A 144,179-nucleotide genomic window follows, 5' to 3' on the forward strand; every position below is an offset into this window, starting at 1 on the left:
AAACATTTTCTTAGCCTGATTTTAGCTATTTTTCTTCACCCAAAGTATCAAGAATCAGTGATCTGGCTTCCTGGGGAATAAGAAATCCACTCCTCGCCCACTTTGAGGTGCTGACTCCCTCTATAAATGCTCATTAATCCAAACGCATCCAAGACAGGGAGTGCGGAACTCACACCACAGACGGCTGTTCCCTTCTCCCTGAGGAACGGATCGCCAATGACGGAAGCCAGGGTGGCCACTGGCTTTTCAGCCAGAAGTCTGACAGTCCTGTCTCTGAAACACGGAGGAACAACACAGAGATGCTTCTGCCGCTCCGAACCTGACTGGAGGAAACCGTCCCCACGCCTTCCTTACCTGTGTGGAAGTCGATCGGCCCCAAAGGGAAAAGTCAGGTTTCGGGCGTGGGGCTCAAATTCACTCAAATACTTAAAGCGCCCTCTATTCTGTGGGAATTGGGATGAGAATAGAGGCTGTGACCTTTGTGCTTGTTGTCATAGTTACTTTCTGTCCCACTCGACCAGCTTATGCTGGGAAAATCTTCAGAGGCCTCAGAATCAAACACTACAAGTCAAATAAATCGAGGGGATAAAAAGGTTTATTTTTGTTTACATTGTCGGGGGATCTAGTTGCTGAGAAAAACAGGCAGAGAGGAACCCCACCCTAATTTGCTTTGAAAGGTAGGAGTATCACAAGCCATCTCCCAGGCGTGGCAATGGCCCGGAAGCCCGGGTCCCGAGAGGCCATGGGATAAGCCAAAAGACACGTGATGCTCGGTAGCAATAAGCCAGGTGCCATCCCTGGGAAGGAAACGTGCTCTTCCAGCCTAGAGTGCGCACATCGGTTTTGCTTCCACAGTAATCTGTGTTCCTCCACAAACTTGTGACGCCAGGACTTCGGGACACCGAGTCTGCCTACTCTTCCCTCTCAGCCCTCCCCGCCCTCTCCCAGGTCTTAGATCATAATTTATTTTTATCTTTATTTTTTTATTGATTTCAGAGAGAGGAAGGGAGAGGGAGAGAAAGAGATAGAAACATCAATGATGAGAGAGAATCATTGACCAGCTGCCTCCTGCACTGCCCCACTCTGGGGAACGAGCCTGAAACCCAGGCATGTGCCCTGACTGGGAATCGAACCCATGACCTCCTGGTTCATAGGTTGACACTCAACTACTGAGCCACGCCGGTTGGGCTTAGGTCACAATTTAAATCTGAGAGGCCGACTGTCATCACCCAGAACCCGAGCACCGATGTGGGAAGCATGCAGACAATGTCAGCAGCGGGAGGAGGTGCCCGGGAAAAGCCAGGCGCTCAGAACAGAGAAGCGTCTGTGGGGGAGAAAATGAAAATGTGGAGCCAGACGCGCATCACACACAGTGACACAGGACAAACACTGGATTTGGAGAGAACTCGAGAAATAAAATTAAAAGGGATATAACTGGTAACAGTCTGATTTAAATTTTGTATAGAAAAACTTTCTGACCAAACACCACGAGATTGTTCATCAGAAACCTCCAGACACGACCAGGACCCAGGAGAGTGTCTTGGCCTTAAATCTGGTGCGTGAGACCAAAGCAAGCTCAGGTCAAATGCTTTGAGCAGCAAGAGGCAGAGGATGGACCCTTTACTAAGGCAAGCTGAGCTTACTCTGATTTTTTTAAGAAAAGACTATGAAAGACAGTCGCGTGATGGGGGAAGAGGAGGAGAAATCTCCGTTATTTAATGTTGTTTTTTATCCAGCTGAAACCTGCGAAAATACCAGAACTTTCTGTGCATGGAAAGCAGCCTCCAGGAAAACAGGATCCCCTGGCAGGGCTTCTGAGCCGCTGAAACATCCCTGTCCCCTGAAGAGACACAGATCTGACAGGCGAGAGGTCATGGGCCGAGCGGGAGAGGTGGTCCCGGCATTCCCGGGGAGTCCACACTCCCTGCCACGGAATGGGTTGGGTGCTTTAGGAAATGAAACACTCCCTTTAACGGCGTTGCACATGTTTGAGTTTCTGTCTCTTCCACTTGGAGCTCGTTGGGAAGCCCCAACCCCCCACCCCCAAAAAAAGAAAACAATGGAAAAGAAAAAACTGTTCCCTGCAATGAATCCTCTACTCTCCATCTCCCTGAGTGGAAGCCAACATCAGGAAGGCCTTCCTCTGTTTAAGGTGTAAATAGCAACAGGGGTGCAGGCAGCTCCCCCTTTCCCACTCATTACTGTCACCCATTTGAAAAGAAAAAAGCAGAGGTCACTTATTAGAGGTTATTTTTTATGCAAAACACCCCATGTTAGCTGTCATTCAAAAGGAGTTCATCTACGCCCTCACTCGTATATTAATAGGGCTTCCGATCATAACCTTTTATGGCATTTGGAATTCCAGAACCTCTGATTAGTGCCATATTTACATATCCTTCCATTAAAATGCTCCTCCATAGGACACATGAGGTTTTGTAAATTTGTTTGGCCTTTAGTCTAGACTCTGCCTGAACTCTGAATTCAAAGCACTGTGCGTTGAACAATATTACTTTGTTGGTGATAGTGTCCCATTCATGGGAGGCCAGTTAACCCGTTACCGATGGGCGAGGCTTTCACACGAGGGACAATAATCGAGGGGGATCTTTCCAATAACATTAATAGTGGCCACTTACCCAAGCTACCTTGGCCATCTGACCCCACGTATACATCCCTGTGTAAGGGAACTATTCCCGTTCAGTCAGCCTTGATCAAATGGCCTCAGTAGGACGTGAAGTGGTGGAAATTTACTGGAACTGGGAAGGACACGCTGAATTACTGCATCATCACCTTCTAGGAGCAGGCCACCAGCCACAGGAGTCTCCATTTTGCATGAGTATCTCTTTATAATTTGCCAAATGACATTGTCCCACTGCCTGGGGTGTGGGCAGAGTCCTCACCTGGCCTGTGCATTAGCCAAGTGGGTAGATTGCCCCAGACTGCCATCCTTCAGCATTCGCATGTGGCCCAACAGGTCTGTCATCTCAATGCCAGTTTGCAGAGGGAATTTTATATATAAAATTGAAGCTAGAAAAGGTGTCCGTCACTATGGCAGAGGTCCACTAAAGAGCAGACTGCAGACTCCTCACTGGAATTCCTCTGCCGGAGAATCCAAGGATTCTGAAACTTTGAGCATCATTTACAATACGTTTGCTGGAGAGGCGTGGGGTTCAATGGAGAAATGGCATGTTAATTTTTTCTTTAAGCTACCCCCTCCACACCAAATCATGAACGTGGGATCCACCTTCCACGAGAAAAGTGCAGGACACGCTTTCTAAAAAATAGTTTCCTGTTTAACAGGTTGCTCTGCCTTTAAAATGTAATGTTCAGAGAGTTCATAAAAAACCACAGAGAGAAACTGAAACTTCCAAGAGGAATATCTCAGTTTCTTCCAGTTTAACTCAAGCCTTTTGCTAATCATTTCCATCGATTCCATGGTGGCTTCATGCACAGGCTCTGGAATTACCGGACCAGCCATACTGATCCCAGGCTGATACCGCTCAGGACCTCAAATCTCAGGCGTCCACTTGAAACGTAATGAAATATTAGGGCTTCACGTGATGTGTGTGTCATCACTCGACTTGTAACTTCTCTGCCACTCTCGGCCAGGAGATGGTGAACAAAAGCCTGCTGCTTTCATCTCGTTCCGTTACACTAAAAATGCAAAATTAAAGAAAAACGAGGAAAGTTTAATATCGCCAGGAGTGTGATTGATCACATTGTGTCACGTTGTGAGGTTTAATATTATACACTGAGTTTTATGTTACTCTCTTCTAATAGTGACATATTCAACATTTTCAGACTGCATATAATAATTTTATGGGGTGAAGTGGATATTATGAGATGATTATACTGTAGTGCTTTGTCAAATTCCTGTTTATTAAATACGAAAAAACTACAGTAACAATCAGAGCAAGTTCTGCCTCCAGTCGAGGGAAGAGGATAATCCTTTCCTGATCCGCACTCTGTGCTCAGCGCTCTCCGCCTACCTCAGGGCATCGGAGGGAGGTGCAGCAAAACTGTGCCGAGCAGTTTGAGTTGGAAATTACTTGGAAGTTTGTGTGAATATGTTCTACATTCTAAAGTATCCTTGGAATGGGATCTTCTCCCTCACCCGTGTGAGATAAAGGTAATCAACACAGGTCCAGTCACGGGTTCCTAGACTGACCCCAGTGGGCCGACCAGGGTACCAAGATGTATTTGGGCTTGAAGAAGAGTTTATTTACAGCTGTTCCTTCTTTACAGAAAACAACCTACCAAACAAAGAAAAAAAAAGATGTTAGAAGTCAGAGCTTTGCTCAAAATCTCTGATGGATATTTTCTAAAGGCTTGAACTGTTAGACTAACTTCTTGGGTGTACGATCTCCTCAAAATCCAACTATTGAAGCTTTCAAATGGCTACACTGAGTAATGATGAGAGGAAGCAATGTGACATTTGTGCCCTGGCTTATGATTTGCAAAACCTGCTTCATCAGAAGCTTGGGCCCACCTCCTTGGACTGCCGGGCTCCCCTGGAGGCCTGTGGCGTTCTTACGACCACAGACTAGTTGGAGAGAGTGAGACACCAGCTGCCCCCTTCACCATGGCTGACCCTTGCTCACCCCTCACCCTTCCACACCCCTGCCCAGTTAGCCTTTCTGGGGAAGACTTCCTGGAGAGGTTTGCTGATTCTAGTGACCCACCACCTCCTACCCTCCCATCCATACATCCCAACCTGTACTAATTGCAAGCCCGTTTGTCCACCTGCAGCCTTGGCTCCCTGAGTCAGAAAAACATCTTTCTTATCTTCGTGTATGCAGTCTCTTAATGAAGGTATGGAGCCACCACTACCTACAGGTGCCTGATGCCCTGTCCCCACACAAGGATTGACATGTGGTGGGTGCTCATTGAACTTGCCGGCAAAATGAATGGCAAAGTTGGCAAGGCTTCTGTGGCTGCATCTATTAGCAAGGACTCTTCTCGTTCGCAGTATTCACATTGTCTGAGATCTGACCTGTGACTGCCCAGCCGTCCCAGTTGTGGAGTCTGATGCACCCAGCGCGTTAGAACAGCAGACTCCAGGGCCAGATAGACCCAAGTCTCAAATCCCGGTTCTGCCACTTCTTAATTGGGTGACATCTGATAAGTTAACCTCTCTCAGCCTCAGAGTGGAGATGTTAATATCTCCAAATCTCCAAAGTGCAAATAATACCGTCATGCTACCAAGGTTGTTGGTAGATATAAAGAAGATGTGTCTATGAAGAACACAACAATAGGGTTTAGACTAAAATAAGTCATTGAAATGCCACACACAAAAAAAAAGAGCAAGTGGGGGAGGAGGGAGGAAAAGCCAGCTTCGAACTCGGTGGGAGAGAAACGGTCAGAAGACATTTCTCGATGCAGCTGCTCTATTGTTAATGCTATTATTTACAAGCATGTTAAGTGAGGAAGACATGGTCTCTATTTTTACTTAACAATTGCAAAGAAGTAAAGCAAGCCTCCTAGTGGTCTGACAGAGTACGGCGTTTCTGTGGGGTTGAGAGCAAATGCAGAATCGTATTGTTGTTCCCGCTCCTTCCCCATGCAGGTGATTTATGTTTGCAAAGTTATCACATGCATCCTCCAAAAGTCCTGGGGGAGTGTTAGAAAAAAGAGAAGATGTGCTGTTGCCTATATCTTTATCCCATAACTTAACATTTTTTTTCTTAAAATATCTGACTGCTAAAATGGCACCAGAAATGTCAAGAAATACACAAAAATAATTACTATTCTCAAAGAAATTACTAGAAATCCTCGTATGTATATATTTCAGACCTAAGTCCAAATCTGGGCTGAGAGACAGAAGAGGCAGGACTTCAACGGCTGGTTCCTGGTGTCCCTCTCGGGCAGTAGCGCCAGATAAGGCATCAGAATGCTGACCAGGGCAGTCTCCTTCCACCCCACCATCCTTTCTGAGGACGTTCTGTGTCCAACCCCTGCAGGGGTGCTCTCTTCATTGCTGCCTGTGATGGGTAGAGACGGAGGTTTATCTTGGCTCCTGCCCTATTGAAACCAAAGAAACATCATCTCATAAACGAGGGTGTTGGTAGGGAGCACTTGGTTGAATTTCAAATTGTCAAAAATTATAAAGCAGTCATTTCCCAAGTCATAGTACCACTGAGCTAATTGCAGGGACTATTTTATATTATGACATGGCACAACATGATGGTGGCACATGGGCTTGTCAAAACAAATAAACCTTTTTTTTTTTTCAATGAAATCTATTGCAGAGAATGCTAAACAAATTACAGGGAGAGGCTCAGATCGCCAGCACCATGGGCATTTGATACCTGGAGAAAAGAGTGGAAACTTGCAGGCACCGAGGAACACTTAACCGAGCACAATGAAAGGCTCTGTGAAGAGTGGAAGGGTAGGAGACGGCAGACAGGACCATGTGCTCCTTGCTCCTTGGTTACCCAGATCCAAGGTGCAACAGAGATACAGAAAGGAGATCATTTGAGGGCTCCTGGGCTGGGCTCATTCAAGGTCACTAAAACGCACAGATTGGTTTACATTCCAAACTGTTACCTTTTTGTTTTTAACCAGAGATGAGAGAATGGCCCAAAACCAGAACAGCAAATAGACAATACGTGATATCATCAATAAAAACAAAATTTAAAAGAAGGGGCCTGCTCTGCTCTGGGCGGCATGCTCAGTGGTTAGAGTGTCAGCCGCATACTAAAGGGTCTCGGGTTCAATTCCCAGTCAAGGGCACATACCAGGGTTGCAGTTTTGATCCCCGGCCCCAGTTGGGGTGAATGCAGAAGGCAACCAATCAATTGATGTGTCTCTCTCATATCGATGTTTCTCCCTCTCTCTCTCTCCCCTTCCTCCTTTCTACTCCCTCTAAAAAAATCAATGGAAAAAATATCCTCAGGTGAGGGTTAACCCAAAAAAAAGGACCTGCTTTAAAAGGAAATGCATGAAATGTTTGGGGAGACATTTAGGAGGGCAAATGAGGCCACCACACTCAGCCAGAGCAGAGGCTGGTGAACAGAGCCTTTCTCAGGGGCCAGTGGACAGGGGCTCAACAGCCTTTTAAAGGATGGCCATTTCAAATTCAGGTACAGACCGAAGAAGGGATGAAATATAAACCATATTATTTTTCAATGGAAAATAACCTCTAGGCCCATCCAAACAGAGCGGGTTAAGTAAAGGACACACCCACACCCAGAAGGCTCTGCAACACTGCACAGGCACTGCAGGGGAGCATGGGTTGGCATGGAAGATGCTCACACAATAGATTTAAAAACAGTATAAAACGGTGTGCCAAATGGAACCCTTCAGAGGATATAACACATCCTGTTAGCTTAGTATCATGTCACATATAAAAACCCTTTGGAGTTAGAGTCCTGAAATGCTCACAATTACCCCATCCGGTGGGATTACAGATTCAGACTATTACTTTTCTTTTTGCTTACCTTCCTTTATTAACTTTTTTTTAAAAAAAAAACTAACATGTTTAGTCTAATATTAAAGGAAAGTCATTTGGAATAAAAATAAATAAATAAAGACACTAGTGCAAACTGAAAAAGAAGAAAGAAAACACTAAGGAGACCCCCAAACTCAGAGCAGAGGAGGCCAGAGGCAGAAAGGTGGTGGCGGCAGCGGCAGCAGCAGCGGCTGTGGCTGTGGCGGTGGCTGTGGCGGTGGCTGTGGCGGTGGCTGTGGCGGTGGCTGTGGACCAGCTCCCTTCCTTCCATCGGTGATCAGCCTGTTCATGTGTTTCCAATGTGCAGAGCCAGTCCTGGCCACAGCCTCCTTCTCTGTTTCCAAACTTCATAGGAAACGCGGTGCCGAAGCGGCCATGGGAATGCAGAGCTGCTCCACTTCCAGAGGCACATTGAGAGGGTTGAACTGTCCATCGTTAGCTAGAGACACAGCACACAGAACACTCTCCCATTGTTTCTTTCCCACCACTTCATTTAAAAGAACAGTGTTACTCAATCTAAAACTAGGCGACCGCCTATACCACAGTAATTCATCAGACAGGCTAGCATTCACCATGGCGACATGGCTTTAAGGTAAACATGGGTGTGAGATGCCAAAACCACTGCATAAGGGTTCATGATTATGCTGTTTCTGGCGGGACAATGGAGATGCTTGGGTAAGTGATGCCAGGTGCTTTATCCACTCAGGACACTGAGTGACTTCCCCGGGGCTGGGGTGGTGCTTGAAGATGGGGCCCCTCCCCAGTGTGAGAGGTGCTCCTCTTCCGGGAACCCTGACGTAGCAGGTGAGGACAAGCAGAGGTTCCGGCCACGCGGGCAGGGGCTGGTGACAGCAGCTCCGCTCCGAGAACTCGGCTGCCTGGCGAGCTTCCTCTCATCACTCTTATACCTCATCAATATTAAGGCCATTTTGATGACATCTCCCCATGTGAAAGTCTTTCTTTCATTAACCTCATTTCTATGGTGAAGTTGAGTCAATTGAAAGCAGCCGGGTGTCATCTCGCTTCTCCGAACCAGATTACTGGAAATGCCCACTTTTTCTTTTTTTCCAAAATCACTTGCACAGTTTGAGTGTTGCTGCCAAGACAAACCTATAAAAGGATCATTTTTCAAGAGAGAAAAGGATTGAACTCTATAACAGTGACATGGGTTTCTTCCCGGGGAACTCCTCCGAGCCTGCCCGCCCACTGCAGACCTGAGGGCAGCTCTGACCTAGATCCCCTTGTGGGGATGGTGCCTTTCTTTGTATTGCTCTCTGCACCACTTGTGAGTTCTTGTGTGTGTTAGCTGACAATCCCAACCCCTAGAAGCATTAGCCCAGTTCCAGAGAGATGTCCTGCTCCAATCATGACACCAAATCACTCTCACGTGGGAGAAAAACAGAGAATGTATGACAACATGTGAAGGACACACATGGTTTTCATCCCAAGGTCAGAGGGCTGCACCAATGGCTTCAGCTACACACTTACTTTTTGGTTATTTCAGGTTGAGTTCAGGTGAATGCTTCACAAGGACACACTATCTCAAAAGAGTCATACACATCACCCATAGCATTTAGTCAAAACAGTTTCCTTCCCTATAGGTGGAGGATGGGAGACATGGACATGAATGTCAAACTATGCACACACATGTAACATGTCCATCTCCTGAGTGAGGTGTGCAGACAATGAGTTACCCTCTCCACTGAATCTTGGGTGCTGGCTATGCATGGGTCCCTAGAACCAACAGCACCTGCCAATCCATCGGGTAAGTGGCATAGCTGAGGTTTAAAGGTGATATCAGAGCAGAAACATGGGTGAGAGAAGAGAACAAGGGAACCTGCCAGCCCTGCTCCAGGTCAAGGGGCTGTGTCAGCAAAGCCCCCCTCCCCATGTGTCCAGTTTTCAAAGCCATAAAACAGAGAAATATTCCACTGCTGCACCTCCCGGAGGCCTTGCAACAATCCAGGTGAGAGCTTAGTGAAGAGCATGTAGTGAGGGCCAGAAAACACTCAATGTAGTTGCTCCATCTCCATGTGTCCACATGCATGCCCATGTGCCATGACATTGAAAGATGGAAAGCTCTGGAGATCCTCCCCTTAATGAAACTTCAGCCTCTGGAAGTCCCACTGGCCTGCCCCTAACAAACACCTGGGTTGTTCAGCCAGTGCCATGGGTCCTCTTACATTAGGGTGAAACTTTTGGTGTGAGCAATAACAGAAACCAAGGCTTCTTTTCTTTCCATTTTCTTTTCTTTCCTTCTCCATTACAGAGCACTAAGGTGACATTTATGGGATGGAGACAGGGGCTGGAAGTCAGAGAAGATCCCAGTTGGAAGTTTGCCTTTGGATGAGCCAGCAAAGGGCCAAGAGCAAGGTGTTTTATCCTCAAATTGTTTGCCACCAGGGCGATGGTGATGGTGGTGATGGTGATGGTGATGGTAATGGTGATAGAGATGGTGATGGTGGCGATGGAGATGGAGGTGGTGATGATGGTGATGATGATGGTGGTGGTGGTGATGATGGTGATAGTGATGGTGGTGGTGGTGGTGATGATGGTGATTATGGTAATGGTGGTGATGATAGTGATGGAGATGCTGGTGGTGGTGATGGTGATAGTGGTGGTGATGGTGGGGTAATGATGATGGTGATGTGATGATGATGGTGATGGTACTGGTGATGATAGTGATAGTGAAATCATCAGGGCCTTACCCCTCCTGGACAGAATCCCTGCCTCTGGAGAAGATGGTCATAGAGGAGATAATTTAGAGAAAAAGAAAGAAGGACAAACCTACTCTAATAAATTTGCAGATCCATGAAAAATAAAAAGATATAGACACCCTAGTGGAAAACAAATACAATAAATAATAAATGTGTGCATATACACATAGGCATGCATATATAAGTATATATACAATATATGATATATAGTGGTAAGCACTATGGAGAAAAACAGAGCAGGTGAGTGAATAGGGATACTCTAGAGCAGTGGTTCTCAACCTTCTGGCCCTTTAAATACAGTTCCTCATGTTGTGACCCAACCATAAAATTATTTTCGTTGCTACTTCATAACTATACTGTTGCTACTGTTATGAATCGTAATGCAAATATCTGATATGCAGGATGGTCTTAGGCGACCCCTGTGAAAGGGTCGTTCGACCGCCAAAGGGGTCGCAACCCACAGGTTGAGAACCGCTGCTCTAGAGAATGAGGGATAGCTCCATTTTAGATAAGACAGTGTGGGGAGGCCCCTCAGAGGCAGGCATTTGAGCTGAGAGCTGAATGAAGTGAGAGAACAAACTGAGCAAAGATCTAGGAAAGACAGTCCAAGAGGCACAAATGTCTTGTCAAGGATAATATTTTATCCACCACAGTACATAGCCCACTTCCCAGGACATTGATGATGTTGCATATTTTTTTACCAGAATAGAGAAAAATACAGGATTTAATGGGGCTTCCCCAATATTTTCAAGTGATAACCAAAAATAGTAGATGTCTTTCCCAAAATGAGCACTATTTCTAGCACAAGTGAAATTAATTGTATTTGTAGATGGAGTCACTGTCAAGCTTTAATCTAGAAAAATACTTAAATTTGAAAATCTAGGAAGCCCTTATAGCTCACTCACCTACATTTGACTTGTTCTTCAAGAGCTGTTTTCCAGAATCTTCTCATTATTTTATTATGTAATAAAGTGGAGAAAACCCTTGGTGTCTGGCGTCATTCACAACAGATGAATGGGCTTGTTCAGAGGAGGGGGCTGTGTCCTGCCCCCGGACCTTCCACCACGTGTCTGGGATTGTGGCCCTGGGATGTCAACTGTCCTTCCTGCCTTACCTTGGCCATGTTCTGAGAGACTCATAAGCTCTCACCTAGTCTGCCCCGCCCGGTCCCAGGTGGCTGACTAGAGCTGAGTGGCAGGCCCATCAGGAAGGGGCTGATTTCATGTGCCGCACACTCTTGGCCCTGCAGGAAGAACAGACAAGCTGGGGCCTCACACTCCTGCCTGGTGCCAGAGATCTGATTCACAACAGTCAATTCTCATCTCCCCTCCTTTAAGGCAATTCATGAACTCACACATTCCCCATGAAACATTTCAAGAGTGACTATGATGGGATGAGCCCCAAAGCCTCGAGACAAGCCTGTCAGTTGCCCCCTCTGCCCCCTGGCCCCTGTCAAGCCAACACCAACTCTGCACCCAGTGGAGGGGATGCTAACCCAGCCCCCTGTGCGCTGTCATTCAAATCCGGGGATGGGGGGCCTGGAGCACTGCCTCCCGGCCTGGACCTGCTGGGCCCAGCTTTTGTCAAGGCTGGTCTTCAGAGAGCAAACCCCAGGCCAAGGGAAGGCAGTGCCTCTGTCTGCCTCCATTTCCCCTCACACTGTCCCTGGGCCATGTCTCAGCGGGCCACCCTCTCCTCTCCCAGTGTCTGCCCCCCCCCAGACTCTCTAGCCTCCTCTCCGGGAGATACTCATCATTATGGACTGGATTGTGTCCCCCCCAAATCTGTATCTTCAAGCTATAATCCTCAATGTAACTGTGTTTGAAGATGGAGACCCTGGCCTGAACCCGGCAAGCCTGCTCCCCACTGCTGTGTGTGGCCTCACGTCCAAGGAGGGAGGAATGCCATCCCCGGTCCCATGCCAAGGACTCCACACCCCTCGCACGCCTTCCCATGTCTTTACCTTGGTAGGCCCCGGCTGGGAGCAAGCCCGCACTGCCTGGCATGCAGCAGGTGCTCAATGCATGTTTACTGACAAAAGTAATGAATGAGGTGAGTGAATTCAAAATTGGAGTCACTCTGCATTCACGTCTGGCCACTGTCTGCCATCTAGTGGCGGGAGAGAGCAAGTTCAGGATGGGAAGATTCTGGAGGAGACATCAGGGACAATGCTCATCAGAGCCCAGGAGGTAGGCTGGGTCCTTCACCTCCAGGCTGCTTCCTGCAGTGGGAGTTCTGAGGCCACCACTGTGTGGCCAGAGCTTGCACATTATTGGGGAGTAAGAGGGAATGAATGGAAGAGAAAGCGTGGTGTGAAATATGAGGGTGAGCTTTTGGGCCTCACGTCCAGGAGGGAGGAATGCCATCCTTGTCCTGTGCCAAGGACTGCACTCCCCTGAGGATTGTGCACTCCTGGTCGCGTCTACACTTCAGGGGACAATCTTAGGACTTTGCTTCTGACTTGTCAGGGGCCAGACACACACAGAAGCTTTAACAAGAATCTAGGGTCAGCGTGTTTCATATTTCCTTAGGAAAGAAACCCAGGGATAATTTGGGGAAAGTTGGAGTGAACTGAGAAAAATGAAGAGTGTGCGAATGAGGGAAGAGGTGAAGAGAATGCACTAGAAACGGCAAAGATGCCCAAAGTACAAAACCTGAAAGACAGATGTAACACTTACCGGGTAATATTATAAAAATACAGTAAAGCTGCACACGGTCACCAAGTACTTGCGACCCGTGGAAGGGTCTCGGACCTCTCCAGACCAGAGTTTCCCTCCGTATAAAGGAGAATGTTGGAGGGCGTGGTCTCTCGAGGGTTTTCCAACCTTCAAGTTTTATAACTGTCTGATTTTAAAACGAACTTAAGTAAAGTGCTAGACAAAACCTCGATGTACATTTCATGGCAGGTATACAACTTCTAGATTTTTCCTAGTTTTCTTGCTTGCCATTGGAGGATCAAGGAACATAAGGAATGCTACATGCCTGTTATGTTTTTAAATACATATAACACTCAGAGATTGCACATTGGAGTATTTACATTGAAATGTCATGTCTGGAATTACTTAAAATATTCCAATTCAAAACAATCATAACAACAAAGTGAAATTAACAACAATTGTGGCAAACTGTAATTGTTGAATCTGGATGGAGAGAGAGAGAGAGAGAAGGAGGAGAAGAAGAAGAAGAAGAAGAAGAAGAAGAAGAAGAAGAAGAAGAAGAAGAAGAAGAAAAGAGGAGAGAAATTTTCCATAGGAAAAAAAGTTAGAATAAAATGTAGAATAAAAGGAAAAAATAATGATATTCAACTATAGATCCTTGCTAACCTTAACACAAGACATTTCCATGAAGTAGGTGGTGGTCTGCAAAGCTGCCTGGGGAGGGAGAAAGCAATGGTGGGCCACTCTTTCAGGAAGGTTGACTTTGAACCACAGGATGGGACACACTGATGGGAGGCATCAGAGGACCCAAGGAAGGTGTGTCCATGGTGGCATTTTGGGGACGAGGACGTCTCGAGCATGAAAGAAAGGACCAAACAGAGAAGGAATCTGGAGAAACTGGCTCAGGGACCCATGCGTTCAGGTTGCGACATGCCTGGAACTCACACCCAGGTCTTCAGGAATCCCAACCAGTATGTTAGTTCCTAACTTACAGAAGGTCAGCCAAGCGAAACGTTGATCCCTCTGACACAAGGGCTCAGCAGTCCCAGTCATCTCCTTCTGACGCAGTGGTGGTCCCTGCCCATCTCTTGAACAGGGACGGCAGCATCTATACCCCTCACCCCACAGGCCTCTGCTGTGATCCACAGGGTAATGGATGTCCAGGCATTCTGGAAGCGTAACATGTCACCCAGAGACCACCATGGCTACTGACCTGCTGGCCCTGTTTCAAAGCAGAACAAGAGCAGGGCGGGTGCTCAATTCTAGTGGTGTGCCTGCAAGTTACTGGCTGTGTCCCTTTAGGTGAGCGGCCCTGCCCTCACCTTCTATACTTTTCACCTGTGATGTGAGTTAATAAGCCTCCTTTGAAGAGTGCTGTGAGGCGTGAAGGATAAACAGCTGAGAACCTCTACCCCCGTTCCTGGCACCCAGGCAGCCCTTAGCTTCCTGTGGTTGTTCCAAATTCACCTCTCAAGACTGGATCTAGAGCAGTGGTTCTCAACCTTGGCTGCACATTAGAATCACCTGGGAATCTTTTTAAAATCCTGATTTCTGGGCCTCACCCTCCGGAAATTCTGTTTCTTTGTTATGGGGTGGGGCCACAACATTAGTAACAAAAAAACAGAATTTCCGGAGGATGAGGCCCAGAAATCAGGATTTTAAAAAGATTCCCAGGTGATTCTAATGTGCAGCCAAGGTTGAGAACCACTGATCTAGAGCAGTGATCGGCAAACCGCGGCTCGCAAGCCACATGCGGCTCTTTGGCCCTTTGAGTGTGGCTCTTCCACAAAATACCGACTTCTGAGCATGGGCCACGAAGTTTCAATCACACTGTATGTGCGCGCCCTCACGTGGTATTTTGTGGAAGAGCCACACTCAAGGGGCCAAAGAGCCGCATGTGGCTCGCGAGCCACGGTTTGCCGACCACGGATCTAGAATAAGACACTTCGCCCTGGTGGGTTTGGCTCAGTGGACAGAGCATTGGCCTGCAGACAGAAGGGTCCCGGGTTCGATTCTGGTCAAGGGCATATGCCAGGGTTGTGGGTTCGATCCACACTAGGGGGCATGCAGGAAGCAGCTGATTTATGATTCTCTCTCATCATTGATGATTCTCCCTCTCCCTTCCTCTCTGAAATCAATTTTAAAAAATGTAAAAAACATGAGTAAGACACTTCACTGTACAGATCCTCTGTATGACCATGCCCTTCTTGTCTGCCTTAACTAAAAGGTTCCCCCTCACCCCTGGGCTCTCCCCTCCGGCTTGCCTCTGGCTCTCTGAGGACAGGGCACACCACAGCTCAGGCAGGTGCACACACCTCTCCACAATGTAGCCACTGGGCAGATGCGGGCTTTCTCACGCTATCTTGCCTGTTGATACTCGCTGCTGTTGGCCTCTCTGCCTGAAGCCTCACTTTGAGTTAGTGTCATCAAGAACTAATTGATCATGATCTCGGTCCCTTTCTTCTGTCAGATGTGACAACTCAAAATATGTTCTAAATGTGCCCCGGGGGTTTCCCCAAATACCTTTCCTCAGGCTTTTCCTCACTGAAATGCACGTCAGTTTTCTCACCCAAATCAAGATCTTATAGAATATCTAAGCCAACCAAGGTTTGTTATCAGGTACAAATTTTATTTTAATTGCAAGTATTTACCCAAATCATTTAATAAAATAAAAGTGTTTCAAAAGTTTCAGGCAGGTGGCACCTGGTCTTGGTGACACTGGGCACTTCGGTGATGTCATTGCACCCCTGACCTCTCTCCCCAGTGGGCATGATCCCTCCTCCAGCCACATCCCTGCAGCCTGCATCCATCTGAACGAGGACTCACTCTGATGTCTGCCTTGCTCCTCCACGGTGAGAGCACAAAGAGCAGGTTCCAGAAGTCTGTCCTCTTTCTATCCCAGGACCCAGGGCCATACTCAGCGAAGGCGGGCACCCAGAATTTGTTGAATGAGTGAATAATGTCAGAAACTTTCTGTACAATTTCTACAATTCAGAGAAGCCTGAAATCTTTGATCAGATGAGACCTGCATGCTCCTCTGGTTCCTAATGGCCCCCATGGGCAAGGACCCTGATACCGATTTCCTCTAAAATGAACTTGAGCTTCTGTGGGCCTCCCCAGGGGCAGAGAGCTGGTCAGTTCCACGGGCAGCTCCTCCATTGTTGCCTGGCCTGGTCCTCACTAATTCTGTGTGTTAAGCCCAAGGCAGCTGTGCCTTCCACACACCAGCCGCAGTTCTGTGATGCAAACCTCCAGAAGTTTCCACTTGCTGTTTCTTCTGGCAGACCTGCAAATACCCACCTGCTCACCTGACCCATGTGGGGCCTCTCTTCCCTAAAAGGACCCCCTTTCCATGCCTGGCACCCTGTCCTGGAGACGTTCTCAATGGTTCTGGCCCTTCTTTCAATGTAATTCCAGGACCAGGCAGAACGTGACATAGGAGATGGTGAGGCACAAAGAGAAATGGACATGGCTGTTGTGACCTGAATATTAACAAGCCTGGGTACAAAAAAATTGAGAGTCCTCTGGCCCTTTAAAAGCTGGGACTTCCCTGGCCAGGTAGTTGATTAGAGTGTCATCCCCATACACCAAGGTTTCGGGTTCGATGCCCGGTCAGGGCACATACATAAAACCAATGAATGCATAAATATGTGGAACAACAAATCTCTCTCTCCTCTCTCTCTCTCTCTCTCTCTCTCTCTCTCCTCCCTTCCTCTCTCTTAAATAAATAAACAATTTTTTTAAATAAAAGCTGAAACTGTTGGCTCCCAAGCCAGGGAATTGTTCCAATGCCTGACTCTCAGCAGACGCCCCATGAAGAGGCAGCTTGGAGGAGCCTCTCTGTAAGATCTTCACTTGAAAAAGGGGGGAAAGCAGAGAGCCCTCTCCCCGAAATCCTCATTTCACTCCGCCTTAACTCTTCAGGTCAAGGACACCGAGTGGAGGGCTGTGTGACTGTCCTGCCCTCTGGGTTCCCGCAGGGGATCCCCAACCCAAGAGCCCACTTGGCCTGGGCACCCTCTGGCCGTGGGGGAGGGACAGGGACTCCTCACACAGGCAGAGGCCAGGGCAAGTCACCTTTTCTTTCCATGATTGTGCTTATCTCTTGAATAACAAGCCACCTTTTAGAAAGGTAAGATGGATGCACACATTAGAACAGATGAGAAATGCCACTGTTGTTTCCCAACAAGACAGCGGAGGGGAAAGGCAGGGCTGTGTGGACTGACTCCCATGCGTGCAGGCCTGAGGTTTGTGTGCATCAGGCCACGGCCACGCCCCACGCTTGCATCCAGCACCATCCCTGACATCACAGACACAGGGAGCTCTCAGCACCGCCTCCTCCTAATTCCCAACAGCCAGGGGCCCTCAGCGCCTGGCCACACATCGTGTGCTCACCATGGGGTCAGGGGGCCCAGGGAGGAAGGAAACTGCCTTCTTGAAGGAGAGGCACTGCTTGTAGGACCCCAGGGACTGGGGGAGGTGTCTGCTGGGGCTTGAACACACAACCATCATGGGCCCACGTCACCTGAGAGCAATGCCCCACGTCAGGTGACACATGGCGATTTGGGCAGGAATTCTGTTTTGTCACCCACATGCGATCAGGGCTTCAGACAAAGGGCGTGGTGTCTCCACTTCCTCCTTGGGAGAGAGGCTCTCAGTCCCAGGAGCAGTAGCCTCTCGCCCAACGAGGACAGCTGGTTCTGCGGTTTCGAGTGGCAGGCCTTTGGGCCACGCGCACTGTGGAGCGTGGAGGTGAGCTCAGTGCACTGGCCAGCACAGGAGCAGACTGGGGCACAGGCCTGGCTGCTATACACACCAAGCCCTCCGCTTCCTCCCCGGACACCGTGAAAGCCACATCCCAGTACTTACCTTTGCCTTTCTTTTCCTTGCCAGTTGAGACAGAGATAATACCTTTTAAATGCATTTTATCTATTTAAATTAAAATTCGGTTAGTTCACCTGAGGCCTCCAGTCCTGTTACTGCTCTCTACTCAGAGAACCCTGGCAACCCCAACCCAGCCCCGCCCCAAGGTTTTGGTACTTTTTCCTCGGATTCAGTGTAAGAGCCGTGTGCGGGCTTCGTGTGGGGAATAAGATGGCCTGGGGAAAATGAGAAACGGAGTCACCCTCCAAAAAATCTGTTTAAGCGTGTGTCTATCCTGGAGTCCACAGAAGACTTGAAGAAAGTGCTCCGGCCACCTTGGCATTCTTCTCGATGAACTAGTCTGTGAGTCATCCTGAAAAGGCGTCTGCCTAAAGAAAGACCACTATCCCTTCAGTGCATGAAGCCAACAACAACAACAAAACCACAGAGGAGTTAAGCCACCTCCTAAAGTAGGGGAAAAAGGTCTAACAAGTCTCAAGAACTCCAAGATGTTTTTATTGATTTCAAATTCCAATAGAATATGTTTTATCTAAATATTTTATCACACAACTGAAACATTGAACTTTTTTTTTTTCAGAAATAGTTAAATACATCAATCTAGTTACAAATTCTAATATAAAGAGTACAAAATATAATGTTATAAATTGTCTTTAAAAAAAGAAATACAAATTCTATGGTCTTTTGCATTTTACTGCCTCAAAGTATCATTAGCAAGACTGATGAAGAATGAACATTCTCCCCGTCACTGCCCACGGGCACGGGGGGCTCTGGGTGTGCGGGGACCCTCCCTTGACACCCTGGCCTGTTGCTGTTCCCTTTCTTTGCTCAGTGAAGTAAATGTTCTGCAATTAGAACTCGGCAAAGGCAAAATCAGCAAAGCAGCACGAGCACTCCCTGCAGGTGGACACCTTCAGAGGGGAAGGTACACTGGTTCCAAGACAAGGTCCCTCTCCTGAGCACATGCCTGAAACCTCTGCGGTGGGGGCAGGGGAAGGGAGAGCGGCTTTGTTTTCAAGGAATGTGTCTGTGAAAGTGCAGGAAGTGCTCGGACAGGCTGCGGTGCCCTCTGTGATGCAGCCCACACTCATCCTCGGAGCCACACTCTCTCTCGGTTGGAAGAAAGGACGCTCCCAGAGCCAGCCGGCACCCTAGGGAGGTGCCACCTGCTCCCTGCAGCACCCGACAATCCACCCTCAGGGGTGCTGAGTGAGTTACTAGGCCCACCTGCCTTGGCATGGCTGTCTGTGGGACGTCGGAAGCCCTGTGGCAGAGCGGCCGGGCTGGGCAAGATCCACCTTCCTTCTCTCACCAGGTGGCCACAGGTGGATTCCCAGTGCAATCTCTGTGAAAACCTTCTTCTCAGGAAACCAGTATCTCTCTTGGTTCAGAAAATAAATAACTATTGGGGGGACCCCTTAAAGCACTTAATGCTTTCCAAAACCAAAACGGCCAAACCCCGTGGGCCTGAAAATGCATGTTGTGTTTTGACCAAGGTGGAAGCTGTCCACCTAAGATTGCTCTACGCACGCCCGGGAAGCAGGTGGAAAAGTGACCGAGCCGTGGACCTGCCCAAAAGCCAATTCTTCGGGCAACTGAAATGTTCATTCTTCAAATTAAGGAGTACGAGTGAGTAACCTGAAAGATCTCTATCAGCTCATCATCTGTGTGTTATCTGAAGGCGACAATGAGTAGGAGACATGAATGGGAGAAGCAGAGCGAGTGGCAGCCACGCCAGGAGCCACTGGTGGCGCCGGGGACACACACGGAGAAGCTGCAAGTAGACAACCATACCCTTTATTGTCCAAGTCACATTAGACGCCAACACTGTAAAATCCTGTGAAGAATCGAGGAAACAGCAGATCGGTAGAGGTAGTAGAAAAGGCTGGAACAGTCAGAGGTGACTTACAGGAGAGATCACGCGGAAATCATCGTTCGAAGGAAAGCAAATTGAAACACATTGGCTAAATAAATAAGAAAACACAAATCATATTAAATACTACGGCAGGGCTGACAGGAAGGCATTCACAAACCAATACAATACTGATGATCAGTGGAAGAAGGAACCACAGTCAGGCTGGAAACGGTGTGTCTCAGAGGGGGGCGTTCTCAGGGGTCCCCTCCCGTCTCTGTCATTAAGTAGAAACCTCATTTCTGGACTCCTTGCAGCTCACAATTATTTGCCCTACGATTTCACCCTCTGCCAACGCCCAGGAACCACCCCTCAGCCCGCCAGGCTCCCCAGGGAGGAGTCTCCGGGAAGACACGCCCAGCTCGGAGTGCCAGCTGGGCTCCTGGGTGCTGCTTTCCAACAGTAAGAAGGGACACGACGCCTCCGTGTCACTTTGGGTACAGACTTTCTTTAATAACTAAAACTCAGAGAAACAGACCAGGACTAAGTCACTAGCCCCTGTGTGTTCCTAAACTGTCATCTTTCACTTTCAGCCAAGAAACGAAAAGCCAGAAAATGCAGAAATGATCACTTTGGGAAAAGTATCGAAATGATCCAACATAAGTCAACAGAAAGGCATTGTGGTTTCTCAGGTGAACAGAGGAATGTATCTGCTCAAAATAACTTTACAGAACAGTCCGTCACAGTCGCTTAACCGTATTTGCAAGGACATTCCCAATTACACCGACAAGACAGGTCATTCTGGTGCATATCTGGTGTAAGAATATCAGGAAAACCAAGTAAAAATTAGATATACATACACACATATACATATGTGTATGTGCTGTATATATGTGCATATATATATGCACATATACATATATATATATAAACTAGCCAGTTACATTGCATTGTTTCCAAGTGTTGCAAAGTAACCTGAACCGTCAAGTAATTTAAATTCAGTAACAAGTAGAATCCAGAATCAAACACTAACTAATAACAATAACAACAATAATAATAATATAATAATTCAACAAATCATTAGAACAAAAAAAAACCACACTTTAGGGTATGTATGTGTGTGTGTGTGTTTGTGTGTGTTTAAACAACTCTTTGTATCAGAAGCCCATTTTCTACAAAAACTGCGCTAACCCATTACGGTATGAAGTAAACTGTCGCTCTCACCAGTATTAAAGGTTAAGGATAATTTCTGTACATGTAAAATTATTGCTTTTTTGAAAAATATATGTAGCATGCTCATTTTAATCCACTTCCTGCCTTTACAAAATTTCACAATTAAAAAAAACCTAGTAAAGCTTTTGCAAAAAATTTCACAGAACATTTTCATTCAAGGCAGCAATAACTTTTGATAATGCATAAAATCCTATGTGCAAACGTCTGAAACTCTCAGAAAGGTTACCGTCATCACCCGAGTGTCACGGTACCAAGGAAAGAAACTATTTGTATCTGTGGACTGGGATCTTCACTGCGTACACTGCAGGATTTAAGATCCTCTGTTGGGGGGCCTTAACCCCACCACGAAAACTTAGATTTGCCTGACTGAGGAAGAGGTATATAGAGCCGACCACCCCACCCAGGGGCCTGGGGACCTCCATGCTCTGGGAACGAGGATGCTCACTCGTCCTGTGGGGGGCACCAGGAGGGGACCAGGCCCTCGGAGAAATAGGCCTACTTGCTGGGGTGAGGCAGGGAGAGAGAGCAGAAGGTTCCAGAGCACCAGCTCAGGGTGATGGGCCCCCAAGTCTCCCAGGGCTCTCCTGCACGACCAAAACGGTCCAGACCTGGATGGCGTTAAGACGGGCAGCCTTCCTTTGTGAGCAGTTTGCAGAATGTAGCCCTGTTACAAGAGGTCCTGAGAATAAACAAAGAAGCCTGCTTTTCTTAGTGTTCAACTCGCTCTGTTCCGGAAGCAGAACAGAAACATCCCCATGGCCATGTTCCCACCCACACGCTGAGCACAGGCATGGGGTGAAGGAAAGGAGCAATGGGGGTGCAGAGGGCCCCGGGGAGGCGGCCTAACCTAACGGTGGGACGGGGGGGGGGGGGGGGGGTTGCCACCACCCCGCCCCACCCAGCCTGGTACGCACAGCACCTGCACGCCCCCTCCTTCCTGTCTCATTCACCACATAAATACCCAGTAAGACGGGAGAGGCCACAGCAGTAACACTGTGTCAGCTCAACCCCAGCCCCGCCATGGCCCCACAGTCCTGCACACACGGCTTCACTCGGTCCCACACGCGTGAGCAGCTCTTTTCCAGTGTCTCCACTCGTCGTGAGCAGCACAGACGTGTGCTCCCGCTGTGCCTGCCAACGCCACCGTCTATCACAGGAAACGTGGGACCATGGTCGACGAGCACGCATACGCATTCGGAACATCTGCATGGAGTTCTAGAGTTCAGCGTCTTTATTTATTCCTCAACGTCCGGCCAGGAGAGGCCTGGCCCTGCAGCTTCCGGGTCAGCACAGCGGTCTAAGATGAGGGGTGGCGGGTGGGGAGGGCGGCCACTCTTCCTCGGGCGGGTGGTCAGGGTCTCTGCTGGGAGGCAGCTGGGACATCCAGGAGGGGACTGCGAACGGCTGTCACGGGGCACCGGGTTCGCTGGAGACGAGTCTTTAGGTGCCCTTTCTGAGAGGCACTGTCTGGACGGCATCTGGGTTAGAAAGGTCTCTCCCCTGGATGAGAAAAGGAGACAACAGAACAGCTCATTTCTGCCCTTTGGGTTTCTGAGTGCGTATTTCCTATGGCTCTTCTTACCCACACCCAAGAACATAGACCATGACCTTCGAGGAGCAACCTCATTGGGTCGGCAAAGACCCTGACTTTAGCTGTAGCTCCCTGCACACCAGCAGGATGCATTTTAAAATATGTCTTCACTGATCTTTAGAGAGAGAGGAAGTGAGAGGGGGAGGGAGAGAGACATTGATGAGAAACATCGATAGGCTGCCTCCTGCATGCCCCCTACTGGGCACAGAGCCCGAAACTCTGGCATGTGCCCTGACCAGGAATGGAACCCAAAACCCAAGTATGTGCCCTGATCAGGAACGAAACCGGCAACCTTTCGGTGCACAGGACGATGCTCAACCAACTGAGCCACACCAGCCAGGGCTACAAACATTTGGTTTAGGAAGACTGCAGAACCTAGGTAACCTGAGGAATGAGGCTGTTAAATTCAGCCCCCAAATCTAGATGCACAGGTGCCCATTTCTCTTTATAATTGAAGGGAGGTGTTCAAACAGCATCTCCTTGTTTGAGAAAGTTGTTTTCACATGTTGATTCCCTAAAACTGACACTTTACTACTGAACATTGCAGTCCTACAGGGTTTTTAAGGCATGGATGGAATTCACCTGAGAAATCAGGCAAAGGGGGAAACACAGCTGTGGGACCGAGGAGTCAGAAACGCAGGGACAAAAAGGACACAGGGCATTCTGAGAGCGCACACATTGTTTGGGTTTTTCCCCCCCTACAAAGAGTCATCAGAAAGCGAGAAGAGTGTTTTTAGAGAAGCAGGCGTTTCTTTTTTGCGGTGTGTGGTCTTTGCAGTGTTGCTGAAAGAAATATGACCTTTCTCTGAGGCATTTTAATGTTCTAGGGATGGATGCTGACTTCTGGAGCTCTATGAGGTCTGCTCCTCCCCTTCTGTCTTTATAAGGAAGGGGCCCTGTCTGTGCTCACGTCCGGGGTTGACCGCACGCATACAAGAAAGCCTGTCCCCCAGCACACACAGGGACCCCTCAGCCCTCAGAGGGCGGTCGGCCTTCAGAAGAGGCGCCCATCGGCACGGGTGGTGACAGGCTGCCTAACCAGTCTGCACGCAGCGCCTTACTGATCACGGCCTGGACCCAACAAGCCGGACACAGGCAGGGCTCCTGTCACTGTGGGTCACCTTGGGTGACTCACCAGTGACCGTCCTGACGTTTGTAGTTTGTCATTCTTAGAGAAAAATGGCCCGTGTGTTTCAAGATGTTTGTTGGGTTTTATGACGAAGCAAACTGTGAAGACAAATGAACTGAATTCTGGAATTGGATCTGAGAATTCAACAGTGATACTGAAAAGAGACTGTGCCTATGTCCAAACACTCCAACCTACCTGAGTCCCATCATCCACATTATAATACCCGCAGCTGAAAACGAGACAAATTAGGTTGCCATTGTTTTCTCATTTCCTGTTATTTTGATTAATGGAATTATTTCCCCAGCTTAACTGTTTTAAAATAACATTTAGAATAATAAGAAATCATGTATTAATCATAGTCTTTAAACTTTAGCAAAGAATCTAAACCAATCAAAACTCCAGTTTTCACGTTTTAGCAAAAATCAGTCTGGTCTTTTAAACCCCCAACCCAGGAGGTTGGGGAGAGAGGGTTAATTTTTTCCTTGGTTTTAAACTTTAATTTCTAATGTTTCACAACCAGTTATAGTGAAAAAACATTTCTCCACAACACTAAGAAACCCTTAGTTTTGTTTTTTTTTCTAACATTATAGGACAATGATACCCACTTTGCAGCATATTATTTTCACAAAGGTTCTTTCTAATGATGACTATTGGTGATTATTAGAAATTAATCATGCTAAACATATGTCAACGCATCTTCAAAGTGACAACAGGCATAAACTGCTCCCCCATGTAGAAGTGTCCCTGAACTCTTAGCTACCTTTGTGAATAGAATTATCATCAAAACACAAGCACAGTGAGTGGCTTCATGCCCAAGAACTGGAAGAATTATCCCCACAGCCCTCTCACAACAGAGCAAAAGGATGAGACGCCCAGAGAACAGACAGTGTGCCCACTAGCCACCCACCGGCAGCCCCACTACTGAATCCACAACTTGAACTTCCGTCTCAGTGACCCTCCCACGCTGTCCATCAGAGGAGTGTGTTGTGAAGCAATGACTACACTTCTGGGAGCCCCACACCAAGGGCGTGCTTGTAACCCAGCAGAGGCTTAACCAGAGGACGTACAGAAGAGAAGTCACAGCGGAAACCACATCCAAAGGAATCCCTTCTCCTCTCCTTGGAGCTCGTGTTCATTCTGACCTGACTGACTTCGTCAGTTTCCGCCCATGTGCCTGGACCTCCTGCCGGGACCCGTCTCACTGAGGTGCAGGTGTGTGAGGACCCGTCTCAATTATCCAGCACAGAAGACTCAGGTGTTAACAGGGCAAAGGCAGCTGTCCTCTGGGTGCCCACGTAACGATGACGTCTCCACCGACATGCGGTCTTCTGAACAGAGAGCCACGCAAGGAAACGACATCTAAGCTGACAACACTGTTCCCAAACTAATCTTTCCCTGTCCCCTCCCAATAAGGAGCAACTAGCTAACAGCCTGCAAAACAAAACAAGACCAAGCCTGCTGCCAGGTCCTGACAGGCCGAGGACACCCAGGAAAGCACAGAGGCATGGAGAGGAGTCCCAGCTCGTCCGGCAGCAGCGACGGGCACGCATACAGAGGGAAAGGTGTGCGTCCCCCTGGTCACCCACATGCGTGGCCCCCGAGCACTCACCCTGCACACGAGTCTCCCCCGTCAGTAAGGATGGTCATTCGTTTTTAGAATAACTGACAAGAGCAACGACTGAAGTGCGCCGGGCACGGCCCACTTTCTATGTTGGTTTTCACAGTAAGAATACAGGAAGTGTCACTGTGGTCCTTATTTTATAGATGGCAGACTCGGGCGAAGTTAACAGGCAGAAGGTGGGAGTTAGAGCCGAACCTGCCATCACCCCTTCTCTCGGGTGACACTTCAATCCTGGCAGACACTTCAATTCCAAAGCAGGTTAAGGAAAATGGAATTTCCCTAAAGGACCAGAACAGGAAGTGATTAGCCAACAAAAGCTATTTCACACACAAGGACCCGAAGTGCTCTCAGAGCCGGGATCTCGAATGCGGCACTGAGCCAGCAAGCTGCCCGCACAGGAGGGGCGTGTGAACCCGGCTCGGCCTTCCCATCGCCGGCCTGAGCTAGCCCGTCCTGAGCCCGAGGAGGACAGCTGACCATGGGAGCCTCCCACCAACAGTCCCTGCGTCACTGTGGGCAGGAACCGGGAGGTTAGTAGGGAATAAGGATAAAATAGCAGAACGGAGTTTATAGAGACAATGTAAACGCATCTTTTCTCCGTCAGAGTCCAGGGTGACTAACGCCGCTAAGAATTCCCAGCATAACTATAAGCAACACAGAAATGATTTAAAACACAGGCCGGGTGGCTGGCTTTACTGAGCTACTTCTCCCCATGACAGAAGCATTTTAAAGAGGCTCCCGCAGAATTAATAGGCAGCAAATAAATGGATGTGTGTTCCCGGAGACTCGCTGCGTTATTCCTATCTGCCTGGGCTCCCACCCCTGTCAAACACGCATCGAAAAGCCACGTCTCGGGTGGATTTAATGGGTCGTCTGTGCACGTAGGAACCCTCTGGACTGACTCATGGTGTCATCTCAATATGTAATTCTCCAATTATGGCACGACCTCGCTGAGACGCAGCCACAGACGCAACGGTGCCTCTTGTCACCGGGGCTGATTTCTGTTAAAAAGGACAGTGCTTCGAGCCGAGGTCACATGTGTTGGGAAATCTTCTAATTCGGCATTCTGCAAGCTGTTATTTATTTCATAAGTTGTCACAGCATCATGAAATAACTGCTTGACATTCTAAAACTATAGTTTTATTAAAGAGAGAAAAGTCACTTAGTAAAACATGGTAACAAACGGGAAGGCATTTTGTCAACGACATGGGAAGACAGGCTTTGAACAACAATAGGAATTCTAAAAATGCAGAAATAAATCTAAAAACGGAAGTCCCTGGGCAGGTCAGTCCCTCGTTCACAGGAGGTCCTGGTGAGGTCCTGTCACCTCTTGCCATTCTCGTCCAGTGAAGAAGACTAGAGGATGCCTGCAGTCCCTCTGACATCCCAATCCCCCTCATCGTCAGCAAGCAGGATGCCTCCAGTGATTGGGTTTGCCGGGGCAGGGGCGAGCCCTTCCTCCCTCTCACCACCTGATGGGGCTTGATGTTTATCTGATGGCAAACACACCCCTGTGCATTCACAACGGGAGCGTCTGCAGTTTCAGAACGTCCTAAGGCGAGAATGTTACACAGAAAATGCTGGTGGGAGAACAAGAGGGAGGCAGTGACATTCTGTAGGAGGACAACAAGGAAGGAGAGCTTTAAAACCACGTGCCCTCAGCCCAGGATGGCACAGGGGACCACCGATGACGATGTCGAGTGCGTCCCCACTGCAGAGCAAGGCACACAGTCCCATCACCGCTGGTTCCAAGAGTTCCGCCATGCTGTGCCGACACCGAGTGGTTCGCATACAAAAGCCACAGGAGCATGGTCACATGTGCATGGACACGGATGTTTTCACACACCACGGCCGTGCGGTAGAGTACGTGATGTGGAGGACACGGAGTAATACAAAAATATGGGTCTTGAGAGAGGAGACTAAGCATAATTTATTCTCAAGAAAACATATAAAAGCAGCCGGGGTGAGAGTGTGAATGTCAAAGGTCTTGGGCCTCACCAGTCTCTCCCAGTTCCCACAGCCCCAACAAGACCTTGAGCGGCTGGATGACCCCCACCCCCCACCCCCGCGCCGGTTTCCAGTCCCCTGCACTGGGCTGTCCTGCAGGCCTAGGCTCCACATCCAAGCCCAGCAGGTGTCTGCACGTCTGTCCCGAGAGAGAGCACCTCGGCTCATGCTCCCGTGACCGTGCTGCAACCCAAACCTCCCGTCACACCCATTGGGAGACCTACTTGTTTGGGGGCATCCGTGGAGGTGGCATGGACGTCAGCACCTCGGAGGCCGTTGGACTCAAACACCACTGTGGGAACAAGGGGAGTGTTAGCGGTAATCGGGACCATTACGGATCAAGCGCTCCACACAAAAAGACACCAGCGCCTAGCCCAGGGCTGGGAAACACCAATTCACCATCACACTTCCGAAGGGACTGTGATGCTGCCACCCGGGGCCACTGCCCTTTTTAATTCAGACGCGGCTGCTGAAGAAAGCCTCACTGACAACATTAATTACCAGCCGGTGGGAAGGGACCCTCCTCCTGCCTCACTTACCATTTGGCCCCTGTCATTTCACATCAGACCGGCTTACGTGTGATCCTTCACACTTCTGAGAACGGACCCTCCAGCCTCCCGCTCCCGGTGGGTGACACGTGGCTTCTCAGCCTGACACGGTCTCAGGGCCGCGAGTTCCTATGGGCCCGGGGTCCGCATCCCTCCCGGGTGCCTCCAGAGGGTCCCGGCCACGCTGTAGGGGGCCCAGCGCCTGTCACACTGACAGCGGCTTTGATTTCCGTGAGTGCTGGTGGCAGCACAGCTCATTCGCATATTCATTTCTGGGGAGTCTACTCTCTAATTAAAACGAAACATTTGCAAACAGGCTTATCTCAAATTAAACCACATGGCACTTGATGCAAAGAAAAATCCGTTTCAGGAGAGTCTGGCGCACAGTCACAGAAGGGGATGCGTCACCCTCCCCGCCCCCCATAAGGGCCTAGGTGTCCGTATGTCAACGACCGGGGTGGGGGTGGGGGGGCAGATGAACCCCTGCAGAGGACACCCACACCCCACGTGGACAAGGAAGGGAGGGGTGGAGGGACAGAGGGACGGAGGGACAGGGCGAATCGTACCTGAGTGAGCCCGCATGTGTGCCCGCAGGTGGCTGGGCTGGTGGAAGCACTTCCCGCACTCCACACAGACGAAGTCTCCTTGGCGGGCCTGCGTCCGGGGCGTCCCTGGGTGGCAGTGGCCAAGGGGTGCAGATGGGGGAGGGGAGAGGAAACCATCATTAGTCTGTCTGATGCGACCTGAGGGGAGCTACCTTCCTTGAGGCTCCTCTGACAGAGCCAGGCACAGGCAGGGCCCCGAGCGAGCATGAATTACAGCGAATTAAACTCACTCCGTGATGAGCCCGAAACGGCGGCTGTCAGGTGTGAGGCTCCGAGCAGCTGGATGCTCGCCCAGCCTTCTCAGGCTCTGTCAGCGGCACACCAAGCAAATCGGAGTGACACTGGGTGGCCAGACCGGGCGCCGGAACTCGGAGGCAGCAAGGCCGGGCCCGTCCCCGGTCGATATGCTGGGCCACGGGCCAGGGGCAAGCCATCAACACCTCACCCACTGGGCCTGTACCTGTGTGTCCCACGCTGTCCCCACGGAGCCCACAGGGAACACCTGGGAATGAGGCCCTGGGCCAAAGCACTGGCCTCAAGTTCCCTTCTGATCCTAAATGCAGTCAGCTTTGCTCGGAAAAGGGAGGCCGATATGCTCACTCATCTGAATACCTTTCCTGTTACGTTGTCTTGAAGAAAAGGCTAATTCTCACAGCATGGTGGCTCCACAGAGACTTCCCTGAGCTCAATGGTAACTCAACTCAATGGAGGAACAAGACACGAAACTACTCACTAGAGTTACCTCTGAAGCAACACATTTTTAAATGAAGCTCAGTGAGCTGTTGATGGACTGAAAGTGTGACATTTTAGTGTGAAAGGGTCTTAGTCAAATCAGCAGAACCCAAGTCACGATTCCCAATTCAGATGCCTCCACAGATAAAACAACACACATCGTTGATACGTTGCAGGTAGCATTTATGGAGAGAAGAAGCAAAGAAAGGCACGAACCGGCAGGCAGACCTGTCTGATTTCTCACGTTGACAAGTCATTAACCCGGGCCTCAGAGAAATTCAAGAACTTGCCCTCCCAGTTCTCAGTTCAGGAACGCAAAAAGGGTAAGACACATCATAACCAACACTTGTCCCACTGTCATTAATGGAAAACCACTCACTAATGTTGGCAAGGACCCCATGCAACGTACAAGAAAAGCATGACTCAGCAACTTCAGCTATCACCCGTGGGCTCCTCTTCCCAAGAGTTTTCAGCAAGCGCATGGGTGGAGGGAAAACTCAGGAGGGCTGTCCCTTCTGAGCGAGGCCCTCCTGCAGGGTCTGGCACCCACGTCCCCACGTCTCCACTGAGTCTGAGTACACAAGTCCAGTGTGAAAATGGCTACACCGCTGGCTTTGTGTTCAGGGACGCCTTTCCTTCCTTATTTGGGTCCAGGAAACTCTGAGCTCAAAAAGCACCCTGTTCCCCACTCCCTTCCACCACCCAGAGGCACTCCCATGGAAACCTCCTCTGACGGTCACCGTGGCTGTTCCATTTTCCCAGGTGCAATCAGACTGCTTCCCACGCACAGGCCCTGCCTACACCAGACACCTGCTAACGATGGTGACAGACAGCACGGCACTTGTGTCTGAAGTCACATTCAAACACAAGTCATTATAACACTTTTTCCCTGAGGAAATCTCTCAGCTGGCTACTTCCTATCCAAACTACTCCTCTACTCACCATTCTTACTTCCTCAATTAAGGATGCATCAGCATGCGTGCACACACATACACACACGCACACACACACACGCTTCCCTGCGCATTCTGCCAGAGCATTTTCTCTTTACTTCCTAAAGAAAGGACCCTTGTCCTTTGTGGTCAATAATATTATGCCAAAGCTACTGCAAAATTCTGAGTTAATCAAAAGGTTATGAACTTCATTAGAATTGAAGCCCACCTGGTGAGCGGCAACGCTAACACTGTAACCCAGATACCAGAGGTGTGCAAAGTGGAGTCAGAAGGGAGGAAGCGGCCTGGCCAGCCTTCCAGGGACGCTAACCCTCGTCAGATGCTCACCCTTGTTTGAAAGATTCAGGCCAAGGAAGCACAGTCTTTCAAATCATCATATTACTGCGTCCCTGGTAGAAGGGATCATTTTTAAGGGCCAATAAGAAAGACCTTACCTAGTATTCTATCCAGCACTATGTCATTCCCGTTAGCTTTAGTTTTTTATTCTAAAACCCATACTATCATATACCATTGGCTAGCCACAAGTCTGGAAACACAGATGATTTGTTATTTTATTACTATTCTATCAACAAACCATTCATGTTATAGTCACGTTTCCAGACTTGGCAGCCACTCTGTGGAACAATGTTTTTTCCGTTCGTAAAAGGTGAGTTGGCGAGCCCGAGGGAAGGGACAGCGTCACTTCCTCATAACGCCTTCCTCTTTTGGCAGCACTTCTAGACTATCATTTCTTCACAAGCATCTTCCACCTGAAACATGTGTGGGGAAAGGTCTCTGAGAACTGTCTTCCCTCCTGAAAACACCTGATGTCTTCGAGACCCTGCCTGAGAGCAATGTGCTGTGTGAATGGAAACGTCACTGAAAAAAAAATCACAGAATCTCACTGGCAGCGCCAACTGCATCACAGACACAACAATGCATTCCTCCTCCCCTGGAAGGTTCTCTCCCGAGGATTTCCCTTCCCCGGCTGCAAGGCAACACTACGGGTATACGTGACCTTCACTCGCAGATGACACCCCAGGAGGAGACAAAAAGTAAATGCATCAGAGCCAGAGTGCCCACAGACTCAGAGAATAAACGTGATTTGGACTCGAGATGAATTAGGAGAGAACCCAGATTCAGGATGCAAGGGTCCACTGCCCACAGGATCAAGGAGGAGCGGGCGCAGCCACAGTGGACAGCAAACCTCAGAAGGGGAGGTTACTGGCACGTGGAGCGACATGTCTGTGATGACGCCCCTGCCCGAGCTGCAGCAACAGGCAGTCTCCCTAACAAGGACATTTACACTCCGGTCACCCCAGGGACCTCTCACCTCTCAGTCAGACCACACCCAGGCTCTGGATTGCCTTCTGCAGCAACAAACACCTCGAGAGCTTCCTAAACAACCTTGCAAAGGAGGAAAAGGAATCAGCGACGTACAAAGGTCAGACTGTGGGAACCTGTCCAGCTTTGGGTGCTTGGGCGGGAGCAGGACCCCAGGAGAGTATGATAGCCGTGGCAGGAGGCAGCGCACTGTCATGGGAAGGGTTCAGGCGGGTTCTCATCCGTCCCTGAGTTGAGACCAGGACCCAGCAGAGGAAAAGGTCACCTGGGGGAGGCGGGTCCCTCCTTACCGGCAGGCTCACATGGCAGCCTGCAGAAGCGGATCTCGGTCCCTCCCCACGCTCAGGAAGCTCTGATGCTACAACTGCACTTGTTAGTGGAGAAGCACTCAAGACCTGAAAACACTTCCCCTGAGCGACCCCCAAAGGAGCGAAGGGAAACACTCAGTCCTGACTATGTCAGTGTAAATGTGAGAAGGGTGAGCGTCCAGGAGATCACAGGTGCGTTACAGAAGGTTGAGCACTTTTCACATTTAAAAAGTAAATAATTTCTTTTTTTTTAAGCCTTAGGATCAATTATATTTTTAAATTTTAAGGAGAAAGGAAAATATGTCAAGCTCCTTTGTATTTCTATCTCTGTCATTTGAAATTCTTAAAACGTTGACTTCAAACTCACTTCTTTTTGGGGGGAAAACAATAAAAGCCACAAGCAGGCCGCCGGGCACCACGGGAGACCTGAGGATGGGCGTGGTGTGTTGGTGTGGGTCTGGGTCACCCGTGCAGCCATGGGGCTGGAACTAACTCAACTGCAGGTCGGGTTACGGGGCAGAGGTCACTGAGACACTACAAACATGTCGCTCACTCGCCGTGAGGGTGCAGTAGGGGAAGGACTGGACCGGCACCCGCCGACTCTCACCTGTCACCTGGGTCCAGAGCGTCTCACTTTCGGGTCCAAGAAAATTTGTATCTAAAGAACTGAGGCCAGTATCAGATCCCAAAGTCTGACCTGTGTACTTCCGATCCGTTAGACAGCAAATGACCTGCACGAGTGGAAACCACGGCTGACTGTGTCGAGCTCGCTCGATGGAACTGAGACCAGAAAAAGTGCAACAATGAGCTGTGCGGAAGCTGTTTCACCACCTACCAGGAGGCTTATGCCCAGGCACGTGTTAGGCACAGAGCACCTCTGCCAGGAGACAGGGTGAGAACCTTAACCAGGACCCACAGGGTCTCACCGCATCTTCCGAACACCCAGCATAAAGCCTCGCAACACCTCTGGGCGCCCAGGCCCTCGGCTCTACTCCGCAAAGTTCACAGGGAGTGCTGGCTGTGATGTGAGCAGGACCCACATGGCTCAGTACTTTTCAGAATGGGAGCCGAGGCTGAATGCAATGCGAGCTCCACCAGACAGTCTCCAAGGCTGTGCAACGCCCTCGTTTGCTCCTAGTCGAGAAACACCCCATGTTTTCTCTAAGGGTCAACATGAAGCAAAGCATCGCTGGCCAGACCGAGGTGGCTCAGGTGCCTGTGGACCTGGGCTGGTCCCAAAGTCACAGGAGAAGAGCAGGAACTTAGACTGGCACGTGTCTGCCCAGCGCCATCACACAGTGGATTCGGGGTGCCTCTCTGCTGACATGACCTCACCACCCCTGAGCCCCATCCCCCAAAGTGCTTCCAGCTTAATGGGTGCTGAGGGGCCAGTTCTCAAAGGTCACAGTACACGGGAATCTGCTTTAAGAAAGTGCAGGTGTAAAAAGAGAAAGTGCAGGTGTCAGATGGACACTTCTGTCCAAGCCGGTGAGGACCGCCCAAGGTGAGAACTCAGGGGCAGACTCCACAGGGCTGGGTTTGTCTGGGTGGTTTTTCATGGGAAACACTCAGATTTCCCAGGGTGCTTGGTGCGCAGTGAGCATGACCTTCAACTCACGACCAAGGGCATCATACCCAATGGGGCACGTGAAAACCTGCTGGCGATCCCTTGTTATTACTGCTAGGTGTCAACACTGAGGGACTGGCAGGAAAGGAAATAAGCATTAAGGAATATTTTTTCCAGAACTAGCAAAAGTCCATTCCCCAAACTTTAGATGGAACGTTTCTAGTCTACAGAGGCTTTGCTTACTAATAATGCTGGCACACTGATGTATCTAGATATATATATATTTTAATTATATACAGTCAAACCTCGGTTCTCGAATGTCTCCCATCTTGAACAATTCGGTTCTCGACCAAGTTGTTCACGGGGAAAATGTCTCGGCTGTTGAACAAAACTTCGGTTCTCGACCCAACAACCCTTTCATGCTAATACCTGTATGATCAGTCACGTGTCTCTCAAGCTACAAACAAAGGAGAGAATGCACAAGTTGAGTCAATTTACCGCTACACCTCACTTATTAGCATCTCAGGAAATTGTGCTGTGAAATATTTTCAGGGTAGTTTTGCTTTTGTGGCTGCTCATTATTATTATTAAATATATACAGTAAGTCACTGTGGGTCTTAACAAGGTTAGTGATAGCAGCAAAGGGGAAAGAAAAGTTGTGAAAACAGTGATAGAGCTTCAAAGAGAAATAATTGCAAAGTATGATAGAAGCTAATTTTCCAGAGTAATAGGAATAAGAAAGGTTAAAACAGGGAATCATTTAGGGGTCTGGAACAGATTAATTTAATTTACATTATTTCCAATGGGGAAAAAAAATGATTTGGTTTTGAACAAATTGCTTCTTGAACAGCCTTCCAGAACGAATTAAGTTTGAGAACCGAGGGTCCACTGTATACGTATAAGAATAAAACTTAACAAGGGACAATGAACATTTGTCGAAACTTTGCTTAAAATACCAAAGAGGTGAAGTGCCATGGAGGCGGCCTGCTCCTGTCAACATCAGCGAGGAGGAGGTGGAACTGTTTCCAAATGAACATCCCGGGAGGCAGCCCCAGGGCCACAGGTTAGACGCTGCCAGCAGGCGGCACTCCCAGCCAGAGGGGCACTCCCAGCCAGAGGGTGGGGGAAGCCAGCTGGGGCCACAGCTGGGACGAAGGGAGGGACAGCACAGCTTACCTCTGTGCTCCTGCGCAGGGCCGCTGGCCCCCCAGCTCTGGCAGAGTGTGGCCAAGTCCTTTGGAATGTAGGTCTTAAAGATATTGAGGATGTCTAGACGCTTCTCATGGCCCTCGGGCGCCAGCTCCTGCTTGACGGCCTGCGGGGTGGGCTGGGCCTGCGGGGCTGTGTTCCCTCTGGAGCCCTGGCTGGCCTTGGAGGGGGGCTCTCGGGGAGGTAGAGCGGGGCCCCCGTCGTCTTTCATCTGCAGCTGACCCTGAGGCTGAGGGCTCAATTTGGCTTTCGGTGGGTCCGGGGCACTGTGCTTATTTGGGGGGCCCAGGCCGGCCCCCACCGGGGCGATGACATACTTGTCCCCCAGCCTGCTGGTGGCCGGGGGCTGGGAGCCCACCCGGGCAATGACAGTGGGTGTGGGGGTGGCACTTCTGCTGAAGCCACCGCCCGCCGCAGGCCCGGGTCTGGGGCCAGCCTCCTGCTTCGGCCTGGGCGGAGGCGGCTGGGCCAGGGCACTGTGCTGCTCTGGGCCATGGCCCGGTTTGGTCTGCCGAGGCCCCTCGGAACCAGCTGCCCAGAGAGCGCAGGGGCCCCCCAGATGGCCCTCCCGGCTCTTAGGCATGCCGGTGGCCTTTGGGGTCCCACCCAGGGGCAAGGAGCTGCCTTTGGGCCCTGGCGCGCCACCCGGCACCTGGGTGCGCGTGAATCTAGCGATGGGCAGAGGCTGGCAGTCTTTGCCCCCAAGGGCGGGCGGGGGGCCAGTGCGTCCGCTCCGGACGAGGAAAACCAAGTTGTTTCTGATGCTCTTGTAGCCGTTGGGCTGCGTCCACTGGGGGGCCATGGAGCTGCAGCTGACGCGGTGCCAGATCCGCTTGTGCATCCACAGCACCTCGGGGTAGTAGGTCTTGTGGCTGCAGTAGGGACACGGGTACACGGCCAGCGCCGCCTGCAGCGAGGAGGCCAGCTCCTTGTGGCTGGGATCGTCCCGGGTCGACCTCTCGCTCAGGTCCAGCGGGATCAGGTCTGGGGCTGGCGCCCTCCTGCCCCCAGAATGCTCCTTATTGTGCAGATCACAGGGCTTCTCTTTGGGGTGGCCAGCCGGGCTCTCCGAGGATAGCTGCAGGGCCGCGCCTTCTGGAAAAGTCTGACCTGCATTCGAAGGGAAGTCTACTGCGTCCCTAAAGCCGCGGACCTCTTGCTTGGGGTGGCACGCAGGCATCTTCAAGTCCACAGAAAACCGAGGCAGCTCCGGTCTCCTGGCGGTCTCCCTGCTGCGGTCCTCACGTGCGGACACAGGGGCTGCCGTTTCCACGCGGGGCCTGCCGGGGTCCTGTCCTGGCAGGGTGCGTCCAAGGCTGTGACTCTGGCCTCCATTGGAGAGCAGGAGCTGAGCCACGTCTTCGGAAAAGCGGCGGCTGTGTGGCTTTGCCCCTGAGGATCAAATGTAAAACGTGAAGTTACCATTTCTCATCAGAACAGAACAAGGTACAGAAGCACAACCAGGCGCTGGGTGCGGAGAGAGTGCCCGGCTGGAATCAGAGTGCTCCAGAGTCTGGCTGGCTCCCCACCGCACTCTGCCAGGAGCCAAGGAGCTGGCCACCACCAAGGGCAACGTGACGTTTGGGGCGGGGCGTCTTTTTTTCAATTGATTTAAATGATTTGGGCGACTGTAGAGGAAAATAAAACAGCTGGATATTTAGTTACCTGTAACAACAGAGTCACTAGTTAACAGGGTGACTAGTTCATCAAACACCAGGAAATGCACTTTCTTACACACAGACTTCCCAGGCTCTCCAAACTGGGGCTACTGGGGGACTGCAGGATCACCCCCAGCCAGCTGTGTTAAGGTAAGAAAACTCAGAGAGGCCAATATGCAATCCATGGCCACGCTGCACAGCCGGAAAACAGCTCAGTCTGCCCAAGGGGCCCTGGCTGCCTCCGAAACCAATACAGAACAACCTGGCCCGATCCCAAAAGGGTCCCTAGAACTCTCTCCTTTATGGTCTGACGTTCAAGTCCAAAACCTCAACACCAAAACTCTCCTGCACAGGCATGAAGGAAAGGGGCGAGTCAAGCCACTCACCCCCACCCTTCTGGGGAGACACCCGCACACGTCCCCAGCTCTCTGCACCTGGAGGGTCCTGCCTGGGCGCACGAGGACCGCCTGCCTCTGCGCGAGGACTTGGTGTGACCCACCTCGTCTCTCCCCAGGTGGATGCTACATACTGTGAGATCATGGCTGAGCGTGGCTGGTCTGGCCTCAATGCTGAAGTTTTACAATTTCTGCAACATCGGACTTGACGATGACCAAGCAGATTTAACGGGACTTAAGAAAAATCCCGTCTTAAGTTTGCACTGGTGCCCTGGGTTTATTTAACTCTGGGAGTCAACATTTAGAAGGTGTAAGAAATGTTTCTGGGTCCCTTAAACCTCCATTCTTCCTCCCTGGGAAGAATGTCATCTCGTTGCTGCCAATGGGACGGGGGTGGGTTAAGATCAGGCGTTCTCTTGTGAGAAGCCCAGTACTGCCAGTTGTTACACAAGGTTGTTTTGGAGATTTTAACACTCTCTTGGAATGCAGGGGTCTGTTTACACAGAATGCTCTTTAAGTATCTGAGTATATTCTTGGAGTTGAGACGTGGGTACCCCACACTCTTCAGAAGGGATCCTCAGGAGAGCACCCTTCTCAGAGGCTGTGTCCTCGGAGCTGAGGCTCATTTCCAACCAGCAGGTAAGTAGTGAGCCACTCCAAGCAATTCAAAAGGATTATGTCCACGTAAAACATAGTGTTACCTGTATGTTGTCATCAGCAGAAACGGTGAGGAGCCAAGTCAAGGAGGGATGCTTTCTGCGGCTCCAAAAAGCTAACAGTAAAGTCAAGTGCGCTTGTCTGTCACAAGTGGTACCCATGACCACTCAGAAGGTGGGCAGCCCTGGCAAGCCCTACTGATAGAAGGGGCCTCCACCTGGAACTAAAGGGGGGACCATCCTGGCCTTGGATGAACTCAGGCTGCTGCTTGTTGTGTCAAATTCACTTTTAAATGTTCACAGAGCAGCGTCTGGGGCTGGGAAGCTGGTGTTTCCCATACGGAAGGACCAGGGACTCACGGGAGGGCTGTTGGTGGAGCCTCCAAACTGAGCGGTGAGGTCTGTGCCATCCGACAGTGCACTTCTGGGGAATCTGCAAAGCTCCTCCCAAGTCCCAAGCCCCAAGCATCATGCTCCCAAAAAGTATCATCAAACATCACAGGCGAACTCCCAGTGCCTCTGATGGAGACACAGAGTAAGAAACAGACAGCAAATAACAGACGTAACATACCAAGTCCCCCGTGAGGCTGGGCAGAGTGTTACCTAAGGAAACTGGTAACCCGAAGAAAGACTACTCCCCAGTGGCCAGCTAACTGCAGGGGGACAATCAGGAAAGGGGACTATGGATAATCCGAGATCAGAATGAGCGAGAGGGGAAGGCACGGGGTAGCTATGTGCTTCTTCATACCAGACTGCCCGCTTACCACTTCCAGGACCCTTTCTCATGGAGGTTCTCTGGTCAACAGGGCTGGTGAACTTGACCTCAATAGCGGACTCTGGTCAACTCAGAGAAGCACCCGAGGCCTGCCCCCTGCTCTCCCCTCACCCCCCACATCTGTGACCCAGCAGTCCCTAAGGCACTGGAATAAACCCGCAAGTGAGGGGCTGAGAAGGGCTGCGAAGGGCTGCCCTCGGCACCATCAGGTCCGGGCAGGCAGAGAGGAGTGCTGCCCTGCTGGCCCCCAGGGGACAGGATTCACAGGATTCAGGGCCTCTGCTCCAGGTTCTTCCATGCCATTTCCAGTTTTATTCACGGTCATTTCATCTGCAAGGTGGACTTCCCAAAGAACTCCATACCACCACTATCACCACCGAAAAGCAGGCCAGGCCCCCACCTACCAGCACAGAAGGGTCCCCTCCCTGCCGGACCCCAGCCCCCGCCGCTGTCCAGCCCTTCCTGCTGGTCACCAAGCTCCATGAACACACAGCTGCCTCAGAGGCGGCACGCAGCAAACATTTTATTAGATCACAAGGAAGACGGCTACGAGTTTGAGCCGTCTTCCTTGTGATCAGACAATGCACTTGATCTTCACCGGGAGGCTGAGTGACACCCTAAGAACAGAGGCTCAGGAAGCCCCGCAAATCACTGCGGGCACAGGGTGCCTTAGAGGACCTGCACTGCTGTCCGGGTGCTGAAGCAGGTGCCGAGCCCGCAGGAAGCATGTGTGTGTGTGACCCCATACACATGCATCACATACGTGCACATCACATGCACACTCGCACACACAGTCGTTTTTCCATGGCTGCTCTCTCTTTGGCCCAATAGTTTCTGTGATTCACAAACACCTTAAATTACTCCATTTCTTTCTAAATAGGATCTTCCTGGATGTGGTTTTAGCACTGACCAGACCCAATCCCAAGGCTGGGGGTGCCAGGCTCACCTTGCACACACATCTCACGCTGGAACCCCCACCAGCCCCAGAGGTTCGGGGGTGAGTTAGGGGCTTTCGATGTTTGGAACCCCTGAGGCGGCATCTACAATACACAAGCACAGTGCTGCCCCTGAGATACTGATAGGGTGATTACGGCACCTGGCAGGGGGGGAAAAATCACTCCCCTTTCAATTTTTATTAACTTTTTTTATTGTGATAAAGCATAAAGGAGGTGGCGGGGGACGGGGGGCTGGACCCAGTGACTCGGATTCTCCAGGGACTCACCTCCCAGGCTACCCGTGAGCACAGAGCCCCCAGGACTGCCCCCCCCTCCCCCGGGAACACCACCCAACTGGGGTCCTGCTCTGAGGATGCAGAGGGACGTGGGGACGTGAACAGCCAGGGAACCCAAGGAGACACAGCAAGACCTGCCCACACCCCCTCTACCACTGCCCAGTAAGCGCAGGTCAAACACGTGTCCTTTTCCTCCAGGCCCTTCATCGTGTAACAGAACATGGAGCCATGCAGCTGGCTGTGCACCACACCGAAGGGCAGGCTGGCACGCCCGCGTGAGAGGGCTACCTCCTTCCTGCACGTTTCACCACCGCACTGGGCACTTAAGTCGCACTGAATAGCAAGACAAGTAGCTTGCAGAAACTGTAACACAAGTCAGAACATATTTTGTAACTGACCTGCTGGGGCAGCAGATTAGATCAATTCCGTGTGTCTCGGTGTTCTGGTTTATAAACTAAGAATAGTTTCCAAGTATTTTATCCCAGGTTTGGGGGGGGGACCTAAGAGCAGTACAAAAGCCCCTCATCGTACAGTGTGATCCCATTTAATGAAAGGGTCCTTCAGGGGACCTTCTGACCATCTTGGGGACAAGACGGGACATGGCTGGATTGGGAACACCGAGGAGAACGGGGAGCTGAGCCAGGGCCCGCCCAGGCTGGAAGGGGAGGAAGGTCCCTGAAGGGTGCCTCAGGGTCTGTCCTCCCACAGCCCGCCATCATTTTTATCAGTGGCCTCGAGGAAAAACTGGGACTGGACGAGCTACTCAGACCCAGAACTGACACTCAGCTCAGAGGGACAGCCAAACCTTCACCAAAGATCAAAGTTTTCAACAGGGAACAAAGGCTCAAAACTAACAAGATAAGGGAGAACAGAAAGTACAGGAAGAGAAAGGTATGCATTAAAGCTATGCTTGAAAAAGACTCTAGGCCAGTGGTCTGCAAACTGCGGCTCGCGAGCCACATGCGGCTCTTTGGCCCCTTGAGTGTGGCCACGAAGTTTCAATTGCACTGTATGTGCGCGACTGCAGGTGGTATTTTGTGGAAGAGCCACACGCAGGGGCCGCAGTTTGCCGACCACTGCTCTAGGCTCCTAGGGGACCACAAGCTCAGAGGGAGCTGCCACAGCCCAGGGTTTTAGATGGAGCCAAAGCATCCTTAGCCACAGCCAGGGAAGCAAGGGCACCGATGAGCACACGCAGTCGGAAGAGCCCAGATGCAGCTGTGAGACACACACACTGCGGACAGGAGAGATGAGGGGCAGGATGTGTGGAACAGGTTGCCCCAGGGGTGGGGGGCACTTCTGGAAACCAAGTAATATGAAGAATGGCCTGGCCAGTGTGGCTCAGTGGTTGAGCACTGACCTATGAACCAAGAGGTCACAGTTCAATTCCCGGTCAGGGCACATGCCCGGGTTGTGGGCTTGATCCCCAATGTGGGACGTGCAGGAGGCAGCCGATTGATGATTATATCTCATTGATGTTTTTATCTCTTTCTCCCTCTCCCTTCCTCTCTGAAATCAATAAAGATATATTTTTAAAAATATGAAGAATGACTGCAGGGACTTGAACTATTCCTCTAGAAAGGGGGCTGGACTGCCATAAACGTTGCCTTTCACTCAGGACAGGAGGGAAAGATGGATAGGTGAGTGGGTGGACGGAAGAATAAATGAGTGGTTCCTGGAGGGCAGCACCTGGCTGCACACCAGAATCATCTGGAAAGAGCATGAACCATCAACGACAAGAAATTTCCAAGGTCGGTGCCTAGACCAAGAACCAGCCTTTGGGGGAGACGCCTGCTCACTCGACTTTTCTAAAAAACTTCTGGGCAATTCTACTTGTGGCCAAGACTGAGGGGTGCTGGGGTCGCTACAGGACAAATACTAGTAACTAGAGTCACCAAGATCGGGTTTCTGGCGAGGCTGCCAGGAGGAAGCACTGCGGCAGAGCCAGCGAGCCCTTGTCACCGAGCAGCACGGGGAAATGGGCATCAGCTCCCAGGAACAGGGCCGACCGTCCACATCGCTGCATGAGGTGGTCTCTGTCCCCCATCGCTATGGCCTGAGAACGAGCAGAGAAGTGACCCCACAACCCGGGGTTTCACATGACGCCTGCAATGCCGTCATTTCTCTCCTGTGCAATTTGCTATGCGTCAGTGGTGTTGCAGGTAGGCGAGAGGGATGGAAGGTGGAAACACTTTTTCTAAAAGTGCTTTGTCATCACTTCACTGTGAGGAGCCCTCTGCAGCTGCAGCAGTCACTGCGTGGCCGGGCGCGCAGGCTGCAGGCGGTTCCAGGTGGGAAGAGGCATTTGGGTAAGAAGAGCCTCATTCCTATTCCTCGCTTATCACGACCTCACTCCAGACAACCAGCCAGCGCACTTCAGTTTGTCTGTCGATTATTATATTGCTACAGTTGTTTGTCTCCTTTTTATCTATAATAACAAAAGCGTAATATGCTAATTAGACCAGACATCTTCCTGACAAAGCGGGGGCTGTGAGGGAAGCCTGGGTCCCAGGTGCCTGCTAGTGGCCAGAGGGAAGCCTGGTCCCAGGTGCCAGAGCGAAGCCGGTGCCGACAGCCGGGGGAAGGAAGGCCTACTCTTGCACGAATTTTGTGCATCGGGCCTCTAGTGTTTATTATACTTTTGTAGATTCCCAGCCTTTGGGTTAAAACATAAAAACTAAAAGCAGCACACCAAGCACACAACCACGAACCTTTATCTGACGGTGGGTCTTCCCGTCTCCAAACGCCCTCAGTAGGCCCTTTACGTTCACCCTGTGGTCACACAGCAGCTCTGTGTCCGCTGTTCACAGAAGTTCTGCAGAGACTGACTTCTCCTGCCCCAGGTTCCCCATCCCTTACCCGAGGTTGTAAACACACATGATGGATTCTGAGGTGAACTCGAGCCTCACCTCACGGGAGCTGGGCCTGCCACCATGACTCCAACACAATGACCGGGAAGGCCGGAGGAGACCCAGGCCTGGCCGCAGGGGAGGGCAGTATAGGGACAGGTGGTGAGTGTGGGGCCAAAGGTCAGTGTGCTGAACCCAAAGGGCAAACAGCGAGCCACCAGGGACTGTGTAAAACACGCGCTTTCCCCGCTCTCACTCTCAGCTGGGAGCACGCCACTCAACCCCCAAAACAATTCTATTCTGACCCAAAAAGTCAGCTGAGGGCTCAGATATGACCCCTCTGCACTGAGACCCACAGTGCAACAAAGGTGAGGTTCACCCTTTGTTCTCAGTCCCCAGGAGAATGAGGAGACAGGTCGGAAAGGGAAAGAGCACCATATAAGGACAGAGAGCTAGTTTCCAGGTGAGGTGCAAACAGTGTGGCAAAGTGGACTCAGCCAACAAGGCCCTGGGGTTGGCGACGATGACTCTTCACCCAGGAAGTGGCATCCGGGGGCTGGAAGGATGCTCCAGGTCATACATGGAAACGCTCTCCTGGGAGGCACTGAAGCAAGTTCCGAGCACAGAGGAAGCCTTGGAGGGAGAGGCGAGCAGGTGAGGAGGAGGCACCAGGAGAGTGCCGACCCTACATGGCATCACCAACACCAGGCTTCCTGCAGACTGAACTGCAGGAAACTTGGGGGAACTCGGGGGACACTGGCAAAGGGATGGTTCCCCTGGTCACGCTGCAGCAGATGGGGAGGGCCACCCGCCACCTCCTGCGGCCCACGTTTCAGAGACAGGCCCTCGCTGCTTCCCCTTCCTCCTGCCGCTGCCACTGACCCCGCTGGGCTGCAGGTGGAGTCGGAAGTGATGCTTCCCCCAGGCCCTCCTGACACAGGGCAGCTTCCATTAGCGGACTACTCTTTCCATTCACGTCCCCAGGGACCCTTCGCACTGATGACCCGAGTGACAGCTGGCTCAGGGCTCACAGCAAACCCACGTTCAGGTACTCGGTTCTCCAGCCAGAGGAACTGTAACTACTGGACATCTTCACGCCATTCCTACTCTCTGAGAAAGGTCCAGCAGATGAACTTCCTACTAAAAAACTCTCGTCATTAGCAGCTATGGGATTAAAGAGAAATTTGAGATGTCAGCAGTTCATTTTGGTAATTGTGAATTTCTAGCCACTCATGTCAAATATGTCCTGTTATCAAAGCTTGACATGACAGCGAGAACATTACCGCTTTAAGTAGTGTTTCTCTAAAAAGCCTTCCTTTGTAATTTTTCAGCTGTCTTAGAAGGGGGTGACTGGCAACCAAAAGATACAGGCCAGAATAAAGGTCTGATGTCTCGAGAGAAATGAGAACAATAGGCATCAAGATTTAGTTCAGCAGAAGTTTCGGCTTCGATATCCAGGTGACTTTTCCGTTAACTAACGTGATGTAAAAGCTTCCTGTGCAGGAGAAACACAGTCCACGCTGAACCACACCACCCGCCCAGGGCCGGCTGCATCTGGACGCTCTCCTCCTGGAACTAAAAGGAACCAGCCAAACTCAGTATCTGCCTTATTTACACAGAGGGCTGCCCCGGGAAGTGTGCTCCCCAGGGACCTAGGTTCAGGGGCTCCTGGTCCCGGGGGTTCCAGCAGACAAGGAAGTCTGAGGCTCCCGGACCAGGCCCCACTGCCACCAAAGTGAAACTAGCAGCAGGGTCAGCAAAGGACAGCTTTGGTCTCCAGGGAGGATGAAAAAAAAAAATTGCTTCTCATAATCCAGTACCATAGTTCAGCTCTATGGTCAGAAAAATTCCTCTTAAAGGAGTGTGTTAAAGTTCCCTCACTTATGCATGCAATGGGAACCACAAAAATAATTCGGATCGAGTCTGAGCGATGAGGAAGCGAAGCTCCCTGGCTTAGGTGACGATACATACCATTCCATGCGCGACACAAGCAACGTGAACCACAGTAACAACAAAAGTCTAAGTCATAAAAAAAATGATGGGATCAGCACACTGTGAAAACTGAGTCATCCTACATTGAAATGCTTACACATGAGCGAGTATTGTGTCCCCCAAGTTGTTCCGGCTATTTCTTGTGTATAATAGAATACAGTATACAAGTTTCCATTTTAAGTCATTATCGTATTAACATCCCTTGCAAAGCTGTAACGTACTTACATTCATAGAAACCTTTATGAATATTTCATCACTGTGGAAGTCATATTTTGATTCCTCAAGAAAAAAGTTACAAATTAAATACTGAATTTCTAACTAAACAAAGTAACCTTGTTACACAAGGAAACCCAAAGTTTAAAATCCAGGAAAAACATTTTTCGGTGACTACAAAATCAACATTTTTAAAGGTTTAATCAAATACCCAGTTCTACTCACAGCTCTCAGTTACTGAACAGTAGTTCGCCCGCCATAAAACGCAGTCACATTCTAGAAGCCTAGAACTTACTAATTGCTTCCTCATTGACTGGACCATAAAACCACATCACCGGGGCTGTCGGGGTTGTTTTCCAACTCTAACCCAGGCTGAAGTGAAGGAACGCAAGTCTACTTTGAACTCGACTGTAACGTTTTATACACACTCCTTCACCCCCAAAATCTAATAGCAAACTGTAACTTGGCTGTTTGTGGGGGGAAAAAACAATGCAAAGACGTGTGAAAAAAAAAAGGAAATCACCCAGCAAAACTTTACAAACCATGCTTTGAAGAAGGAGCGGTTCCAGCTTGCACAGGTAAAGAGAGCAGTTGGACCTTAACAAGGAACCGTCCAAGTAAACTGCTGAGAGCAAGGTTCTCACAGCACTCGGAGATTTTAAATGTCAACAAGAAAGCGGACAGACAGGGAGGAGAAGGGCAGGGAAGAGGGGCACGCAGGCCGGTTTCACATCCTCCTCCTATCACACCGCTCCTGTGGACCGGGAGTCCTAATCACTCACGGAGCATTACCAAGAATGCTCTTAACTTAAACCGCCTGTGCTTTCTCCTTCACGAGAAGTGTTTTAAGAGACCAGGGGCCCAGAAAGACTTTGGAAGAGAAGTTAACACGGTAAGTCTCCAGCGTGACGACGATGAGTTCACACACAGCACAGCCAGCCATATGTGGTTTCAAAGTTTTTCTGCTTGCTTAATTATCCGAAAATACAAAACCCAAATTCTGTGCATGTACATGGAAATTATAATGATCCTTTAAAAAAAAAAAGATGATTTACTAGTTGAGTCTTCAGATTTAAAGTCAGGCACGTGTCTGACTTGCAGAACAAAGGCCATTTCACAAGGACGGGTCTGTGCTCAGTGTGAGGGCAGCAGGCCTACAGCCCAGCGGTGCTGGCGCCGGCGCCATGCTTGGCCTCGGCCGCTAGGTGGCGCCTGCGCCCAATGTATAACCCTCTCCTGCCTGGAGCTATGTGGGTGGTCCTGGATTCCAGAAAGGGGATGGAAGAGGCATCTACTTTTAAACAACAGGTATTTATTAGTGAAAGACAGGCACCAAGAACTTGCTTTACGACCCATTAATACAATCGTGCGTATTTCTTTTGAAACACAGCTTCAGGCCATGCATCATCAGAATGGCAGTTCATCAGAGAGTCTTATGTTCCTTCATCAATATTTTAAGAGGATTAAAACATGGAGAGCTTTAAATTAATGATATACACTGTACTGGAATTATTTGGCAAAAATCCATTTAGATAAAAATAACACATTCATATGCATTAGACTTTGGGGACCGGCATTATAGTACCTCCAAAGGTCCAAAGCTGCGAAAATTTATTCAATTTAGTATTCTAGTCACTGCCTGAAGGCATTTTAGTGACTTAGTAATAACTAACTTTAACATGTTTTCCAGTAGGTATTTTTACATTGACTTCAAAGTAGTTCCTCTCAAAGTTAAGACAGGTATGTTCCAGGGGTGTGGACACTGTGTCCAGTCTAGGAAGTCAGGCTCATTTAATGAAGAACATTGTCATGGGGAGACTCAAGTCTGTAGGTCTGAGCCCTAGTTCCAGGGCCACGTCTGATCCCAAGTCTAATATGGGAAATCACCTCATCCAGTTATGCCAGCTGGGGGAGCCCCTCATTCGATGAGTGAGGGCTGCCCCCGTGTGCCCGACACTCTGCTCAGCTCCAGCGATGCACATTACTAGCCCTCCCGGGGCTTCGAGGCAGAAAACCAGGAGTAATAGCTTAAGACTGTGTGTGAGGAGGAGGGAGGGAAAGGGAAGCCATTTCTATAGCTGGCTCTTCCCTCCAGTCTGCCTGGAGACAGACGACACGGACGGGGCACTTCACAGGGTGCACGAGACACGGCGTGTGAGGCGTGGGGTTTACATCCCTTCACAAACAGAACTTTGTCAAAACTGAGATTATTTTCACTCCTTGAGTATTTTCACGTGTGTCTTCTATCAAGCGGACGGATGTGCTAGCCACAGCCCTTCTGAGCACTCGCCAGAACTTGCTAACCCCATGCCCACAAAGTGAAAACTATTATTTAACAGCTAAATTAGATCAAAGGAGCCTCCCACCTTGCCTCATCCGACAGCCTCTCCCTCTGTCAGGGCTCCAGGTGGGGAGAGCATGGCCGGTTCCAGCCCAGCACCGAGGTGCCTGTGGGTTACAGAGCCGTCAGCAGAGCAGTGGCTGCGGGGCCTGTGAGCCAGGTTGGCCACCACATATCTGGCCAGTAATCTCTCCCACAAAAGGAGGCCAGGCACAGGTATGTTACAGCCTTTTATGGGTGTAAATGTATAAATGAGAATAAAATATGTAGATTTTCTGTCTCTCCAAAATGGTAAGTTCAAACTATTATAGAAATACTAAATCTCAAAAGTTCCACTTCATCAGAGACACTTAGTGGAAAGAACTGCTTTATATATTTTACTTAATAATTTAAGCAACTCTTCTCAAATTCCATCACTAAATGTTTCTGTAACCTCAGGCAGGCTGCCTAAGCCACATACTATGCTGAAAGAGGACTATAATTACAGTATTCTTTATTATATTCGAAAAAACAAACAAGCATATACCAGTATACATTCTCGTATGTGAATGTCTTCATCCCTTAGTTTTCTCTCTTTATCTAAAGAGACAATACATGTGTCCCCTTTGTTGTGGATCTTCAGTTTTGCCCCTAATTTGTAGCTCCCCTCCAATTTATGCAGTTTTTAAAGTCATGACAGAAAAATCACAAGCCCCAAGGCCACAATGCCATTCAGAGGCTCGGAGCATCTCTGGAAAGCCCCAGCTACTGACGTGGGTTTTCTCAATCACTGAGTCATAGTTCTATTTTGAGAAGGAGTTGCAAAATCTTATTTCTGTGATTGTTTTCCAGGAGGCCTTGGCTAAGCAGGAGCTCTGCATCTATGAATTAGAGGTTTGTAAAGCTATGTGAAGGGTTTTCCAACAAATCCTATTAGCCGGACTGAAAAGGAAGTGCCCTCAGCCCGGTCCCTCTGCCCCCTCTGGCCTGGCGTCCCTTCCCTGGCTGTCTAAGAAGGCCCTGCAGCTGGCTGGCCAGCCCGAAATAACTCAGGGCAGGAGCTATCTGGGGCAAAGGTGAGGACCACGGGGGCCAGGAAACAACGGGTCAACATGGCCGAGTCTGAAGAGTGACAGAGAAAACCAGCATTTCTGAGACTGACTGAGAGGCGATTCCTGGACAGCGAGGACAGCACAGGGCCTGCGCGTGCACCAGGGTGCGCGTGTGGACATGTACATGCAGGGGAGATGACGGCGGCCCTCCCAGGGGGCGGGGCGGCTCTCTGAGGACATATTTTGAGGGCACAGGACATCTCAGCCCCACCTTCTACTTGCTAAGGATGCCGTCATGTTTGATACTAATTAATTTATTCGCTCTTTAAATAAAACCTTTCAAGTCAGGGCAACGCCTCCTGCTGACTTCAGTGAGCAAAGCACACACCGCTGTTCTCACAGGGGGAGACGGGTGCTAATCAAATAACCAAGAACAAACGTGACCTCCCAGAGATGAAGGCAGCAGGGCCAGTGCCTACCAGAAGGTTCCGCCACTCTGCCTCACTCTGCCTGCTCCACCGTCCACGTCCAGGATACCTCCCCGTGACCTGTGTGATCTGAGCTCTGCCTGTGCCACCAGGTGAGGGGACAGTGCCTTCAGGGACAGGGGCCCGGCTCCTCCCGAGCACACTGAGGTCGCTAAGGCAACAAGCAAGATGCACAACTGCAGAACCGGAGGTGCCTGCAAAAGCTGCAGCTGCTGTTCCCTAAACTCAATTTCAAGAACAGCAACCACTTAGCGACTCTGACATCTTACACTGTCTTCTCTCCAACCAAAAAGACACCTGGATCAGGCTGCTGCGTCCCTGTCCCCCTTCGTTTCCCACACATGCTGGCAGCTCAGGACTGCACACAGGACTGAACAGCAGGTCTGCTGGCTGTGGTGGCCGAGTTGCACCACAGGGCGGAGAGTCGTAAACCACATCTGAAAACAGACTGTGCTGACAACGTCGGCGATCCACGCTGCTGAGTCATCCTTCCACCACCTGGACATCACGGCCACGCTCACTGGCCATGCCAACCTGCGGCATCTCATCCCCCTCACTGTCCAAGTCTGCCTGTCTGTCCTGATGCTTCTCTCCTCACACACACAGACACGTGTGCACATGTGTGCACACACAGTCCCACATGTGCTATCTCAATGCAGTCACACACAGGAAGTCGCATGGCTGCACACCCGTTTGAACACACTCACGCACACAGACACTTTCCCACAAGAGAGCCACAGGGTTTAGACAGGGAGGACCATGGGATCAGTAGCGTCCAGCCAGAAAATTACACACATGACCCAGAGTCCTGAGAACTCGCTCACTCTCCCACAGCCAATTTCAAAGTCCAGAATGTCAACCAAAGGAATACACCGTCCTTTAGAAGGAGAAAATTTGTGTGTGCGTGTGTGTGTGTTAAGGCTATTTTTAAAAGCTGAGGGCATCCGTCCATACCCTTAAAAGTGACAAATCTTACAGGCCAGCATGTGCTGAGCAGCACACACACACGGGTTCCATCTTTCCCTGTATTCAGACTTCTATGGACTGTATGATTATATAACACACACACCAAATCTACATGTAGCTGCAAAAATGAAATGGTTATTATTTTTAGAATCTGGGAAAAACTGTATTAGTCACACGCAATAGTCACCGTGACTTCCACACCACAGCTCCGCTGTGAGGACACAGGCAGAGGACGAGCAGCTCTCTGCAAGCGCCAAGGGCTCCTGCTCGGCCACGTCTGGCACACCACACCCTGCGAGCTCCTGCCCAGCGTCCCAGACCCCACACAGAGCCCAGCCCCGGGCAGGAATCACACAGGTCCGCTCGGTAGAGGATCGGGTCACCAGGGCGAAGACTGACCTCTAACAAGGCAAAGCGGAGGGAGAATACGAAGGCATGTGTGATGCAGTACATCTACAGGAGCCCAGGTATCCACATGCTGGCCACTTAACCCTGATGCAATACACCTAGCCACGCCCACTACATGTCCATTTCCCACCACCCAGAGCCCCTTTCTGCACCATCACCCTAGACGAGCGGTCGCCAACCTTTCAAACCTCACGGACCACCAGAGGTCCACGGACCACTGGTTGGCGACCACTGCCCTAGACAGCAGCCAGTAGGCTTCATCATCGAGGGACTACAGCGTGAGATGGCCAAGGTCAGGGGAAGTGGAGGTCCATCCGTCCGTCTGGTCCATGAGGCAGGCCCCCCAGCTCCAGGCCCCTGTGGTTTCGGAAGCTGGGTCCGGGACCCAAGCTCTCAGGAACCTGCCGCTGGGGAAGGAACCGTGTGCCGGGCCCTCCGCCGCCCAGGGAAGAGCGTTCCCACAGAGCTCACGGGAAACGACATCTGTCATTTCACCTGCAGAGAACCGTGGGGACAGCACCAGGAGTGTGAGTAACACGTCCTGGGGGGAGTTCACTTCAGAGCTCCTGCCTCCGCTCAGTCCCCACACTCCGCTCCCAGGCGGGCGCGGAAGGAAGGCTGACCCTTCACAAGGCGCTTCCTCGAAAGTTCGCACCCACCCCACCGAAGAGGAGCGGCTTCACACAGTCACTTCGGTTCCAACATCCAATGAGCTCTGTTTGCAAATGAGTCCAGATCCTGGCAGCCACTGTCCTCAGTCACTGGGAAGGAAACGGGCGAACTCACAGGAACAGCCTCGAATGGCCCGTCCTTCCTCACAAAATGCACGCTGTTCTGAAGACACGGCCAGAGGCCAGCCTGCACATGGAACCACTAAATCTCACTGGAGGGAGGGAAGACTCAGAAAAGAGCAACGGTCACTTAGGAACGAAACCTCCGCGCAGCAGGCTTTCTATAAAGTGATGAAAGCTTCAGAGCCGGGACAGGGCGCTCCTGGAGGAGCCTGTCCCACAGGAAGCAGGGTCGTTTTTGCATCCCACTCAAGCCCTGTCACACTCCGGCCACTGGCTCTCCCTTACAGAAGCTGCTCACGCTCCCCAAATCCATCTCCATGTCACAACGTGTCCTCGGGCACAGCCGACGGGGGAATGTGGAACGTGCTTTATCCAATGTCAAAAGCCATGAGTTTTCCCATTAATAACCCCAATAGAAGGTCCACAAGTTATCCACACTTGCTGCTTTGGGCTTTTTGGCTTATACTCAGCTAGTTGGTCCAGTTTCAAACCCTAAAACTTGATCCAAGCCCAAAGGCCAGGTCAGGGCATTGTAGGTTCAAGAAACAGACACCAGCCGTTCTCACAATACTCACCACTCGGACTTCACCTGCAGCGTTTGAGTAGTAAATGGAAGGTTATCTTTCGTGAGTACAACCGCACACCTGAACCTCCACAATCACAGGGACCAAGGTTTAAAGCCGGGGTCCTCAAACTACGGCCCACGGGCCACATGCAAATACAAATATTGTATTTGTTCCCGTTTTGTTTTTTCACTTCAAAATAAGATATGTGCAGTGTGCATAGGAATTTGTTCGTAGCTTTTTTTTAAAACTATAGTCCGGCCCTCCAACGGTCTGAGGGACAGTGAACTGGCCCCTGTTTAAAAAGTTTGAGGACCCCTGGTTTAAAGTCTCAGCTGAAGTATAACTCTGAGTCTTGAGTTTGGCAATATATATATATTTAAATACTGCCTCCCTCCTGGGTTGGTTCTAGATCAGTGATGGAGAACCTTTTGAGCTCGGCGTGTCAGCATTTTGAAAAACCCTAACTTAACTCTGGTGCCGTGTCACATATAGAAATTGTTTGATATTTGCCACCATAGTAAAACAAAGATTTATATTTTTGATATTTATTTTATATATTTAAATGCCATTTAACAAAGAAAAATCAACCAAAAAAATGAGTTCGCGTGTCACCTCTGACACGCGTGTCATAGGTTCGCCATCACTGTTCTAGATAAAAGAACACATACTCCCTCATTTTTCCACTCTCTGCCTCCAAATTAAAGGGGGAGAGCAGCTTTCATCCCAAATTACAGCTGTTGTTAATAATCAAACCAGGAGGAAAGAAAGGCAGCTATATCAAGCTGTTCTCATGCTTGGCAGACGTGGCCCGAAAGACCTCCATAAATAACGGAGAATACGGGGTCAGGCCGATCCAGGACACAGAAATAAACAGACTCCACCATCTCCTCAGCGCGCAGCCGTTGAAGGCTGCCATGGAGCTCCAAGATGGGACTTGGCCGCGCTCTCTGGGAGCTGCTTTGAACTCGCGGGCTTCCACTCATAACAACTACTGACGGCTCATCCGGTCCCTGGTCCCTGACTTCAAAGGGCAGGCTCTCGGCCCAGCCAGGCGGAGACTGGGACCCAACCCAGCCTCAACTGTTCACTCTCTGTGCCTCCTGGCACTCCTGGCATTTAATTAACCCAGGAAAACGTGGAAACCGAAGCCCGAAGGACGACTCCGGGAACCTGGAGAAACTTTCAAAAATCTGAAAACACTTCTGCCTTGACCGGATTTGAAAACATGCATGACATTCTGTCCTGATCAGGGTATTTGCAAGCAGAGCATCAATTTCTGGAACACTTGCTTTGTTAAAATATGCAAATAGGTGCCCGATCCAAGGACCATTTTTTACTACCTTACCCTATCACATGAAGTAATCCTCCATAAAAACCTGCCTTAGAATTTACATCTGCTAAAGCTTTGCTACTTAAAGCCAAGAAGTAATAAAACTAGAAAGGATTTTTTTTTCCCTTCCTTTTTGGATGTAATTAATTATATGAACATGGGAGCTTTCAATTAGAGAAAATACTGCATCAAAGATTTTATTATTCCTAATACCAGAAATACATAGTTCCTTTTATGGAATTACTGCTGGGTGAGGTTCTGCATAAGTTTTGGAAATTTCTAACTTTATTTATATCATCTCAACCTCTGAAGAGAGTGATATTTAAATAGTCCAAGGAGGGCTTACCTATTAAATGTGAACTCCCATAGTTTTGCTAGTTACCAAGTGGCAAAGGTTCCTCAGCCTAGTGGTCGAATACAACTGCACCCTTTTAGAATCAAAGGATGAGCAGTTTGTTGGTGAAATAAATGTGTCAGTAGATAACAGTATTTTTAAACTGCTCTTTCCCAATGCTGTAGGAGTCCCCCACATACTGTATCGCTGCTGGGGACAACGTCTCTCACTAGAAGTCACCCAGATCACTACCTGACATTCACTGGCCTAAGATATTTTTTAAAAACAGGATAAAAAAGACTGTTTCTTGGATTATCCTTACATGTGACAAAAGAAGGGTAGAAACCAAATCTTCTAGCAATAACTTCATTTAATGTAATTAACCTCCCTCTCCCCTTTGGGAACCTATAATGCAGTGAGTGCTAAGCTACAAGAAAAAGAACCATCACTGTAAAACGCAGGTCGCACATTTCCAAGGATGCTTACTAGCCTTGACTGACGGGAATTGGCCCCAAACGACAGGGGAGCAACAAGACTTGTCAGAAAGTACCTTGGCAGAGGTGGCTCGCCTCCAAACCACTTCCAGGTGAAGCTGGGACCTTCAACTGACGAACCAAGACCACATCTCCAAGTGACCCCAAGGTGCAGAACCTGTTCCAATTACAGACCAATCCATGCCAGCGAACTTGAGATCTCATTGCATGTTGTCAGGCTGGGGGAGTGGGAGGAGCCACTGTTTTTATGACTTTTCTGTCTGCGTGGTGGAATCCACGACTAATACGTCAGTAATTCTTCAACAGTTCAAGCACGGGACAAAGATTCCCAAGAGAACAGTGATTTGCCATGGATTTTTTTCACACATATTTGCTTAGCAGTTTTTTAAACCAAAACTACATAAGGATAGGCCATCCAGAGGCAAAATCAATTTAGAACCAGAAAAAATGGGGCCACTGATTTCCTCAGACTGCTGGGGGAGGGGGCTGGGCAGAACAAGTCCTAGAAAACCTCAGCCACAGATAGAGGATGTAACACTGAGATCACAAAACCTGTCTCTATGTCTGGGCAGCCCATATGTCAAGTATGATTCCTGGGACTTTTTTGCATTTGGATTAAGGGGAGAGGTCTATGCATGTGACATAATTTCAGTGGTTAGGACTGGAGTCTTTCATTCTCACCTTAACTCTTACCAGACTCGGGGGGGCGGGGGGGGGGGGCATTTGCTAATGTCCCAAATATCAGGGAGAAACTGTGGCCCCTCTGATACACCAGGGACACTGGCATCCACCACAGAACACCACCAACATAAGGGAGGCCAACAGCCTCCACTCAGAAACGCCACCCACAGAACTCCAAACAAGACAGAACTTTCCAAAGCAATCTCCTAGCACCTTGCATAGTTATTATGATACTAGAGGCCTGGTGCATCCATGCACCGGTGGGGTCCTTCGGCCTGGCCTGCGGGGATCGGGCCGAAACCAGCTCTCCAACATCCCCCAAGGGGTCCTGGATTGCAAGAGGGCACAGGCCAGGCCGAGGGACCCCACCAGTGCACAATCAGGGCCGGGGAGGGACCATGGAAGGGCTCCAGGGTGTATCCGGCCAGTCTCGCCCACTCCCAATTGGCCAGACCCCAGCAGCAAGCTAACCACCAGTCAAAGTGTCTGCCCCCTGGTGGTCAGTGCACATCATAGCAACTGGTCGAACGGTCAAACAGTCAGACACTTAGCATTAAACTTTTATTATATAGGATTATTGATTATATTCCCTATGCTGAACTTTACATCTCCATGACTATTCTGAAGCTAATCCTATATAATAAAAGGGAAATATGCAAATTGACCCTAACAGCAGAACAACCGGTCACTATGACATGCACTGACCACCAGGGGGCAGATGCTCAATGCAGGAGCTGCCCCCTGGTGGTCAGTGAGCTTCCACAGGGGGAGCGCCGCTCAGCCAGAAGTCAGCTCATGGCTGGCCAACGCAGCGATGGTGGCGGGAGCCTCTCCCGCCTCTGTGGAAGCCCTAAGGATGTCTAACTAAGCTGTTAGTCGGACATCCCCCAAGGGCTCCCGGGCTGCCAGAGGGATGTCTGACTGCCAGTTTAGGCCCAATCCCCCAGGGAGCAGGCCTAAGCCGGCAGGTGGACATCCCCTGAGGGGTCCCGGACTGCGAGAGGGCACATGCCAGGCTGAGGGACCTCCTGGAATGCACAAATTTTCCTGCACTGGGCCTCTAGTATAAAATAATACTGAATGTCAACTGTAGTTGGAAAGTAAAATATTAAAAAATAAAATCTGGCCAGAACCGGTTTGGCTCAGTGGATAGAGCGTCGGCCTTCGGACTCAAGAGTCCCGGGTTCGATTCCGGTCAGGGGCATGTACCTTGGTTGCGGGCACATCCCCAGTGGGGGGCGTGCAGGAGGCAGCTGATCAATGTTTCTCTCTCATTGATGTTTCTGGCTCTCTATCCCTCTCCCTTCCTCTCTGTAAGAAATCAATGGAATATATTTTAAAAAAAATAAAATAAAAAAATAAAAAAAATAAAAAATAAAATCTGTATCAGCTGAAATGATGGCATGTAGTTATTTTAAGCATCAAAGTTAACACAATAATTGTGTTCATTTACCAAGTTTAAGTTACTCATTAACACTTCCTAAAACATTTTGAAAAAGACAGGCCTTTCCTCTCCAGTGACTGTCATCTCTGTGTCCGGGAGGCCATCCCTATAGCATCATCCTCCAGGACCCACTTCAGAGACTGAAAGGAAACTTCAAGGTCAAGGTCCTCGGTGCTGTACAGAGCACTCAAATATCTCACACCACCCTGATACACTGTGTACAACTGTTAAAAAACGCTGAGTTATTTTTTAATCGAGCAACCAAACTAAAGGTAGTTTTTTATTCTTCTGAATCTTTTTCCACAGCACTGACCCTCAACAGAGTCTATATATGGACTTCAAGTTTTAGCAAATAAAACTAGAAAAAGAGAAACTCCACCAAAAGTTCCTCCTTTTCTTCCTCAGCTAATTGTTCTTGTAACGCTCACAGTGTGAGAGAACCAGAATCTCCTGTAAGCAGTAAACACACCAAGCATTGCTCAACAGGCTATAATCATCCAACCATAGACAGGCAACAAGACCAGACACTTCCACGTGCCTGAAGTGACATAAGCTTCCCGCAGAGGCCTAACTGTGGAGACACTTCCCTGAGAAAATATAGGATAGCCAGGTGATCTGAATTTTAGAAGCATGACAAATAATTTTGGGGGCATAAGTATGTCTCAAATATTACGAGACATACTTGTATTATTTATACACAAAGATATACGCACCCCTATGTTCATTGCAGCATTATTCACGGTGGCCAAGAGTAGTTGGGAACAGCCAAAGTGCCCAACGATAGAAGGCTAGATAAAGAAGATGTGGTACATATACACAATGGAGTACTACACGGCCATAAGAAAGGATGAAATAGCGTCATTTACAACAACATGGATGGACCTTGAGAACATTATGCGAAGTGAAATAGGTCAAGCAGAAAAAGCTAAGAACTATATGATTTAACTCATATGTGGAATATAAAACTGAAACTTATGAACACAAACAGCAGTATGGTGGTTGCCAGAGGGAGGGAGGGTGGGGGAAGAAAGGGGTCCTAATATGAGGTGACAGGAGATTTGACTTTGGGTGGTGGGCACATGGTCCTACATACAGATTCTGTAAATTAGTAATCCACACATGAAACCTATATGTTCATGCTGAGTAATATCACCCCAACAAAATTAAAAAATAAAATGTAAAAAATAAATTAATTAAGTAAATAAAAAATAAAAAAAGAAACAGGACTCATTGTTTACTCATTTGACAGGAATCCTGTACTGTTATTTACTAAATCAGGCAACTCTATAACTTGTTCTCAACTAAAATAAATGAATTATGTCAAACAAAGGAACTGAGAAGTGACAGGGCACAGGGCTGTGAGGATGACAATGGCAACTCCAGGTGACCCTTCCTGGTGCTCCTGGGTCCAGGGGCCTCGGTCTGAGATTCTGTCTCTGGCCTTGGGACAGACGGCAGGAAGGAAAAGACCAGGCCCTCATCTCCACTGCAGCCGTGCACAGCTAGCTCACAGGGGTGTGGCACAGCTCTGAAAACGACAAACATCTACAGCAATACACCCTCCTCCCCAAAGAGCAGATCTTTAAGTTCTAAGAGAAAGATCTTTAACTTTAGAAAAAAAAAAATCATGGAATTCTGACCCAGAATGGGAAAGGCAGTCCAGCCTGGGCGATCTTCTCTCTTCCTAACTTTCGAGCACATGCCCTTTCGTCACTGGGGCTCCTAAACAATCTCAGGAATCTGATTCTCGGTGGTGTGTGGGCTATCACCGTGGAAACTGCAGGCTCTTCCTCCTGGTGCAGCACAACCTGTGCAGAAGCTTCCAGTTCAGCCTCCAAAATTCCCAAGTCAGAACTCTGTGACGGAGTCCCTCACCCCGGCATTCAAGAACTTTGCAAGTCATCTTCAGATGACATATTTAACTGCATTTTGGGGATATTGCTGATCCTGCTCTGTCAGTCGAGAAGGTTTTAGGGGTTTGTGCCTTGTTTCCAATCTCCATAGCTCTGCTCTGCCCTACCAAACATCATCATTTCTTAAAAAAAAAAAAAAAAAAACAGTGCCCAGGAACATTTCTTAGAAATTTTCAATCTACCCCACCGCTAGTCTAATACCAAAATAGTCTGTATAAATCCTATCTCATGAATCATGCAGTAATCATTTCTTAACCAGTAATAATAATACAGGCGAGTTTTAAATCAAGGGAACCACAGTAACTAGACATCACGTTGGAAACCTGACCATCATTTAGGAATCAAACACGATGTTCTCCAACAGTCAGTCCAGTGAATGAATTGCTCCAATAATGCTAACCTTAGACTCGGTCGCTGGACTGGGTAACGATTAAGGAGGCACCATTCTCCAGCAGGTTTCCGATATGAGAGTCAGGCACTCAGGGAATTTTCTAGAGGATGGTCAAGGCATCGGAGGGTCCCGCTGAATTATTGTTTCAAATTATACATTTCAATAGCCAACTGCATTTTTAGATGAAAACAGTACTCCTAGTACATTTGGAATGCTGTTTGTTCACCGTGCTGAAAGTCATTATTCTGCAGTCAGAAGAAAGAACATGAGTAATACTCTGATCTGCACATTTTTACGGGAACATATTTGGCAGCTAGCAGTCAGCCCAAATGTCTTACTAATCTGTGAGAATACTTCCCTCAAATCAAAGGCTGCCTGTGTGAATACACCAGGATACTGGACACCACTGTGCTGACCATGCACACAGAATCTGGCAGCAGTGGAAGTCTGGCCTTTTAATTTTTAACCCAGAGAAGAATACACCTCTTGCCTTTTTACTGCTAGCAAAATCTGAATCTAAAACCACAATCACTTTTAACATGCAGAGCTTATGCAAATTGTATGCAAATACTGGCTCCAGTGATAGCCTACAGAGGTTTCATGAGAAAACTGGCCTCAGATTCTGTCCAGCACACAGGACATTAAGAACCAAAAAAGAAAATAACCCTAGACTTCCAAGTGAAAAATTTAAAACATGTGCCAGAGATGCATACACAACAAAAACACTCAGCTAATAAAACCTAAGTGCTTGAAGAGTCTAAACTTACTAAATAATTCAGTGCACCCCCTAGGAGCAAGCAGGCCAAGGTAGATGCAAATGAAACAGCAGCCCACTGAGCAGAGAGCCTCTGACCCCAGAACACCAGGCTTGTGGGTGGGCATTCCAACTCGAGAGAGGTGGGGCGGGTTTCCTTCCGAGTTCCTGGACCTAGACCCTGTACTCACACTCGCAGTGGGCTCAGCCCTGGCAGGGACAGGGGGGCCTGTTTTCCCAGCAGCCTGAGAATTCAGTTCCGGGCCACAGGTCACCTGGGCCAGGGGCTGGAAGGGTCTCTGCAATTTCTCCCCACTGCACAGAAGGTCTCCCTCTGGAGAGGACAGTCCGAGGGCCCCCTGGTGACATGGCACAAGATAAATGCCCAAAAACTGCAACAGACATACATGTCCCAGGAACAGAGAGGGCCGCTATCTGGAAGCCACAAGTGCAGGCTCTAGGGCAATGGTTGGCAAACTCATTAGTCAACAGAGCCAAATATCAACAGTACAACGATTTAAATTTCTTTTGAGAGCCAAATTTTTTTAACTTAAACTATATAGGTATGTACATTGTTATTAACTTAATTAGGGTACTCCTAAGCTGGCCTTTGCTAAAAACGTCCTCAATCTGATTGAGGTACGTTCGCTGAGGTCGACCCCTTCCAACTCTCCCATCCACACTCATCTTCTATACTTGTTTCGTCTATCTCCTTTCCAAAAACCGACTTCTGCGCATGGGCCACGAAGTTTCAATCGCACTGTACATGCGTGCCCGCACGTGGTATTTTGTGGAAGAGCCACACTCAAGGGGCCGAAGAGCCACATGTGGCTCGCGAGCCGCAGTTTGCCGACCACTGCTCTAGGATGACAAGGCAGAGGAAGGGATAGGCCAAGACGGCGGGAGGTGTGTCCAGTATGTGTGCCATGGTGACAGGATGCTCAGGTCACACGAAGGGCAAGTGGAGCATTCCAGAGAGGATATTGGGGGACAGTGAAGGTGCCGCAGGGGAGATGGGAGGGGTACCAGGGCCCCAGCTGAGGTCCTAGAAGGGCCCCCGTAAGGAGCCAGAACTCTCTCTTGCAACATGACAGTGTCTGGGCTTCAACAATACTGGCATGGCCTGAAGCAGATGCAGCCAGATGTGCCACATCCCAGGTACAGAGGAACAGACAGAATCACAGACAAGGCAGTGGTGGGAATACGGGTGAGAGTGACATGTGTCCACCCAGAACAGCTCTGAGACAAGGCATCATCTTAGGGGCAATGCACCGGGAGGGGCCCCAGCTGCATTGACCAGATGTGAGCCCACATCCGCTGCAGGGTCTCTTCTTCCTCCAGGGCTGACTCTCAACCCCCCTCACACCCGATGGTATGCAGCCCATGGATCAAAAGCGAGATCAGAGCAACTCGCTCTGCAGACACCCCCTAACCTGGCGCAATCTGCCCCTTCGCGGGTAAGGTCACTCCTCTTGGGACTGGGGTGAAAGACCCAAACTCAGCTCTTTCTATTCACTATTGATGGATAAAATCCACAAATCTGATGTTTCATTGTCAGGAGTAACAAGTTCAAGTCCGAACTGGAGAAGGTCAAGTGCTTCTCTCCATACATAATAGCAAAGATGACACTTACAGGTGACACTCAGGGAAGGAGCTAAAATCACGGCCCCATCAGCCATACTGCACACAGGGGAAAACGAAGTCTAGCAGGGCATGGAGACGAACACAAAGGAATTCTGTATGTGAGCAAAGGCAGGGACGTTGTCACATCAAATAAGGCTCTGTCAACACAGCACACGTGTTTTTACTGGAATCCAGGAAAACCATTAATTTCACCTTTAGAGAATGGCCACTCGGAGTTTCCCACAAGCAGCCTCCTGGGACAGGATGACACCAGTACTCACCACACAGAAGACCAGCTTTTGCAGAACAAGCTGAGCTGCCTCCATCCCATCCTGCCCATGGATAGCATGAGAGCAAACGGGATCTGGACCCTGGACAGAGCTGGGCCAGCCTGTGACCATATGCCTCTACCCTCCAGTGACAAATGGGGACAGGAGCCCTTTCTCAGGCCGGGAATTGGACCCTGTGGACCTGTTCTGGTTCTAACTCTAGTGTCAGAAAGAGTGCCTACTGGATGCCCAGGATGCCAGGCACACAAAGGAACACGTTAACAACAACCCCCTCAATGAGCGCCATGGCCCCCACACTGTCACCATGGCAACTGGACACTCACAGGGCTGAAGAACTTACTGAAGTCTCACTGCAAAAAAAAAAAAAAAAAGGAATTACAATCTAGGCATCCAAGCTCACCTGCCTTCCGCCAACCACACTGTCCTTTGGGAATAAATACACCACTTGGTTTTGAGCAAATTATAAGGTTTTTCCTGTGCCTCAGTTTCCTCACTGGTAAAATGGGAGGGGCATAACAAACATCTTGGAGTTTGCATCTCCCAGATTAAGTATTCTATGATTCTACTATATTGTGTCAAAAAAATTACAAGAGCCCTAGCCGGTGCTCAGTGGTTAGAGCTCAGTGAACTGGAGGGTCGCAGGTTCGATTCCGGTCAAGGGCACATACTTCAGTTGCAGACTCAATCCCCAGGCCCAGTAAGGGCACATATGGGAGGCAAAGAATGGATGTGTCTCTCTCATATCAATGTTTCTCTCTGTCTCTCCCTCTCCCTCCCACTCTCTCTAAAAATCAATGGAAAAAATATCCTTGCGTGAGGATTAACAACAACAAAAATTACAAGAGAGAGAAAAAAAATAAATGAAGTGTTTGAATTTTGCTCACACACCAAAATGTTTGCATGGTGTTTGTTTTACAGTTCTGAGTGCGCACATCCCATATGTGCCTCCTGGTGACAGGGAGAAAAATCCCAAAGCATAATCTCTGGAGTCTGATGTCTTTCACAGAATAATAAATTCATTCTGGAACGGCAGGGAACATGGTGTTCTGTTCAAGCAAATACTAGATTGCATGCCATGCATAGATGATCAGCATTGGAGAATCGGGATACAGTGAAGCACACTGTTCCCATCATAACTCAATTTTCCTCGGTAATTCAGAGCATCCAGGCTATGGCAGCGCCACATAAACAGTCGTCACCGGGCCTGTGTGCTTACGATGCTGACAGAGAGCCATTTCTGGTTGCTAAGATGCCGACTAAGCCACCGGGCATTCTGCACTCCACAATCAAGTACATCTGAGTGTTTTTCTTAAACTTCTCTGCATTTGATAATGAATAAGAATTAAATATGAAGGTTTTCTACTCTTACTTCATCTATTCCCAACAAAATCAGTCCCTTGGTTTTCAGGGAAGTGTGAAACCATGAACACTGTTACTTTTAGCTAGATTCATTCTAAATCCTCTTACAATGAGCGGACATACAGAAACATGTCCCCTAAGCTGTTCTGGTGACTGTCCACGCTACACAGAGATAAACAACAGTAGCTGTTCAACCTCTGTGCTGGCTGCATGACCCACCCTGGTCCTCCCCACAGGCCAGCGCACAATTGGGGAGAAGTGGCCAGTCACAGAGCATGTACTCAGCTAACATTTTATAACCAAAGACTGGATCTTCTTTCAGTTAAGATGGTGCAGGAGTGTAGCCTGGAGGGAGGCAGCTGGCAGAGAAATAGGAAAATGCAGTAACCTCATTTCTCCCTTTAATTATCTTTCCTTCCCTTGACATACTGTCTATTTCTGAAACTATCTCCTTCATTGCTCCAACTGCATTTGATACTGTGGCCCTAGTTCTATTGAGCCATCTAGCTTGGCATCTTGTTCAGCCGAAAACAGTCACACGATGTCATCTAAAACTTGGGGGTTTACTATCAATTAAGTAACGGTGATTATAAAAAGATATATACAGAGGCGAACTCAATAGAGTATGAATTTGATGGGATAGGAGAGGTTAGAATAATAAGTTTTAGCAGAAACGATAGGCAACTAAATCGTAGAGACAGGCTCTTGGGAGTTTTGCATTGATATAGGTTCAACACCTATGATGGCCACCCCCAGCACCAGGCAGGGCCATTGGAAGGTGCTCCTCACCATGGCACCAACTCTATCTAAAAGCACAGGTTCCGTGTGAGGTGGCCTTCCATCGTCCCTAAATCATCCATCCCCATGCTTTCTGGGCCTGATGGAATAGTCACTGTCCCCAGCAATGACCGCTAAGAACCTGACTCTGCTCTGTTTGAAAATGTTGATTTTTATAAACTTAAATTATATGCCTTCGCAAATGCTCCTCTTGAACAGAATTAATTTGTGTGAACTCCAAAAGTATACTTTCTACCTGGGCCCGGCCACTTTCTCAATGGAGTATTTCAATCTAGTTCAATAACATGTTTTATGTTACTGAACCTCATTCCCAACTTTGCTCTTCTTATTAGAACTTAGTGATGAGAACTGCTGGGACCAGTCTTAAGTGAACACAAAAGCAATGTGACAATGGGAGCTCTCAGAAGGTCTAGGCAGCAACACTCAACAGATGGGGACTATCTCATGGAAAAATATGTTTCTTTTAATCACTCTAATAGAGCAAATTAGCCCCAGATGCAAAGGCAATATTCCAATCCATTCCTGGATGTCAAAAAAAAAATCTCTGGGTAAAAGCATGGCACAATGCACCATGGGGATTACTGGAAGGCTCGCAAAGATCAGAACGTCGATGTCAACTCTGTTGCCCCCACTGACCAGGCTCGCTCCTATGAAGACCACTGTGATCTTGGCTCTCCATTTCTCCGTGGTTGCTCTAACAATCTTAACCAGCCGTCCCATCAGAGTTCTATGAGAATTTAAAGTTACTGAGATGTTTTAAAATCTAAGTGATCTTTTAGTAACAGGAAAGAAGAGCATTTCCCAAAGTTATTTGCATTTTTTTTAGAAAAAAAACAAACACAAACTACAGATCATAATAGAGAATCCAAAATACCCATCTCCTTTTTCAGAGTAGCTCCTTCAGAGGCCTGAGCCAAACTCTCCAAGTGAGAGGGTTTGGTATTAAGTCCACATAGCACACATCTCTCTCCTTAAGGGCATCCACAAATCAGCGATTTAATGCTATACTCAACCATCAAAGGACACCAGGATTGAAAAGTTGGTGGTTTTAGGAGGAGAGATACTGTCCTCTGGGGTTACATGCAGACCCGCACTGTTCTTCAACATTTTATGCCTCTGTTATGCCATAAATTTATTTTTTTTCAAGCTCTCAATAAGCTACCATATTCTGTTCATTCTACTGTCAACATGTTAAATTCAACTACCATCTATAACCTCATTATAGAATCAAATGTCTCAAAAAATAGATTATGAACAGAGAAAATATATATCATCTTAATAAGAAGCAAATGATAATCTTTAAAATTTAGTGAACCAGAGAAAAAGAATCATTTCTAATAGTGAAAATAATTTGACCTTTCCAACATCTTGCTCCTAAAAGCACTACAGAATTAGCTTATGATTAATTATTTGACTGCTATCATAACAGGTGAGGATCAGGCCTAAAAGCTTTCCATGCATTCAAAATATCTGTCTTCAAAGTAAAAAATAAATAAGATTTAGGTCTAGCCTAATATTTTACCCATGCTCCAAAAAAGTAGTCATAGTATTATTATTAGAATGTGACCAAGTAAAACTTCTAGTTGTAAAAATTTTAAAAAGGGAACACCACAAATTAAAATGCCACCCAGGGGTCACAATTGGGTTCACCAGTTTTCTATTGTTTTGTGTGTTTTGTGTGTGTGTGTGTGTGTGTGTGTGTGTGTGTGTAACTGATAGAAGAATTAAAAAAAAAATCTCAGGAAACAAGCAACGCATTTTCAGAGAACAATGTATTCTCCTGCTCCTTCCAAGGGCTAATGACTAAGCAGAGAGTGGGAAATGTGGGTCAATGCATAATGTATTATTACCCACTTACCTGTATATACACTTATAAATGGTGTTTTCCTCCCTTACAAAACATAAATAGCCCTGCGGAAGCAACCGGGTTTCCATCATCCCTGACCTTTCAGGTAAAGGCAACATCCATTAACCAGTTTTCAGGGAGAAGGAAAAAAACATTCCTGGCTATCTTTAGAAAGTGGCAAGTTCTGGAACTTGTAAAAATTTCCCAAAACACAAATAATGAAGAAAGTATCAAAACTTTTAAGATTTATAAAAAGTAGGAAAATGATGAAAACAAAGTTAGCCAAGCATCTTTAAATGTTTACATAGCTGCTATTTGGAAAGTAACCCTTGCCAATTAGCTGCCTCTGAACCCATAAGGTTACCTGAATCCAGGGAGATTAATTATAACTGTAAACTGATTTGAAGTTACTCTTTTACTTGGCTGCCTGGTGCAGGGGAGAAGAGGCACGGCGGAACATGTGTGTGCGTGCATGTGTGTGCACCCACGGGTGGGCCTTCTGTGCCTGCTCCTGTGTGCTTGCACCCATATGCACACTGTGGTAAGCGAACTTGGTGTGGGACTGCACAGGGGGAAAAGAGCACGCTCCCTGAGTAGCCTGCCACTTGTGGTCTGTCAAATGACTGAGGTCCCAGAGAGACTATCAACTCAGCGGTCAAAGGTGTTCATTTATGCAAACACATATGGGCAATGAGCAAAAAGGAGTCAGAAGGGGAGCACCAGGCACCTGCATCTGCACCATCGGCCAGAGTTCAGGGACACCCTGCTGGCCTACCTGAGCCCAGACTACCTGGGCATGAGGTGCCTGGTAAAGGGCTACCTGGGCACAGGGTTTTTTGGTGCAGGACATTGAACTACCTGGCTTTGGGGCTGCTGGGCCTGGGACACCTGGGTTCAGAGCTATCTAAACCCCAAACACATTGACATGGGTACTTGAGCATCAAGTCTATCTGGGCTCCTGAACTACCTGAGCCTGAGCCACCTGGCTACATGCCTACGAGGCCTGGACCTCCTGGGTTCAGGAATACCTTGGGAAGAACTATTGGGGCACAGGGCTATCTGGGTATAAAACACTGGGCCAGGCATATCTGGGCTCAGAGATACCTGGGATGGGGTCACCTGGGCAAGGGGCCACCTGGTGCAGATCACATGGGTATGGGGTTACCTGAGCCAGGAATACTGGGCCTGGGCCACCTGGGTGCAGGACTACCTGAGATGAGACTACCTGGGCATGGGAAAACCTGGCAGCACAGGCGCATCCACTCACCTGGTGCAGGGTCTGCAGCACCCTCCTCTCCGCTCTCATCAGCACCCTCCTCTGCCAGGCCAGAGCCTGGGGAGTCAGTGGCTGCGCAGGCCGATCCAGGGCTGCTGGGCTGTGAGACCGAATCGCCCTCACTGAGTGAGCCGCAGCGGGCGCGGGGTGCGCGGTCCCCTGCGCCCTCCTGGTCCCTGCGGGCACGGCGGTGCACCCGAGAGTGCAGCACCATCTGGTGGTAGGTGCGGAAGATCTTGCCGCACTCAAAGCACTCGGAGGACTTGCCTTGGCCGGCTGGGGTGGTAGCCCGGCGGCTGGGGCGTGAGGCAGGCCTAGGGTCCAGGGACCCGGGTGCAAGGTCCCCTGGTGTGCCTGACCTCTTTCGTGGGGGGCCCTGCGCACCAGGCTCCAGCTCACGCTTGCGCTTCTCCTGGCTCACCAGGATGTACTCGCGCCGCTCCTTGTCAAAGGCCACATCCCCAGCCAGCGCCTCGTCCCACGTCCCGTACTTGAGGTACTCGGCCGGCTCGACCACCTTGCCCCTGGTGGCCAGCTGCCAGGCCTGGTAGCTGTTGACCGGGTCCAGCTCGGCCACCCGCTGCCCGGTCTGTCCGTGAACTGGTGCACCGGTTCCAACGGGGCACAAGTTCAGGCACTGGAGGAAGAGCTGCTGGGAGTCCGCAGGGCCGAGTTCGCCCTCCCCGCTCAGGGCCCGAGTTCTGCCTGCCTCCACCCTGCGGTGGACTGCATTGTGGGCATTCAAGCTGTCCAGGTTTGTAAACAGGTTCCCGCACTTGGTGCAGACTTCATAGAGGGCCAGGCCGGCCACGATCGCCTCCTCCTGCACCACGTTGTTGATGGTGGCGATGGGGTCCAGCTCGCTCTTGGGCCTGTTCTTGCTCCCCGCCTTGGGGCCATGCGCCTTCATGTGGTTTTTCAGGAACCACGGCTCTTTGAACCTCCGGCCACAGATGTGGCAGCCGTGGTCGAAGGAGCCCCTGTGCTTCTTCATGTGCGCCTTCAGGAACCAGGTCTGGCTAAAGGCCTGGCCGCACACCTCGCACGGGAACTCCCCAGGCGGCAGCTCCGGCTTGCCGTTCACCACGCAGGCCTCCCCACTGGGCACCTGTGCGGTGATGTGGTCCTTCTCGATGTGGCTCAGCAGGGACTCCTCCCTCAGCGTCACGTAGCTGCACAGCCGGCACTTAAAGGGTTTGTGTGCCCGGTGCACGTGACGCTCCAGGTCCTTCTTGCGCTCGAACTTGCTCTTGCAGAAGGAGCACTGAGCCACTGCCCCGCCATCCTCCCCAGAGCATGCGGCCCCCTCCGCCTCCTTCCTGCTGCTCCTCAGCAGGATCTTGCTGTTGTCCAGCTGCGTGGCGCCATTCAGGATCCTGTTGCAGGCCGAAGTGCTTTTCGTGGGGCTGGTGCAGCCGTCCAGGCCCTCGGACACACGCGTCTCGCCGGCCTCAGGCTCGTGGCCCTGGATCAAAGTCCCCGTGCGGTGGCTGCGAATGTGGATCTTGAGGTTGCCCTTCTGGGAAGCCCTGTGGTCACAGTAGGGGCACTTGTAGGGCTTCTCGCCCGTGTGCTTGCGCATGTGCTGCGATAGGGAGCTCTGGAAGGGAAAGCTTTTGCCACAAATGCAGCAGCTGTGGCTCAGGGCCTTATCCCCGGCCACCTCGGGGCCCCTGCGCAGCTCCATCTCGGCCTCCTGGTGACGATCCATCTCAAGGACACGGGCAAGCTCAGCCAGGGTGGCAGGGCTCTCTGTCAGGCAGGCTTGCAGGACAAGGTCTTATCTCTCCATGTTCAGAGGAGCCTCCTGCTTCCCAGCTGCAGACGCGCCTGCCACCACAATGTGCATGTCCTACCTGGAGCACATGGTGGAGGGCAGCGAGCACCTGGAACAGAAAAGACACAGAGAAGAGCTTAGGAAGGAGGTGTGCAGGGGAACACAGACCCAGTCACATCCACCAATGGACCCACATGGTCCTCCTTAAAAACATCAATCCAATCCAAATGAAAGAAATGAGGCACCAACAAAAATTCAAACAGATGTATAAGCAGCTACTTTCCTTTCAAAGATCAACAATCAAGCAATTAATTATTGATAATGATTGTGTTAAATAATTAAAACAAACCAATGTAAATGATTATGCACTAAAATAATTTTTATCAGAAAGATATAAAATCTTTAAGAAAAGACTGGTGAGAGTTTGTGGGCGTAAGACACAGCTATAAAAGAGCAGAGCGTGGGAATAAGGAGCAAAGTGAAATGAGGGGGGAACGATGGCAAAGATCAGAGGCAGAGCTCCTGCTGGGCCGTGCAGCTGTGAACAGCACCTACAAAGGTGTGCAGACGGTAAGGAAAGGAGTCTTCAGTTAAGAACTTGGATGATATAGTAAAAGAGAAGCAATGCAGTGCAGAAAGGGAACCCTCAGCTGCTTCAAGGTCTGTGCCCTGAACCAACTACCCCAGGACTGGGTGGCCGACGCGGGCTACCCCACGGATACCACCCCTGGTGTGTGTGACCACAAGAGCATTTCCAGAGCAACATTCGGTCCTTGCCGCCTCTTAAAGCCCAAACTCTTCGGCCCACCTTACAAAGTTCTTGCCATCCTGGTCCTATCCTTTTTCCCCTGCACTCCTACCCCCGCTGTATCCCCAAAACCACCCAAAACTCTGGCCACAGGGCTGATTCCTAGGTGCGGAAAACCCTGCTGACTTACAGGAGGTTAGGCGGCATCCCCACTTCTCCACAGTCAGACCCCACAGTGCCCTCCCGGGGAGGCCAGGTCCACCTCTCCCTGGTGACAGCAGATGTATCATCACTGTCACCTTCATGCTCATCTGCCTTCCAGAGAATGACGGACAGGCCCTGGTCTGAGCCGCTCCTCCAGGCACCTAGGCGTGTCCAGCACAATCCAAGGCGCACAGTGGGCAAGCCTCTACACTGTGGGAAACCCAACCAAACACCTGTACACCACCAAATGGGCCCAAGACAGTCCACACTGAAAAGCAACCATGTGCCATAAAAACAAGAATTTCCTTCTGACTTGTGATAAGCAGAATGCAAACAAATAATGCGCCAATTAGAATGCACGTGGGAGATACCGCATCTTTCAGGACAGAGTTCTGACAGGTTAGCTAGGGACGGAGGGCCCACCTGCTCCCCTGGAACAGGGCTGGTTCTCCTCCTGCATTGAAGGAGGCCCACGCAGCAGCCCCTCCCGATGCACACAGTCCACTGATGATGTTTTCTGCAAACCTTTTAGCAATCAGTTAAAACGTAATTCTCTGCCACTGGCTTGCTTCAGTGGCCAAATCAACAGACCTCTGTGACCATTCTTTTAGTTGTCAGCAAAAAATTGCCATTTAAGACACAGTCATCCTTTCTTTTCCAAAAAAGAACAAGAACACTGTCCTCGGAACTTTGCACTTAAACATGGGCCCGGGGCAGCCATCCCAGTGACAGGGTTATGGGGACGTTATCAGCCCTCCTGGCACTAAGGGCTTTGCTGTCCTATTTTTATAAGCCCCTCAGCCTCTGGGAGCCGGGGGAGGAGGGGTCTCAAATGCTCTCTCCCCATTTACCGTGGCTCCTGTCGGGAGTGATTCGCACTCCCAAACCTTCAGGTAACACAGACACTACGAGGAGGGGTGGGGGTAGAGAGCGCCAATGCACGTCCATGTGTCCTGGCTGACATGTGACAAGTCACCACAGACATGCGCAAAGCACAGAGCACAGCCCCGCTGACCACATACTTTGCCCATAAGGAATCAGAGTTCTGTTGTTACTGTCTGACACACTCTTCCCAAGGCTGTCACTGGGAACTTGCCAGATGAGACTGTAATTTCATTGTTTAGGCATAAAAATGGCTTGCTGATTAGGGTTTTAAAATAGATTTCCAATGGATGTTCGTGTGTGTGTGTGTGTGTGTGTGTGTTTCTCTAGAGATGAATAAAGAGTTGGAAGCTACTTTTTGAAAATGCCTTATGTAATTTTCAAAATAGATTTTATTTTGAAAAAGTTAATTTAATATTTATAAAAATTGAAAAAATTAAAATGTTTACTAAAGAAACTAAAAACGTGTGTTCATAACATAAGAATGCATTCTAATGGGCATGGGGAGGGGTAGGGGGACAGAACATAAAAGTCATGAAAATAACCTGTTTAAGAAATCAGCATGTGAGCGCACAAAGAAAGGCAGCGGCAGGTCTGCGTGCGTGTGTCAGGCTGCCGCCCTACCTCGGAGACTTACCTTCTTGGACTGCAGAGCACAACTGAAATAAAGAGACTTTCCCAAGACTGCTAACACTTAACGTAGGTAAATTTAATCTGTGGGTAACTGTTTCAACTAAAACAAACCCTTCTGTAAGTGAGGACCCTGGGAACTGCTTCTTCAGCCTCAGCCCAGAGAGGTCACTTCCTGCAGCAGCACGCCCAGGTGACCCACTGCACGGGGACTGCTTCCCACACCTGTCCTAGGAACTCCTGTGAGAGCTAGTCCCGAAAAGCTAAGACCTGAGACACACACCACAGGGAGAAGCACTGTAACGTAGCCAGAGGGCCTATAAAGAACCCTACGCAGCCTCTATCAACGTCTGATCCCCACAGGACCTGAGGCCCAGGGCTGCCTGCAGCCTCACACTGAACAACAGGGTTCATCACAATCCCTGAGGGCCTACTGTGCGACAGGTGACGTCTGGGAATTTAACAACCAACGGTGACTAAGAAACAGGCTTAGCTTCGAGGAACCCAAAAGTCAGAAAGGACATACAGTGGGGAAAAAGGATACTGGCGGTGCCCCAGCTGGCAAGTGGAAGTTTCCGGAAGGGTAGGGAGGGAAGTGATGACCCCTGCATTGGCAAAGCCTGGCTGGTCCTCTCAGGGGAGTCCAGGGGAATCTAGGAATAGATGGTTTCAGCTAAAGTTTAGGGGTGAGAAGGACTGCCCAGTCCCAAGGACCCAACCCCAAACACTTGAGGTCTTCCCCAGCCCTAACCTCTGTCTCCCAGCATCCCATAATAATGTTCATCCTGTTCGCTGTATCTCCAATTCAGCCTTGAATCCACACCCCCTCTCATCTCAGCCAAAACTGCAGTTCCAGAATGCACGTCTGGACAGCCTGAAACCGCAACCTGCACAGGTGTTCACACCCTTCAGATGAGGCCACACTCCCCACCTGGGCTTAAAGGGCTGTATCCTGCACCGAGGACACATGTCCCCCGGCCCCCCAGTTCATGACCTCGCGTCCTGCCCACACCCCAGCAGAACACACACTCACAGTACCTCTGGGCCCTGCCACACATCAATCACTGACCTTCTCAGGAGCCTCGCTTGAGCCCCTTTAGCATGAGACTGAGTCAGGCCCCTGGAGTGGCCCTGCCGAGCACTCTGCAGGGTCCAGCCCTATCTCAACACACATCTGGACACATTACTATTCCCACTTCTTTAATCCCTCACACACTCGTATGTTAGACAATATATTTTGTGAGGGCAGGCCCACAAAATATCGAGCTTTCTCCCCACTAAATCCCATACCCTAGCACAGAACCAATCACACAGTGGGCCTCACAGTGCTGGGAAAGAAGGTCTCGACCTTGAGCTTCAAGGTCAGACACACTGAGCTGGAATCCCATTCTGCCACTCACTTGGATCAACTGTGTGACCTTGAACAAGTGTCTTAACCTCTCTGCTCCCCAACCCATTTCTTCATCTTTAAATGAAAATGATGGTCATGGTATCCATATTTTAGTATTTTGTGAGGTTTAAATTAATGCAAGCAAGGTAGAGTGTTTAACACACAGTAAATGTTCCAGGTATTATAATTAGTTAATAATTGTAGAATAAATGAATGAAATGTCAATTCAGTACCCGAAGATACATTGTCACTGGCAATGACAATATTTGATTTGATCAATTCAAAAGGGCAAACTAAGAGCTTAGGAAGCGAGCACAGAAACACTCTCCAGTAACACCTGGGCCCACAGCTTCACAAACGGTTTCAACACAAGGACCAAGTCTTCCACCAGCAGCTGCGGTCATCACAGCAGGCCCAGGCCAGAACCTGCAGAAAAACTAACTTCACTGTGGACTGGACGGGACAGCAGACGATACTGAGAGCTACCATGACTTCTGTCGGGTCACTCGTGTCAGGTCGCTAATGTGGGAAAATGGGCTCGTGTTTTGGAAGCCTGTGATGAAGTACTTTACAGACAGTTCATCAAAAGAGAGAAAGCAAACTGCTGCCTCTCCCGGTCGGGGGTGTGCATGTCTATTACTCTTTCTATTTTACTCTGCAGATTTTTTTTTAACATTTTTCACACACACACACACACACACACACACACACAAAATGATTCACATTTGGGACCCCAGTAACACAATCGAGTAACACAATTGAGAACTCCTGTGAGCCCCTTCTCCCACCTCTCCCCCTCCACCACCTCTACAGCACCCCTAACCCCTCCCCAACTTAGCCCACTCCACCCCACCCCCTACCCCTACCCCTCCCCCACCCTACTCTCATCCCTCCCCAACTTGTCCTACCCCTCCTCCACCACTCCCCCATCCCTCCCACACCCACTTCCCCCTCTCCCTTCAGAGGCCCCCAGGAAGCTCAGAGGGCTCTAAGCAATGCAGTTAGAAAGTACCTTCTGTTCATTGGAGTGTGTGAAATTCAAAGAAAGTAAAAGCATCTGAGTAATAAGTAACTGTTTAAAAGCAAAGCAGGATTTTATTTTAAGAGATTGCTTGCTGATGTCTCAGGCTCGCCCAGAGACATCGGGGAAGCCACCCCGAGCTCCAGGGCTGCAGACAGCGCAGTGTGACTGCCACCAGCCAAACTGGACCAGCCGTGCTCACAGGGGCCTTCACTGGGATCCCTTCCATAGCTTCCCAAGGCAAAAACCAGCAATGCTGTTGAGGGTTCTCTTCCATATTTCAAACCACCATTTTCCAACCAGTTAAATGTGATATTATTAGAAGACAAGGTAAATATCCTCTATTTTTAAACAGTAAGCACATTTTTGAATCTACACAAAATCTTGCCATCCTCTGCTCTGTAAACTAAACCAATACAAAGCCAAAGCCGATGGATTTTGTACTGATTTCCCCAAAACTAAGCCAATTCTATCAAAATGTTATCCAAGGAACCAGAAGGCTGATTTTCAAATAACCTCTAACATTCAGAGTAATTTTCATTGCAAAGCCACTCTGCAAGTTTTCTGAAAGCAACCCAAGCAGAACTAGTAGACATGGGCGGGAGGGGGGGGGGGGCGGGAGGGGTCCGCCGGAACAGGGGATGGCACAGTTCTGCACCAAGTTCACTACTTTTCAGTTTAGGGAGCAAACCCGAAGCTCATGTGGTTTTTCAAAGAGCTCTCCAGGTGGGTATTTTTTAGTTCCAGTTCATTAATTAACCATAGCATGATAGTAAGAAATAGTTTGGGTTTCCTCGAAGCTGTGTGGTCACTTCCCTTCTCTCCCCCTCTGGTCACCTGCTGGAGGACAATGGGCAGACTTGGCAAAGTCTGAGCCAGAGGCAGTGGGCCTGGGGACCTGTCCTCTCCAGAGCACTGGTAATAGGAGCGTTTGTGAAATGCAGAGAATGGGGGAGGTAGGGGCAGTGATGCCCTTATAGAGAAAACTGCTCGCAGCAGACAGGCAGACGGCTCAGGACATGGACAGGGGTGTTATGGCTGCAAAGGCAAGCCACAGAATAAAAAGAGAAGTCTCCAGCTCAGCCTGGTGCATTTCTGAAGGGGACTCTGGCCACAGGGCATGCCCAGTGCTGGGGGCCCAGTGTGCTTAGTATACTGGGCGTTTGTTCTTCTGCAGACAATGAAGCGAGCTTTACTGGTTACACTGTAGTATTATGAGCCATGAATTAAAATACATCATTAACATCCTGCACCAGCTTATCAACTGCTGAGACAAAAAGCCTATTCTCTGAACAAATGGGGAGAAATTCCAGAACAACAATGAGGAGTTCCTCTCCCCACACACCAATCTGCCCGAGATTAACAATTCCAGGCTTATAGTCCCCAGACCAGGGTCCCAGTGGCTCCATGAAGTGAGGCTTTCACTGCCCGGAGAGTAAGGACCCTGATGACAGGGCCTCGAGGCCGCCTCGCTCAGACCAATCAATAATCCATTATGAGCAAGCTACATTTCCACTCTAATAAGAAGAAATGAATAAAAGGCTACCAGAATCCCCCGCATTCACCTCCCCCATAAAAGAAAAGGACACAAACCCACTATCCCGGGGCCCAAGGACACACACTGCCCATAACAGCCTCACCTCCCAGCTCCCAGAGAACAACGTGCTCCACATTTCTGCCAAAAACACTGTAAGGGTGAGTCTCACACACTTTTTGTTCAGGACAAGAGGTACTGGGAAGGAACCATGGACAGGACGGTGACAAAGTTCCATTTTCTCAAACAAAAGGTCTCCTTTAAATTATTTAACACTGCCAAGTAAATCAAAGCAAACCCCCCGTTAGTCCCCAAGTATAACCGTGACTCCTGTCTACAATCAGGTTTGATTACCCCAACTCCCTGACCACGTAAGCAAGACTGGCCTCAGTGCTGCGAGCCTCGGACCACAGCTTTGGACTCAGCGCTCACTTAACAGCAAACATGCCTGGGTGACCTCAATGTGATCCTGCAGGCGGGCTACCCTTTATGAAGCTGTTGACCACCGTCTGTCAGGAACCCAAAGAAATTCCTGGCTCAGAAGAAAAAGGCTCCATCTTCACCTCCAGATAGAAGGTACAAACAGAAGGACGTTTATGGACAGGAAGAAGGTGGACCAACATATTTCCAAAGGAAAATATAAATGAGCATTCACACAGCAGCTGCCCTTTTATTAAATACAAAGACTGGCAGTCCAGTCTGACCTTAACGGAGAGAAAAAAAGGCAGATGAGTGCACAATATAGTTACTATTCACTTCACAAAGTCCAAGAACAAACCAGGGAGGACGTGGGAATACGCTTTCCCCAGATGTTAATAACATCCTGAAAAGAATCCCAAATTACGGAATTAGGAGACTATAATAAAGAGCTGTCCATGTGAAAATAAAGGAGGGGATTTTTCTATCAAAAATCTTGATACTTGCTTTTCTTTTGCTCTCCAAAATGAATGCCTCGTGTCACCTACTTTTCGCTATTTCCCATCCTATTAAGCAATGACTTTATCAAAAAAGGGAAGGACCCAGAGCTTACTTTCCTCATGTTCTGCAGCAACTGTCCTGTTAGGGCACCCTGGCCGGCCAGGAGAGCTGGCACCTGCTGGGACCCCTGCTCCCTGGAGGGAAGGCAGCCCTAGTGCTATGATCTTGGCAATGGTCCCATTAAAAGCCCCATTTTCCAGAAGCTTATGACTGCATCTCCCCCAAACTGGGCAGCTCCAACGAAGACTGTCGTCACAGAGGGCTGGCTGTTCAGCTTTTCATACAAACAGAGAACAATTCACTGGTTGCTCCCTCCACGAACCACAAAAGCAGCAAGTTTCTAGTTTTGACTCTTTTACGTCCTGCACCAAGATGATGACAGCCACCAGCCACATTCCGACTGAAAACTTGGGGGACACCAGTGAAAACGATGGTGCGTAAATTTTTATTTTTAAAAACAAGCATGGAAAGCCAGAGGCCTCAGATACACTTCAGGGGGGGTGGGGGGGAATCCCATTGAAAAGTGGCTGATAGGTTTTTTCTGACCCTAAACCCAAAAGTGCTGAAACTATCACCAATTCAGTATCTAATGTAATTTTTTTTTAATTTCTTAAATTACCAGCAGTGAAAACAATCAATCATGTATGGAGACACTCACTGTATTTCCTCACTATGCAACACCTCCTGGTCTACTGGACAAATCTTTTTGACATTCCCATTAGCTGACTGCAAAACATATTTTAACTGAAATTTGTTTCCATAAGTAAACTGTATTTTATTCCATGTAAACAAAGCAAAAGGCTGTATTGGCCCCTAACACAGGCATGCTGACCTATTTTCCAGCCTCTTACCCAAAACCAACGTTTCTCTCCCAGTATAAGAAAACAGACTGCAATTAATACCAATCTCACATTATCTCTTTCTTCTGTGCGTTTTGTGAAAGAGCCTAGAAGTCCCCACCATCAAATGAAAGAAAGAATTGTGCCTGAGAATACAGAGAGAGATAATTATGTGCAGGAAGCCATAAACCGTTGTTAAACATTACCTCCCCAGTATACTGTTTGGCGCAGAACTCGGCCCCCAAGACCCCTTCATCAGGAGCATGCAGGGGAAACGCAAACACATCAATAACCAATCTTGCTGAATTCAAACCAACGGCTCATACACGTTTTCTGTAAAGATACCCCGAATTGAGTCTATTTTCATTGAAAGGCAAACCATGCAAGAAATTATTCAAGATGTTGTTTGCCACTGTACAAACACCAAACAATACTTTAAGATGATCAAAAGCATACGAGGTCACAAACCTTCCCCAGATGCCTTCCTTCATACAAAGTGTAGAGCATGCATACACTTTAGCCAGTTTAAATTTTCCAGACCCACTACCGCCAGTAACCACTGTAATGTGACCCAGTTTATCACTAATGCACGCAGCACCTTTGAAAGCAGCTGGACTGTGCGCCTCCGAAGGAGAGTGATCTATCAGAGCCTGTTTACGAAGAGCGGTTCCCCACAGAACATGATGTCACGTTGCCCCAGGATTTATGCGGCCTGCCTGTCTAACAGTGTATTTTCAGGCACCGTCAGCGACCCATCGCTGCAAGTCCTGACTTCTGAAGATAACAGACCGCCTATACTTTTCTCCAAAGGAACAACACAGAATCAACAAGCAAAATTCCACTCTCATTCCCTATAGTCATGTTTCTGTGTTACTCAGCCATCCACGTTAAGATAATGCTACTACACCGGAAGTGATCTTGCAGAAACGAGAAGGGACTTTTCCTAAGCGAAAGCATCTTACCCAGCAACAGCTTCTGGTAAAAGTAAACATAAAATACAATGAGGCACGTTGTTGAATTTCAAAGCTTCCACCCCACCCCTGGTCCTTGAAGAGGACAAATAAGGGCCCTGAAGCTTCCGATCTGCCAGCCAGCCCAGGCTGGACTGTCTGGGGACAGAGTGTGCGCTTAACAAGCTCAGCACGTCCGGTGGCCACCAGAGTGAGAGCAGCAGCAGCCGCGCCAGGTGCTGCAAACATTTTCCAAAGACCCAAAGACCATGGCCCGGATCGAGCGACTACCTCTGCGTCATCCGTTCAGTTCCAGCCACGTCCATACTGATGAGGAGAGTGGGAATGGTGGTGGGTATGCACTGTGAGGGGTTCGCTCTGTCACTGCTGTCCCTTTCCTCGCTCGCGCTCTTCTCATACCCCGCCCCCCAAGCACACAGCACACATCCAAATCCAGGTCCCTTTTCCCAAGTCTGTTCAAGGAAAATGCAGGGAGCAGATTGCCAGGCACTGCGGGCAGGCTGAGGGCGGTTCCCAAGGGCGGCGGTGCTTGTGCACACGTGTGCATGCGCAGGCATGTGCATAACCCAAAAACCCACTCGCTCAGAAACACATGGAAGGGAGCACTGTGTCCGGTTCCAACACCACCCCTGATAAAGCACACCCCCCTCCCAGAAACACCGGCTTCCTAAAGGTTCCAGGACGTGGGTCACTGGCCCTCTGGGCCCCGCATACAGCATCCCTGCCCATGACCTGCCCATTGTGGACTCAGAGTGTGCTCAGAGCGCCTTGCTGAACCCAGCCAGGACTGATGGTGTCCACCATATTGTCTAAGGACAGCTGTCCCTCCTTCTAGACACAGGGTCACTCATCACCAATAATGCACACAGGCACCCCATGAACCAGCTCAGGAAGGGCCTGCAGGTCAAGCTGGTGACCCCTGGAAATGGCAGCCCATCTGCCCCACTCGGGACCCTCTCTTTCGTCTGCAGAGTCTTGGGGACCTAACAGGCAAAACCACCTTCCGTCCTCCCTCAGCATGTTCCGGCACTGACTTCCCTCGGGTCTGAAATAACACCGTCAGGACGCTCCACACACACGACCTGTCGCTGCCCTCTACAGCAGTGGTTCTCAACCTTCCTAATGCCGCGACCCTTTAATACAGTTCTTCATGTTGTGGTGACCCCCAACCATAAAATTATTTTCGTTGCTACTTCATAACTGTAATTTTGCTACTGTTATGAATCGTAATGTAAATATCTGATATGCGGGATGTATTTTCATTGTTACAAATTGAACATAATTAAAGCATAGTGATTAATCACAAAAACAATATGTAATGATATATGTGTTTTCCGATGGTCTTAGGCGACCCCTGTGAAAGGGTCGTTCGGCCCCCAAAGGGTCGAGACCCACAGGTTGAGAACCACTACTATACAGCATTCTGGCCTCAGGCCGAGAGGATGTCACCGGGCAACAACCTGGCTTCGTATGGCTGCAGAACGCCAACCAGGGCCGGACACTGTGCGGGACACATCAACAGTTTTCTCAGAGGGCAGGGGCTGTATCGAACAGGGAGGTCCTGGCAACTGCAGTCCTGTGTTGTCTAAGATGAGGATGGTGGGAGCAAAGTGCCGAGACCGCAGCAGATGACCACATTCGAGTGAATAAAGACATGGGGAAGGGGGCCCTGCCACCAGTCCCCAAAAATGAAATCACGTCCAAATCACTAGAGCCTCCTCTGTTCACGACCATCAGTGTAAGGCAAAGAACGAGTCCACTAACAACTGTGAGGTGATAATACCCAGATAACGCCACCCTGAGCTTCTGTGCAGGTCACACCGGCCGTGAACATGACCCTCCTAGAAAGCAGGTGGCAAACTGTGCCCAAATGTTGAATGACGTTGAACTTCCATTTAGAAGTTACCAACTCCACTGCGACCTCCCAGTAAAAGGGCTGCACCCTAAGTACAAAATCACATCCGGACCACAAGTGCGATCAGAACATCACCATCAGCCAAGCAGGGAGGACCATGACCCTCTGGAGCCCAAATCCACATCCTGAAATGGGAGGCAAGGTTTCTGGCAGCTGGGCAGGCCGGCTGCTAGCCAGTAACAAAAACTGGGGCCCGATCGGATGGACTGCTTTTCTCTCCTTTGAATGAGCCTAGCAGCGCTCATGAAACACAGTGGACGGTCACCGTTACTACTCGGGGCAAGAGTTTCCAGATTTGCATAACCAGTCTACCGTGTCCGAGCACAGCCCCAGAAAAAGATCTCTAAAAAAAGCTACAGGGAAAGAAAGGGACACACGTCCCCAACCACAAGCCCATGTGTCTCCTTGTTCACCAGGGATGTTTATTCCTGTGTTTTTCTGAAAGTAACAAAGAGGCAAGAATTGATTTTACAACCTACTGAACTTGATGCGCCAATGATGGTTCACGAGGACCACAGAACCAGGCACAGGCTGCGTTTCTAAGGGGGACCCAGTCCCCAACATCAACAGGACAGCATCCTCCAGGGAACATGATGTGCGTTCCCACCTCTCTGTCCATTAAAAAAAGGACCATCTATGTGGCACGCGTGGGCGAGTGGACAAGGCTTCTGAGGCCTTCTCACCACAAAGAGGACCAAGGGGCCAGTGCCCCCCATGCCTGGGCCACACCTCCTCTGAGAAGCCCGAGGTCACCCCATTTAATGTGGCAAGTTCCCGGTGGGCTCACCTGGGCACCTGCACCTGCACCTGCAAATGCAGGTGCCAACCTCATCCCTGCAGGTGATTCTCTGTCCCTATTGCTCTGACTCTACAGTCAAGTGATTGTCACCAAATTTGGAGATGAAATATATAAGCTTTCTTTTTTGACCCTAGTTAGCATCAAAATATCTTTCACATTAATATCAAATGTAATGCTTTCCTTCCGGTTTCTATATTTGTTTTGAACGTGTTTTTGTCACAAAGGAACAGTTTTCCACACGACGTGACCACCATGACCTGCCCAGGCCGGGTGCTGGGAGGGGCCCACACAGACAGCAAGGCCACCGGCCGTTTCTCTAACGCAGAGACTCCTTCCTTCCAACGCAAGTCAAACCATCCCACCACTGTAACCGAATGACAATGCACACCACTGCAGGAGGAGAAGGCTGCACCACCGTTCCTCTCCTTATAAGGAGCTGCGAGCCCAACACGCTTAAGCTTCCAGAACGTCCACTGAGGTAGAAACTCAGAAGCCACACACGCGTTCACACACAACTGGCATACAAGGTGTGCAGACAGGCTAGTGACCTCACTCCTGAAAGACCTGCCCAACACACACCAAAACCTTTCCCTCTGCCCCTCTACCCGCACAGAGAGACCCACACACACACAGGAAGGAGGGAACACTCAGAGGTTTGTGATCCATGGGCCCTGTCCCCAGGCAGCACCTCCATCCAGAAGGGACAGGGTGCTCCCTGCATCTCTGCAGCCTCCTGCCCAGAATCACCACAGAGGCGGGCGGGAGTGTGTGTGTGTGTGTCGGGGGGGGGGGGGGGAGATGGGAGGAGAAGGGGGGACAACAGCATTAGTTCTACTTATATGCAAACTCATACCCTTCCACCAGCTCCTTCCCAGATAACAAAAATGAAAGTGCAGCCTCCGCCGGGCACCAAGCTCAGATCTGCTGACACAGCCGTCTCGTCTCTCAGGGGAAAGTTCCAGGAGCTGGCTCCAATTCCCTCCATGACCCTGGGAGCTCATGAAAAGGGGGAACAGGGGGCCTCACAACGAATGTTCTTGTTCAGTTTTTTTTTTTTCTCTTCGCCATCCATCTCCACGAAACCCTTCTCCAGCTATGCCCGGAAAAGCGACCCTGCCCCAAGGTCAAGGGAAAACTGTTTTAACTCGGATGCTTCCACCCCAGGTCTGCAATACTAACAGGAAGGCGTCCTCATGGAACCTGACCTGACCTTCCGGTGAACGTGTAAATGAGTAACAAGACCCTCCAGGTGTGTCCCCCTCAAAGCTGCTACGCTCAGGACCAGGGAGAACTCCACCCACCCCACCCCACCCCACCCAAGTCTGAAATGAGCAAAGTTCATATTTAAGTAATCACTTTTTCAAGAAAAGTTTGCTAATTATTTTTCTTTAAGAAAAAAGCAAATGGATGCGAATGCACCAGGCCTTTCTGGGGCTATGGAGATGTTTTACATTTTGTTTTGTGTTGTTGTTTTTTTGTTTGTTTGTTTGGTTGGTTGGTTTCTTTATTAAATTTATGGGGGGGTCACATTGGTTAATAAGATCATATAGGTTTCAAGTGTGCATTCTATGATACATGATCTGTCTATCGCATTGCATGCCCACCACCCAAAGTCGAGATGTCTTCAGAATAAATAGAAGCACCCAGAGGACAGCTACGAGCAAAAACCTACAAAGTTAGTGCCTGCAGGCAGGGGCTTCTCGTCCTATCTGTGAGTGACAGCCAACAGCAGCACAGACCCTGGAGGCAGTGACATAAGTACCAAGTCATCACCAGAGAGGTGACCTGCTTCTCCACCTGGTCTCTCCCCGTCCCGGTCCTCAGCCCGCCCTCGAGGGTGACTGCAGCACAGCCCACAGCCCCGCGTGGGGACGAGAACTCCTGCAGTGATGCTGAACCCCAGTCCACACGCACCTGCCAACAGACCCTGCAGTGTCCGCAGACACCAGGTGTCCCCCGTGAAGGGGGAGGTCCCGGATCTGCATGTGACAACGGGAAAGCTGGAGCTGGCTCTGATGAACCGAAAGGTCGACCGAGACAGGGAACCCGCTTCCCACTTTCACAGAAATGTGCTTCTTTATCTCAAACTAGAGATACCAAAATGAGGACTGGCCATGTCCTTCCACGCTGGTGATCTGGGCAGACCCAGGCCCACTGACTGGGAAAACCATCCATGCAGCAAAAACTCTCACAGGGGCACAAACAGCAAGGTGGGCAATGCCCCCATTAATGCTATGGGTGAGCCCTCAAAGCAAAGGAGAGCCCTGGGTATACAGACTGTCTTCTCTCCGCTGCACATATCCGCGTGCCTCTGAGTCCGAGAGATCCTGAACCGTGGACGTGCAGCACTGACGAAGAACATGGATTGGAAGGGACTTGAGGTCGGGAAGCGCAGTCACATCACCGACTTCCTAGGCTGGTTTTAAAGGCAGTTAAAGTCCATTCTTGAATAGTTTTGTGTGTTCTTTTAAATGAAGTTTTAGCGTTTCCACATGTTTCGTCCCGTATGCCTGAATATAAATAACTGATGTCAAGTTAGGGTGTGCTAACGTTGCCCTGGCTGGGAGACCGCTTTTCCCTTCTCCCAGCAAAACGTAAAATTAGCAACCATGGTGCAGGGCTGAAGTCACCAGCCCAAAATTATACCCAAACTTATTATTATTAAGGACCTACTGTCCTGTTTTATATATATAACTAAGAAAACTCATTATGTCTTTATATTTAGTGGGCTTTTTAAAAATAAGTTGTAGTAAAGGTCTATGAATGCATGTGTTATACAGAGTGGACAGTTAAAGAAAGTACCCATGATGTTAGATCACTTATTTTCCCTTCTGCATTGAAATAACCAAGACCCTCGTCAGAGTTTCCACGACTGCATCGAGGGGAGAGTGCCTTCTTTCAGTGTAAGAAGAAATTCAGTAAAATTCCTGGGCAGGGCCAAGGCAGGAGATCCACACTGTGGATAAAAGGGATTATGGGAACTTTAGTCTCCTAACCAGACAGAAACTTTAATATGTTTTAACATAAAATTTCATGTTGGGATTAAACAGAGCCTTCACTTGATATTTTCACCTTGTGCCATTCCCAGCCCAGAACTCTGAAAGGTTAAGTCAAACTGTACTCAGAACCTCCGACAGCTGCCCAATGTTTCTCTCAACGAATGTTCATTCATTATAAAAACCAACATAGGCACTGACTTATACACTTAAAAATCGTCACAATGGCAAATTTTATGCTGTATAAATTTTACCTCAATAAAAATTCAAAGTAAAATTCTATAGGTTTTAAATGTTTGCAGTCATTTCAAATACTTTAACACTGTACCACCTTTAAAAAAAAGTCCTAACACAAAGTATAAATGAATACTATTTACAGGCTTCATTAGGTAAATAACCCATTATGAAAAGTACATGATATACGTTACTCTATTTTTTTAAGGGGAAGTGGGGGGAGAGGGAGGGAGAGAGAGGGAGAGAAACATTGAGCCCGCAACCTAGGCACACGCCCTGACCGGGAATCGAACTGGTGACCTCTTGGTTCATGGGTCGACGCTCAACCACTGAAGCACACCAGCCGGGTGAAATACGTTACTCATGAAACAGTATAACCCAAATGCGGTTGTTAGACTTCTATGTGACCAAGGCCATCACTGGAATCCGAAACTGTTAAAAAAAATTTTCTTTTCTAGATGAGGCAGCCAATTTTCTTGTGCCAAATTCAGAGAAGTCTGTTGGTGGATTACCCTGTTCCACTTCATGTTCTCTGCTATGAGTTCTCTGGGTCAAACAACTTACAGAAAGTGTCCCTTTCTGTGCTACCCCACCCCCCAACATTTAACTTAGCTCTTGATCCAAATCAAAAGTTTGGAGAATATAATTCTAACCTGTAGCTGTAAGGAAGAGGTCCAGAAAGGGTACATTTCTGTCCAGCAAAAACCTGCTTAACAGGGTTCCACCTTTCGCACTAGCTGCTCCACAAATTCCAACTTCAAGTTATTTTAGATGCAGCATTTAGGAGACACTGTGGTGTGGGCTCCAAGGAGCCCTTTCTTTTATAACCCAGCTCTGGAACGCCCCAGTGCTTCCCGGCTGGGAATCCCACACCAGCCCCACTGTGCTCTCTGGTGTATCCTGAGACTTTTAATCCATTTCATTTTTTGTTACAAACATTTTACAACCACCCTCGGGCCAAACGCAGGGAATTCTGACTTAATTCATATTAAGGTTGTCTGATGTATGATTTCTCTGTAAGCCCCTCCTTCTGCAAGGCTTACCCTGCCCTTGAAAATGTTTCCATCAAGTTCAAGAAAACTGATTTTTTAAATTCCTCCCATATTCCTTTCTCCTCCTAAGCAGTCTTCCTTCCTTAAATGTATTTTTGTAAGCCGCTTAATTAAGAGACACCTTTCAGATTTTTTATTCTACTCACATCAAAGATACTGATTTATATTATTCCTCACCATATCCACTGGCCAGAAGAAATAGGAAACAGAGTTAGAAATACTATTACTATTAAAAACATGTAAAGAACAGCAAGAAAGTAAAAATTTAAGCATCTGGCAACAATCATTAAACCCAATAAACAAAGTAAGCATAAACTGAGTAAAAGCCACATACGCGTGATCTACATGTAAAATAAACATTATCACAGTTCTTGTAATTAAATATCTATAATGTAAAATAATAATTTAACCATAGGAGACTAAAACAACCTTCAAAAAAGGAATTACAGTTCAATCCAGGGAGAGGAGACAGATGAAGACAGAAGAAGATGGTAACAGAAGGGCACTAATTTCTTCATCGTCCTTAAAGAGGAAGCTGGCTTAGAGTTACCGAAGTTGATAAATTGTGAAACACAGTTTAAGCAAAAGTTATAAATATAATCACTAGAGGAACTATAAACATTAGACTGTCTACGGACCTTCTGATTTCAAAAATTAAAAGAGAGGAGGCAAGTCAGAGACTTATAAGTAGGGGGGGAAGGGAGAAAGAGTAAAAAAAGATAAAAGGTGTGTTTTTCAATTAGAAAAGAAGACAAAATGAGTTTTTCAGCATTAATATAAATAGACTATATTTATTTATTTATTAAAAGGGACTCTGTGATAGGGTAAAAAACTAAATCCAACTATGTGTTTTCTACAAAAGATACCTAAAACTAAGGAACTCAGAAAAGCTGGACCTGCAGACAAAATAAAGCAGGAAAATATTAATAAAAGCAATAGTGAAAGTAAAAATACCATTAACAGTTTAATGCATGGTTTTTAAAAGGCACTAAAATTACACAGTGTAATTATTAAGGGTAAAAAGGAGAAATCACAAATAAGGTTAATTGTCTTAAACCTTTATGTCCAATAACGCAGAATAAAATCCATAAAACAAGCAAACCAGTGACCACATGGAAAGATCAGCAGAGAGGAAATGGCCTGGGAGAAGCGAAACACCTCCCGCAAACCTGAGAAATTAAAAAGGCAAAAGTATAGGAGAAGACTCGAATTAAAAAGGAAGGTTTATGTCACAGCTAAGTATCAAACCCCCAAACTAGGCAACGACCACAATGATAACCTCTTGAAAAGGTCATCAGAAAAAACAAACAAACTGATTAATAAAATCAGTAACTGGTTCTTTGATAACTCAATGAGATAAATAGCTGACCTAATGAATAAAAAGCATAGATGGGGGGAAATTAGATTTACTGACCACCTACAGAAGGAAAATTAAAAGAATATATTTTTCAAAACTTTGGGTTAAGAAATTGGATAATATGGATGAAAGAAATGACTGATTTCCTGGTAAAATATAAATGTCCCAAATTTACTCAGGAACTGACAGACAAAGTAAGCAGACCAAAAAGCATGTGAGAAATGGAGAGAACTATTATTTATTATACATGCCTCCACCCGCTCAAATGCACAAAGATCACTGAAATTCAGACACCTTTTGAGAAACGGCTCAGATATAGGCAGTCTGAATATTTCTGGAGCACAGAGAATTTACATATGACATAAGATACAAATCGATAAACAAAAGGCAACAAACATAAAGCGCAAGGCAATTATCCTAATAAACCAAATATTTTTAAAAAGCAATAAATCAAGAAAAACTGAGTAGAAAAGTTGACCAAATAAATGAGCAGGTGATTCACCAGAAAAATAAAATGATCAGGACACATAAGAATTTATCGACACCACTTGAAGATTTTTAAATACAGTGAGATAGTTTCCCTCTCAAGCTCGCTAAGTCATAAGAGACTAATAACACCAAGTGGTGACAAAAACAAGGCCATCACTCACATGGACTGTTGCTGGGTTTGTAAAATGTCATTTTGATATCTTAGTTGGGAAATTTGACAAGAATTATCAATTAAAATGCCCCTTCATTCCAAAAATTCAATTTCTCCTAAAGAAATATTCCCACAAGAGCACAATATTGTATCACAGTCCATGAACTATGCCTTCTGCACACAAGGACAACTGATAACAAGATAAATGTCCCCCACCCCCCTAACGGGGCAGAATAAATACAGGGCAGCTTCCTCTGGTAGATGTCAGCTCCAGGGTGCTGGCCCACTCCCCTGCTGGCTGCTCACAGCCAAAATTTTCCTGATGCATTGGAACTGGGCCACACTGAGGCTGTGTGCAAGCAAGTGCCCTCAACACATCCCTTAAAGAGAGTAAGTTGTGCTTGGCCAGTGTGGCTCAGTGGTTGAGTGTTGACCCATGAACCAAGAGGTCACCAGTCCTATTCCCCATCAGGGCACACACCTGGGTTGTGGGCTCAATCCCCAGTAGACAGCATGCAGGAGGCAGCCAATTGATGATTCTCTCTCACCATTGATCCTTCTATCTCTCTCTCCCTCTCCCTTTCTCTCTCTGAAAACAATAAAAACATATTTAAAAAAAAAGAGAGAGAGTAAGTTGTGATGGCATGACACATGAGCCTTTCATTTTTTAAAGTGCATAAACATTTTCATTTTTTAAACTTTATATATATTGAAAATCTTAGTAGTAGTCATTAAGTTAATGTATTTAAATGCCTAATATGGTGATTCGCATATAGCAGGCACTCAATACACAGTAGCTTGCATAAAATAAAACTAATCCATGTTGTGAAATGTCAAACAAGTTCTTTGATTTCAAAATGCAATTTCCTCTTTAGATTGTAAATATCTTTATGGCAAAGATGGTGAAGACTCTATAGTCCATGAACTATGCCTTCTGTATAATTATCTGAAAAGAAAGAGTTCAATTCAGGCAGAACTCCCCGAAGTATTTGGCTGTAAGTACATTACTCAAACAAACGCGGGTGAAAATGAAGTGATGCGTCACTTACTGTGCCGCCCACCCTCCCCAAGCCCCCTTTGTGATCCTAAAGGGGAAGTGTGGTATCTTAGACCGTTTGTGAACTTCTACAGAACTTACTTTTGAAAACCTGTGTATATGTCTTACAAGGTAATACTTGAGCCTGTCTTCATCCCCTGCCACAAGAGAAACAGACAATGGAAGACATCGGGTACCTGTTGTCAATGTTTAATTCTGATTCAATAATTACATTGTATAGCTTCCCATTTGGCTCAACTCCTTGCCAGCAAACAGAGTTCCACAGAAAAAAACAAAGTAGATATCACAGGGGTGGGGGAAGGAGCTGGCTTGTTTCAGCACTAAGATTCCTGTCATTTAAAACCAGGACACCACCCATATTATTAGCATGGACTTTAGACATCTCAAAGTGAATTAAGCAAAGTGACTTTCAAATGAATATGAAAGAAATAAATTCTGACCAGGGTGACTCAATGTAAGCCTGCAGTGCTGTGTCTCTTTTCCACGAACCTCCAACACAAGTCAAGGTCTGTGTAAAAAAGGGTTGTTTTCACCAGGACACTTTAATTTACTGTGATACCCAAGTGCCATCCGACAAGCAGAACCTCAGGCAACTGAACACCTATAAATTTCACATGACGGGGTAGAAACCTAAGTTCCCCTCCCCCCCGCCCCCATGGATGGCCAATAGGGAGTAACTGGCGATGGAGGCTTAAATCATGTTCAAGATAAAGGCCCACTTATGAAATCTAATTGGGTGAGACAAGTAGGATTTGCAAAACTCTCTGAAGAATTTTAGGTCACACACTAACCACGATCCCTACATCGAAGGCTCGCATTTCTCCTTCAAACATAAATATCCATTTGCCTGTGTTTGCACACGTCCAAAGCACCGTTTGCTGAGCCACTGAAACTTTCAAGGATAAGCAGCACTCTTTATGACAGCTGAACAATGCCGATTTGGACTTTGCTATTACACCTGAACGCTGGTCGATCTTATTAAAAAATAAAAATCTGATAAGTTTACTGTGAACATTGATACGGCAATTCCACAGGCAAGACAGTAAACAGAATTCTGGTCGGTTTCAACCCCAGTCCAGTATCGGAAGGAGCATTTCAGGGTAAGAAATGGAACTTGAACTTGACCCTCAATCACAATAATAAACATGTTGAGCTGATCGTCTAGATTTACAGGCAGGAAGAATAAGTGAGCCACGGCGTTGCCACAAAGAACAGGACCAGCCCCCGAATGAGGAAGCAGCTTAACTGTGTCTCACCTTGGAAATGGGACAAAACCGAACCACCAAACACACCAGCAGCCTTGAGCCACATGAGGACAAAGACTAGCTTAGCTCTGTCTCCTAAAAACCAGGGCAGCGTGTGGTGCCTACCTTGAGGCACATATTAAATATAACAACACAACATGATTCTCTTACAATTTTACACTAATGAATCTTTTCCCTTCCACCTGGCTTCCAGGCCACCCTAAACACACTCCCAGCACCCACAAAATAGTCCACTGTTACGCCCTTGAGGCAGAACCCATTACATTCCTCTGGGTATCTCACTACAATACCTAGCAGCCCAGGAACAATACAGGAATCATACACAAAAAATACTGTGGATGTGAACGAAAACTCACTACAATGCATTCAGCCCTCATCTCCTTAAAATAAGCATCCTCTTGCCCAGCTGGAGTGGCTCCGTGGTTGAGCAGACCTACGAGCCATGAGATCACCGTTAATTCCCTGCAGGGCACATGCCCAGGTTGCAGGCTTGATCCCCAGGAAGGGGCATGCAGGAGGCAGCCAATCAATGATTCTCTCTCATCATTGATATTTCTCTCTCTCCCACTCTCCCTTCCTCTCTGAAATCAATAAAAATATTTTTTTAAAAAAGCATCCTCTCAAAGGAGGTATGTTTGCTTTGACAAAGTTATTAACTTCCCTCCCTTCTGAGAAACAACTTTTCTGAGCCATTACCGTTACCCATTGTGTGTGTGGGGGGTGGGGGGGGGGGGAGAATCTTCATTTTTGTTATTATTCCTGTTATTATATTTAAATGACCTACTTAGAAAGGCCTGATGGAACACATCTGTCCCAGATCCTTTCTGAGGAGGGGCAGTTTTGCCTTCCACGCTGCCCTCCTAAGTAAAAACCCCAACCGCAAGCCCTTCCTGGGCTGTCACTCAGAGTTGGAAGCGAACTACACCCCCCACATCTCAGATCTCTGGGACCTGAGTGGAGAAACACCAGCGGCATATCCATCCATGAATGTGGGAGGTGGGCCCCAGCCTCCATCATCTCACTCAAGTCCTCAGTTACTCGACAGGAAGAGCACTTGGTGGCTATTCCGCCACCACAACCACCACGTACAAAACAAGAAGTCAGGTCTGCCTGACTTTCCCGGCTCGTATACCTTACACCCAAGCCAACTGCACAGCGCCTACATTCTGTCAATTTGCTTTTTACACCATCAGGTGAACCAAACTATAAATAACATCTAGCTCATTCAATTAGATCACAATCCTCATCTCTTCTAAAACAAACAAGATGATTTTAACTTGCAAAAATTAGAAATAACCAAATTTTGATTCTGGATGTAGAATGATCACTGGATGAGACAGAATAAACTCAAACCATCCAACTTTGTTTTCCGAAACTCTCAGGGTAAGGGCCTCTGTCTGTAACTAGTTAGTTGCGAAGGACTCCGGTTCCTTTCCCCTGGAGCATCTCTTGCCACCGTCACTGGCCCTCAGGGAAGGCCTGGCCCATTTCTACAGGAAGGGGTGAAGGGCACGGGCTCCAGAGCATGCCCAGAAGCACCATGACTGCAGGCTGGGTTCCACCTCACTCAGTTCCTCTCTACCTACCCCAGGCCCAGAGTTAAGCTCGTTACCGGGTGCTATATTGGAGGCGGGTCTGGCCTCGGGGAACTCGGAGAAAATCCTAGACAGGATGGGTCTTTTATCCAAGAGCGCCCTCGGTCAACCTAGGCGGGCCTCCCAGGGGCAGACGTGCTGAGAGTGGGGCCAGCCTCCTGCCCAGTGCCCCACACTGCCACCACGGGCTCCTGGCACAGACCCCAGAGTGGCAAAAGGAACCTTTTTCCCTTTAATTGCTAGGATTCGACTGAGATAGCTCCAAAGTAACATTTCTTCCCTCAAAATCCTTGTTTAAAAATAGCTGAACTTGGGGAATGGAGATTTCTGCCTCAACCCCGGCGCCTGGCCGTGGGCTACAGAGGGGGCTTCCCAAACTGGGCCTGTCATCCCAACCGCCCCCCCCCCCCCCCCCCCACAGCTGCACCCACCTCTGTGGGGCCAATGGCACAAAGTCCTAATGGGGCAGCTGTAAAATACACACGATTTCACAGACTTCGTATGGAAAAGAACAAAAAACATCTTGGTAATAATTGGCATGTCATCTACATGTGCCAGTAAAGGTTTGGATCTATTGGGTTAAATAAAACATATTAGCATCACTTTTACCCATTTCTTTAACTTTTTTCACGTGGTCACTAAAAAAAAAAATCTCCCGTGACAGGTGCCTCGTATTTCCAGGGGGCAGCACGGCCCCAGCGGGTCAGCAAACTGCAGCTGTGGGCCAAACCCTGCCCGACACCTGTCTCTGTAAAGCTTGTCAGCTACAAATGGTTTGTACATTCTTAAGTGGTTGGAACAAATCGAAAGAATATTTTGTGACACGTGAAATAATATGAAATTATTTGAGTTTGAGTCCATAAATGCAGTGCATCTAGTTGCTGCTGTTGGGTCTGGCTGCTCCTCCTGAGCTACAAGCCACAGCGAGGTGGTGCCCACAGAGACGAGGGCCCCCAAGGCCCAAAATACTCTCAGGCCCCTTATAGGAAAAGTCTGTGACCCCTGTCCTAGAGTTTTACAAATACAGACCCCGGGTTCAGGATCCTAGAGAGTGGGCCCTCCCTAAGCGACCAGGAGAGAGAGGCAGAGGGTCAGGGAACCAGGGTGGGGCCAAGTCCCTCCAGTGGGCTGGAAGGCTAGATGGTTCCCTGCTTCAAACTCTCAGACTCCCCCTCTCCCCCCAAACATCTCTCTTTCTTGATGGATTACTCAAAACCTTGGCTTGTCTTCAGAGCAGACATAGCCATATACTGATTGGGTCCCAGCTCAGGGGACACTACACGCCAGCTCCCAGCTCCTCCAAGGTGATTCAGCGGGATCCCAGCCGCCTAGCGGGGAAGGGGCAAGAGATGGGACACTGGTCTTCCACCATGTGATACAACGCCAGATGGCTCAGACCGAGACACAAATAACACGACACGTTTGAACAAGCGTGAGGAAGACCACAAATTCAGGGCGACTGCCCAAAGAATGGTCCACTCAGGCAAACAGGCTGTGGCACTGTGACCAGGTTGCTGAACTGTGTGGGCTCCCAGTATCCCCATGGGGGAGAGGACTAATGTGACTTCCTACCCTCTTAACTGGTATGATGCCCCAAAAACAGGGAACATCAAGAAAGGCAGGCATCCGACCAGTGTTTGTGGACAGGGAGTGAGCTTCACACAGTTATGTGGGACTGGCTATTGAGGCATTCGCCAAGGTTGAGTCCTATAGTAAGTCATCAGTAAAAAAAGTTAAACCTGTAACATAATGGGAAACCGTCATGCTCAATAACATGGGTCATACTGTCATGGAGAGTCAAAAACTAGCTCTCCATATCTCGCATTTTGCTTGTTTGCCGGTGGTTCTTTGTATCCAAGTTGCCACCTTTTTAAAGGCTGCTGTGTCATGGGACTTGAGAATACTGTTTAAGACGTTGTCTATATAAAAATATGTATAAAATCAGCCAGTATAAAAGTCGATGTAAAAAGTTTCCTTATGGTTACAAGCTTATAAAAGGCTTTTCCTTCATGGGATCACTGGTGAGTTTTACCCTTCTCATCAGTGCAGCATATAAATGGTCATGTTTCACTCTTGCTTTAATTGCCAGAAATTCAGATTCCAAATTTTGGTTCAAGTACACCCCCTGAAGGGGACATTATGATCTGGATATGTCCTATTTTCCCTCCGTTGTGACCTGTTAGTCCATTTTCTTCTAGGTTTTCATTTTTGTTTTACTGTCTATTTAACGTGTAACCTCTGCACCTCATGTCCTTTATGGAATGAGATGGGTACGCAGAAGCCAACTGCTGCAACCCACATGCAAATAGCAAGATTTCAATTCCTGGAACTCAAGTGAGCCTGTGAAAACCCTCACACACATCATTCTCACACAGGATGAAGGCCAGAGTCTTACACTGATGGCACCAATCTGGGCAATTCTTAGCTTACACTTGGTCATCCAAGGTTTTGAGAAATTTCTGGAAAGGTAGCAAACTACCTAGGATGTAATTTCAGATAAATAATAGAAACGTTCTCCGTACTAGCTTCTTCAGAAAGGGGAAAGCATTCTAAATTTGGGTCTCAGCTTACTAGTTTTTCCTCTTCAGAGAAAACCTAGAATGTCAGCCACGTTTGCTCACACGGAGAATGCAAAGGGAAACAGGTTTTCTATGGGCCTCTGGCTGAATGAAGAAAACCTCACTGCACCTGGCCCAGTTCCATGTCCCGGGAGCCAGCTGAGGGGACAGGGACCCATCTACAGGTTGGTCTGTCTGCCAGAGTCCATCCAGCAACCAGGAGCAGACCAGATGCCAATCAGCCAGTGCAGGGTTTCCCAAGAAAACTTGTATCCTAGCCCCCTGCTGAGCTGGAGAGCTGTGCAAACAGCTTCGGGGTCTTTGGTGACCTGGTCTGCCCTTACAGTCTCCTTTGAATGGGACCATACGTCCAGTTTTCATGCAGACACGATATCCTCGTTGAGAGATGCAAAACTTTAGTCAACATTTCTCCTCTCTGGGGCTCTAGCTAAGCATTAGAAGTGAAATAGATATGGGGACAGTACAATGTCTCCTTTCTAAATGCCTGAGCACTGGCCAGGTTTGCATACTACAAAATGACCAGCTCTTAACAAGCTCATTTTTTTTTAACTCATTGATTTTTAGAGAGCAAGAGGGAAGGAAGGAAGGAAAGAAGGAAGGAAGGAAGGAAGGAAGGAAGGAAGGAAGGAAGGAAGGAAGGAAGGAAGGAAGGAGAGAGAGAGAGAGACACATCAGTTTGTTGTTCTGCTTATTTATGCATTCATTGGTTGATTCTTGTATGTGCCCTAACTGGGGATCGAACACACAACCTAGGCATATCAGGACGAGGATCTAACCAACGGAGTTACCCAGCCAGGGCAACAACCTGGTCTTGAATGTGGACTGTTACCCCACCTGACTTTGTGTGTTCAGCCTAGTGTAAACTTTGGGGGAATTAAGAAAGCTGGCTTGGAGCCCTGTCCATCACTGAGTCACTAAATCCCTTATTTCAGTACCTGTAAAATGTCAGGATTCACCCAAAAACCAACTCTCAGTTTCCTGCCCATTATAACATATATAGAGCTCAATATTAACCTTCTAAAACAGTGGTTCTCAAACCTTCCTAATGCCACGACCCTTTAATATAGTTCCTCATGTTGTGGTGACCCCCAACCATAAAATTATTTTCGTTGCTACTTCATAACTGTAATTTTGCTACTGTTATGAATCATGATGTAAATATCTGATATGTGGGATGTATTTTCATTGTTACAAATTGAACATAATTAAAGCATAGTGATTAATCACAAAAACAATATGTAATTATATATGTGTTTTCCGATGGTCTTAGGCGACCCCTGTGAAAAGGTCATTCAATCCCCAAAGGGGTTGCGACCCACAGGTTGAGAACCACTGTTCTAAAACAAACCCAAATCGGCCCTAGCCAGTTTGGCTCAGTGGATAGAGCGTCAGCCTGCAGACTGAAGGGTCCCAGGTTCCATTCCGGTCAAGGGCACATGCCGGGGTTGCAGGCTCGATCCCCAGTAAGGGGCGTGCAAGAGGCAGCCGATCAAAGATTCTCTCTCATGTTTCTATCTCTCTCCCCCTCTACCTTCCTCTCTGAAATCAATAAAAATATATTTTAAAAATAAAACAAACCCAAATCGAAATAACTTAAATTCACAAAGAAAGGTAAATAATCATGAAAGTCAATGTTTTCCTTCCCGGTCGTTCCACAGAATCAATATAGTAATCCTAATCGATATGAAATCATCCATAGTCGGTCGTTCCACAGAATCTATTTAATACTCCTAACTGATATGAAATCCATACTCTGGGTCACATGTACTCTGATCTGGGCAAGGGGCAGTGTAAGCCACCACCTTGGAACCATCCAAAAGGTGCTTGTGCGGCCCAAAGGATCTAATGCATTTTCCTAAATGGTTGACAATTTCCAGGGACAGTTGGTAGACCTACCATAAAGACAGCCTGAAATGCACACTGGCACCTGTCCCTTCACAGGTTGTAAATCGTGTCCCACAGGCACATAAAATTTCAAATTCTTACTGCAATAAATTCCCTTTTTAACAAATTCCTACAGATATTGAAAAATGTGTAGCTAGGAAAATTAACCTTCCCATCTAAAGTTCAAATTCTAAGCAAGTCATAATCTTTCATCAACCTAGAAAATAACTGACCAGCCAATCTTCCCATAAAACCATCAATAGATTCTGCTTTTTTGTCACCAGGGTAATTTACTGGGGACAATTTTAATCCTACCACAAATCCCAGGACTCCACAGAATTGTCCCCAAGATTACGTGGCTACGGCAAGTACTCACATTCAAGATTCACTTATTAAGGGTCATATTCTCTAAGCTGGCTTCAGGAATGAGATCATCTTTCTTGCCTCTTATTTTAAAAAGCCATTTTTGGAACAAGAAAGCCATGTGAGCACCTGGGCCATGCTGTACTACTTAACCACAATCATGGGAATCTAAAGATGCTTGGCGTTACAAAGGGACAAATTATCACCATTATGCTAATGGTCACACTAACGACAGAGAAAGCTTTGGTGTGATGAATCTAAATCTGCCGGGATATAATTACCAATGTCAATGGTGATATTTTCTCAAATGGCACAAAAGTGTTCTCTCCGTGTCACTGATAATGTCAATATAAATTATGCATCAACAAAAGCAGTGCTCCTGCCCATGGCTGCAGTTCTCTGTGCCACCCAAGCCCCCCTTTCTGTGCATGGAGGCCCTGCTGTGGGCACTCACAGGGATGAGTACAAATATGTTTACTTTTTTTCCTTAAAATGGCACAATTCAAGCTAACAAGAGAGATGCCTAGAGACACATGAGCACGTGCTAGCATTGTTAGCATGTGTTGACATGTGTTAGCATGGGTTCGTATGGGTTGGCATGTGTTAGCATGGGTAGCAAGGCCACAGTCCTGCAGGATGTTAAAAATGAAGGCAGAATCTTCTACAATGCTCTGTATTCACTGATTCCCAAGATAGGGCTGAAGAAGCCCCCCCTTGTGAATTAAATACAAGTCAATCCAAAAAGCAAACGTAATACCATGTGTGAACAAAACAAATCCCTAAGTGGAAACATTACAGATCTGCCTCCAGATCAGCGGTTGCCGACCTTTTGGACCTCACGGACCACCAGTGGTCCGCAGACCACTGGTTGGCAACCGCTGCTCTAGATAGTTCCAGAACAGCACCACAAAAGTTTTCATTATGAAATAGGATCGCAGTTACAGAATAGTCACAGGATGTAGAGTACCGCACAGGGAATGTAGTCAGTAATATTGAAACAACTGGTATGGTGTCAGATGGGCACAAGACATATCAAGATGATCACTTAGTAAGTTATATAATGTCTAATCGCTGGGTTGTACACCTGACATTAATAAAATATTGTATGTCACCTATAACTAAAAAATAAAAGATTAAAAACTATGAAATAGGATCTGCTCACTGATTCATCCATCCATTTAAAAATAATAGCCATGTCTTTAAGGAAAAAAAACACGTATTTTTTAGCTCTAGGTTAAAATCATTGGAGTAATCAGGAAGGAAGTAGTTAGTGAAGATCCCTCCTTACCAACCCAGCCTCAGCCTATTTGCAATCAGCAGATTGCAAATTTTAACTCACATTGGGCTCCGTGCTTTCCGGAATTAACTCAGTCAACATTTAATGTTCAACTATTTCCCACAAAAATTAATGCAGGAACAGTAACAGTGACACCAGCTCACTACCCCTGAATATCAGCTAAAGAAACTGCTAAAGCCAGGGACAGCCTCTCACACAACTTTCGATGCACCCTGTGCTGTACATTTCAAAGAACATTCTCGAATGCTGAAATAAATCAAGGCAAGCGCAGTGCCGAGTCAGCCTGAGCCACGTAGGTTAAATAGTGCCATATGGCAGAGACAGACACATGTTGCCCTTTTCTGAAACAAAGGGAAAAATTCCTAAACAAACACCCTTTCCTTTGACAGGGAAGAGTGAAGAGGAAAGGGTTTGTCAAGGGTTACTAAATAATGTTGAAAAAACTTTTACATTCTTAGCCATTAAGAAAAAACTACAGCGTTTTAACATACAACCTAAATTTCTAAGTCTCCCTTTCACAGGGCGCTGAAAGCCAACACCACATGTCGCCTGCACTCACTATCCTCTAAATGAGCAAGAAAATAGGAGGACAGCTGTATCCCAGGGCTGAGCTGACATCAGCAATTCCCTGGGGTGCCACACGGTGAGAGACAAGTCTACCTGCTTCTGAAGGAATAGAACACCAGATTCATTCTGTCTTGAAAACATACTAATATCTCACCCTATTCTCACCATTCCATCAAGGAACTATCTAAACTTCACCATCATGTACAGGGTGGGGCAAAATAGGTTTACAATTGTTTGTATGGAAAATAATAGCACATAATAATCCAAGAATAAACTGTGTTTTGTGTACTCACAACTGTAAACCTATTTTTGCCCCACTCTGTATAATACCTTTTCTTAAACTGGGTTTGAGAACTTAGCAACTAAATGGCTGACCACACACACACACACACACACCAGGGGAAAAAATCAACCAGAATGAAGTAAACAGCAAAATGTATCTATATCTGACATAGCTGCTTTTTAAACTATTTATTTTTCTATTCCCCTGTGTAGTGTTCTGCTCATTACAGATATTCATATGTTTGCATGCTGAAAACAGCTGCATTTCTAATTATTGCTGCTTTGTCATTTTCGGTGCCATTGGAAGTGAAGCCTAAATGCCCGATCTTTTTTGAAAAATGACTTTTAAGAAAAGTGCAGAGCCATAGAATCACACTTCCTTACCACTCGAATGCAGGCCACTAGAAAACATCTCATTTTGTACATAAATATGACAGCCAGGCGAGCTTCGGGAAGAAAAGCTTCAGCTGCTCAAATCACGTGTAGCCAGATTCGAGGGACAAAGACTACACAAACGGACAGTTACAACTGCTCCTTTCCCCGCTCAGACACACTTGATAGACCTGAGCCGCTCTCGGATCTCAAACACAAGCAGTGCATTCACGGCGCCCTTATATGTACCCTTCCTACAGCCAAGTCATGCCCCTAAAATGGTCCTCTGCTGAAGAAAATTAATTCTAAATAAAGATGCTTTTTAAAGAAGTAGATGAGATTTCAAATGCATAAAGTTTTTCCTCAGTCTTCTCATAAGGTTAATTTTAATAAATTCTTCATAAACATTTAATTTGATTCCTTCCTTAAAATGATTTTTGACAATTTGCCAATATTCCTGAAAACTGTAAGATAACTCATAGCGAGAGTCCAGTGATAAAGAGGACTCCCCCTATAAATCACTCCACCACCTCTGGTGAGTGGGGAGGGGGTATCATCTCACCTTACTCAGGGCAGAGGTCATCCCTCCATCAAAGAGAACTGTCCACCTCCTGCACCCCAAATTCACTTGTTCTTGAGGCCAAAAAAGACTGAGGTCAAGGCCTGATTCTGGAAAATGCTGTCACTCCCAAGGCACATTCAGTCCTTAACAGGCTGCTGCCAACACACTCGCTGTTGGCCATTGGATAGAAAGGTTGGGGGGTGAGAGCCCCAGGGAGGGGAGGAGGGAGAAGAGGACCACAGTCACGGGGGTGAGCTCATGCTCCCAGTTAGCACCAAGCCCAACACAGAAAGAAGTCAAATAACTGCTGCTCCCCAAACTGTCTGGCGAAGTGCACAAAGCTCCTGGATTCAAATCAGTCGTCCGCACTTCCATCTGCCTCCTAGAAGCTGCATCCCGTCATCCGTCTCCATGCCACATGGACATATCTTCCAACCAGCTCCTGGTCAGGCTTCAGAACACACCCACATCCCAACACTGCAATTCACTTGAAAAATGCAAACCCACATGACATGCAGTTTCCACCAGAGTAAGGGTCTGGGAGCTAAAGACAGTAATGCAATTAATGATTCACATTTAGATATTAATAATTCTGGAAGCGATCAAAGGTGCCACGTGGTAAGCCAGCCCAGGCAGCTCTAAGTGCTGGGTGCTAGTTGGGCAGCAGGTGAGCCCACACTGAAGGAGGAACATGCTTTGGGGCCGGGCCAGCACACACCAGGCCCCCACAGGGTGCCCAAGGGCCCAAAGGTATTCTCTGGACGATATTCACTAAGAGGAGGGTTCATCAGACTCTCCCACAGCCTCCAGGACTCTTGAGGAGGAGGGGTCAGGACAGCCAAAAGATGCATTTTTGAAAGGACTAATTGTGTCAGATTAGCTCTATACACATTTACTGCTGTAAATGTTTACACATTTACAACAGTAAGATGTCTGCCTTTGAAGAAGGAATGCTACTTCTGCATTTAAGTATTTATAATGCAAATATCTCATCAAATAAATTTAACATTCTTCTGCTTTCTTCCATTAGTTCTATGACTTCTGCTTAAATCTATGCCTATCACCTAGTGTAGATGTCTCCAGCTGAACTGGACTTCAAGTGCCAATGAAAAAGTTGTTTGTTTCCTTCCCGTGCAATAGAGAAGCCTTATTCACTCAGAAATCTAGTTACACTATAAGCAAAATTCCATTTTTAATTATATAATTAACACACGCCCTTTTCGCCAATGAAAATAGAATAAAAACCAAAACAGAGTACTGTCCTGAACATTTAAAGCAAGCATATTATATCAGGAAAGCGCACTGGTTTGGACAAGCTCCTTCCTGCTGAACGTAATCAGCTTATATTTCAGTTTCCTATTTCCATGGCATTAAGGTATAATGCCGCTGAAACTCTAAACACAACCTCCAGTCAGACTTACAGCCACTCCCTCCCAATTTTAAAAAGATTCCTCCTGATAACATATAAATAAGAGCAATATATATCCTGAAATCAAATAAATAAAAATCCACAACAACCCAATAAGTTGAGTACTGGTTTTTCAAGAACAATCCATGACTAAGCCCTATTTAAATTTGCAGGTTACATTATCATTTTCCCCTATTTGGTAAGGCCGAAAACCATCTGTGAAAGTACACCTCATTTTGAGGCATTCTTTTTAAGAAGCCTCCTTTCCTTGTTCAGTTAATCTTAACATCAAATGCTTTACCTACAAGACTCAAATATCCAAAAGTAGGAACAAGTAAGGTAAATAAAGGTGAAATTGAATTTGTAGAAGTGGAGACAACATGCTTTCAACATTGACCTCTTTCCACAACCATCTCTTATTCTATTCACTGAAGGCTGGTTTCTGGGACAACATCTTGTAAAGTTAGAAACGTGGGCCTTCAGACTGATTAATCTCTGAATTAGTCAGGCAACTTTAAAAGTTGTTTACAAATAAGTGGGATTAACTCCTGTCGTATAAAGTATTCCCAGATCATCAGGGACACATTCCAAAGTTAAAGTTCTTGAGCCAGTACATTTCAGTACAGTAAGTCTTTGGGAAGATGACTCAGAAACAAAAATAAGCAAAATGCCTGCCTTTGGACTGTTGAATCCTGTCCCTACCAAATATGCATTTAGCTGTTTGGTTTCACTTCGGAGAGGCATTCCCAGGCCTCCTGGTTAGCTCTATCACACACCCAGGGGATTATTATTTGTTTAGAATGTTAAAGTGCCCTGAATGTTTCAGCGTATGCAAATTAGCAAGTTTAAGAAAACAAAGTCCTAGAAATGAACTAAGAAACATGTGAGTCACACTGTTTGCATCTCAGCACATCCAAATTCTAACTCCATTACCAAAAGACGGGAGCCTCGCTCAGAGCTCAGTTTCTCCCAGGGCCCATTCAAGATGGCATGGCCGTCTCTCTTGTGAAACCAAAGATGTCCTCCCTGTAATCCAACTCTCAGACCCAGGCACCACCCCCAGCTCCGCTCAACTCTCTCCAATTTTACCAAGAGGGGAAAACTCCCCATTCACATGCAGCAGTAGCATGTGGTATGTGGTATGTTTAATTCTGGCTGGTCTATGTAAATATAAATAACAAGTGATTTCGATGCCACAAAGAATGCAAGAGAAAATGAAGGAGGAACAAACAAATGATAAAATGAGCTTTTAACGCGGCAGGAGAAAGTAGCCTATTGAATAGTACACACGCCTCCTTCCTTAAAGTAGCACTTACATTCCTCAACCAAAATACCCCAATCCTATTCAGGGGGCGGCTTGGAAAATAATCTGGAGAAGATCCTGTTGGGGGGAAAGCCAGCCCTGCTTCGACGTTGGTCAGTTCTTTAAGGGTATTTACTACACAGCCACGGCGTGAAGATACATCCATTTTTAAATCATCTGTAATCAGGACTGGAGACTTAATGGCAGGTTCACGGGGAAAACTAATGTTTAATTAAGACCACTGTCTAAAGTTCCTTTTGTGACTTGCCGTTAGGTCAGCACAGTGCACGGCCCAGGGTCCCGAAGCCCTGCCCTTTGTTACGCGGTGGACCCCGCTGGCAGGCTCGGCCCACGCCCACGGGCACATCTGGGCTTCCAAGGCGGTCCCTGGTCCACCCGGCTTCTCGCGCGCCCAGCTGGGTCAGGTCGCCCGGCAGGACACACACCCACGCGCAATGGCCCCTCGCCGGGTGCCCGGGTCGGTGAGCCCGAGCGCCTTCCACCCAAACCTGAGCGGGGTCCCCGGCCCCAGACCAAATCAGGTGTGAACACTTATGTAATCGTCCTGGGGGCCACGCCTTTCCCACCGCCCCACCTCCGCCAGAACAAAGTGAAGTTTAAAATAGAAACCAATTACCTGGTCTCCCTGGCGCCTGGGCCCCGGAGCGCAGTCCCTGTAGCCGCGCAAACCCCCGGGCCTGGCGCAGACCCCCGCCCTCCCCCCCCCCCCCGCAACGGACCCCGAGCCAGGGCTGGCCTCGACTCCCCAGCCCCGCGAAGACCCCCACCCCGCCCCCACAGGCCCCCACTCCCCAGCCGTCCCACTCCCTTACCCCTGCCCCTCCCCCCGTCCTCCAGCCCTCTCCCTCCCCAGCTGGTCCCCCTCCGACCCGCACGGACCCCCGTCTTTGTTACGGTGCGAAGTTGGGCCGTGGGTCCCCGTCTCTTTCACTTCTTGGGTTACAGTGCAGGCGTGTGACGTCCGCTCCACATGACGGGGGCGGGGGGCGGGGGGCGGGCGCCGGGGGGCGGGGGCGCGGGCCGGGCCCTCCCCCACCTCTATCCCAGCCGCCCCGCCCACGGCCCGCCCCCAGGAAGCCCAGCAACAAGCCGCCACCGCCCCCGCCCCCGGGGCGGGCAGGTAAATCCCCCCGCCCCCGCCCCGCCCCCAGCCTCCCCAGCGGCGCCCCAGACCCAGCGCCGAAACGCTTAGAGATACAGAAATAGGAATGATTTAATCCCGCGACACCTCCCCCTTGCTGCCCATTCCTCAACCAGCGAGCTCACTGGGAGGGCGGGAGGCAGAATAGGATCCAGCTCCGCCTTGGGGGGCGGAAATGGCCCGAGTTGGAGGCGCTGGGCCGGACACCGCCTCTTAACCGAGTTAAGTTCTTGCAGGGGGAGAACAAAGGTCGCCCGTAGGCCCTCGGGGTGACCTCGGTCCGGCCCGGCAGCCGGGACACGGGTCTCTCCCAGGGATCTCCCAGCAGGGGTTTCTGGGCAGGGAGGGGGCACACATGGGTCCTTAACCCCTGCACTGCATCATCACCATCCATCCAGGAGTGAGGCAGCCCAGCAACTCCCACAGTGACAGATGCTACAAGGCCAGGTCTGGTCCACACGCTTCCACACACATCACTGCCAACATTCCCAGGGAAGCTGGTGCCAGATCATGCCCATACGCAGCGTGGGGCGGCCCGTGACGCTCTCCCTGAATGCGCCAGTCGCCCGTGCTCCGCACTCAGAACGCGGCGAGCCACAGAACTTTCACTGACCATGAGCAGATCACATTCTAGAATTTGCCAAGGACCAAGTACCAACTTCCAGAAATAAAATTTGAAGTCGAAAGGTACATGCTGCCTTCATTTTAGTGCGGAGTTAGCAGCAGTTTCAACAACTCTCGTTCTCTGCACTTTGAGCCGGGCGAGTGGGCTCCATCACCCGCACCCCAAGAGCGCTGGGGCGCGCCTGCCGCGTGGGAAAGAGACCAAAGGAGCCGATTCCCCAGTTGTTGAAAAGCATAATCGCATCACTCCTCTTTTCTTTCCCCTTCTCCAGGTTTCGACTGGAATCCGAAAGCGCCTCTGATGTACATTCTTTACGGAAGGACACTCAGAGGAGGCAGGGTCTCCATTTGAACTGCAGTGTGCCCATTTAGCTGCACAGACTAGAATAAAAGTGTGTCCACGTCTACAGCACACAGCTGTGCAAATCAGAGCCTGCGGATGCGCGGGGCTAAGTGGGACTTAACAGTGTGCAGACACATGGGCGCATGCACGCGCGCGCGCGCACACACACACTCACACCCCAAATTACCTCCGGGATGGAAAAAGCCGCTACGGATTGGCCAACAGAGCCGTCATTCTCACTCAGGGGGCAGGGAAACTTTACAAGGCTGTTTCCTTCCCCCACCCCCCACCCCCGCATTTCATTTAATGGTAAAAGAACAGCAGAGCTCTGAAAGTTAGCCATCTGTAGGGAGAGTTTTCCTTCTTTAACGAGGGGGGCATCAGACAATATCCACTTAAGTATATTTTGTACTTCCACAATTAGCAATCCCGGGAGGGGGTGAAGAGAGAGCTCAGAGTAAGGAGAAAGGGGGGTCCTCCGGGAGGGGTGGACGCAGGGTGAAGAGCTGTTCTCCGCATTCAAAAGGAACTTTGACCTTTCACTGATCTCGAAATAAAAAATGTTTTTTCATAGGTCAGATTATAAAAAACACCGGTCCTAATTTAAGAATTCATTCTTTTAATTTTATTTAAGTATGCGCCAGCAATCATGTTTCCTTAAGAACTGACCTATTTTTGGCTGGAGATAAATGATCATGTTAACAGATGTTAATCTTGTAATCTGTTTTTCCTGTAAGCACTTTACATACCCGGGTTTCAGACCTTAAAAATATCTTTTCCAAAAAGACCTGACGTCACAATTCACTCCCTGAAAAATGACTCCCCCTCTCCCGTGTTTTTTTTTTTTCCTCTGCAATGATTTCAAAGACATTAAATCTTTTTCACTTTATAAACGCCGATTTGTTCTGCCTCAACTCCCACAGGCTTTTATTTGCATTTCAAATTCCACAGGTTACACCAGTCGCCTTTTCAAAAAAAAATGTAAACCAACAATGAAGCAGCAAATGGCTTTTTGTGCATCTGGATTAAATAAGGCACAGAATGAATATATTTTAAAAGGGGCCTCAGCAAGTCAATCTTTGCACACCCGGAGACCAAGTAATTCTTTACCAACAAGCCCAGCGGAATGAGTAACATACAAACACAGCCCAGAAGCTCCCCGTCTGCTGCAGGGAGCTTATTAAGGCTGATAATAAATGGGGCTGACTTACAGACCCACATTTTCTGGTAAAAGGCTGGGTCTCTCTGGTTCCTAACCGCAGGGTCTACTGCCTTCCCAGCCCACTGGGGCTGATTGTCACCGTACCAACCTTCCTCCTATTTTAAATAACCAACGCTCTGTCTTTTAGCGAACTTATCCATACAAAGTTTCTTTAAAACTTAACGAGACGGTTTAATCTAAAAACACTGGTCGTAGCTATTCAGTATGCTAGTTCTCTCTGGAAATAGCAGACTAAGCGCTTTTCCAACCCGTCCCCCCCCCCCCCCCCCAACACACACACACATCCACAGCATTCTTTTCTTGGATATACCCGGGTATATATACATTGAGATCAGTAACTTCCCCACCCTCACCCTCACCGCCCCCGCCCCCCCCCCCCCCCCCCCCCCCCGCCCCACCACCACCACCACAGCCCCTGCCCCAGCCTGGCTGGGTGCCTCTCTGAGGAATCCTAGCCATCCGGACCCCTCTTCCCACCCCTGTCCGAGTCATTGCGGGAACCCTCGCCCCCGCCCCCCACCCCTGCCCTAACTTCCCTATCAGGCTCTCACTTCTTTAATGTTAGGATCACTTATATGCTCCCAGCTAATGGGCAGGCAAACAGGGCAGGGGAGAGGGCAAACAACCCCCCCCCCCGCCCCCCGCCTCCTCCCTCAAGCTAACACTTCCCCAAGACAGAAGCGCTCGGTACCCACCGCATCGATCCCATCAGCCAAACCCTTAATAATTGAAGCGGCTCCTCGGGCCCCGCAGCCCCATCACTCACCTTCATTAACCAGAGCGTTTTACTTTAAAGTAAGGCAATTTGCTCTTTGTCTCCTAATGGATGGAGAGCGCATCCGAGCTCCCCTCCTCCCGCGTCGCCTTTGACGAAGTGTACAAAGCCAGAGCCTCTTCCGCGCTCCCACCCCGGCCCCCACCCCGCCCCTCCACTGCGGTAAAAACCACCTCCCGGCGCTCGCCTCGCCGCCTGAAGTTGCATCTTCCCTCTCCTGGTATTGCGGAGCCCAGCAACTACCAGCAGGGAAAGCCTAGCCGTCCTCTCAGCTCCCGGGAGCCCCTCCCCGGCGCCCCCCAACAGCGGCGCACACAGAGGTCCCAGGAGCTTCCAGGCCCCGGCCGTACGCCTCCCGCCCCCGCGGGCCCGCGGCGCCCCCACCGCGGTCCCTACCTTGGCGGGGAGGCGGCGGCCCGGGGAGGAGGACGCGCACGCTCCGCGCCTCTGAAGGTGAAGCCGAGCGCCCGAGGCGCGGAGCCGAGCGCTGCACTAGACCGACCGCGCCAGCTGCGCCCGGGCGCGGGGGACACGCGAGGGCGCGCGGTGCCCGCCACGCGCCCGTTCCCCTCCCCGTGCTGCCCGTTCGCGCCCCGGACGCGCCCGCCCAGCGGGGACTCCGAAACCGGCCGGGCTCGGGGAGCTGCGCGGCGCGGGGAGGAGGCCAGGCCCCCGCCGCCCGGCGCAGGCCCCAGGCTTCCCCCAGCCCCGGAATGGTCTGCCCTGTAGGAAACGCACACGCTTCACTATTGTCTCATCAGCACAAAGTTCTGCCACACTGCGGGGAAAGTCTGGAGGCTCGCGATGACTCAGAAGCAGCTCATTCTTTCCCTAATAGTCCTGAATCACGATTCCAACGGCTCGTCGTCGCCCCTTCCTTCCAAGGACTCCGCTGCCGCAGCTCCAGTTCTGAGAAGCTGTTTACGCGCACACACAGATCCGCACACACGCACGCATCCATACGTGCAGACGTGTCGGGGATGCATCTCAGCTGCTTGAGCACCTGAGCGCTGAGCCTCGAGTCCAGAGCGATTCTTGGGGCTCCTTCGGGAGGGCTCAGTGCATGTGCATTACAAACAGCCTGGGGCGGGGGGCGGGGGCGGTGCGTTTACTCAACTTCCTGGCAAACGCTTTTGGGGGCATTCAGACGCTGAGTATCAATGCATTAAGTCCTGAACCAACATCAAAGGGTCAGTCTGGAAAGACTTCAGGACGCGGATTCTGCTGTAAGGCAATTTTAAAATGACTATGTATTTTGTTTGTTTGTTTGATTATCCTTGAAAAGTTCTCTAATTTTTCTGTTTTTCAAACTTCGTTTCTTCACACCAACTACTCTCCCTGGGCTGGTACTTAATTGCAATAAGTTGAGTCTGGGAACAAAAATCCCAATTTGACTCCCAAAAAAAGCATTATTGGTACGCGGGAGGTGGGGGGTGGGGGGGGGGAGTGAGGGGAGCGCCCCCGCCTCCGTGGTGGTGCAGCCTGGAGCTATAGCCTGGGGAGGGGGAGCCGTCCTCTCCCACCGCTCCTGGCCATATTGTTCTCCCCTCGTGATAACTCCGCAGTGGAGATGGATTCCGTCCAAGACACCGACTTCGCCCGGCTCCACCAGCCGCGCTGCAGCCCATGTGTTACCTTCCGCGGTGGCATTTCTCCGTGCCCTAATGTGCGCTAACACTCACTGCAGCTGCAGCTCAGGGCCTCTCCAACTTAGGGCATTTACAACAGAAACTACTACAGACAGCTCACAGGGAGGAGCTTGTTCCTGCAGAGCCGGACTCAGACACAAGGGCCATTCTGCGTGTGTACTGTGTGCGCGCGCGTGCATGCTTGCGATGTGTGTGTTTCAATGGAGGGAGGGGGCAAGAGGGAGGAGAACCTTGGAGAGAAAGATCCAGAATCCTAACACGTAAACTCTCTTGGTGATCCGTGATCTGCAGTGCTCTGAAGAGCCGGCTTGCCTTGGACAATTGTTGCTGATTCCAGCGTGACCACCTCAGTAGATGTATTCCTTCCGTCCCCCCTCCCCCCCCCCCCCCCCCCCGCCCCCAGTGGATGTATTCTTGAACAATCAGATTTAAGTCTGATTCACAGTAATGTATTCAAGTGCCCACAATTTATTACAATACACAGTACAAATACACAAAAGTATCCTCTAATTCAACTAACGACAAGTATATAAATGGTATATATAGACATAGATATATTATCATGTTATCAACCACAGAAATTAAAATTGGAATACTTGACATATTAATAGCTTTTTTAGTATTTTCAAGTGGATTTGAGTTTATGGTAAAAATCTACACTCATTTGCATACTTGGGTCTATTGAAAACTACAGTATTGCATGAGTAACTTTCATGTGTTGAACATTGACAAGTTAGATCAACAAAAGGGCGAGCAACTTCCAAACTCCTCCGTATAAAATGGTGATTTCTGTGACTTGCCTCCTTTCTCCAGGCTTTGAATCACCCACATGTGATTTCACTCAGGGCTATAGCTCTTCTACAGTAATATTGTGCTTTTAGAAAATTTCCTTCCTCCCATGGTTCTCTACGATGCATACAGAATCTGAGAAGGTAATATGAGAGATGGGCAAGAGTTACATTCTGGAAAATGGCAGCTGCAGGGCCAGCCCGGCTTTGTTATTGAGGAGAGAGCACCTTTCTTGACAAGCAAAATGTGCTGAACATTGTACACAAAGTCGCTGCTCATTGTTCACTTGTCAATGCACCATCCGTAGCATGTTCCAGGGGAAAATTGGTATAAAAACAAAATATGTAAAAGGGTTCCCATACTATTCCTGTATTATATTTAACCTTGCCAAAATTTCAACTGTTTAATATCTTCAGAAGTTTAAAGTAACCACTCAAGATTAAGGACACTTTCTAGACAAATGACAAATTCCTGAAACCTCCCAGAGGTTCTCCTATTTTGGAATATTTAGGTAAATTACAATATTTGGGTGGAGAGAAGTCAGCAATATTAATGGATTAATGGTTGAATAAATATTTGGCTGTTTATAAATTTATAATTTTACTATAATTCTGGTTCATGAAACAGATGGAGAAAAAAACACATATTCCCTTGTTATTGTCTAATGAATTCTTTGTTCAGCATTTGGGACTCTGCTTGTTCGAGCTAAGGAAAATGGCCCTTTAGTGAAACAGTGTTCAGTGGCCTGTCTGTATAACTTAGGCGGTAGTGTGATGGGTGGCCGTTTAGATAAGAAAGGTTCTTAAGAGGTTCCTTTCAAGAATAGCTACAGTAAAAAGCAAACAAGAAGAATCCTCCCCCCAAAATAAAGGCCTGTTCTTTCTGAAAGCTGGAAGTGAAACTTTCTGAACTATAGCATGAACTCCAAGACAAACTAAAGCATATTTATTAAATATGCATGCTCAAAAATGTAAGTGCACTACTTATTAGTAAATATTTAATGTTAATTCTATCTCCATATAAATATGAGGATTTTCTAAATTATATCTGAGAAAGGAGATATTATGCTAAGTCTAGGAATAATCTTTAGCTCCCTGAACTAACTTAAATTATAGATTTCAGAGTGGATTAGGGACAAATTTGATTTAAATGGTCAGCCCGTTTTTCTAGGTAAAGAGTTTTGTAGGAGCAGTACAGCTGCTGACTGCCTTTCCATTATTGTTTAGTGTAAATAACCATGTCACTATGACATGGAAACTGGCTATTTCATCACTAACGGTTTCAAAAATATTACCCCAATGCTAATGTGCTGTCCTTCCCTAAAATCCTTCCTTTTCACAGAATTTGGACACTCAGAGAATACGCTGTATTGAGATGATAGAGGAAGGGACACAATACATTTTCAACATAAAAATCCCCTGAGAAGACAGGAGACAAAGTTGTGGTTATTTCAAATAGTCCTCTACAAAACGGTTTCAAGACTGTTTGAATCTGAATTTCACTAATAGGATGTTCTTAATCTCAGTGTAGGAAACGCTCTCAGCTCTGTTTCCTAAATTGTCATTCTGTTGAGGGTGATGAGTACTCTAGTCATGAAGTAGGTAATATACATTTTCTTATAAACACATGCACACACACTTAGCTCTAGTGCCGTGGTTCTCAACCTTCCTAGTGCCACGACCCTTTAATACAGTTTCTCATGTTGTGGTGACCCCCAATTTCATTGTTACAAATTGAACATAATTAAAACATAGTGATTAATCACAAAACAATATGTAATTATATGTGTTTTCCAATGGTCTTAGCCTAAGACTCTGAGGCGACCCCTGTGAAAGGGTCATTCGATCCCCAAAGGGGTTGCGACCCACAGGTTGAGAACCGCTGCTCTAGTGGGGTCTGACCTGGCAACTCTCTCCCATGTAGGATAATTTAAGGTCAAATTGGCTGAGCTTTAGGCTTGTTTGGTCATGGTGAGGACCTCCATATTGCTTGAAACACTTTTATGAAGATTTCTTCTCTCCACCGTGTCCGAGTTTGAAGATGCTTCAACAGGCAGCTGTACCTCAATTTTTAAACAGTTTAATAATCAGCAAAGCATCCCTTCGAGATCGTGTGCAAATGTACCCACGAGTGTGACACAAGAGAATTTCTTACTCATTTTTCCTCGTGGCCGAAAATTGAACAACTTTCCCAGGAAACCAGCCTTTTTAACAACTGTCCTTGCTTTCCGCTCAGAGGACACCTCCACAAGGACCCGCAGTACATTATTATGGCAACACAGATTTTCTTTCACTGATGGCTCTGCTTCTATTTTTGATTAATAGCAAAGATAACAGAGTAAGTGTAGATTCGCAAGTGAGGCAAAAGTGTTGTAGAAACTATATGAACAGTCCACATTGTCTCACCATTTGCAGTTTTAGGTAACTCCAATCAGACCTTCACAGTAGGTAGAGGGTCCTTGGATCTGTTCTTAATTTCAACCGGAATAAAAGTCTTAGCAACAGCTGGCTGCAGAATAGCTCACAGCGAATTCCACAGATGTGTTCATTCTGGTCAGAAGAATAAAGGAACGAGGCTGTAGAGCAGAATTCATTTAAGGAGAAACATATTCAACAAGGAACTGTATTTGAAAGATTTCCCCAGGAGGGAAGAGGGGGTCTGTTTACTACCTTTTCCTGTAATCCTACAGTATGCTAATTACTTAATCATTGAGTTGTGACCTATTAACATCCCATGTTCTCACAGCAGCAAAACCATTGACTTTTTCTGCCCCCAAATCTCATGCTGTTTCACCATGCATAACCAATTGGTGACCTGTGCAGACAATGCTAACTTTGCTAAGAGAACAGAAATTAAAATTAGGGAACCAGCAAATACCTCCTTCCCTGTGGGTGGGCGGGCGGGACACACTAGTAATGAAACTGAGGGCAGGGGCAGGGGGGGCACTCAAAGACCTTTTCATGAAGTCAAACCTGAACATCACTTAGTACCATTGGAAGTAGAATTTGGCATTTAGACGTTTCTATGGTGTCAGAATCAGAACAGTAGGGAAAGACATGATCAGGATATGAGGAAGTGGTTGTCATAATTAAGGAGTCAAGATGTTTTCTTAAGGGAGAGTAGGTACTTTTTTTGGTGACATCTTTATTGTGGTAAAATATTCATAACATGAAATTGGCTATTTTTATAATTTTAAACATATAGTTCCGTAATGTTAAGTATATTCAGTGTTGTGCAACCATTATCACCACCATCTCCAAAGTCTTTCCATCCTGTAGAACTGAACTCATACCTATTGAACTCCATTCTCTTTCTCCCAGCCCCAGGCCACCACCCTCTACCTGTCTTTATGAATTTGCTCCAGGGAACACGTGTAAGTGGGATCAGACTGTATTTGTCCTGTTGTGTCTGCTCATTTCACTCAGCATGTTTTCTAAGTTTATCCCTGCTGTAGTGTGTAGTGAGGTTTGATTTGGCCTTGAGGTTATAGATAATGGAGGCAATAACTTTGCCAAATAAATTAAGGAAGTGAGTGTAATCTCAACAAAAACAACCTCAAGAATTTGTCTTCTGTTACCTAGGATGATCTTGTTACCCGGCTGTCTTTGCTTGTCCCTGCCTCCATATAAATAAGTTTCAGAAGAAAATGAAGAAAGCCCATCTTCCCAAAAGGAGACCAGGGCAGCAAGATGGCAGGGAGCAGACCAGAAGCTGGGTTTGAATTAAGTACTCTCTGGCCAGTATTTTCATAGCTTATTTATGACTTTTAACCAGACTGTTTCCCCCAACATTGGAAAAAGCATATTAAAATCAGAAAAATAAAAATTGAAATAAATAAAAAGGCATGGGGAATTGGATGTATGAACCTCATAAGGTGGGTTAATTCATGTGGCTGGGCACTCAGATGACCCCACACTTCTGGCTCATGGAAAAAGCCCTGGTTAAGAGAATTTACCTTCCTGGGGACAGAACTAGCACAGGTGTGCGTCCCTGGGACCCCACTGCTGTGCTATGGGCAGGCCTTCAATTGTAGAATAGATGGAGGGGGTTTATAAAGAGATGTCAAACTGGTTGTCTCTTTCAAAAATTCCATTTTCGGTGGGTCATGATGGGATTTCTGAGAAAGACAAACAGTTTGAGCTGCCGAACCCCTAAAAGGTGCACTTGTGTGTGCTTTTGTTTTGCTTTTTATTTTTAAAGCCAGATATGAAGGAGCTTTGCAAATAGAAAACAATGCCATTTTTATTGCTACTTTTTTTATTTAGAACAATTATTTGATTTGATTTGATTTTTTCCATCACCATTTATCCCCTCTATTCCCTCTCCCACCTCCACCCGCCCCCCCCCCCCCCGCCCACACACACACACCTGCATTCACCATACTGTTGTCCATGTCCATGAGTTCCCTTTTTTCTTTTTCTCTTTTTTTGGGGCAGGGTATGTAATTGTGACTAGTGGGGAATGTGGGAAAACAATATTAGATTGCAAAAACATTCAATAGAAGGAAAAAATTTAAATATTTCACATAGGCAGTCACTATTTAAAGCTAACCAAATTTTAAAATTCTAATATTTCATACCTATGCCTCATTCGTTCATTCATTCCACATATACTGCTCCACACCAGGCCCTAGGTTAAGTGCTAATTTTAAAAGTAAGGCGGGCACGTGCCAGGGGCAGGGTGTGAAGCCAGCAGCCCGGGGTGCAACCTCCTGGACCACATCGCCAGCCCAGAACACCACAGCCTCAGTTGAATGAAGATGATTTTATAGATGGACAAAAAGCCTAGTCCGAGTTTTCTCATAACAGGTCCAGGAACATGAACTCAGGTATCCAGTTATCATCTGTGTGGTGTTGGTCTTCCCTGGGCAAGTCACGTCCTCCGACGTTCACATTTGTCACTTACCACAAAGCACTGTCCCCATGATGTGTGGTACATATTTGTGCAGGAAACCCTGCTAACTGGTGGATAGAGAATCTTTATGAATATCTTTTTTACTTTCTCAAAGGATTTGAACTGGTTTTAAAAACATATAAAATACAAAAGGACAGCACAGCAGTGGGAGGAATTAGTCAGAAAAAGTAAGAGAAGAAAGTAAAGAAGTCAGGGTCACGAAGAAGTTTGAGACAAGTGCACACTGATGCACAGCCAGTGGTGCTGTTTTGTTAGAGGTGCTGGAATTTCCTCTGAGCTTCCTAGCATCCAAGGCAAAGAGGGAAACTATTCTTTACCGGCTTTGCTCTATCTGTAAAATGAGAAGTGCATCCTTCCAAAGAAAAGCATGATGTCCCAGTATTGCTATCTAAGTGAAATTTCTCCTACAATTTCTAAAAAAAAAAAAAAAGGAGGGGGGAGATTGTGGAATGTAATGCGTTATATTCCCAACAATATTTTTGCCAAACAAACATATTCAAACAGTATTCCTCACTGTGATTTGGAGGCAAACTATCAGCCTAGAATTTAGTGAGCATTTATATTAATTACCATATCTACAAAGTAGGAATCACAGTTATTATGAACAAGAAAAATGAAAAGGTGAAATTACTTAAAATTGTTTTAATAGTATTTTTTGTATGGGAAAACAAAGTACTTTTTTATTGATTGATTTGAGAGAGAGAGGGAAAAAAAACATCGATTTATTATTCCATTTATTTATGCATTCATTGATAGATTCTGTGTGTGCCCTACTTGATATCAAACCCATAACCTTGGCATACTGGGACGACACTCTAACCAACTGAGCTACCCAGCCAGGGCCTTGCAAGTTCTTTTCTTAATATACAGGTTCTCCCTCACCATATAATTGCTGATGTAATCAAATTATAAAATGATGTGTTCATTTAATACATTGTTTAAAAATATCTGAAGGCATCAGAAATGTTATCCCAATTTGTATTGGCACTCTTAAAATGAGGGCATTTCTAGAACCATTCATATTTTTGTCATTGATTTGAAGAAATGTGTTTGTTTACATGGGATGCCATTGGCATGGTCCACCTTGTCATATCTCGTGGTCACACCCCAAGGTCACAGGTGTCAGAGCTGCATTCAAGACCCCATCTGTGTTCCCAGTGCCGATGTGAACGGTCACTGTGATTCAGCTCCATTCGTGAGGTCACTGACCCTCACGGTCCGGGTCGGGTCAGCACCTGTTTTGCCCTGAGAAACTGCAAAGGTAACCAGCCTCCTGCCACCGGTGAGACCTCCGATAGCTTGGGTCTGCAGAAACTTCTGGGGTGTGGACGGCGAGGTGTCCTAGAGACACTAACCTCGGAGGTTCGGGACGGCCACTTCTACTTCTTTATTTCCTACGGTTCAAACCCTTTGGCTTTTTAGAAAGTCGTTGTGTGAAATAAATACAGAAAGGCTGTGTTACACTGTAAGTTACAATGCAATACAATCGTCCATTAAGCATCAAACTCTGTTTAAACAAAGTGCATGGATGAATGAGAGCAAGGAAATTCGGAGCAGAGAGGCCACTCCGGCCTCCGTGTGGAAGTAGGGCCCATGGGAAGAGCCGGTAGTATTGTCTTCGTCTTGGTCGTATAATTTGCTTCTGAGTAAATGAAAGGTATTGGTCGAAATAAAGGAATCCTTGAAATGAAGTCGTTTCCTGCATGCCCCCTTTTCCCACAGCATAAACACCCCAAACTTGCAGGAGGGAGAAACAATGTCCCGCTCTCCGTCCCCTCCCCCACACCTCTTTTATTTTTCTTTCATTTCAGTCGCTGTTTATCCAGTTGTTTATTTTGGAACTTAACCTAAATGGAGCAGAGAAGTGACTGTTAGGCAAACTGATAAGTTTCCATTCTAGGCCTTATGTTGGCTAGGAAATAGTTCACTGATATTTGTAATAGTAGGAAACATTTCCTTGCAACAATACAAAAGCCCCATTTTAAAAAGCCCTACTTGTGAAGCATTATGTGGAGGACTGTTACGTTTTCAAAGCCCAGAAATATCATCTTATTTCCAAAGACAACGGCGTGCTCACATGTACCCTCATGTTAAAATGTCAGATGGGTGGTTCTCGGGGTCAGTGAGAGCACAGGAAGGATTTCAGGGCGGAGCTCTGCTCTGGAAGGACTGTGGCAGCATCCTTTCCATGGAGGAGTATTCCCCCCTCCTCAACTCCTCATTTTTGTGCAGAACTGCTTCACCCCCTCGCCCTGCAGAATTACAGGGAAGTTAATGGTGCAAACATCCCACTCATCCAAGCCACTGGGGTTTGATTAACTAAACAGAGTAAACACCGGACAGCTGTGTAAGGGGGCTGGGGAAAATGAGTTATCTAATGCCCTGAGAAAACATAGAAACCATGTAAAAAACAAATTCTGTTCTGTGAAGACTGCACAAATAATTCTCTCCAAACTGTGATGGGAGTTTCATCTGATCAGGATGCACCTCGTAAAACTGCTCCCCTCTTTTGTGTGTGGAGAACCTATTGTCTAAGTCAAAGATAACGTAGAGAATGCCATGGATGTGAAGGCAGGAACAATGATAGGTGATCATTTATATGTCAAAACACACACACACACACACACACACACACACTAAAATGAGTGCATTAATGGTGAAATGTCAACTCTCCCAGTGACCAAGGCACAGTTGTTTGTGTCTGTGTGTCCCCACACCAGCTGGGATCAGAACAGAGGACCATTGTATCCTTTCTGAAACAGGAGTAGAGGGATTGTCCTGTAGAATTGTAATAATTACACACACTACATCTCAAAGTGCTTTCTCATTTACTTTATTTTAGTTCTGCTCACAACACAAAGGGAAATGGCTCAGAATTACTAACTCCATTTAAAAATGTTAAACCAGAGCAAAGGTGTTTCCTGGATGGTGTGGTCAGTGAGAAGCGGAGTCATTTTGAATTCAGAGTGTTTTTAAGAATTGTGCATCTAAGGGTATATAGTTCCTGAAATCCAGCGGCCCCTTGTACCACAAGGAGTTGCCTCTGGCAGTGTGATGTTCACACTACCTGTCATCAAATTTTAAGGCAACTGGCAGCCACCATAATGTTTTCAGCAAGAAAAGGACGTGCTCAGATAGGTTTTTGAAGAGTCCTCTGGTTCCGTGGGAGAAGGGCATGGTGGCGGAGAAATCAGCTGGGAGGTAAGGTACACTGAGCCTGCAGACCAGACTCCTGCATACCACCTGGCTGGTCCGATGGGAGGGCAGCACCAATGGAGACTGAGACAGCAAGGCAGGCCAACCGGGCTCTACCCCTTCAAGGTGGGGCAGTTCACCTGAAGAAGACAGAGTGGCCAAGGGTGTCAGGTACGGCTGCACATCCATCGGACTCAGTCACAGGCTGTTGTGGGACCTCAGGAGAGAAGCTTCAGAGGAAAAGGGGATCAGCTGTGGGGAACAGTGACACTAGCTTGAGCTTCAGTCCCTACTTGGGAGGGTCTCAGGTGAAGGCAGAGGTCTTCCTGTCCTTGCTGTTTGTTTGAAGGCAGGAGAGTTGGTGGGCACGTTTACCGATTCAAGGGTTCAGTTAAAATGGAAAAGGCAGAAGATGCTGGGAATCACAGCCAGTCCTCTGGGACACCACCCTCAGCCCTTTGTGCTCAACATGCAAATCCGTTCATGCTTGTTAGTGGACATTTGGGGAGCATGAGCTCATGTGAGTGGAACAGGACTGGACCAGGGGTTGCAAGGCCCATTCTGAGTGCTCTGGAAGTCTTAAGTTATTGGGACCTGTCCCAGCAGCTGCCCTCCTGTCCTCTGATGCTAATTCTAGGCAATAGATCTTGCTTTAGGTCTGCTGCCTCACTTATGAAAGTCCCTCCAGACTGTAGAATTGGAACCTTATATTTTCTTCTATATTTTCACCAATCTTGGGGCCTGGCATTCTTCCGTGCCTCAGACTAAAAGAAATTGGAACTAAAGAATAAATTTAAAAAGAAAAGGGACAGAAGAAACAGGTGACGAAAGAAACCAGAAAAACATATTGCTACATTTTGGTAAGTGTTAGTTGTAAAAGTTTTTTGGGTTTTGTTTTGTTTTCATTGATTTCAGAGAGGAAGGGACAGGGAGAGATATATAAACATCAATGATGAGAGAGAATCATTGATCGGCTGCCTCCTGCACACCCCCCAATAGGGGTCGAGCCCGCAACCTGGGCATGTGCCCTGATCGGAATTGAACCGTGACCTCCTGGTTCATAAGTTGATGCTCAATCACTGAGCCATGCCAGCCGACATAAAAGTTTAATAATAGCTATCAGGAATAGTATTCCCCCTAAATGCCAAGACCAAGGGAGACAGAAAAAGCCTCGTCAGATTCTTGCTGTGCTGGGTGGAAGGGAGAGGAGTTTTTTACACTGGGTATTGGCAGAAGAAATATATGTGTTCAAAATGCATGAGTAAAAACTAGGAAAAAAATCACAAAAAGAAAAATTTGTTAAAAACTAACAAAAGTGTGTTTAAAAAGCAGTAAATGGAAAATAGCACACTGCAAAAGGAGTTAAGACATATTAGGAATGAAAATAAATGAGAAATGGGCCTAAGCCTGGGTTTAAAACTGAGCTATATTACCCTAACTGGTTTGGCTCAGTGGCTAGAGCGTCAGCCTGTGGACTGAAAGGTCCCAGGTTTGATTCTGGTCAAGGGGCATGTATCTTGGTTGCTGGGACATCCCCAGTAGGAGGTGTGCAGCTGATCGATGTTTCTAACTCTCTACCCCTCTCTCTTCCTCTCTGCAAAAAATCAATACAATATATTTTTTAAAAAACTGAGCTATATTCATACATGAATAGTGTGTGACAGCTGTGGTACCATTCCTACTTCTGACCCACATTCTCTTCCTTTTACACTTCGTTAAAATCATCTAAAAGCCACATTAAAAATGATGGGGTCTTTTCAACAAATGATGGTGGGACAAGTGGATCTGCACATTCAAAAGAATGCAGTTGGACCCCTTCCTCACAACATACCCCAAAATCAACTCACAACATACCCCAAAGTCAACTCAAAATAGACCACAGACCTAAGTGTGAGGGCAAAATATAAAATTCTTAGAAGAAAATAATTAGCAAATCATCACGAACTTGGGTTAGGCAGAGACTTCTTGGCTATCACACCAAAAGCACAAAAGAAAGCAGATTAATTTGATCCAATCTAAATGAAAAACTTCTGTGCTTCAAAGGACACTTTCAAGAAAGTGAAAAGGACTCAGAGAATGGGAGAAAGTATTTGCAAATCGTATGTCATCTCTGATAAGGGACTTCTATCTGGTATACCGAAGGAACTTTCACAATTCTTACAAATAATTTAAAAACAAATAACCCTCTTTTAAAAATGGGCAAAGGATATGACTAGAAGATAAAGGATCCAAAGAAGGTATGCAAATGGCCAATAAACACATGAAAAGACACTCAACATCATTAACCATTAGGGAACTGCAAATCAAAACCACAGTAAGATGCCATGTCATAGCCACTGGGATGGTTAGAGTCAAAAAATAGATAATAACACGTGTTGGCAAGGAGGTGGTGAAATCCTTATACATTGCTGGTGGGAATGTCAAATGATGCAACCACTTTGGGAAACAGGCAGCTCCTCAAAAGATTAAACATAGAGTTACCATGTAACCAAGAAATTCCAGTCCTAGGTAAACACCCAAGAGAAGTAAAAACATACACCCACACACAAACTTATACTTGGATATTCATAGCAACATTATTCATAAGAGCCTCAAAGTAGAAACACCCAGACGTCCACCCACTGGTGAATGGAGAACCATTCTGGCCTAAAGAGGGGTGAAGTACTGGTACACATTACAGCATGGATGAGCCTCTGAGAGCAGTATGCTGTTGTACGATTGTATTTACATGACATGTCCAGAACAGAAAATCTATAGAGACACAAAGCAGATGAGTGGTTGCCAGGGGCAGGAAAACTTGGGGGAAGTGGGGAGTGACTGCTCACGGATAAAAATGTTTTGGTACAAGATAGAGGTGATGGTTGCACAATATTGTGTATATGCTCAACACCATTAAATTGAACAGTTCAGCTAGGTGAGTTGTATGGTATGTAAATTATCTCTCAGGAAAACTGTTATTTTTAAAAATGGCAGTCATGAACAATGGTCTTTGTCTGTTATGCACAAAGGGAATGTAATGGCCTGAAAGACAATGCTTGTTCCTAGGTATTCAATTATATTACAAGTTATTTTTTCTCAAGTCTGCCCAACTCCCCAGGTGTTTGGTCATTTGGAAAGGACCAATGTCACAGTTGTGAAGAGGGACAGCATGGCATCTGGAGGAAAGAAATGGGAGGAATGGCTTCTCACCCTGACTTTGCCATGAGTGGCTCTGTGACCTTTGGCAAGTAACTTAACTTCTCTGAGCATTAGATAGTGCATCTGAGAAATGAGGGGCCAGAACTAAATAAATTCTCCCACAGTAGAATTCTATGATTCAGATTTAAAATATCATATGTAAGTATAAAAATAATTATGAAAACAAAAAATATTGCATTTATTTATTTTTTAAAATATGGAACAAAATGTGTATCGTGGTTGTCTTGTGTGATGGGGGATCAGTGTTTTATTTTTACCCCTCCGTTTAGTTCTCACTTCTTCCATCACAAAAGCATATTTAATTTCACACATGAAAAAAACCATCATTTAACAAAGTGTTGTATTGCATAGGTTAAAATGTGATAATTTGTTTGAAATACTTCTGTTAAATCTATAAATACAGATGTCAGACATTTGTAATTTTCCCCAGATGAGTGAAGATACTTGAAACTCCTTGGTGTTTTCAAAGTTGGAAATCTTCTTCACAGAATTAAGTTCTCTTTATGTAAACATGTTCTTGGTTTTCAAGTTGAATATAGTCCTTGGCACACAGCTTTGATTCTCATAATGTATGTGCATGGGCTAACGTCATTCACACAGACACCTCGGGCATCGTCAGAAAAATACTTAATCCTATCGTTTCAGAGGCACCACCTGGTTACTTACACTAATGGCAAGACAATAGCTGTGGTGAAGTCATTTACAATACACCTGCAGTAATGTTGCTATGAAGGAAGCAGTAAAACAGTGAAGATCTCCTTTCAGTTCAGATTTCCAAACCAGGAAACTATGATCCACATGAGACAGCTCCTTCCCCTTTTCAAGTCAGAGCCAGGAGAGCCCTTTCAGAGTCTCTCTTTTTCCATTTACACGCCCGCCCGTGATCCTGGTTTGGACTTCAGATTTTAGAAATCGACACATTTTCCTAACGGAGGAGTGTAAAGGAATCCCATGTTCATTTAATAGAAAAGGTTTTCTTTAACTCAAGTATTTTGAGTGTGTACATTTGAAATTACATTATATCACTATGAGCTTAAAACTCACACTGTGTATTTTAAGAAGTGAATGAGAAGGCCTAAAAGTTGTTAAATATGATGAGTGTCATGGTGGACTGGGGGAGAGGGGGGCATCACACATCCGCCCACATGTGCCTCCATGTGTTTGCTTATTATGACTGGGAAACTGATCTAGAGTTCATAGTGGACCTCAGAACACCGCAAGCAATGGGGCCAAAGTGGCTTTTCCTCTGGGAGACAAACAGCCCCTTGCAACACACAGCAGCCCTGTTTTTGTCCATACTCTAAAATGTCCTTGTGTTTGCCAATTATGTCTGCACCTCAGAACCCATCAAGAGGGGATGAAGAAATGAAGAATGGCACATGTGAAGTGAGGAGCAGCCCCTTTTGGCTGGCTTCTCAGGGGTTGCCTTTGTTATTTAAATGTCCTGTTGTGTAAGCGGGAGGACAGGAAGTGAGTTGTGCAAACCTCACAACAGCAGCCCCCAAGAGGTCCAGATAAGCAGATGTGCCTAGCATTCGGGGAATGGATACAAATTTAGTTTTCTAAAAACGCTAGAAAGTAACTGCCTTTTCTCTGGGAACAACACTCAGTATTTCCATGGGAGCTTTGACAATGCCGCATAACTATTTTCGATTAATCTTCGCACTCTCGCCTGCAACAGCAGACTTTAATTGTTGAGCTGGTGCTTTATTTGTGTTTCTTTCGAAACACTGAAATCTTGTCTTAACAGAGAGAGAGAGAGAGGAGGGATAAAGGAGCAATGGCGATACTTTGCATTGTCCGGGCAGCTCTGCTGGGTTTCCAGGCCTTTGGGAGTCTGGGCTCAGGGCAGGGAGAGGAGGATCCTCTTACCGGTCCCACCCACCGGCTGGCTCTCCTTCCAAAGCCGGGCAGGAGTGCCGGCTGCCTCTGCTGGGCGCCCTCACTCAGCCTGGCTGAGAAAGCTCCTTCCTCTTTTCAAGTCAGAGCCAGGAGAGCCCTTTCAGAGTCTCTCTTTTTCCATTTACACGCCCGCCCGTGATCCTGGTTTGGACTTCAGATTTTAGAAATCGACACATTTTCCTCACGGAGGAGTGTAAAGGAATCCCTTGCAAGATAGAAACACCCCAGAACTTTGCTTCCCCACGCTTGTGTCTGGATAAGGAAAAACAGACCAAAGGTAGTGTGTTGACACAGAATTTAAACTGTGGCTCCAGGTCTCCCAGATTGATCGCAAAACTCCTCTTCTGCTTGTCCCATGTGAGCCCTTGAGCTGCAGAACAGGAAGTGGAGAGGAGTTTCCAGGAGTTTCTGAACTGCTTGGAGGGGGAGTGAAGAATGAGCACCAGCAGGCCTTCTGCCCCTCCCCCACGGGCCAAGGACATAAGTTCCACTTTCTGCCAGGAAACTGAGCCCAGCCCCATGGACAGACACCAGGTTTATCTCTGAGGCTCAGTGTGATAGACAATCGTGTCCCTGACTTTCACACACGTGGGTGACTGAATCACCAACAAATGGACACATTTTCTTTCAAGTTTCTCCTGGAAAGATCCCTAAATTCTGATGAAATTTAGAAGAATATAAAATCAAATATGTGTATGTGTGTGGGAGGGGATTGGCTACATTTTGCTCTCATGTTCTCAGGAGGACAGCGTGCACTTAGCACATCATCAGTGCATAAACAACTTTACTGAAGACTACTACATTTTATTTTTAAAAATATATTTTTATTGATTTCAGAGAGGAAGGGAGAGGGAGAGAAAGATAGAAACATTAATGAAGAGAATCACTGATTGGCTGCCTCCTGCACGCCCCCAACAGAGGATTGAGCCCACAACCAGGGCATGTGCCCTTGACCGAAATTGAACCTGGGACCCTTCAGTCCACAGGCCAATGCTCTATCCACTGAGCCAAACCAGCTAGGGCAAAGACTACTACATTTTAAAAGTCGGTTTAAGAGTTGAGGAAGAGATGCCAATGTACTACTTGAACACAAAATCAACAACCTAATTTCTTGTCACTGGTTCGCCTTTGTTTTCCCTTCACTTTTTTGTTATGGTGTTAGGAGATTGTTGTTCTGAAAGCCGTGTGTACATTTATGAGCAAACCATTTCAAATAGCTGTTTGTATGAAACTTGAAGTGAATCAGCTTAAGGAGGACATTGTTGGCACCGGGGTGGCAAGTTGCCCACCCTTTCAAGTGTTATTATCAAATCCCAGCTCTCAGAGCTTAATGACCAGGCCTGTAGAGCTCAGGAAGCAGTCTTGACAGAAATTACACTTTGGTCCTAAGTACACCTTTTTTATTTATATGATTTGCTGGTTTCTCCGAATTAGGTAAATTGTGCCTGGTCATACTGATTTATGCTAGAGTCATTGAAAACATCATTGGGCGAGCTCTGTGTTGGGCGTCTTAGCTGGATCTCTGTTCCCCGGGTTTTCTCAAACATTGAAGAGGACAAATCAGTGCTCCTTTGGCCACTTGAAGCCTTGTCTTGATTTTGGTGCAATGAAACTACAGACATTGCAACAATTAAAATGTGCGTGTCTTCATATATATACTCATAATTAGATTGTAATAACGTTCTCCTGGTTAGAACTCTACCTTAGTTATAGTCTGTTCTAGGACTTTTACCCTTAGCTTAATCTGGTAACAATTTGGTTCTTGAAGCCTGATGTAGTGATCTCTCGTTTAGATACAGGAATTATCTGCCTGGTCATTCCGGGGCTTTGCCTCAGAACAGTCTAGTTTATCCCTAGATCTGTCAGATTCCAGGAAATAATAGCTTCTGGCATTTATAGAGTTAAAATTAGGATTAATGATCAGCTTTTAATGTGCAAATTAAGTATTCAGCTGGAGTATAGTCAACTTCCCTTTTACCCATCTTATCTAACCCAAATTCTCTCTTATTTAACCCAAATAAGAGGTGCAGGTTGTCTGACCTCACCAGACCCCTGTCCCATTAGAATGACGTTTCTCACTAGATTTGGGGGATAAAACAGGAAATTACAAGGAAGACGACTTGGAGCAATGGCATATTTGTAGCTCCCCTGAAATGCCCTCAAGACTTCAGAGCCAGTAAATGATTAACTTTGAGAGCTGCAAGGCCCATGTCTCAGCCTGGAAAGTACAGAATCTGACACCCAGCCAAGCAGGGCCCAGCCTCCCACAGCAGAACACGGCTTCCGGCTTCCGTGTCCTGGAGGGGAAGGTCATCCTCAGATTGTTCTGAGTAAGACTGGAAAAGAGGCTCTTCCCTGAAAACCTCATCATAGTTACCTGCTTTCTTTAAGCACCTAATAACACTGTGTGCAGATCGTCACAATTATATAATAGTTCCATGTAAAGCAACCTACCGAGAGGCCATTTATGTGCTCCAAATTATATGGTTAAAGACCAGACATATTCTGGAAACTGGAAGAGGCATTTTAAACCATGATGGTTGAAAGAGATATGCGTCTGTTGTCTCTGCCACATGAGGGGACACTTGTTTTACAAAAGGTATCTTCATTGTGATGACAAGTTTCATGGCTGACATCCTGCTGACGTCCCTTTCTTTCTTGAAAAAAAAAAGATTATTTGCCATTTTCAAACAACTCCTTCCTGCCATTTTGGCAGGATTTGGGTTTCTCGGACCCATTTCTTTGTTTAATGTACAGGATTGCTTCTCAAGGCTTTGTGTTTTTAATTGCCACATTGTTTAAATGATTTCTTTGGTCTTCATACTTGGGGGTTCCTGGTCACCTTGTTGCAGAAGCAGAAAGGAGAGCACCCACGGAGGCCTTGTGAAGGGCACGCCGTCGTGTACACACACCTGTCACACTTGCAAGGGACCAGCCACCATGCAGCACATCCCGTGTCAGCTGCACACCTTGAACTTGCACCCAGCAAAGCTCTGGGGTGTCTCCTCCCCCAGGCTACAGGCAACAGGACAAGGACAGCGAAGCCACTGGGCACTTTGGTCAGAACAAACTGCTGCTAAATGGCTCCCATAGGATTTCTTTTGTCATTTGCACCACAATGCCAATTCAAGCAGATACCACTGATTTCGGAGAATCCCAAGCAACATATTGTGAATAGCCTTCGAGAAATCTAAGCCACAGATAAATCAACCTCAGGGATCCTCTTTTCCAGGTGCTTGGACATAGGCCATGGGAGGCAGAGGTTTTATGGAAGTGTGTTTTTACATGAACATAGCATTCCCCAAGAGTGACATGCAATGATTAACACTGAGACAGACATGTGAACCTTCTTAGTACACCCTTGACTTTTAGCGGTAAAACGTGAGGGAGGTTCTGAGCAGAGTCAGCTCTGTGTTGCTTAACCGTTCAGCCAGAGTTGTCTGTGTGCAGACTCCGGAGTTGGGGCGTGGGGGAAAGTGGGGGATGAGTAGAGGTTTGTGCAAGTCCTGTGGCCCTTAGAAGGCCCTTTTTTTCTCCGTGTTCAGAGCCTTCGCCTTCCCTACTGAATGGGGACGCCTTTCTACTCACAGGCCTGCTCCTGCCCAGGTGGCACCTGCTCCAGGCACAGCCCAGGTGGGGTCCTGGCTTGTCCGGGAGGTCGGAGCGCTCAGTCTGCCATTTGAAAGCGAGCAGAGCATGCCATTCCTAGGACACCCTGTCTGTGAACGCTGATCAGAGAGGACACCTCTGGAGGCCACAACCCAAATGAAATGCTTCCCAGAAATCCTCATTCCTGTCATCAAGAGCCATTTCTTCATAAGGGCTGTGATGGGCAACGCTTATGGCCTATCCATTTTCTACTTCATCCTATATTCTTATTTTCTGTATACATATCTTACACAGGAAAGCAGCATAGAGACAGGGTTTTCCTAGTTGCTAGGAAACAGGTGTGTACGTTGTATCCATGAGGATTTGGTAACTATCAGTAATTTCAATGGCCTTTCTGCATCTCTCACCTGCACTGATAGGACAGGTCGTCAAGACCACGCAGAGACATTTCTGTTGAGGGCTCCTTTCTTATAGGCATGTCAGTTTTGCACCATCGAAAGCCCTGACATGGTTTGGGAGAAGTCAATATTTTAAAAGGCTATTTCCCCCAGACAATAACCAGGTTTGACATCTAGGCTCAGCATCTTGATTAGGGCAAACCCACAGGCTCCCCACGGAGAGGGAAAGACTCACTGGAAAGAGTGAACTCACTGTGTTCAATTCAGAAAAGGAAAATGAAGTTGACTTTAGTGTTTTCTGTTTGTTTGGGTTTTTTTTTTACTGTGATTTCTGTAACCTAGAAACAACTTCTAAGGGAAGTTAAAGTCACTTTAGCTCTTTAACATAAATGGGAAATGGTAGCAAAAGAAATTTTCAGGCATGAGAAGAATTGCTGTAAAAAAAATCTCTAATACCTATAATTCTGTGGGATACATTCCAAAAAATACTCACCTATTGTCAAGATGAAGTGGCCAATTAATATTATTTTAAAACATCGTTTAAAGGTGTCTGATCCTCTTCAGCCAGGGCTTTGTTGGTGTGACAGATTGGGGCTGGGGTTTACAACCTTAGATCAAGCAGGAATAGAAAGTTAAGAACACAGGAATATGCACCCATGGGGCATAAAGTGACAAAAGGGTTCAATCGCTTTTTGCAGAAAAAAGTGACTAAGACACGTCGCAAAAATTGGACAAGGAAGATAGCTATAATCCCCCAACTAATGGTGTCGTTCATCAGTTGTGCTCAGTTTATCTTTACCCAGGTAACAAAATAAGTGATTAATACTGAGATGTCACCATATAATTTTTGCATTTAGAAAATCTTTGTAGATTGCCCATCTAAAAACAATCACTGACGTCTTTAAATGAAAATGTCCATTTATTTCCTCATCAAATATTAATGTGTTCCATTTTTTTTACGACCCCTTAGAGACTAATCAGCGTTCCTTGAGCCAAAATCAAATGCATCACGAGAAACAAATACAAACAAAGGACATAGTGGTATTGAGAAAAGCAAAACTTAGGAGCCTCTTCTCAGATGGTCGCATTGGCCATTCCATGATTTTAGAAACCATAGAAAGAACCGTGCACCAATTAACTTATTATTTTTTGAAAGAATTGACTTGCGAGTGGCTGCCTCAGAGTTCCTGAAAGCTGATTACTGTTCAGCCCACATAGGATAGCATGGAGCATCTCCCCTTCCTACCCCTAAACCCCCTCCCCGCTCGGGCCCCAGACTCCCCCCACCGCCCAGTCCTCACTGGGGCCTCTGCCCTCTACTGTTCATGATTCACCAAGACCAAGATGAGGGGGGCTCAGGACAGCGTGTTTGCAGAAGGAGCACTAACCTTCGAAGGTCCCCCTAGCGCATTGGAGGGGTGGGTATTGATCTGAGTCACAGGCTGTGTCCCTGAAGAGTCACATGTCCGTTGTGTCTTTAAAAGAACAACCCTGTCTGCGTCCCTGTGCTATCGGCCCTGCTACCTGTAACTTGACTGCGTGGAAAGGAGAACTGCAGAACTTTGGGAACCACTTCCTGGCACCCTGTCAGCAGGCCAATTTGTTTAGTTAGTAATTCTACCTGGCAGGGACTTTCTCCTGGCTAGGTCACTGTGCTGTCACAGGCTGCATCGCCATGGCGATGGGAAAACAGGAGGCAGAAAGGGGCAGGGCCCAGGCTCAGAGCAGCCTTGCTGGAAGGGGCTGCTTTCTGTGTGGGTGAAGGGGTGTTGGGACTCAGAGATCAAACCAGGTCTGACGGGGCTGTTGGAATGGGAGAGATTTACCATGCTTCATATAAATACAAACGTGTCTAAAAAGAGGAGCCGAAACCTTAAAGGGCATGTAGATGGAGGTTGGTAAATATAAACACGTCGGGGAACCCGGCAGGCTGCTAAAATTAACTGGCACTTTCAAAAGCCCTGTTAACTTGAATAGGGATAAATCAAGGCGGTAACACTCTCCACTGAAACTGAGAAAAACAAGTCAATTGACAACATTGATTAGAAATGCTTTGCAATACCTTATGGCTATAAGTGCTCAGGCTGTCGTGTGAGCGTTGGAAATGTCTGGTTACATTTTTTAGCCACATAATGTTTGGTTATGAAGAGCATTGATTTCATACTATTCATAATACAGTTAACTTAGTGCCCAGTGGGCAGCATTAATTTGACACATTGTGGGGTGGGGTTCTGAACTCTGTTTAGAGAGAGTAGCTTTGTGTTTGGGGGGCTCCATTAGAGACACAATAAATGAGCCTCTAGAAAGAGTGATATGATGGGAAATGACTTCTATTCAGTGAACACAATTATTAGTGCTAATTGGGGCCAGGTGAAGCATGAATAACTGAAATGCATAGATAATTCAAAAACCTCTATTTAACCAATATCTTCAAACTTCTTCCCCATCAAACCAATTACCAGAGGAGCTAACAGGTAGAAAAAATGGATTAAATTGACTTTCACTCCCCAAAGATTCTTGCGATGATGTCTTTCCACTGATGGATTCAGAACAAGAGCCCAGGATTGACTAAGCTACAGACGGTCCTCAGCGATCAAAAAGGAAAAGATTATATCCCAAAGGTTTGTAAGTCAGGTCTTTGAAACTCAGAGTGATGTGGTTGGGTTCCCAGGCAGCCAGAGGGACTCACTGGTGACCTGATGACATGGGAAATATATTTTGAGTTCTAAGTCCCTTCGTCAGTCTCAACCCCCTTTGAATCCTAAGCCCTGTCCTCCAAATCCTAAATCTCTCTGAGCCCTACAACGAAGGTTATTTTTTTAACTAAAGTAAAATTCACATAATGTAAAATTAACTGTTTGAAAGTGAACAATGCAGTGACATTTAGTGTCTTCATAATAACAGCCCCCCCCCCCAAAAAAAAAACCCGCCTTGGGACCCATTAGCAGTCCCTTCCTGTTCTCCCAACCCCTCAGCCCCTGGCATCCACTAATCCACTTCCTGTATCCATGGATTTGCTGTTCTGGACATGTCAGTAAGTGGAATCACTCATGCGGTGGCTTGTGTCTGTCTTCCCTCACTAACAATATACTTACGGTGTCCCCGTGCAGAATCACTTGTTAGTGCTTCATTCCCATTTATTGCCAATAGCATTCCATTGTTGGGTTGTCCCGCATTCATTGGTCCATCCAGTGGTGGAGGGACACTGGTGTTTCCATCTCCTGGCTGAGTGACTAATGCCTCTGTCACACCTAGGATTCCATCCTGCTGGTCCGTGGTCGGAGAGGAAAGAAGACGTGGCATGGATAAGGAATGCACAGAAGCTTGGGACGCAGGGAGCTGTGGTGGAGTGGGGAGACTCAGTCCACGTGAACTGGGCCACGGCTCAGCCAGGTGCTGGTATCTGGGGCAGGCAGGTCACCTCCCATGAGAAATGCTGTTGGCAAGGGACATTTATTAAGACGTGTCAAAAGGCGGGGGGGAGGGGGGGCGGGGACTCAAGACAGGGCACATGGTGAAGAAAGGGGCAGGGGTGCAGGAAGACTGGGACATCTTCAGAGAGTACTTAGAGCCCTGGGAGGCCCTGGGGGCACGACGGGAAGCAGGAACCTCCCCAGACGAGAGTCCTGTGGTCTCTAGACTGACCCACCAAAATCTCTGGCAAATATTCTTGGTCTGTGCCCCACTTTTCTAAAAACACAGGTGCCAGAAAACCCTATCACCTGAGTTGAGTGTCCCATGCTCATAAAATCCACACCTCATGGCCCACTCCTGCCTTAAAGTGGCAGCATGTCCGTATAGGGCCCACACTCCCTCTGAACCAGGGCACCTTCCACAATTGCCAATCAAGCTGTCGCCTGTGTCCATGGCACCCAGTTGGTGATTTCAGTAACTTCTGTCCATCAGTGTTCCTCATAACTGACCTGCATGAGTGACATGATCTCTGGCTGGGTAACTTGGTACATGTCTATGTGTGTTATATATGCACATATATGCGTATGGATATACACATAAGTACATGTATGTAATTTTATGAATTATATATTTAATTCCATAAAGTTCATTATCATTCAATAAATAAAATTTGTCGACCATCCAATCATATCAACACCTTAATGTTTTGTTTCTCCATATTTCCTTTCAGTTCTTGTAGAACATGAAGTTTTATATTCTGCCTTTTCCTCTATTTCATTACTTTTCTCAGTGTTTCTAATTTACGTATATATGACAGCCCTTGTGCTGGGAGACTTGAAAGATGGCTGGTCACGGTGGGGACCATGCTCATCTGATCCGGGGTCCAGTCAGCGGGATGAGTCAGGAAAGGCCCTGGTGACAGCGTCCGCCCATAAGGACGCGCCTGCCCCTCTAGTGGAAGGAGTCGGGGTCTCCAGTGTCATCAGGGCCAGGCCAGCGGGCAGCCTGAGGAGCACCCAGGGGAGGGAAGGGCTCTTCTGTGTCTCCCTCCTCTTCCATTTTCTCGGTGACAAAGTGGACACAGACCTGTTACCTCTGTTGCTGCAGGTGGGTGAGATCCCAACCCACGATGGATATGTTTTCCAGGTGCACAGAGCAGGGTCCTGGCTCGCTGAGACCCAGAGCCTCCAGTCGCTTGTGACACCTTGAGTCTCCCTGCTTCAGGATTGGAGAGGGACAGCTCACTTGGACAGTGGGTCCCCCTCTGAGATCCGCTGGTCTGGAGGCAGGCTGCGAGGTCCGACCTGAGCAAGACAAGCAGGACCTTGGAGGCATGAATGGGGACCTGGGAGGCTCTGACTTAGGACTTCATAGACTTCTGTATTTGAAATCTTATCAAACTTGTGACAATAGATTTCTTCTGTATTTGAATTTTTTATGAGAATATATTGCTTGGGAAATGGTATTTTTAATTATATATATATTTTTTAAAAAAACCCAACTAATAGTCTTACCTTCAAGGAGACTAATGATACTCCCTGGGCTCTGAGCAATGGTCTCTCCTTCCCATTTCTTAGGACCAAGTGGATGACTTAGCCACATATTTGAGAAATTATAGATGGTGATCATACATGAACTTGGGTTAGTCTTGGATAAATCAAATAAAAAGTTTTTAAGACTTAAAACAAGCCAATCTGACTCACCTTTAATAATAGGCATAATTGTTATTCATTTGCCTAATAAACAGGCTATGAAGGTAAACAGAGTAGCTAACAAATAGGTGTTTTTTTCTTTTCTTTTAGTTAATCCTCACCCGATAATACTTTCCCATTGATTTTGAGAGTGGAAGGGACAGGGGAGAGACACACAGAGAGAAACACCGATGTGAGAGAAACACATGAATTGGCTGCCTCCCATAGGACCCCTGACCAGGGTCAGGGATCGAGCCTGTAACCAAGGTACCTGCCCTTGACTGGAATTGAACCCAGCACACTTCAGTCTGAGGGCCGATGCTCTATCCACTGAGTCAAGTCAGCCAGGACTTACTTAGTTTTCTTGCTCATCAAACATTGCAAGTAATATAAACCCCATTTTATAGATGAAGAAATAGCCCTAGCCAGTGTAGCATGGTTGTTTGGAGCATCATCCCATGCATGGAAAGGTAGCCAGTTTGATTCCTGGTGAGGGAACATACCTGGGTAGCAGGTTTGATCCCCTGAGGAAATTGATCTTTTTCTCTCATATCAATCATGTTCTCTCTCTCTCTCTTTCTCTCTCTCTCTCTCTCTTCCTATCTCCATCTCTATTTTCCCTTCTTTCTAAATCAGTAAAACATATCCTCTGGTGAGGATTACAAAGAAAGAAATAGTCTCTTGTCCGATGCCCAATGCCAGCATTTGAAGGGTAGGATTGAAGGCAAGCATCTCATTCTCCAGAGCGAGCCCTTTTCCCTTGAGGTGACCCATCCCCAGCTGTGCCCAGCTCTTGGCTGACCCAAGTGTTGGTGGCAAGAGTGGCCATGCCTTGGACAGTTAGGATCTTCTGCCCGGACAGCATGCCCACCCTACCCTCATTTCCCTCTGTCCAAGTCTGGCCCATCATTCAGGTCTGGTCCAAATGCCCGCTCCTTGTTTTCTCAAACAATGTGTCAGTTGGTGGTTGTATTCCTTTAAGAAAATGGCATCAAATAAATAAGTGGGTGATTAACATGATGTCATATGAGCAAAGCCGTGGTAATTATTGATGTCTGTACTAATTTTAAATAGTCAAGTTATGCTCCACGTCATCATATTTTTAGGACTGAAAAGAGTACTCAGAGATCATTAATCCAACATCATTTTTAAGATATGGAAATTGAGCCTCCAAGAGGTTAATCACACACCCAGGATCGGAACTCCAATTTCCTGATTTCCAATTCAGTCCTTTCCCTTCTTATAGACTATGTAGCCTGAATGAGCAGAGCCAGCGCTCAGTTGGCTGTGAATGTAAAAAGATAAGAAACCACAGTTGTGCTGGAGCATAAATAAGTCCTAAATGAAAATATCAGCTGTGAAAATATCAGACTTGTACTGATGGTGTTGCTCTTACACTTTCGGATGAATCTGCTCACCTAGGGTTGACAGGGAGGGTTCATTTCTGTCTGGTCTCTGAGCGGTGGGCTGCCTGCCTTCCAGGCCCGAATCAACCTGCCTCCCCACCCCATACAGAAAAGTGGCAGAAAAGATTGATTTGGGCTCTTGGCATAACATCTGATTTCTATCTTTGGAAGGAGCACCTGAAGATGCTGGAGGGGAGAGTGGGACTGTGGGGCGACTGTGACTTCCCTGCTTTGGAAATGTTCTCTTGGTTGAATTGAAGTCTGAGCATGACAATTTGGCCCTGCATTTGTGGGGGGATGTCCCAAGTTGTAAGCACCCCCACCCCCAGGCAATGACCAACCTACTGGGCTCTCTGTCCCCTTGGCTGAAGGGAGACAAATGTCCTTCCTTTGAGAGGTGCACTCTAAGGTCTCAATAAGCTGGGCTCCAGCAGAACTTTGTGCAATGACACAGCCTGTTGCCTTGGTGGCCCACCCTCTCCCAGAGTTGGAGAAATCCCGCAAGGCAAGTCAAAAGGATGGGGCGATTGGCCCCCAAAAAGTCACAAAAATCACAGTGTCAGGCTCAGAGGTGTGGCTTCATTTTGTGCAGAATTCCAGGGAAGGCAGATGGGTGTCAGTGCCAGTGACACAGTGACACGGGCAGGGAAAAGCCTGAGGTATCACTAGCTCCTCAAGATGCCCACTGCTCTGCGTTTCCATTCATCAGAGCAGACATATTTTATTGGTGGATATCATCTCTTTGACTGGGCAGGTCTTCTGAGCAGGTGTGGCACCTCTTGTTTATCTTTGCCTCTCTGGACTGCTGCCCAGAGACACTTGTGAATGTTTGTTGAATGAATGAATGAGTGAATATGCGTGGGTTCTAACTAGGACTACACTTCATGGAGAAGCAGAGGCACCTATGCAAATAGATTGAGTGGCATCGTCCGTCAGCAATTTGTGAAAGTACATTATTAAGCACTCAGTTAGTTGGATGAAAGGCTTATTCTAACTGGCATGTGCTTTTGAGATGCAGCACCCTGCGGTGTGGAGTGGGTGGGCCAGGGAAGTTATTACAGCAGCCAGTGAGTCTGGGCTCCAGGGGAGGGGACAGGAGGGATTTGGGGCTGAAATAAATGTAAGGTTAGGACTTTAGGAGAGAAGTAAGAAAGTTAGAGGGGTGCATCTCCCACAAAGCTCCCCAACTCTTTCAGGAAGCCCTGGGCCTCCAAGGAGGACGGATCTTGACTCCCCGTCAAAGGCCGAGTGTGTGAGCATTTGCTGTTCCACTTATTCTCTTTAAAGAAGTCACCCCCAAACCGCCTCTCAGCCTGGTGTGCAGAACACTCAGTAAATGGTGAAAAGCAGCCACATGTGAGCCGCATGGCTTTGCAAGCACCCACTCACTCGCCAGCCCACAGTGTATGTTGGGTCACGAGCCTCCTCTCCTGGGTCCTGTTTCCTTGTGGGTCAGATGGTGACAGTCATGCCTACCTCACAGATTCCACCAACTTCCAAGACCCACAACTAAAGTGACTCCAAGTCTAAACAACTTAGTGCTCCATCGCCGAGACCTGGTTGGGAGGAGGTGCTCTCATGCCCGTGCCTATGTAGGGAGTTACTGTGAATCCTGCTATTTAAGTATTGAGGCAATGTTCTTGAATAGTTAAACGTGAGTCATAAAAACCATTTAAGGAAGAAATCAGTGGTGCGATGACAACCCCTGAGTTAAAGAAACATGTATGGGAAACAAAGGGACGATGTGCCCATTTTTTTCTGGAGAAAGCCGGGTTAATTATCAGACTCGGGAGCAATCCTAACACACTTGGGAGACACACCTCAGAGCATGCGCTGTGCTTTTCTGTTCCCGGCCCTGTGAATGACTGGGTCATCTGAACTGTACTGGGGATAGTTTGCTGTCCAATGGCTTAACCCATCCCCCTTGAGTCCCACTGCTCATCCTCCTGCAACACAGCATGCCTCCCTTGCAGCTTTGGACCCCTAGCCATGGAACAAGCCAGGGACTGTTCCCGTGGAAGGCCTCACCCCACAGGTGAGATCCATCACAGTCCACTCTCTGCACAGTCTGCCCTGCACATGTCCCGTGGAAGGCGTCACCTCACAGGTGAGATGGATCATAGGTCCACTCTCTGCTCTGTCTGCCCTGCACGTGTCCCGTGGAAGGCCTCACCCCACAGGTGAGATCAATTGCAGGTCCACTCTCTGCTCTGTCTGCCCTGCACGTGTCCCGTGGAAGGCCTCACCCCACAGGTGAGATCAATTGCAGGTCCACTCTCTGCTCTGTCTGCCCTGCACGTGTCCCGTGGAAGGCCTCACCCCACAGGTGAGATCAATTGCAGGTCCACTCTCTGCTCTGTCTGCCCTGCACGTGTCCTGCGGAAGGCCTCACCTCACAGGTGAGATGGATCATAGGTCCACTCTCTGCTCTGTCTGCCCTGCACGTGTCCCGTGGAAGGCCTCACCCCACAGGTGAGATCCAGCACAGTCCACTCTCTGCACATTCTGCCCTGCACATGTCCCATGGAAGGCCTCACCCCACAGGTGAGATCGATCATAGGTCCACTCTCTGCTCTGTCTGCCCTGCACGTGTCCCGTGGAAGGCCTCACCCCACAGGTGAGATCTATCACAGGTCCACTCTCTGCACGGTCTGCCCTGCACGTGTCTCCATAAAAGGCCTCACCCCCAGAGTTGAGGGCCTTCCTCCATTCTCTGCAGGATTTGGGTGGAAGGTGCCCACCGCAGGCTCCGTTTCCCTTCTACAACCTGGCGTGCCTCGGTTTTGTCTAATGAGCACAGTCTTTTGTGACACACAATGAAGAGAGCTGGGGTAAGTGGGGGTCATGTGGCAATGCTGGGGCCTGTTTGTTTTGTAATCTAGTCCCATGTCAAAGGAGGGACGATGGAACACTGACCTGTGGTCATTCTGCAACTCTGGGACCTGCAGACCCATGGGACTCCATTGGAATGGTATGACGCCTTTTCTCCGTGTCCCCAGGGGTCCAGGTGCTGCACTGAATGAGTGACCAGCCTGCTGTCCCAAACCACAACAGGTTGTCCCTTTAGGACAGGAAAGAAGGACTCCCTATCCCATTTATCCTAGTCATGTACCCCAAAAGGTCACGTTTGCCTCCAAATTAACTGCTGGGTAAAAGAACATTTCACACGGGGCGGCCTATGTTTTCTTTAGTGATCACACTCTTGACAAGAGAGACTTCCAAAGAAACAGACATTGCCTGGCAGGGACTCTGAGCCCCGCTTCAAGAGCGCCTTCCAGATGGAGAAGGTTGGGCTGCTGTCCCTACTCTGCTGACGCCTGTGCTCTTCCCTGACAAAAATAAACGAGCAAGTGTGCTCCTCTGAGTTTGGTCCCTTAATTGTCGAGATTAATTGGACAGACACAGGAAGATTCAAAGACGTGGCCAGCTCGGGGGAAGGCAGGGACGGAGGGACGGTTGTGCTGTCTGTTGAGTTGCTCTGTTTTATTTTTTAAGGCTTGAGTGTGAATCTGATTATCGCCCGCCCCCCCTTTTTTTCAGAGAGCCTTGTTTTACAGGGGCTTTCACGCTGTCATTAATAGTGAAGCCCGCTCTTCTAACAATGGACCGGGGAGGAAGGCTGGGAAGGAAGGGGTTTACTTGCAATAATTATGAGGCTGCCACAGAAATCAGGAGATCGGGCATACAGGGTTCTATTTTATTCTCTCCGCACTTGAGTCTCAAGTACGCCTCGTATAACTACGCAATTAATCTTGCCACGTAGAGACTGGCCAGAATTCTAACCCGTAGGAAGACACACCTCCCTGGAATCCTGCGTGATGTTACTATAAAATGCACGCGGAGGGAGGGGATTTAAAATATCGAGTCGCTGTGGTGGGTTTTTAGCACTTTCAGGCATCCAATGTGCATTTATTGAGCCTCCTTGCCCTACGGCTCTGGGGGAGAGAAGAGCATAGAAAACAGCGTCTGCTCAGGCTTGTCCCATGTTTTCCTCTGCTAGCCTGTCTGTAAGGCTCTTCCAAGGACGGTTCCCACAGCCTCCTCCAGAAATTCAAACGCTGAACTGCTAGGACATGCCTTCCTGCAGCTTTCTAGAAATCTCTCTTGCTGTTTACTCTTCTCTGTTCCGACTTCTCTTTGCAATGACACTTATCAAAGAGCAAGGTCCCCTCATTTGCCAGGGACACCAGCGATGCATTGTCTCATGCATCTCATCTTTTAATAGGTACTGGGAGAAACTGATTTAAACCTTTACACCCCCTATTAATTATACACTTGAGATTTCAATAGTTGGTGAGCCAAAACATCACTAATAGGCGGTAACCGGGCAGAGAGAGACCGCAGAGCCATTGTAAATTTATGGAAAGCTACGTATATGGAAGAGATGACCTAGCACGTGTACTCAAAGGGTAAAAATATTAGCTTGTGTCATGGTGCCAGCTGGGGAGTTCAGCATGGCACCCAGCCTCCCGAGGGTGGCCGGGGCCGTGGGGACAAAACCCCAAGGTTTTGTCCAAAGGCGTCACAACCGCAGGGTGGGTGCTTCTGAGACGATAAATAGCAACTTTTTTTAACTTTTACTTTAATGGGCAAATAATCCTTACATCTGCGAGGATGATGTCTGAGAGCAAACCAGATCCTGTTCATAATGTGTCAAAGCCCCTTAGAACAACGCAGGGTCTCAGGTCATAAACTCGTCACCTGTTTTACACCCAGGCTCTCCCCAGCATGTCTTAGCAGGCACATCAAGTCTTCGTTTGTCGCTCAGCATGTCTACAGTGAGTGAACCATATGAGAAAGTGTCTTCATGTTGATTTATGAGGAGCCCTTGAAGTGGAGACACACATAGTGTTTGACCTCAGATGCGCAGGGTTGAGCTCATATTTTTCTCCTCAGTTAGTGGCACAGTGTCACCCTTGGGCTTTCTGGGCCGCCGCCTCCTTTGTCATTCATGAGTGACCGTGTTTCCTTATTTCCATTTATCCTCATCCCATCCCTGCTCCCCACCCCACTGTTGCCAACCACGTGAATGTGTTTAATGTGTTACTTTTTGTCCGCATCTTCTTAAACTATCATTTTGTGTGCAAGTGTTCTTAATAAAGGTTGGTAGTGGTGGTCTAGCCCATTTTGTTGTTCTTGCCATTTTGCTCACTCAGGACTGTGCCCACTCTGATAACGTCTACAGATCATCTGGGGCTTCCAGCTGCTCGGAGTACCCACGGCACCAGGTGTCTCCAGAACTACCTACCCATTCTTCCAGTGGGCACCCAGATTGGGTCCAACCTTCCGCTGCTAAAATGACACCCACCCAGGTAAATATCCTTGTGCATAATGAACACCTCCAGGTTGCTCCCATGTGGGGATGTGGGAGCATTTCTGAAGCAAACTGAAGAGGTGGGCTCCTCCAGATTCCCCCTGGAAGTCTGCTCTTGTCTCTGAATTTGTGTGACAAGGCAAGCTGACTCGTCACCTTCCTAGGCAGCCTGTAAGATGAGCGCATCTCCATCTGGATGTAGAAAGCTCCAAACCACAGAGATTTCTTCCTTCAGTTCACTTTTTTCTTCTTTAAAAATTTGATTTCAGAGAGAAAAGGAGAGGGAGAGAGAGAAACATCAATGATGATTTTGATCAGCTGCCTACTGCATACCCCCTCCTGGGAATAGAGCCCACAACCCAGGCATGTGCCCTGACCGGGAATTGAACCGTGACCTCCTGGTTCATAGGTCAATGCTCAATCACTGAGCCACCTGGCTGGGTAGTTCACTTTTTTTCTAGCACTGGTTCTCAACCTGTGGGTCGCGACCCCTTTGGTGGTTGAACGATCCTTTCACAGGGGTCGCCTAAGACCATCCCGCATATCAGATATTTACATTATGATTCATAACAGTAGCAACATTACAGTTATGAAGTAGCAACGAAAATAATATGGTTGGGTCACAACATGAGGAACTGTATTTAAAGGGCCAGAAGGTTGAGAACCACTGTGAGCAATGCCTGGCATGTGGGGATATTCCACAAAGATGTGCTGACTTTAACCCTGGTCAGCATCAGTGAGTTCCATGTGTGGTTGGTTTGGGGTAAGCTTGGCCAGAGTCCAGTTTCTGGAAGAATCGAGCATGGACCACGGTGTGTCCTACCCAGCAGACTACAGGGCTGGCCTGTGTCTCAGCCAACTTGGGGCAAGTTCCCCACTGGGTTGGTGTGTTTCTGGGAAAGGCTGGTTCGAGGTTCCGTCTTCCCTGCCAGTCCCTTCCTGGGGCCAAGTCTCTGGGAACCAGCCGATGTCTGGGGCTCACTTACCACTTGCTATGGACTGAATGGTGGTGTGGGGAGCCGGCATGGCCATGGCATACTCAGCCCCAGGGCACCTATGTGCCATGCCAGCTCAGCCTGGTTCAGTGACCCTGAGTAGGGGGGTGAAAGGATTGAGAAAAGACAGACAAGAGAATGAAAGCTGGGTCTCGGTGGGACGCTGCTCCCTGATGAAGAGCCAGCACCCACAAGCTGTGTCTTTATTTTATAGCAGATGCCACGAGGCAAAGTAGGCGTGATCAAGTTGTTTACAGCATTCTCGTGAGTTTCAACCCTACTCAACTACATGCACCTGAACTCTAGCACAAGGCACGTGGGGCCACGTGTTTGGACCATAGGTTCAAGCTTACAACTATAGCTGTTGGCTATAATTGTGCTGGGAGGGCCCTTCCCTCAAGCTAGAACTTGCACGTAACAATGAGAGGACCCTGTCCTTTCATTAGTCCGAGGCTTGAACCTGGCCAAAACATTGTAGCCGTACCCCACATGGTGGTGTCCCCCAAATTCATATGTTGAATCCCCGACATATATGTGGCTATGTTTGGGGGCAGGGCTGCTCTGGTCAGGTGGGTGGCTTTATAAGAGGAGAAGTCACTATCGCCCTCTCAAAAGGCCGTGTGTAGACACAGTGGGAAGGTGGTGTCTATAGCAGATGATGCTTCACTGGGAACCCAGTCGGCTGGCACCTTGATCTTGGACTTCCAGCCTCTGGAAGGGGAGGAGTAAATGTCTGCTGTCCATGGCATTTGTCATGGCAGCCAGAGCAGCCTGGCAGCCTTGTTCCCTGCACCCTGGGACCCTGTTCTGCCCACACCCAGGATGCTGGTTCTCCTGTTGGACACTATGTTCCCCTCATCCTGTCAGGACTCCAGGTCCCACCTGCCACCTGGGCATGTCATTTCCCATCGCCTGAGCTAGGTTCTGTGAGGTGTCTGCTTCAGGTCCTGTCCCCGAGGACAGGTGGACAGTTCTGAGACAGGACAGGTGTGCTGTGGTGTCCCGAAGGCGCCTGGATGTGGCAGGTGCAGCTGGGAGTGAGGATGCTTCGTGCTGCCCCGTGCACAGGAAGACCCACAGGTGCTTATTGGCTTACATTGAACCCACTGGCGTTAGCCACACAGCTGAGTCGTCTTAATCTAAGCCAACTTACTTTGTAGGAAAAGGTTAGTTGTGTGGAAGTGAGAAGCCCATAGCCCAGGGGTGGGCAAGCTTTTTGACTCGAGGGCCACAATGGGTTCTTAAACTGGACCGGAGGGCCAGAACAAAAGCATGTATGGAGTGTTTGTGTGAACTAATATAAATTCAAAGTAAACATCATTACATAAAATGGTACGGTCTTTTTTTTTTTTAGTTTTATTCATTTCAAACAGGCCGGATCTGGCCCGTGGGCCGTAGTTTGCCCACCGCTGCCATAGCCAGTGGTCGGCAAACTCATTAGTCAACAGAGCCAAATATCAACAGTACAACGATTGAAATTTCTTTTGAGAGCCAAATTTTTTAAATTTAAACTATATAGGTAGGTACATTGTTATTAACTTAATTAGGGTACTCCTAAGACTTAGGAAGAGCCACACTCAAGGGGCCAAAGAGCCACATGTGGCTCTCGAGCCGCAGTTTGTCGACCACGGCAGAGACAACAGAAATGACAGGACACCTCAAGCACCATGTGCCACTGTGAGCAGCCTTTGTCCTGCAGCTGTAACTTTGTGGTCATGTCTCCACACTGTATGTCCATCATAGTGTGAATGTTTTCATTTTAATATATTTTTATTGACTTCAGAGAGGGAGAGGGAGAGAGACGTCAATGATGAGAGTCATTCATTGGCCACTTCCTGCACACCCCACACTCAGGGAGCCCGAAACCCAAGCATATGCCCTGAGCAGGAATCAAACCTCCACCTCCTTGTTCATAGGTCAACACTCAACCACTGAGACACACTGGCTGAGCAATGTTTTCATTTTAAATGATTGATGACTATGTAAAAATTCTTTTGTGGGGCTAAAGCATCAGGAGAGAATTGTGTCCAGAATATTTCCTTAAAATCCTTACAAGATGTGAATTTATAGCTAGACATTTAGAATGGATATAACTGAGAAAACAGGGTGTCACCTCATGGAGGTTTAATTTTCTCTAAAGCTTCTGGGGTGTCCTGGCTGGTGCTCTCAGTGGTTAGTGTCTGCCCACAGACCAAAGGGTCACGGGCTCAATTCCCAGTCAAAGGCATGTACCTGGCTTGCAGGTTTGATCCCTGACCCCGGTTGAGGTGATGCTGGAGGCATACAATAGATGTGTTTCTCTCACATTGATATTTCTCTCTTTCCCCTCCCTCTACCTTCCACTATCTAAAAATCAATGGAAAAAAAAGATCCTTGTGTGAGGATTAACAAAACATAATAAAATAAAGCTTGAGGGATTTCAGGTGTGGTGACCTGGGTTCAGGTTCCTCCTGCCTGGCTTGAGTCCTTCAACTTGTCTAAACCTAAGTCTCCTCTTCAAAATGAGAATGTGACCCCTACCTGGGGACACAAGAAAGGATTCCTATGACGATGGGCACTGACATGCCGGGCGGCAGGAATGGGAGCTGCGGGTGAGGATCAACTCTCCAGGCTGGACCTTCGCTATGGGGTGAGGGGTAAATGAGTCAGTACTTGTGTCTATTGTCCTTTATCTTTCTCAACGGTGAAAATGACAGGTTTTTTTTCCCCACAAGCAATGAAAAAGCCACTTGTCATTGATATGTAGTAGCTTAGTATTTTAAAGGAAACTGTTGTGATAGTTGTTGAAGTTAGAGACTGTGCATTAGCATTCACCTGTGCCACATTTCCTAGCTCTTTCCTTGGGCAAAGTACTCCGCCCCTCGGTCCGTTTCTGCATCTGTACTATGTAACATGGACCCCAGTGGACCTATTTGGCAGGTTTCAGTGGGGAATGGAAGAGGTCACTTTTCTGGTGCCCAGCAAGTACTGGGTCTGTGGTCTTAGTTCTTCCACTGCTCAGAGCTGCCGACTCCTGTGGGCTTCTCCTGCCTCCCTAGATGCTGGGTGTCAGGAAGGCGTTGGTCTTGCAGAGCTGAAATCCTCCCTTCTAAATTTTCCAAAGCATTTGCAACATTAGGAAACAAAAGGTATGTTTTAGCTAGAACCATAGGTCAATTTCTCTAACCTTGAAAAAACGATTTGCTGATTCATTGTGTTTGCAGAATACAGACATTTAATATTTTTGTGATAAAGACTTCTTTACTCATTTAATTAAAGCATGTTCACAGTTGCTTTGGGTCTGCCCCTCTGTCTTCCCGTGGTTTCTAGGGGATTCCTGTTCTTGGGGGGAATTGCTGTGTGCAGACAACATTTCTGAGATGTTTTTCCGCTTGAGTTTGACTTGAGGATATTTATGGCCTGGACTCAGGTTTCAGCTACTGGGGGGAGGTGGTTCAGCCAATCGGGAGGTGGGTTTGCTCATACGTTTGCATATCCCCACCCACTTTCCAGCAGTGCCTTGGCTGGTGAAATGCATCTTTGGGGGGGATGTCACAGCTTTGGTTGAGGTTTGCTTTCTTCTGTAGCTGTTAGAACAATCTTGGCGATGGCTATTTCATGTGTGCATGTGGTGCTCAGATGGGTAGAGCTGCCAGAATGCTGTGAAATCTTGCCCACCGTGGGACTGTACCTGAGGGAGATGAGCAATGACAATGAAGGCTGTGCGATTGGATTACTTTGCTCATTAACACACTGACTTATGACTTGTTTTTCTTTGGCTCAACGTGCCATTAGTACCTACAAAAAGGCAAACGTGTCTGAGAATGCTTCCAAAGCAAAATCCATTTTTGCAAAGGTAATGATGCTTTAAAATTGGAAACAGTGCAACTCAGGCAAAAAGAGACCTTAACATGACTGAACTATTTTTCTTTCCAGCTTTTCTGGCTACTAAAGTTTTTCTCAATGTGTTATCAGATTGGTTCCATGATTTAAAAATAGTTCTAGCACAGGAAAAAGTTAACAAGTCTCATATTTTAGGTTTCGCAATGCTGCCGGATCATCTTCCACTGTTCCAGATGTTGGCTGGCTTGGTGCAGGCAGGCTTATGGTTTCAAGTGGATCCTACATTAAAATTTGCTCCAAATCCCTGAAAATGCCCGGCTGAGCGAGGGACTCGTGTTTTAAACAGGAACGCTATGCACATGTGTGCCTGGGCTTGGGCCCTGCAGAACTCAGTGGATTCATACCTGTGAGATGGAGACTTTTTAAATGGCATGTTGATGTTTATGTAAACGAAGCTGTGTTCGTAAAAACTAGAAGAAAGCGCTGGAATATAGTTCTAATTTGTGCCAGAGCCACCCCGGCAGGCAGCTGGAAGCTGTCCAGAGGGCTGCCTGCACTCATTTCTCTGCCTGCAGAAATGTACCTCTATGCGAAAATGCCAGGAAGAAAAATCTGTTGTTCAGCTCCGGGTGTGAATGGATTTCTGAACAGGCCAAGGACCTATGTACACTCACATTCCTTGGCCCTGTCTCTTAGGGAGGACAGGAAGGGGTGTGAGTGCCATTGACGGTTTCTAAATGACAGAAGGCAGGAGGACGCTCTTCTCAGGACCTCCGGAAGAGCTGAGGTGGCGCTGGTCTGGGACTGTTCAGTGCAGGCCTGCCTGTCGTCAGTTGGCTGGGAATTATGTGTGCAGGTCAAGTGAGTGTGGCTCAAATCCTGTGAGAGTAAAGGGGGCAGCCTGCTCTGAGGCCAAGTTCACAGCAGGGAAAAGGGCCAGGAGACCAGCATGGAGAGGGAGAGTATATCTGGGGTTGAGGGGACGTGCGTCCTTCTCTGTCTCCTCCCCCCAAACCGGCTCCAAGAGGAGGCTTTTCTCTTTCCTTTTCCGTCCTTGCCTGTGCTATTATGTCTCCTGTGGCTGTCCCTGGATGAGGTCCTGGTACTGCTACCTGGAGGTGGACAGGGGTATTCCCCTCTCTGGGCCCGGCAATCCCTAGGTGCCCGAGTGCAGAGAGAGCTGAAACACTGATTTCCACTTCTGTATCTGTCTCTGGCTGCTGTGACAAAGCACCCAGGCCAGGTGGCTTAAACGACTGCAATCTATTCTCTCCTGGCTCTGGAGGCTGGGAGCCCGAGGTCAGGTGTGGGCAGGGCTGATTCCTTCTGAGGCTGTGAGGAGACTGCTGCTGGCCTGGCTCCTGGGTGCTGGTGGTGTGTGGTGAACCTGGGCTTGTAGACGCATCACCCTGATCCCTGCTTCCTTCACAGGGTCAGTCTCTCTCTCTCTCTCTCTCTCTGTCAAAATTTTCCCCTTTTATAAGGACCCAGTCATATTGGATTAGGGTCCATCCTGATGACTTCATCTTTACCTACTCCCTGCAAAATCTTATTTCCAAATGAGGTCCATTCACAGGTCCTGGGGGTAAGGACTCTTTGGGGACACAATTCAACCTGGAGTAACCATTGGGGTCAGTACTCTGGGCCTGGCCCACCTGTAGGGCCCTGCAACACAGGGAATTCGTCACTTGGGTCCTGAGCGAAAGGGAATGCACAATGGCTGATTCCCCCGTTCTGACGTGATCTGCGGGGTGGGGCAGCTCTGTGTGGGCGTATATGTAATTACACGGAGTATGGCCCTCACTTTCTCCCCAGAACTAGAAGGGCTTTAATGAAATTCTTTGAGGAGGATGGTAACCGGGCCCTATAGATGGGTCCAACTGTGCATACCTTACCTGTGCTGTGTTTGGGGTCTCAGTGGAAGAGGAGGGGGCGGTGGGCTTTATAAAGGTCACAGACTTCTAAGAGCCCCACCAGTTCAACTGAGTGCAGCTGCTGGAAGGCTTGTGGGCTGAACAGCAGGGTAAGAGCCACGTGGCAGGAACAAGAGGCCGAGATGAGGTTCCCGAGTGCGGTCAGGTCCCAGTAGCATCTGGGCTCCGAGCACTGCAGTGGAATTTGGAATATTGAAAGTATAGAAACTGTATACTCTTATGCAAGCATATTATAGATTAGAGTATAACATTGATAAAAAAAAAAACAAGTGTAGGCATAAAATATGTACGTGTAGAATTGGCACGTAGATGAGGCATTCTTCTTTCTGGGTTGGAGAGACCAGAGGGAGTTTGGTGATGCTTGCACATCCCCGTCCTTCGCAACTGGGAAAAGAGGTAACAGGCATGGGACAGAGACATCTGATTCCTAACAAACTACCTTCCGACTGTTCCCTTAAGGGGGTGGCACTTTCTCAGCTGGAAAGCATTGGGCTTCCCATGCCCTGGGACGTGTGCTGGGCAGGCTTGGCTGCAGGCTTGCCTGTGGATTCCTGTGCTGCCTCTGTACCTGGGGCTTGTCGCAGCCCATCCTGCAGGGGAAATCCAGGATCCTGCTGGTGTTCAGAAATGACACAGCATTTTTGTTCTGGTGGCAGGTTAGTTGAGGGGAAAATTGAAGACGGACTTAAGGTCTACACAGCACTGAAGTTTTTTTTTTTGTTGATGTTATGTTTTGGCTTAATGTATTGGAGGAATAGACTATAAACATTTTATACGTATTTTAGGTTAATGGGGATCATGAAAAAAAAGAGGGGCTTGGGCTGACAGACCTTCTTCCAGCTCATTTCTGGTAGGTCCACTTGGTCCACGCCCATTTCCCCAGTGAGGGCGAAGCTGTGGGTTGGACAGAGGCCTCCGCCTGCCTCGTTGGCCTCCAGGGTAAACCAGGTCACAGAGGTGGCAGGGGATGGTGTGAAGGAGGCTCTTAACAGAATTAGCATGAGGGAACCTTCTGTAAGGCACTTGTAATTAGTTTCCTGTTTCCTGAGCCTTGATCTGTGGAAAGAGGGGCAAGGCCAGCCGATCTTCAGGCCCGTCATAAACGTTTCTGCGGCGCTGAAATGAAAACTTCCCTGCCCACGTGGAGGGCTCTCTTCTGTTTCCAGTCCTCATCTCTGGCTTAGTGCATTAGAAGGAGATTGTCTGTCACCCCAGCTCCACACTAGGACACCACAGACTGGGCAGCGTGCTAGAGGCTGGAAGTCCATGCTCAGGGTGCTGGTGGATTTGGGGTCTGGCGAGAGCCCATTTTCTGGTTCACAGACGGCCCCCTTCTATCTTCACCTGCTGGAGAGAAAGCCAGTTCTGGCTCCTCCTCTCCTCACAGGGACACCAGTCCCAGCATGTGGGCCCCACCCTCGGGGCCCAGTCGCCTCCCGATTCTGTCACACGGGGGCTAGGGCTCAGTATATGAATTTGGGGGGACACATTTAGTGCAGAGCCAGAGTCACGGGACCTGAGTATGAGTCGGCTGCAGGATGGGCAGTGTGCCTACCAGCCAGCATGGGGTACACTGCCACTTCGGGCTCAGCACCCTGGGTCTTAACATAAAAGGAATCCCTGGTACCTTTGCCTGCAACATAGAAAGGCTGTGGGATCAAATGAGGGGAAATGAGTGGACACATACTGTTGTTTGAGATAAATGCACTCCCCTCCCCACATGTCTCAGGCTGGGCCGACCAAAACTGGATTGAGCTTTGTACGCTGGGAGTTAGGAAGCCATGCTTTTGGAGAGAACCTGTAATGAGGGGAGTGCACTGAGTTGAAATGCAGTTACAGCTAAGGCCTCTGCTGGTTCCATGGGGAATCCTGGACCTGAGATGGCCCTTCCAGTGGTCATAGGGAGCTGAGAGCTGGTCTGCACCCCCTATGCTCTGCCCAGGGAGAAGAGGTGGCCTTGTCCCCAGGAGTGAGGCCACGGATCAGCACAGGTCAATGTCAAATAAAACTATCCCCTAGAAATTTGGGATTTCACAAGTCACTGAA

The 144,179-nt window shown here is 47.9% G+C and overlaps 1 protein-coding gene across 4 annotated transcripts; it reads right to left on the reverse strand.

Annotated features, from left to right (window-relative positions):
• Positions 1-18,179: 18,179 nt before the first annotated feature.
• On the reverse strand, positions 18,180-100,727 carry ZNF516 (zinc finger protein 516). Of its 4 annotated transcripts, XM_070420475.1 has the most exons (6): positions 100,678-100,727; positions 65,268-67,162; positions 34,348-35,772; positions 28,250-28,354; positions 27,360-27,427; positions 18,180-22,287 (listed from the first exon to the last, which is right to left on the reverse strand). In XM_070420475.1, exons 2-6 carry the CDS (start codon positions 66,985-66,987, stop codon positions 22,228-22,230), a joined length of 3,378 nt encoding a protein of 1,125 aa, XP_070276576.1. In that variant the 5' UTR covers positions 66,988-67,162; positions 100,678-100,727; the 3' UTR covers positions 18,180-22,227. The 4 variants fall into 4 exon arrangements, 3 of the variants coding, with proteins under 3 accessions (XP_070276576.1, XP_070276578.1, XP_070276579.1); XR_011472170.1 differs by lacking the exons at positions 18,180-22,287; positions 27,360-27,427 and adding an exon at positions 33,477-33,628 and having other exon boundaries at positions 28,274-28,354; XM_070420477.1 differs by lacking the exons at positions 18,180-22,287; positions 27,360-27,427 and having other exon boundaries at positions 28,279-32,384.
• Between the last annotated feature and the right edge of the window lie 43,452 nt (positions 100,728-144,179).

The sequence above is a fragment of the Myotis yumanensis genome, unplaced genomic scaffold (genome assembly GCF_028538775.1).
Source record: "Myotis yumanensis isolate MYYU_CA2020_CCGP unplaced genomic scaffold, mMyoYum1.0.hap1 SCAF_7, whole genome shotgun sequence".
In the NCBI taxonomy this organism is placed as follows: domain Eukaryota; kingdom Metazoa; phylum Chordata; class Mammalia; order Chiroptera; family Vespertilionidae; genus Myotis; species Myotis yumanensis.

What these genes read in the sequence shown, in the direction of transcription:
- ZNF516 (XM_070420475.1), bottom strand. Translation starts at nt 66,987, where the DNA reads ATGGATCGTCACCAGGAGGCCGAGATGGAGCTGCGCAGGGGCCCCGAG. An exon ending in TGCTGCAGACCCTGCACCAG is followed by an intron (nt 35,773 to 65,267) that starts GTGAGTGGATGC and finishes TTTGATCCTCAG; the next exon opens with GGGCAAAGCCACACAGCCGC. An exon ending in CCCTGCGCAGGAGCACAGAG is followed by an intron (nt 28,355 to 34,347) that starts GTAAGCTGTGCT and finishes ACTGCCACCCAG; the next exon opens with GGACGCCCCGGACGCAGGCC.